The 144,179-nt window shown below is 42.0% G+C and overlaps 2 protein-coding genes across 4 annotated transcripts; one reads left to right on the top strand and one right to left on the bottom strand.

Annotated features, from left to right (window-relative positions):
• Positions 1-86,280: 86,280 nt before the first annotated feature.
• GLRX3 (glutaredoxin 3) lies at positions 86,281-106,793 on the bottom strand. Its single transcript, XM_077930386.1, has 11 exons — positions 106,641-106,793; positions 104,551-104,659; positions 98,887-98,961; positions 98,022-98,223; positions 93,473-93,645; positions 93,326-93,387; positions 92,071-92,128; positions 90,683-90,735; positions 89,541-89,580; positions 89,365-89,457; positions 86,281-86,556 (listed from the first exon to the last, which is right to left on the bottom strand). The coding sequence occupies exons 1-11, from the start codon at positions 106,721-106,723 to the stop codon at positions 86,506-86,508; spliced, it is 999 nt and encodes a 332-aa protein (XP_077786512.1). The 5' UTR covers positions 106,724-106,793; the 3' UTR covers positions 86,281-86,505.
• An 11,997-nt stretch (positions 106,794-118,790) lies between these two features.
• On the top strand, positions 118,791-133,258 carry C6H10orf143 (chromosome 6 C10orf143 homolog). Of its 3 annotated transcripts, none has more exons than XM_077930383.1 (4): positions 118,791-119,004; positions 128,432-128,596; positions 128,717-128,782; positions 131,421-131,956. In XM_077930383.1, exons 1-4 carry the CDS (start codon positions 118,939-118,941, stop codon positions 131,535-131,537), a joined length of 414 nt encoding a protein of 137 aa, XP_077786509.1. In that variant the 5' UTR covers positions 118,791-118,938; the 3' UTR covers positions 131,538-131,956. The 3 variants fall into 3 exon arrangements, with proteins under 3 accessions (XP_077786509.1, XP_077786510.1, XP_077786511.1); XM_077930384.1 differs by having other exon boundaries at positions 118,792-119,004; positions 131,424-131,956; XM_077930385.1 differs by lacking the exon at positions 131,421-131,956 and adding an exon at positions 131,973-133,258 and having other exon boundaries at positions 118,818-119,004.
• The last annotated feature ends 10,921 nt before the right edge of the window (positions 133,259-144,179 follow it).

Genomic DNA, 144,179 nt, shown 5'->3' with positions numbered 1-144,179 from the left:
CAAATTGTATGTGGCTATCCGGATCTTGCACTGCTGGTTGAATGGTTTTGCATTAACTCAGGACTACAAAAAGTAGCCCCTGCCCCCCCCCACACACACACACGCACACACATTAACAAAGATCTTAGTTAGGCATCATCCCTGTATTTGTTTAAGCAATTCAGGGATGATGGTTAACGGAGTGGGGTGTGTGTCTGGTTAGATGCAGATGAATGGTGGAAGAAACCAGCTGGGGAGCCCTGAAGGGAAGAAGGCCTAGAGTCCGGTGTTTAGTGGTAGGGTGACAATGAGTGGTCAGAGGGAGAAGACTGGGAGAAGGTGTTGAAGGCTGAAGAGGTAACAGGCCTTAGTGAGCAGGGGGAGTCTGTGGCAGAGAAAAGGCCAGAATCAGGGGCAGAAGCTGACACAAGAGAAAAGGGAAGCCAAGAGGCGGCGATGAGCCTGGCTGGTGAAGAGGCACAGGTGTCTCCCCCTCCTGCTGTGACAAGCTGCCCTCCCTACTGGTCTCCCAGAACCAGGAGAGGCATGAAGAGGGCAGAGGAGAAATTAGCTTCACACAGGCACAATCTCAGATTGCTTGAGGGGAAACCCCAGAGAGGAGGGGACTGGAGCTGTGAAGAGGTGGGACCTTTAGTCTCAGCAACTGTTTCATAGGGGAAAGACCTGTCGGAGATGAGTTGCTGTGCTCATGATGCCTGACACTCCTGTGCAGATCCTGTTTTTGCTAATAAAGTGTTAGCTCCAGCTTGCTTGGCGTGGTTTATTGCTGGATCGCTCTTGTCACACAGACAGAGAGAGAGAGAGAGAAGAAATACGTCTGCCAGCATATGTGGGTTTGTATGAAGTGTATGTGTGGTAAGCATGTGTGTGTACATGCATGTGAACATGTACTCTCACACACACCCCACCGGCTTATGGGCTCCCAAGGAGTACCTGACAGTCTATGCAGCCCATGAGCCAAAAAAAAAGGTTAACCACACCTAACTTAATGAGATTCCTTGCACTGAATAAGGGCCATAGCTCAGTGGAAGAACATGTGTTGCACATGCAGACAATCCTAGGCTCAATCCCTGACATTTCCACTTAAAAAGGATCTCATGTAACAGGGCTGGAAAAGACCTCTGAATGAGACTTTGGAATGTCACTCTCAGTCAATATAGAAAACAAAGTACAGGTCTAGATAGACCAATGGTCTAACTCAACATAAGGCAACGTCATATGTTCAAATATGCATAATATACAAGAATCTCTACATATGGAAGTAGCATAAAAATAAAAGAGAGAGAGGACCAGCAATCGCTGCTAAGGGCATCATATAACTGGATTGTAGCTTTTTTAACCTTCATTCAATTGAGTGGGAAAACACAAGAGTGTGCCCAATTATGCTGATGCAAGTCAAGTCTACTTTTTTCCTCCTTTTTTCCTCCTTTAAAAGTGAAAGAAAGAAAAGGAAAAACAAAACAAAAATACTTACCAAAGACATGGTAGATATACAAAAGTAAAAAGGAGCATAAATATTGGATGTATCTACACATTTATTTAAGGGGGGAAACCAGTGAAAGAGCATTAACATTTAATTTTAAGAGGGGGAAAGTAAGGGGGGAATAGACAAACAAGGTAAGTTGTGGATGAGGAACCCAAAAGGGAAAATATTAAAGCTACTTCCATAGGAATTCAGATTTTGCAGAAGCTATACTGTGATAGGGGCAATTGATTAAGATACATCATAAAGGACCACCAAATACCCACACAACCCTCAGTTTCTGCAGTTCCCAGTGACACAAGTAGTGCTCAGTATAGCCATATCCATGGTTTCCTATCAAACATCCAAGCACCTAGTTTGTGTCTGAAATGAATAGGAGACATCTGAGTAATTGCTTCACCACTGTGCACGTGAAACACCTAATTTACCCACAGAGAGACAGAAACACATTTACACCTACCTTCTGGACCCTGCCAGCATATAGCCAGCACTGAAATTACAGTGGCAGTTATAGTATTCACTGGTGACTTGTAGAAGAAGCATTTGTTACTGAGATTCTGCCAGAAGGGCATCAGTTGCCAAATCTCTTATCCCAAAGTTTTCCCCTTGTACCCTGATGTCTAGGTTACTGTATGCATTTCTGTCCATTTAGTGCATCTACCAACGTAATCACAACTGTCATAGTGTTTGTGCTCATTAGAAACAGGGCTGAATTAATAAAAACAAATGCTCTTCCCCCATCTGAGCACCTATATCAAAAATATTAATCAAAACTCGGTCGGCTGGTTCATTTGAGCATTATCTGTGTGTCATTTATACAGCGGAAAGCAAAACAAACTTGCTGTCAGTTGTGTGCTTCGTTTTTCCCTAATGAGTTCTAAACTTTCTAAATTGGACATTGCAGGAAAGTAATGGCACTGGATTTATCTGAGTAATGTTTTGACTAAAGGAAGATGCATCATCCATGGGCAAATTAGTTTTCTATGCCAGCATTTGTCACGTTTCCCACACCACACAAGTCTGCCAAGGGCTATTGCAACTTGAGAAAGGGGGGGGGGAGTTTGAAGTGAAAGCAACAAGATTTAAGGGGGGGAGGGAGGGGGAAATAATAATAATAATAATAATAATAATAATAATAATAATAATAATAATAATAATAATAATAATAGAGAATGAGGACAGGATAGGGGGAGACACATACTGGCCATAAGACCATCATACTCAACAGAGGTGGAAAATGGGTGTTATGCTTTCTCTACCATGCATATAAATCTTTACCTTGTAGGGCAAAGGGAAGCAGTAACACAGGGAAGCAGCAGACATACATTTCAAAGCTAAAAATTATACTTCAAATCCAAATGGTACAGTTATATGCATTAAAAAATTAGCAACTCGTTGCCACAGCCCCTCTACATGGGTTGCCTCTTTGCAGAGGATTAAAACTACGAAGGAGGCATGAATAGTGAAGCAAGACAATATCAATTTATATCATAAACACGGGGGAATAATTCAGATTGTGACAGTAAAATAGTTTCTTTTTATAACCCTGAATGCTGATAACCTCACTTCAAGTTTTCAATTGCATGTTAAGATCCTCATCATAAAAGCCTACACAAGAGATTCAAAGCCTCTAATACAATGTCAGATAAGTGACAATGGTTTCCAGTATTTCTCCAAAAAATTAAAAGTTACAAAGCAAAAGACAGCAATAGGCAATCATTCCAAACATACAATAGGCTCTTTGAAGCATCAGGCTAGTCTATTTATTTCATACCATGATTTTGTGACCAAGATGATCCAGGGTCTGGAAACCTTATCAGGAACATTTGAGGGAGTTGGGTACATTTAGCCTGGAAAAGAGGAGACTGAGAGGAGATATGTTGTTCTGATACTGGAATCCTACCCCTATCAACTATTTTAAATCTTTCTTTTTCTTCCCCATTTTTCATTCTGAAAACCTGTTTTGTAAACTGGCCACAACAGAGTGATAAAGATGCATGGTGTAATGGGAATTGGGGTTGCTTGTGCGTAAACTCCAAACTGCTCCAAGCTGGTTGTATAGCTAAACCTTTCCCTGCTTTGACAGCCCTTACAATGCGACTGTCTCAGTCACTGGCAGAATCCGTCAGTGGGCGTTTCCTAAACTTCTTCCAACATAAAAACTCCTTGACTCCAAGTCTCCTCCTAGATTCTCTGCGCGGAAGCTTTCTGCGCAGCGTAGGCGTGCCAAGCGGAGGTCCTGTGCTCTCCCCGCTGATCTCACTGGAAGAGTCTCGGAGCCTTCCCTCCGAAGTACTCTCAGCCTCCCCTTTCTTCCTGGTGTCACCTTGATTTCCTTCCCCAGCGGAAGCTCTCTCTCTCTCCTTGCTAGTTCCCTCCCCTGCATCATTGGGGAGCCATACCTCTCCTCTTGTCTCTGATGGCAGTTCCCTGATACATGGGTTTGCTGATAATTCAACCATCACCTTGGCCTCACATTTACTGATTTTACACATCCCAAAATGAGTGCCTAAAGCTCTCACTTAAAGGCAGTTGAAACAGTTGTGAATGATTCCTGACCAGAATGCTGTAGCCACCAGAAAACACATCATTTGGGGAAAAAATCCCATGCTCTTTCTAATATTACAGATCTTTGCAACACTGGTTCAGCTAAGTACAATTTATTGTTGTGACTCATCCCAGCAACAGTCATTATCCTCTCTAAGGCTAGCAAGGATCAAGTAAGGCATTAGCCAAGAGAACATGTAGTTCGAGTTTATTGACCTACATTGAACTATTTCAATATGTGGAAAGTTTTACTAAGAAAATGGCTGAAGGTGAGATTTTTTTAATGAATATTCTGATCACAAAGAGTGGATATAAAGCTAGTTGTTTTAGTATTCCAAAATCTGGTATGCAAATGAATATTTAGCAAGGGTTTCTGCTCACTTGGTTTTATTTGAAAATAATAGACCCTTTGCCCCTTCCGCAGCATCAGACTATAGTTTGAATTCTCAACCATTATTTCCAATGCAATCTCTTCTGACTTTTTATTGGGTGGGAGGCAAGGGTCATTCCATCCAAGTATCTCCTCTGCAACACTGTGCACACACACACACAAATCTCACAATTCACATCTAACTAATTTTAGGTGAACATCAGAAACCAGGAACAAATATAAAGCAATGTGTTTGCTTTGCCTCGTAGAGACTGCATGGAATCAAACTAGGTAAAGGTAAAGGGACCCCTGACCAGTCCAGTCGCGGACAACTCTGGGGTTGAGGCGCTCATCTCGCTTTATTGGCTAAGGGAGCTGGCGTACAGCTTCCGGGTCATGTGGACAGCATGACTAAGCTGCTTCTGGCGAACCAGAGCAGCACACAGAAATGCCGTTTACCTTTCCGCTGGAGTGGTACCTATTTATCTACTTGCACTTTGACGTGCTTTTGAGCTGCTGGGTTGGCAGGAGCTGGGACTGAGCAACGGGAGCTCACCCCGTCGCAGGGATTCAAACCACTGACCTTCTGATCGGCAAGCCCTAGGCTCTGTGGTTTAGAGTAGACCACAGCGCCACCTGCGTCCCTTGGAATCAAACTAGTTCTATGTTAATTCACCAGAATCTATGCTAATAAATGCCCTGCATGACATGATATGACAATAAAGGGAAAGCAATGTATAGCTTTATCTCGCAAAAGGGAACCAATAATTTGAACCAAGAACCAACAAGATAACTGCTTACATCTTCAGATTTTACAACATTGATGAAAAGGTCCAAAAGCTCCATATGAGAAAGGTGCTTCTTCGTGCAGTGCATAGTTAAACTATAGAAGTCTCTCCCATATGAGACAGTGAAGGCCATGAACTTGGATGGCTTTAAAGGAAGATTAGACAAATTCGTGGAGGATAAGCTTATCAATGGCTGCTAGCCATGATGGCTATGCTCTTTCTTCATGGCTGGAGTCTGTATGCTTCCGAAAACCAGTTGCTGGAAACAGCAGGAAAGGAGAGTTCTCCTGTGCTCTCAGCCTGCTTGAAGGTTTCCCACAGGCATCTGGTTGGCTCCTATGAGAACAGGATGATGAGTTAGATGGGCCAGCAGGCTCTTCCTAGGTTCTTATGTAGGCCTTATTTGTACAATGTTCCATACTGGTCTTCCAAGTAGCTTGAAGTGCCTTTCTGTGGTTGGTGCACCAGCTATTCCTCTTGAACATGGGCAACCGCATTGATTCATATTCTTGTTATGTCAAGGCTAGCTTACTGTAAAGCATCATTCGAGTGGCTACCTTTGAAAAGTGCTCAGAATATTCAGTTGACTCCAAATGTGATTTGTTGCCAGTCTATGTTGAAGGGGGATGCAATGCTGCTTATATACTTAATGGCATATTTCACTTCTCTCCTGGCAATATATAAGAGGCCTGGTGTGTGAAGCTTTTGCCAGAAACTTTTTTTGCAGATATTAATAACATAGTTTCCACGGCCTGTGGTTCAGTTTACAAGGTAGAATGCGTGGGTCTTTACTCTCCCTAGAAAAAGTTAACAACTGTAGAAGGAAAGTCAAAGGGAAGGTGGAACTGCTGGAATAAACCTCTATATAATTTTCTAACATTTCAGCCATAACTTTGGTTTAAAGTTCTATCCTTTCTCCTTTTGGGGGGCCTGGGAATTCAGTGAAGTTTGCCACAGGGCACGTTTCCTAAGCAATTATGGTCAGGCAGCTTCTGCATGCTAAGGAGCACAGTCTTGAGAAGTTATTCATAAGAGAACGTTGTTTCCCTTTAAAGCATAAAGTGCAGACAGAAAAGCTCACCAAAGTGTAACAAACGCATCGTTCTGAAACCTTGAGCAAAGTTCAAATCTCGTGTGCTAAAGGGCTTTCCCCAGGCCATTCCTTTATGTCACTAGACCATTTCATTTCATTTATTTTGCTTGCCTCCCCATCTTTTTTATTGTGGCTTCTGATTTTAATCCCTCCCAGGTCTCCTTTACGCATACTTAATTCTGATACAACCACTTCTCATAGGTTGCAACTGAATCATGCACAGAAAACTGCTTGCTATCAAAAGCAGTGTTGAAAATCACCAGCTAAATCAGAGTCTAGGATGGACTGTCTGTGACCACAGAGTCCTGGAGAGAGACACAGAAACAAGGCAACAGGGATACAGCAATGTCACATTTTCAGAGCAAAATGAAATTTTGGAGTACAGCAGCATGGTGAACCATCTGGTGATTTCTTTCAGCGGATGCCTAGTTGTCACCATTAGGATTTGAACAGCACATTAACCAATAAGGAAAGTCTAGGAGGAATGGATCCGACTAGTTACCAGCACTCACAGATCTGGAATTGTTGCAAGTGATATAAGTCTTATTTGTCCAACCTATCAGGCCCCTGTGGCCTCTTCACTAACATGGCGTCATTACACACAGACGTAAATAACAGAACAAACTAGGTTTATTTTCACGCCTAGAAGGCTTTTTGTTGGCTTGGAATGAATCAATCACATGAACCGGTTTGCCACAGGCACACATAGCAGACACAGCTCATTGCACCCAAGCCTGGCAATTTGTGCTTGCTGCAAACCAATTACCCCAATTCTGTCAGGATACCTTACCTTTTTTCTTGAAGGTTTGCTCCGGACACATGGATAAAACTTTCAGAGAAGTAGGCCGTAAGCCAATGGTCCTTTTTGCCTTCTTATTGGGCTTTGTGCATATGTATTTACCTTGGTTTTTAGATAAACAATTGTCATCTGCATCATCAAAGGAGGGACACGTCAAAGCAGCAGAAATAAAAGGTATCGCATTCACAACATGAAGGACTCCTTGAATAGGCTCAATAATGAGCACTCACTAATGTTCACTTGCATTCATCTGGAGTTTTTGCCACTTGTGTTCAAGCTGTTTCCCATCTTGCTTCATTGCCTTCAGCTCTGGCGTATCTCAATGAGCTAGCCAGGTCTATCAAGTGGGGAAAGGTGATCACGAGCAATCTTGTCAACAGCCCAGGCCCTTTGTATACGCCACAGATCAGCCAGAACATCTGCAGAGTCATTTGGAAACCATCAGCTTCCAAACACAGGCTATCCTAATAGGTCCCTTGTCTCTGCAAAGGGGGGAAAGCTGCTAAGTCAAGTAGACTGCTGGGCAGAGAGGTGGTAGGTAGACCAGCAGAATCCCCAACCTGTCCCTATTGCTCAACACCAAGTACTGACAACCATTCCAGTATCTTAGAATTGTAGAATTGGAAGGGGAACTCCCAAGAGTCATCTAGTCCAACCACCTTCAATGCAGGAATCTGAATTAAAGCATCCATGACAGATGGCCATCCAACCTCTGCTTTAAAACCCAGAAATGAAGGAGAGTCATTTGATAGTTGTTAGAGGTGAAGGACACTCCTTTTTGCCACCACTTTGCATAAGCTCCAGTCCAAACCAGTGTTTTCTGTGTGGTTATAGCTGAGAACATGCACCTTCTTGATCATATCTGTCTGGCTGATTTCTGCATCATTTGTGCATTAGCTGGTCATGTTCAGCTTCAAAGTCTGATTTGTTGTTATTAATGGAGTTGCAGCCTATATGCTTCTCTCCTCTAAACAACCTTTTCTTCTTCTTAACTTGCAAGTAAATAAATCAAAGCTATTATTTTCTACTGTAATGATGCAAGATATAATTTGAGAGCTGCCACCTGAGAGATGGCTGTGCCAGCTTAGATTTCAGCAATGGGGGAAAATATCCCTTGCAAGATATTACCAGCCTTGTCTAGTACATCAATGACATGCTCAATCACAAAAGGCGTATCTCTTCTTTAACTCAGGGCTTGTCAGATAAAATGATCCTTAAGGATGAAGACAAATTCAGACCCCCAAAAAGCATTCTAAAGACAGAATTTCTTCAATGGGGCAAAAATTACCTTTGCAGAAGGATACTAACTAACTAAAGTGCAGAATTAGTGCTCTCCTTACTCTCTAAATGGTGGGTTGCCAATTCAAATAAAAAAGGAAGGCTCCTAAATTGATTCTTCTTCTGAGTGGACCCCTGGTGTTTTCCTGGATCTTGAATGAACTCGTGCAGCCTGGTTATATTCTGCCAGATATACCTTTATACTAAATCACCAGCTGTGTGAAAAACTAACATTTCCTCTGAGCACAAAGTGTTCCCGCTGATGTCAATTCAAGTTCTTGGTTAAACTGGAGGGGATGGGAATCACATAAAACATATAAATGATGTAATAAAAATTCCAACGCTTTGTTTTTCTAATCCTTCAAGCGAATTTAATGTTGTTTTTTAATGCTTTTATTTAAGCTCCCTTAAATGAAGGATTAGAAAGCCACATCACATGGCTATATTAGGTACAGATGGGCAATAGAGAATAGAGGGCAGGAAATAGTTGCTGATAGAGAAAAGGAAGGAGCTCTGCAAGGCACTAAAGACTGAGGCTTATGAGTTCCTTAGGGACAAAACAGACGTGACACCAGAGATATATGATCACATCCTCTTAATGTTGTTGCTCCTGTTTTTCTTGGCTTTTCTTTTTCATTTGTGTGTGTGTGCTTCAAATAGCCTATAGGAGGGTGCAGTTTTGATCTGAACAGTGTCTCTAACCCACTACAGTTCAGGAAACTCTGCTATCTCCAGTGACACTAACAGCAGCTTCAGGCAATTTTGTATAGGGAGACAGTTTACCCCCTCATATAATACCAGTGCTCCATTCAAAATCAGACGCACACATGTCCAATAGCAAAACCAGACTCCTTTCATACTATATGGTGGGACTTTATTTTATTTGCAAATGCCAGCCAGTTGCAACATAAATTACCAGGTACCTCTTTGGATGTATGGAATGTGTAATCTCTACCTTGAGACTAATGAGGCCATCTCTAACCATTGTGATCTAACCATTCTTCTTGTGTATGTGTTATTCCTGTGCTGCAACACTCTGAAAGTGACTTACAGACTCTGCAAGTGACACATTTTTTAATATTAAAAAGATCCAATCTGAAGAACACAGAACCGTCTCAGAACAGTTCAGGCTTCTCCCAAATGCTGCATATACAGATGCAAGGGAAATCTTATGGGCAATGCACACACACCCAGTATTTAATATGCTATTAGATCAATTTTAGGGTATTGCAATTGACATATGAAGTTCCCTGAACAACTTGGGCAACTAGGCATCACCACCAGCAAACCCTCCACTGCCAAATGTAGGGTCAGAGATGGTTGAGTTGTCCATTTAACAGTGAAATTGTACGCACATTTACTTGGAGGTGTGCTCCTACTGCATTTAATGGGGTTTTCTCCCTAATAGGGGGAGCTTTAGTCTTCGTAGAAATAGCTCTAAGTTGCACGTCTGTAATGTATCTCTAGTCAAACTTCCACTAAGTCAGAAAGATGGTTTATATACAACTCAGAATTCTTTATCACATTTTCTCAGATTTAATTATGTCTCCTCATGGACCATCAAATGCTTATATTTGCTGTTATTTTCTTTCTTAACAAAGCTAGGTCAAGCTGAGCATCTTCTGTCAGAAATAGTTAGCAAAAATGACATTTCTTTCCCTTAAAAGTAAACATGCCTCTCAGAAGAAATGTGATTGATACCATTTTAGTCCTACCCAGCCCAACTAATTAAAATGTGCTGACTTTAACCACTGACCTTGCTTTCTGCAAATCTTCCCTTTTGTCACCTCTTATCCCTCTGTCCTTTAATTTGGCTTCCAGATATTGTCAAATGGTTAAGTGAACTCTTGCTCTATTTCCTTTGTCCAAGTAAATATACCCATTTCATATAACATGTGAAGAGAAAAGGTCAAAAATAGTTTAGCAAATGCAAACTGCAACCAAACCCAGAAACTAAACAAATGCTAGCAGTTTTGCCATAAGCAAACCGTCAGCTTGGGAAAATATTATTTTTCCCCAGAACAGGTTTGTTCTTAAATTGTAGCTGTGCTGTGTTTCCACTCTGCATACCAAATGTGATCCTTAAATAAATTTGACAGCTTTATGCAAAGTAGAATCAGTTGTGCAATGCAAGCCTACATGTGTTTACTCAAAAGTAGGCCTTGCTGAATTGAGTGGGCTTTCGCTTAGGTAAGTGGGCAATGGATTGCAGGGAAATTTTACTTGCATTCACCTTAACCGCCTCATGCTATCCAGGGCCCCATCACATGAAGGGTCCTACTTGCTTTCAAGGGAATGCAAATAAAAGCCCCTTGAAGACCTTCCTTGATCAACCATGAAGTCCTCACGAAGGTTGGGAACTGAGCAGGTGGTCTGATGCCCCCAGGGTAGTTGAGGAGATACTTGAGTGTTTCCCCTGCTTCCCATCCACAAGATACACATTTACAAGACAGACTGAGCATGCCTTACATATCATGGATGCATCTCTATCAGTCTAGAGCTACAACAGGATGTAGAGTTCATAGGATTAAGGCCAAACTTGCCTTCCTGCACTTCAAAAGTGTAGCTAATTCAGGAGCTCAGACTATTGTCCACCACCACATGACACTCATCACCATTCTCGTTAAATAATCCCATCAAAAAGAAACTCAGTTCACATTTTCCAAATAGGTTTAACAGCCCATGGCCTAGCAAGAGGATGCTTGAAGAAGTTGTTCTACTCATGCTCTGAAACACAGGAATTTTTATCAGAATTTTCCCAGATCTCTGTACTCAGTGGTTGAATGCAGATGAAATGTTATGCCAGAAGCATGTAATATTTTGTTAGTATCCCAAAAAGGTCTGTTCCTGTTTATTTCTATGTCTGTGGGTGGTTCCTAGCCTGAGTGAGAATTCAAGAAGAACCAACTGGAGCACCTCAGACAGGAAGCGTAGAGAAATTGAGGGTGAGGAATTCAATGATGAACTGATCGTTCACTAGCATGTAAATAATCAATTATTGTTTTTTTTAAAAAAATATAAAATATAAAAAATTATATTTCTTATTTTGTTGCTTCAGCAATGAAAGCCCCAAATAGCACCTATGTCTTGAAGATCACTCCTCCTGTCACGAAAACATAACGTTACACACTGGTATGGAGGAGAAGGCAGAGCTATAAAACAAAGTTGTTCATGAGGCTTGAAAACAAATTATTTCTAAGTAGACAGGGTTCTTTGTGTGTGTCTGCACACGTTTGCTTGGCCATCGCTGCCTGAAGGCACAACAAAGCTAACAGCAGCGAGGCAATTTGTTTACATCACTAAGTAAAATTCATGCAGAGCCATTGATTTACAATGCCAAGAAAAGTGTTGTGTTTAATGCAGGAAGTATGGATACCTGGGGATGTTGGTATTAAAACGCTGTTAAGAGTGATGAGTTAACTTTTCATCTGATGTATGACTTAAGGATAATTTAAGCTGACATGCTGGCTGTTTAATGTCCTTTTCCAAAACTGTTGTGGAAAGAAAGGGAAATGAAGCCAAAGCATCAAGTCAGATTATATTTTTCACAGAGATAAAACATTTCCATTACATATATTACCGAGCTTCTTCATATCAATAATACTTTAAAAAAAAACACAGCCACATTGGCTTACCTGAAAGAGTCTGTAGGTGCTTTAATTTTAGACCTAAGGCTTCATGCAAAAGGTGCTGCAGCTTCACACATAAGACTTACTCATTCTTGGACATAAATGCCTCTGTTCTTGATAATAAAGGAGAGTTGGGGTAATGTTTATTGTGCTAATGTAGCAAGCCAAGAAATTAAGCAATAAAGGGAAATGCTTTCTCAACTGCTGCTGTCTTATGAATTATTTTTCTTTATTGGTTCATGATAAAAAAAAACTAGACAACACTCAGCCAAATGTCTTCCGAAAGAACCATGTTTTAACTGATCACCTAAGTGCACAGAGCATTGGGAAGTCTGATGGATCTCACTCAGTAGGAAATTCAACAAGAACCTTCTGTCAGTTAACACATTAGTCCTGCAAGCCTTAAATGCTATAGCACAGTTGCACTGAAAGTATATAAATGGAACCTAAGAGAAGAAAGGGAAACAGCTGACACTTTCATAAAAGAAGATCCTCTTGGTTTCAAATCTTCTAGAGTCAGTGTGACATTTTCTCATAGATGCAATATCCTATCAGTTTAAAGTAAGGTAACCAGCCTTAGATGTGAGCCTCTGATGGGAACCATGTAAAATGATGCCTCTACCATAGATTGGGTGCAGTTGTTTTTTCTCTGAAACCTTCCTGTGTACAAGCAGCTATCAGTTAATTAGCAACAAGCAGAACACACAAAGTATCTGAGGTTAGACAGACACAATTCCTTTTTGCTCTTTCTTATTTCTATTTCACAGCTAGGAGCAAAGATAAGTAAAACTCCCCTTTTCCCAACTTAGAAAGCACAGTTGCGGTCAACTAAATCAGACTCCATATATTACTCATTAAAATCAATGGATGTATGTTAGTCATGACCAACTCAAGCCTATTGATTTCAGTGGGTCTACTCCAGGCGTAAGCTTTGTCAGGTGCATTTATATATTTCGACAGTACCCTCTCATGTAAACGTGAGAATGCTGATCCAAACTGTAAATATCCCCAGTTATCTTCTCTCCCACACATCCATAAAGTGGCTGGGTGAAAAAAGGCCTTTGCTGTTAAGATTAATTCACACAAATCCCTCCATGCGTCCAGCTCACAACTGAATCCACATTTACTAAGGGACAATTCACTCAATTATTTCTGTGCAGAATGGCTGTCTTGTGGCACTTTAAAGACAAACAGATTTACTATAGCCTGTCCTGTAAAGATGAACAGATTTGATTCTTCACTCGTTTTGCTACATTAGACTAAAACAGCTATGCTCTCTAACCTGGAATATACTTGTATTGTATCTTCTCTGACTCTGGCCTTTGAATGAATGTGTCTTGTGCTCAGGGGCATAGCATGGGGGGCTGCCAGGGTGATCGCCCCAGGTGCATTTTTCTTGCAGAGCCACTTGGGAGGGCAGCATGAGAAGGACGCAGTGGCCATGAGCCCTTTGATCCCAGCCTCATCAGCAAAGGTGAGACTGGGATCAAGGGGCACATGGCTGTTGTGTCCTTCTCACTTCGCCCTCCCCAGATCCCAGCCTTGCAAAGCCACTTGGGACTTGATTGAGCAGGGTTCAAGGACACACAGTGGGGGGGGTTTCCCATTGTACAATCAATAATCCTTGCACACATGGTACAGCTTTTGTGGGATACATTTGCCCTACATAAGAATCCTGTATTTAAAATACAATGGAAATGTCTACTTAATCTTTACTTAGCTCATAAGTTGTTAAATCTGCCATGATGCTGCAAATTTTACGGCTTGTTCTTTGTTCAACTGTAGAAATGTAAGGTATCCTATCTTTTTATGAAAACAGCACCAAAATGTTTATCAAACTATATTTTCCTGCTTATTCTAGCTTTCAAATCTCTTCTCTATCTCCTGTATATGTGTTGTGCCAGCACACATGACAATCACATTGCTAATCTTGCAATCTAATATACTTCCCAATTTCACAGATGGGAAATTAAAGCTGACAGAGAGTGAATTCAGCAAAGCTACACAAAAAATACATATCAGATTCAGGATATGGGTCCACATGCTCCCTATTTCTAGGTCATAAAGTTCCACCCAGTGACTCATGTGCAGTTCAGCACACTATTTTGGGGGAGAAAACCACTGCCACTCCTTATACTTTTGAAAGCTGCATTACCATTTGTGCTTCCCCACACCTTTTAAACAACATTTTACAAAATTAATAGCATTATAAAACTGAGAATAGTTAAAAACATTTAAATGACTTTATGGCAAAAAGCATTGTACATCAAAATTGTACAGGTGACATCACTTGATAATATTTCCCCCTTTATTGCAATGGTCAGACCCATTCATTTCCATAAATGTGTCTGCAGAAACACTGACTAATGTATTATTGAGATCTCAAATAAAGTGATTGCACCTCCACCCCTGAAAATATAAAAAAGAGACGTGACATCATGTCTGGGATTAAGCAAATTTTATTTAATAAACTGAAATAATTATGTGAACCAAATCCAAAATATGTGGAATCCTATAAATCTGAAGCATAGCAGCATTATACCTATGCCTCAAATGCCCTTCCCAATGCCATATTAACTGTGACACCTCACCCTCCCTTGCAGCTTTAAGGAATTGAGTGGGGGAACTGACTATACCTTCAGGAGGGCTCCTGCCCCCTCCCTTTGAAGCACTGCTTAATAGGTATATGAAAGCCTCCCTTCAAGGTGCCTCTCAGTGCTCACCAGTGTTTCCTCTTCATCCCCATTCCCCCCTAACCCTGCCCTATATCTGCCATGGAGAGGGGCTAGCCTTTTCTCATTACCCCTCAGCCTACCACTACCACCACGTAGTAAAACAGGGCAGAATACCCTGGTGAAGATCCTTTAGGAAAATGTTCTGCCTTTCATTGGAGAGAAATACACAATCATACCAAGACAAGTGTGGCAAAGAGTGTTTGATGTCTGGGTGTGAGGTAAGTACTTATCCACTCTTCTTCTGGTTTTATCCAACTGCTTGGGGGTATCAAACCTCCAAACTCTGCACTGAAGCACCTCAAAAACCAGATTATTCTAACCGCTAGACCAGGTATAGGCCCTCTAGGTGTTTGGGACTAAAATTCCCATCATCCCTAGCTAACAGGACCAGTGGACAGGCCTCTAGAGAGCCGAAGTTTGCCTATGCCTGCCTTAGACGGCCTGGAGTGATGAAAAACCACTGTCAGCGAAAGGACATATTCTTTCTGACGCACCAAATTCATTCTCTCCAAACTGAGTCAGCAAAATTCGAGGCAGGGAGTCACTGCAAAGCCACTGGAGCAAGACAGTGACCAGCTGATAGACCATTCCACTCCTGTCAATTTACTCAATGCATGCAATTGAGCCTAGGCTGAGCTGTGAGCCAATGCTAGACACTCATGACTTGCAAAAAGTCAAAATTTCAACACAGGTCAGATCTCACTGGGACTCACCAGCCTATAACAGCCAGGAAAAATAAAACTCAATGTACAAATGAAAGAGCACCAGCAATTATACACATACACACAATTTTGTTGCATCCCAGCCAGTTGAGGTTGAGAAGGAACCATCCCTGCCTTCTTTTAGATGTATCTCTGAAAAATGTCTTTTTTAGTCCTTCACATTTCTCTTTTTAACCAACCAGTACCTACAATGTGTTTTACTGATGTTTTGAATTTTGTTTGTATGGATGCTTTTACTGATTTCATATCATTTTGCACATTGCCTATAGCCTTGAAATAATTTATAAAAGTGTGAGTTATAAATATTTCAATAAATAAATAAACTAAAACCCAAAAAGATGTCCATCACCATATGACCTAAGCTCAAGGTAAGCTGACAAAGATGCAACAGTACAAAGGTCCTCATTAGAGCAAGGAGCCAGCTGAGTAACTGAACCCCTCTTGAGCTGGCCTGTTTTCCATGTGCAAAGCTTAATAGCCACACCAGAACCTGAAATGGAATGGTGCAAGAAACCCAAAGCCCTGCCAGATCTGTCTGACTTAAAAGCTGAAACCAGCTTCTAAACTCTAAAGGCACCAGCAAAAAGTCAACAAAACAACTGCCTTAAAAAGGTCGCTCTCTTATACAGCATGACAAAGAAGAACAAAGGCCTTAAGCACATGCCAATAAAAGGTCAGGGGAGATTGGAGTGTGAAAATCAGCCTGCTAAGGGGACTTTTGCCCACCCTTCAAGCATTCTCCTAAAGCAAAAACCCACAATAGGATTTGAAAATACCTTAGCCTTTGGCTGGGAAGCCAAACCAGGCAATTGACCTATGACTGAATCTTTTGGTGAGCCCTTTTCCCTGAGGACTACAGAAAACTGAATAATATGTTCTGTTGAACATCAAACAAACCATCCCTCTTTTTACATGTAATTCAGAAACAGTCCTATTATAGCCATGGGTGTCCACAATGGGTGGAAGAGAGGGAGTCCCCAACCCCATGTGAAAATAAGCCATAATTCACAGATTCCCAGCAGCTTTCCTAAAAAAAAGAAGTGAGTTTCTAGCATTTGTAGAACATGAGATATGAGGCAAGATGCATTGGCACTATTATCTCATTTTTTATGAGAAAATAACCTTTCCATCCTTTACTTTGTCCATCCTCCTGCACTCAAAACTTCACAGGCCACATGTGTCTGGCCCAGTCATGACTGAGAGGGAGGAGGGGGAACTGCGCTATAAAGCTGGCTCCCAGAAGACTTCCCGCAAGCCCAAGACAACTTTGCAGCCAATCCCAAAATAACATCTCCCAGATGCAAAGCCAGGTGCAGAGGGCACCCCCACCCCACCCCCCACCAGCTGTGCTGGGGGAGAAGAATGAGCACAGATTCTTCAATTCTTCATGCTTAAATTAGCAGGCATATTTCCACAGTACACCAGTTAGCATCTTGAATGCAAAATGTAGTATTTAGAGCAGAATAATATGTGCTTAGTGTTATCTAAAAAGGCCTGAGCTCATTCACTGTCACTGATAAATATTTGGAAAAGACTTTCAGTAAAGCTGGAAATATTTCTACGTTAAAATGGCATGTGTGAAGCTGTTGAACAAAAGCTAAATTGCACATGAAACTCAGGGCATCACAAAAATAATGCAAACAATCGCGGGGGGGTTCCTATGTTTGATCCATGTTCTTATAAGAATTGAGTTTATGCAGCCTATTAAAAACCATTTTTATAAATTTAAAACTACAAGGAAGGAGCTTGTGAAAGACAGAACGGTGACTGCGGAAGAGTGGACCCAACATCTGCCAACCCAAAAATACCCTTAAATATAGATAATTAGATGGGTTGGTATTTTAGGAGAGATAGAAGAAGATCCCAGTTCCATCATATCAGCAAAGGACAGCATGTTGTCTCCTTCTCCTTTTATTGTGTGCTCCAGCCTACATACTTTATGCTAAACTTATTTCTTAACTTATAGAAGCTTTGATATAAAGAACTCTCAGCACTCTTAATAAACTACAGTCCACACAATTATTTAGGGGGGGAACCATGGCTCTTTAAAGTGGTATAGTACTGCTTTAAATATGCAGTGCAAATGGGGAGCTACATCGTACAAACTACTTAGAAGAACTCAGAAATGTATGCTGTTACATCCCACTGTAGGCATCTTGGAGCAAACACGACCAGTCTGGTTTACACATGTTTACTCTTGATAGCATTATTATTGGATAATTATCCAATAGTTTGTTATCTGTTTGAAAAAAATGAAAAGAACAGAACACAAGCACTAACTTTGTGCTGCAAGTAAATTCTTTGCAGCAATAGGAGGAGACAGGAATACAGCAGCATGGTAAATTATTTATCTGAATATGTTCTTGTAATCAAAGCTCATCGCTTCATTATCACAGTGCTTCCAAGGACTCAGAATGAATACAAAGCTGCTATCTTACTCTTATTCCCTTGCCTGAAAAATGCAGACATTACAGGTTTCCTGCATGCTTATTGCCAGATCATAGAAAGCAAAGACTATTGTAGCAAAAGAGTGGCTGGGAAACCATGTAAATTAGAAATGTCTCTTGCGTTGCAATGCTAGTCATGCTCACGTAGACAAGAACCATCATTGAAAACTATGATCTTCACCTCTAAATAAATGTGGATCGTATCCTTAAAGGTGTAGCAGAGCAGAGTACATGAAAATCTGGGGTTTCACACAAAGGAGTGCTGCACAAGGGAAAAGGATGACACTTCCCGAGACAGACTAGTTAATAATCTGTGTTCATTCGGGTGGTTCAGAACAGTGTTCTATTATTCCTGCTATTCTCTAAATCATAAGTGATGTAACATCTCCTCATTCCTAGGCAATTAAATTCAACAATTGAGCTGTTAGCTTTTTAGAACCTGGCAGCTTTAGAAGAATAAATCCCATATTTCTTTACTGCTTTTTTAAAAAAAACAAAAACCAAAGAAATGATTTAAAGCTCCATTGCTTCTTTTACTAGATTTTCATGGTAAACACCACACAACTTCATTTCCATAAGGTGTAGCAGAGCAGAGCACATGAAGATCTATGATTTCACACAGAGGAGCTTTATGAAACTCAAGAAATTATAGCTTTCGTGTGTGGGGTCTTTTTTTTAAAGAGTAGTCTTATTACTCCAGAAAGCTGTCAAGAAGCAGGCATGCCATAGAGATAAAAGCAATTTTAAGGTTGTCAAGAAGGCTTTGCCAGGTTTCTCAGCCCCTCAAGGAGCCTAGAAGGAAATAATAGTGAAAAGTCAAGGTAAGAAGGGATTTTGCAACTACTCAGCTATCGATCAGGTACAAAAATATATCCAAATTCATAAGCATAGGAGACTTTTCTAAAGTCCCAAGGTTCGGGGGGGTGTAGGGTGTATCCTGCATTTGCTTTCTTTAAACTCACATTTTCCATTTCAGTTATGTAGAGTTATAGACCACCTCATCCCTAAAGCACTAATATACTTGGGACTGACTCACTCATGAGCGTATCATAATTGCAGAAACTCCCCTGTGGACAGAAACCTGAAATCTACTACAGACACAGTCCAAGAATCAGATTACTAGAAAACATTGGATAATGGGCACATGAATACATCAATATGAGTGATTTGAAATGTACCCCCAAAATAGCTCTGGTTCTCATTTCACTTATGATCTCAGGGCTTATTTTAATATACCAAAATAATTTTACAAGTTGTTCCTTCAATGTGTCAAACTAGGATTCCCCAACCTGGTGCCCCCGCCCCTAGATGGTATAGTATACAAGGATATGAAAAGGCATATATGCAACATAGGAGAAGTGGATATTTATTTTACAAATTGTGGCCTCTTCTGAAAACAGATAAGAAAACTCAGCAACATTGAAGTCTCCATCATTTCACTGCCTATATGAGCCAGGGTTAGGATCTATGTCAAGGCTTCAAAGATACTGACTAGTGTCTTTGAGGCTTTGCCATAAATATAGGTCTTAAACATGTCTCATATGATTCCATTCCCCAGTATTATCAACAGAGGGCCTAGCCACCAGCAGTGGTCAGCAGGGCAGGGCAGTTGTGCTTACCTGACTTCCCATCACCTGTGCTGTTTACACAGAAGTAAAGGGGGAGCAGGGGACAAGGCCAGTTTGGGCGGAAACACACTAGTGGATCCAATCTGATGTTCCTGCTGGTGCATTTGCACCACACTGACCACACTAACGCCTTGCCCTCCAGCTCCCAGTAAGCGGCAGCAATACAGGTAGCGGAAGGTCCAGTGAGCACAACCGCCCTGCTGATGGCTACTGGTAGTCACATAACCCTCTTGGGCCTTGACAGCCACAGAAAATAGCCACCCAAGTCCAATTCCATTTATGGCAACCCACACTAAGCTGATGGCACTATATAGAGCACTATCAGTGTGCATGATGGCACTTTTCAGAACAACAAGCCAGCTTTTACAGTGGTGTGCCAAAAGCTGGTCTGTGCTGAATCCTAAACATGTGATTGGGATGCACAAGATCTAAACCACACTTTTAAATTATTTTAATACCTGACCCTTCCTCTAAACATTTCTGCTGACAAATCTGCTTCCAGTGTTAGTGTGTCATTGCAGAATTATCGGACTAACTTGTTTTTGGATGTGATTGCACCAACTAGGGATGGGGGGAGGGAATTTATTCAGTTCATATTTAAAAGCAAATATGCCTAATTCGCACTTTCCAAAACAATATGCAACCCAAAACACACCCATCATATGAAATTTGTGCTTCTCCAAATTTTGCAATGCACTTTTCCAGGCAAATAATTTGTACAAAAATGCATAGGCTGAGGTAAAGTGTGCATAGAAATGTATGTATAAGTGAAATTAACATTTTGAAAATGCATTTCATTAGGGGAAATAGCTCTGCAAAAATGTGTATATTAGGCAAAATTCCAGAAACAAAAAAAAGATGTGTATATTAGGGGGGAAATGCACTAAAATGCTCATGCAACCTTTTTTCAAATGAGGAAATGTGCAGAAAATTTTGTGAAAATGAGAAATTAAAACTGACAGGTTTACCAATCACTAGCACATAAATACATTAAATCAGGCACATAAATACATTAAACTTCCATGTGTATTTATAACTAAAGTAATTTTAATAAGAATTTTAACATGTTAGGTTTGTGTCCAAAGTAGCATTAGGTTTGTTGTTCCATTAGTACAAGGTTTCACCCTTGCACATTAGAATTTCCCCTTCTCCCCCCTCCCACCTCATGTTCCCCCTACACCTCTTCTGAATTTTCCCCCAACCCTCCAGAGCAGATTTGGAGAGGACACACCACAAACATTCATGGCAGGAGAGCTTCCATTGCACATGCGTAAATCATTTCACCAATGGAACTAGAGCAGGCTTCCTCAACCTCAGCCCTCCAGATGTTTTGAGACTACAATTCCCATCATCCTTGACCACTGGTCCTGCTAGCTAGGGATCATGGGAGTTGTAGACCAAAAACATCTGGAGGGCCGAGGTTGAGGAAGCCTGAACTAGAGCATTGACTGCCATCTTTAAAATTGAAATTTTAGAATTCTAAAACTTTTTACCGCAAAATTCGGAAGTCCAAATTAGGGAATCTATATGGAAAATTCACAGGAATACAAGGCGCTCTGTGAATATGCATACATTTCTTAATTGTATTTTCCACTATTAATGAAAATACACCAAAAACATTTGGTAATCAGCTTTTTGTGGGAGGTTTTGCAACCTGTGAAAATGAAGGGGCAACAACAGTATTAAAATATCAGAACTTAAAGGCTGATTGTGCCTTTGAATCTATATTGCCATTCATAAGCAAAAGCATGGTTTCTTCATTGAAAGGATGTTCACTCCTGAATTTCAGAGTAGCAAGCATGCTTTGAATTTAGAAACAACTGTACTATTGCCAAGGTAATTATTCTTAATCCTGAATTTGTTTTATCAGCCTCAGCCTAGAAAACAACAATGAACCAGTTATATATATTTATTTACATGTTATTTACAACAAAAACAAACACTATTCTGATTGCTTGACTACAGACTACAATGCAGTGTTTGTACAATTCCCAAGAAATGTGAAGGATGAAATTCTGTACTAATTTCTGGGCTCAAAAATGAAAGGATTTGGGAAACTCGGGAGTATTTTAGGAATGCAGCAACACAGTACAATCCTAGCATCACAGAAGTTTGTGTAAATATAATTACACCAAAGCTGATAGTTACATCATTTCTGTTGTTTGAAAAGATACATGGCATTGTTCTGGAAGCTCCGGGTTGGTAAAGTCAGGCCAGGTCAAATTGGTGAACCATCTATGTCAGGGATGAGGAGCCTGTGGTCCTCCAGATATTGTTGGACTCCCAATTTCCATCAGCCCCAGCCAGCATGGCCACTGGTAGAAATGATGGGAGCTCTGGCCCAGCAATATATGGAAAGCCAGAGTTGCCATCCCTGAACTAAGTGATGCCATCTGACAAATTCAGGTCAGAGAGAATACAAGCTAGTCAGTAAATAGTCTAGGATATGGTGGTCCAACACGTGGCCCAGGGCCCTTTTTGGTGGCCCTCAAGCAACATTTGAATACCTCTCTCAGCCCTCCTGCTTCCTTCCCAACGCCAAGTGAGTGAGAGCTCTGGCAGGTCCGAGAGTCCTCCTACCTCCTTGGCACTTTTTCTTAGTTTTGGAAGGAGGTGCGAGAGCTCCAGGACCCTGTCAGAGCCTCACTTCTGCTTCCCAAAGCTTCATGTCTCACTTGGCCAGCTTTGAGAAGACAGTGTGAGGGCTAGGGGGTGTCAACTTTGGGGTTCACCCCATGTGCAACAAGGCAGTGTGCAGCCTATCGGTTCCATGTCAAAGTACACTTGCGGCCCACTTGGTATGAAAAGATGGGCTGCCCAGGTCTAGGTACTATGGTTTTACCACCTTAGCTATCAAAAATAAACCAAACAGAAATGCAAGAGTGTGGGAAACCACAGCTCCATTCTCTACTGCCCCAACAGTGTAGGGTCATGAAGTGTATCTCAATGGCACTACAGCTTAGTTCAGTAAATTTCCAGGATACATTTCTCCTTGGTCTATAAGGTATGAGGACATTAACTATTTCTTGCATTTACCAAACATACAAGTTCAATAGCCCCTAGTTCTCTGAACTTGCCAGGATCTGAAGGCAAATCCCAGAACAGGTTCAGGAGTAAAACCAATGTGCAGTAGCCCAGTAGTTTTTAAGTTTGGGAAGAGGGGTGAGCGGAGCCTAGTCTTTTGGTTTGGGGTTTTAAAGTAAAGCCATTTGCTATTCACAAACTTCACATTATGTGTAATCAAATGGACCTTTTCTCTAATGTTTTCTTTTTGTAATTTAAAGCCTCTAAGGTGAATTTCAGCAAAGAAATGGAAAATGGAAGGACTGCTTATCCCTTTCTTTTCTAGTCATTCCCAACCCAAAACATCACTTCCCAAAGTTATTTTTCATTCCATAGGAAGAAAAATCCATAAGAGAAAGAGCTAAGCAGAGTGATACAGTGAGCTTACCGGTATACCTTTATTGCTGCCCAATTTTCTTCTGTTCAAACCCATGGTGTCAGCTAGAGTTTCCAAACAACTTTTTCATACATGCCCCCCAAAAACCTGCACAAAGTTTTGCACCTCCAACTGAGTCCTGGAAATTTCAGCATGTAATTTGCATTATCTAATCCCTGAGAACATGATGCAAAGAGCTCCAGTGAAACTAACAAGCTCATCTACCTGCAGCACCACCTCTATAGAGAGTCCAGAGAAGCTATTTCACCCTGCTTCATAGTGCCTCAGTCACTGTAGACAAGTGGCCCGGAGAAGCTTAACACCAGAGTGCAAGGGAGAGAGATGGTGTGGCTCTGCAAAAATCAAAGGAAGATGCCAGAATCAGGAAAGGGAGCTCCTTTGTGACTAACAGGTCTAGTTTGTAATTGGGCAGACTTATTTGACTAGCCCTCTCCAATCCCAATGCTTTGAAAGAGGGAACAACTTTACAAGAGCAAGATGTATGTCTTAGACTTAAGGAAACTACCAGGATGGAGAGGGCAGGGAGGGAAAATGTTCCATTGTGAATTACAATTCAAGCTTTTAAGTAATCATCAAGAAAAAGCAATGACCTCTCTTGTGCCTGCAAGTTTCAGACCACAACACACTAGGTGAGATGAAGTGATTTCTTAGTATGCCCGCAAACTGTAATAGCTGCCCTTGCATGGAAACCCCACTGCAGATACCCCTCTGAAATCATGCCCTCAGAAATTTGTCTACAAATTTCACCCAATTCTGTCCCAAAATTTAAGAAGTTATAGATGCATAGAAGAAGAAGAAGAAGAAGAAGAAGAAGAAGAAGAAGAAGAAGAAGAAGAAGAAGAAGAAGAAGAAGAGTTCCTTAAACACCCTGGAGGGGTGCAAGTTTCATCCACTTCTGTCAAAAGGATGGGAAATTGTAGATTTCCCAGTAATGAAGAGAGGGAAGGGACACAAAGTTGAGAAGGGATCCAAGTCAAATCATGAGACCATGAAGCACGTCAGGACAAGACAGCCCACTTTACAAAGTGGTGAATCCAAAGGTGAAGCTTATATTGAGGTCCGTGCATACTTCTACTTTGTCAACAAATCTCTAACCCTAAGTAAAATGTTGGGCATCCAACCGTTCTATCTTGTCTCTCCTCTGAACAGCATATGCAAGCAATTTGTACATCTGACTCCCAATGAAAAAAATTAAATTGGCTAAGATCAAAGCTAAGGAACCACAATGGACCTACAATATTCACACTGTAAATAAATCCTGAAGGATCTTCATTACATCCCTGGATAGGCAGAGCCTTCCTTTGCCATTATTCTGCTGAAACTCCTTGAAGGTTGCTTCTGGTAAGAAAGAAGAAAATGTGTGCAATGCATCATTATGTCCTAAGAGTGTGTATTATTAATTCAAACAACAAATTTGCAAGTATCTTCAAAGATTCTATGTTTCATAGATACATTGCTGAATTTAGAGTGGTGCAGGCAGTTCTCCAACGCAGGCCATTGATCCAAGGAGGCACAAAGTAATAAAAGATTTAAAAGGAATTATTGTGAAAATAATATTTAGAGGAGGGATGCCATATTACCAAAGTCCGTCGTCGGTCCATGATAGATATAGGATGTAACCTTAGTTACAACCATCTGATTTAATACACACATCAGTACAGTTCACAGAGTGGAACATAAAATGTTTTGACTAAATGTTATAGTCGGGGTTGACTAAATGAACAATAGAAGGCTGGAGGAATTAGACACCTGAATGCTAACTACCTAAACACTAGGATAAAAACATTGTTCAGTATATTAGGTTTTGACTTATTCTGCCTTTGTGTGCCCTATGGATTCATTTCAGGTTATGTATTTCACTTGCCTTTGTATTCTTGTTTGAGCAAACAAAAAACAGCCAGAAATAAAGAAGCCTTCTTACTTGGCTGGTTTACTTATGACCACATGCACAAATACAGACTCAAGGATGCAGAAATTGCTTAAAGGTATATTTATTTCTTAGATCTTGACTCACTTTACTGCGCTGAATGGAAGTCTGTGGCAATTTGCCAGTAAGATTAAATATATTATTTTGAACAAGAGGCAAGAGTAGTACTGATGAACAACAAATAACCAAGCATTTCAGCTAAAAGCAAAGACAGACCTGAGATGGCCTCATCAGAATATTTCAAGCAGTAAGAATGCATGCCAAAAGCAAGAAATAACTGGAATTACATGTAAAGGAGGTTTGATAATGTACCAGACAACCTTTTCTACCCTTATCAGAGCATATCACAGCATCTATTTTGTTTAGAAGCAAATGGCAGGATGAACTCCTTGCAACCTTCTGTAGTGCTCATTTTCAAGTGGTTATTCTTGATATAAATAAAATGAGTTGGTATCTTGCTCATTACACTGGAGACTTAAAAGCAACCCAATTCTGTAGATAGCAGAAACTGATAAAACTAGAAATTGTCCAGTGACGGCAATATATGCAAAAAGATAGAGAAAGGAAGCATACTGGGGGGGGGGCAGTGGGGGTGAAGGGCAGTGGGTGAAGTAAAACATGGCTAGTCTTGAAAACACTATATTCCACTCTGGGTTCTGGGACATCTGAATGGGTGTGGAAGTGGCTGGAATCAAAAAAATCCAATACATGCTTCAGCTCCTAAACTAGGGTTCTCCACCAGGCACTCCCAGGTCATTTTGCTGCCTGAAGCAAAGGACAAGGTGAAACCCTCTACCCATTCCATGCACAGAAGTCAACTAAACTATCAGTTGAATCTCAACACCGCTAACAGGACAATGTCTCTAGTGAACCTAAGGGCTACAGACAAGCCAATGTAGGGGACAGAAGGGGGGGGGTCAAGGGAAACATCAGGCTGCCCAATATCACCAACACTTTAGACACCTGCTAGCTCAGGAGGTGACCTCCCTATGTCTAATGGTTCCAAGTTTCTTCTAACTGCAAGTCCTTGTGCTAAGGAGGAAATGCAAGGTTGCAAGGGAACTATGTCTGTGGTGTACAATCCATGATGGCTGTTTTGCACATCCAAGTTATCACTTGATGTTGCAGTCAATGAAGGAATCCATGGGTCAACCAGGCACCTGTGAATTTCCCTCTCTTTAAAATTGTGAAGCCTTGGGTGAGTGATCCCGTTCCTTTATTATTTGACATTATATATGGAATCAATTATAGATGGAATCAAGAAGCAGGGATTTTGGCACGATGAAGCAGTTAAGATAATGATTGAAATGCAGGTGGCAGAAAATGAACAGTGAATTTGACCAAACACAGGTAAGACTCCATAACTGAGCCTGCCCTGTGGTAGCAAAGAAGCAACACTTCACCATCACCATTGCATGTTCACCTCTCACAATGATATCCAGCAAAGCTCTTCAAGTAGTTCAGAGCTTGCTCCACCTTGGCTTTCAGTGTAGTGATAAAACCCTCAGTTATTTGCCAAGAGCTACAGGGACAAAGTTGCTTGCATCCACCTCAACACCGTGAATCCTGCAGTGCAGTACATAGATGAGTAGTAGGCAATGTGGTGCCTGCTAAATGTTGTTGGACCCATAATCTCTGACCATTGGCCCTGCTGGCTGGGGCTGATGAGAGTTGCAGTCCAAAACATCTGGTAGGCACTGTACAGTGGTGCCTCGCAAGACGAAATTAATCCGTTCCGCGAGTCTCTTCGTCTTGCAGTTTTTTTGTCTTGCGAAGCACGGCTATTAGCGGCTTAGCGGCTATTAGCGGCTTAGCGGCTATTAACGGCTTAGCGGCTATTAACGGCTTAGCGGCTTAGCGGCTATTAATGGCTTAGCAGCTTAGCGGCTTTAAGAAAAAGGAAACAAACTCGCAAGAACTCGCAAGACGTTTCGTCTTGCGAAGCAAGCCCATAGGGAAATTCGTCTTGCGGAACGACTCAAAAAACGGAAAACCCTTTCGTCTAGCGAGTTTTTCGTCTTGCGAGGCATTCGTCTTGCGGGGCACCACTGTATCAGGTATGCCTGCCATAGATGCATCATGTGTCCCATCTGGTCTTGTTTCGTTGAATGCTTTCTTTTGCTATGACCTGAGGATGTGGAGGGCAAGGTGCTTGTTGGTGTAAAGCCAGCCATTGGCCAGCTCAGCCCTGCCCTTGCCCTTTATAGCTTATAACATTTAGCAGAAGAGGCTTATTAGTGCCTTTGAGTTCAATGCCTCTTTGTGAAAGTCAGTGGCCCCAGCTGCCTTAACTGATGTTTTTGTAGGACCACTCCAGAAGAAATCCTCCTTGGAACCTGAGGACTGCAACAAATATTATCCATCACTAATATTTCCCTCATTGACAAGGTCTGATAGTGGATTTCCAATCCAGTCTTACATTACCATGGGTTTGGCATAGAAACTATCTTGGTTGTCTGGATGGATGCCCTTTGCTGGGAGAAGGACAGGGAGAGGGATACCCTGAATGTTGCCCTGAATCTCTCAGTGGCTTTTGATACCATTGATTTCAGTATTTTTCTGGATAGGCTGCCTTAGTCAAAGATTAGAAACTGTTCCACTCTTGCCACCTTTCAGCTATCCAGGAATAGCAACTGAGAATCTTACATGTACTTTGTTTTTGTTTTTAAAGGTTAATAACCAGTTGCAAGTTATTAGAATAGCATTGTAACTGACAGGTAACACAGGGAAATGGGAAATACTTCAGTTGCCCAAGACATCAACTATGTCAGCACAAGGCAAACAACTATAAAAATCTATGGAATCATAAGAAAAGTTAAACTACATCCTGAAACTCAATGGGATTTTTGTATACTCTAATGGAAGCACATTATTTGCTGCTCAACCATGCAATTTGAGTTCCCTCTATAATATCAGTATAAGAATATAACATTTCTGCCAGGCAGATGGTAAGCCTCGTATTTGCTTTATTATTTTTGTTGAGAAGACTGAAGAAAGCAATCTAGCTATTTAATTGCTTTTTACAATTCTATTCTTCTGGAAGAATTCTTCTCCTGGTGGTTTAAATCTTCTTTTGTTTGTTATGATAAAACTAGCATTTTCTATTCACATGTGTAAACAGCACTATGGTATAAGGAATGCTTTGTCTGAAATTGAAAATCCATTTTCCATTAATTTCCATTATAGTCTCCTATAGTTTATTGTACTTTCTGTCTCTTGCACGCACTCTCTCACCCCACAAGATCATCATCATTTGCAGTTTTAAAGGAGTACACACTGTTTCTGTGGCATTGTGTAGGTGAATCATCCTAGCATATTACCAGTAATCCTGAGAATGAGAGAATGTAATGAGATGACACATCAAAAGCCTAAAAACAACAGTTACTACCAAGATGCCACCAGAGCTACCATCAAATCATGAAGCACTTGATTTGTGAAAATGAGGGTCCTTTCTCTATGCTAGCCATACTGAAGCTTTTGTAGGCCCTGCAGGGGGCTCCCACTGTCTTCTAGAAAAGCTAGGAGGGTTAGGAACCCTCTGAGCATTTAAGAGGCACCCGTTCTACCTGAGGCTGATGAGAAGATGCATATTCTTTTCAGTTTTGTTTGTAAGCCACCATGGAAAACAATGATCGAAAGGCAGGGTGTAAATTCTGAAATGAAAACCATGCCAGCAATGGTTGTAACTAAAACCAGTTACTGTAAAAAACAGTAACTAAATTCTGAAAAATCCAAAAATACAGATTTTAAATTAATAAGTATTATGAAACAAATAACTTCAGAATGCTTTTTACTTGCATTTCAGCCTTTATTTTTCAGTCTTGAACAGCATGCTGAAAACAGTGTTTACCTCTGTTTTTTATAAAGGAGAACTGTACTTAAGTTAGAACACAAGTTAGTTGGACAGCATGCTGAAGGCTGACTACATATTATACTATACTATACTATACTATACTATACTATACTATACTATACTATACTATACTATACTATACTATACTATACTATACTATACTATATGCATAGAAGAAAAAGAAGAGTTTGGATTTGATATCCCGCCTTTCACTCCCTTTAAGGAGTCTCAAAGCAGCTAACATTCTCCTTTCCCTTCCTCCCCCACAACAAACACTCTGTGAGGTGAGTGGGGCTGAGAGACTTCACAGAAGTGTGACTGGCCCAAGGTCACCCAGCAGCTGCATGTGGAGGAGCGGGGACACGAATCCAGTTCACCAGATTATGAGTCCACCACTCTTAACCACTACACCACACTGGCTCTCTAGTATGCCACATCCTTTGTAGGTCTTTTAAAAATGTAATACTGAACATGCATCCCCTTAATTTTAATCAGGACCACATCAGGGAGATTTAACCCTCCATTCCTCAGCAGCAAACCCCCATAATGCACCCATCAAATGTCTGAAGGTTGCACTTCCACTGTGTCTCCCAACTTTGTTGTGTTGTCATTTACTGCTAGGTCAGTCTGTAATAAGACCTCACTTATCCATGACTTGATTATGGATGGGGGGCCAGCCTGATGTGCATTAAAGAGACCTGGACAGAGTTAACCCCAGAGTTGTGCAACTGTGTACTCTGTACAACATCAACATGAGCTAGAGTGTTGACATAAGCAGGGTAGTTGCAGTGGTCCATAGGACACCCATTCCACTCACCAGAAAGTCCCTTTGTCCTGGCCTGAGATGGGTATGAAGGATTGGCACCCGGTGCATCTTTTTGGACCATATAAGTTCTCAATGACTAAGCTGTTTGGCATCAGCTGAGCTCTAGCCAATGCCAATATTTACCTGCAGTGCACATGAGAGGTGTATCCACTGATAAAGCAATACAAATTCTTTCAGTTAGAAATAGTTAGCCAACTTTCTACCAGGGAACAGAGATTTAAGACACAACTAAAAATGCCAACAAACAGAAGCAAACAGCTTCAATGGTTAAGATCTTACAATGGTCTGATCAATGCTATAGCTTTAATTTTGGAGTATATCATATTGCTGCTTTTGAAAACTATTAAAGGGTCTTGATGGATGTACCATTTGCTAAATGCAAACAAACAACTGGAAATAATAAAGTCAACTTTGCTGAAGCAGAAGCACAAATCCCCAAGGCATTGAAGCATTTTATTTTATTTTTATTATTGAGAAAAGGACCCACATATGAACAGCAAAAGCAAAACAAAAGACCTCAAGTGATCTCTGTCAATGCCTCCCAGGGTTATCGCTCCTGTGCTTCTGCTGCAGTTTACTGGCATTCAGTGTCTATTTCCTATACACTCCAAGAACATGTGCTAGTCGGAAGTATATTCTAATGGACAGCTTGTTACAAGTTCCTACCCAGCAGTGTACCAAGGGATATAAACTTCATATTGAAGAAGCAACTCTCAGAGTAAGTTTGTGGTAGAACATGCATATTTACTTTGCGACTCTCTAAATGCCAACCTCTGTTACAGAAGACACAGCAAGTCTCCTGCACTGCTTGCACTGCATTACTAAGTGATGTGATAGCTGGTTTCTGCTAGTTTTAGTTCCTGCTTTAGAGACAGTTGTTGTCTTGCACTGAATGTCAATGGAGGAGGAGGATGCACAAGAACAGGTTATCACTAGTTGGTATTCATTTTTCTTATAATCAGGGTCAAACTAAGTGTGAAGCTAAATGTGTCATTGGAAAGCATGCAAGGATTTCTTTAAAACTAATTATAGCTGCCCATAGACAATTCTCATTGTGAGTGCCACACACAGAGAGAGGAGGTTTAACCCTTCCCTCCTAACAATTATCCAATCTAAAAATCACCCAAATACTGCTATTCTCCTTTGAAAAAAGTTCCCATTGACACATTCTTTTTCCTGCTGAATCAAAATAATAATAAATAATAAATTTTATGTATATCCTGCCCTCCCCAGCTGAGGCCGGGCTCAGGGCGGCTAACAACAGTAAAATAGTACAACATTCTAAAATCATTTCATTATAAAATTAAGTCAAATCAAATTGATGGCAACCATTGGGCTAGAATTCTGTGAAGATTGCCAAAGGAGGGAGTCAGAATAATAATAAATTTTATTTAATGTAAATGTAAGAAAATGTAAGAAAAAAAGCACAAATTATGTTATCTTCATGGAATTTAAACTAAGAACACAGAAAGGCATGAGGTGAATCAGGTACTTCCCAACTTTTCAAGTAGCTCTGTTACCTTTTTTCCATAAAGTTAATTGCATGTCATTCCCCACCCACACTCCGTCTTCTGAGAATTGAAATCAAGCTGACTGGTGAAATAACCAGAGCTTCAAAGGTGACAGCATGTAGATCACCGATGGTCTTTCATTTTGAGGACATTCTCCACTCACCAGCTGATGGTAAAGGTTCATTCCTGCTAGGTGGGGTGCCAACTTGGATAAAATATTGGGGGGCAGGTAAGCCCTGTCCCACATAATTAATCACAAGACATGGCGTGCACACACCATTTGAATGGCAATGACCATTAACCTTGGAGGGGCTCGGCCCCCTCAAATATTTTTTGGGGGGAGCAAAAGGACCCTGACCCCTAGGATTTGGCTCCGCTACAGCTGTGGGCTGCTTCCCCAGAGTGCTCTCTGCAGCGAATTGTTGGGGCTATTTGCCTCTTCTGATCCATGGCTATCACCACCTGATTCAACTGAAGTTCATCAGATGAGATCAATATTAGGCCAAATGCACTATACTAATGAAAACCCCTGGATAGGTATGCCTTAAATTGAGTGGGCTTAATCCACTCTGTAGTGGCTCTTTCACCTGCAAATTCCATCCACTCATGTGAGAAAGGGAAAAAAGCTATAGCCATTTTCACTTTCACCCAAAACAGAACTTTGGATTTAACAGATCAGATCTGAAACCAAAGATCAATCAAATTGAAACACACAGAGTTCTTGCTGGGCTGCTTCCAAGAACTACAAGCAAGGAAAAAAAAATTTTTCACTGCACAGCCCCATTATATACTAATCTTAAACCTAGAAGGAAATCGTACCAGAAATAGGGAACTATGAACTGGGGAAGAAATTTAAAGGGCAATTTATATATTGACAGTAGATTAGCATTTGATGTTAACCAATGAAATTTGGTAGATACCAAGATACAAAAATAAATCTGATAGGTGTGCACATGTAGAATTTGGTATGCCTCACTTTGAAATTCTAGTGTCCAACAACTTGAAATGGATCCAGGCCCTACTTCAAAATATTTTAAAGAGACAAGTATTTCATGTTACCCATAAGCACACATCAGATTCTATGTGTGACTTGCATATTAAAATACAGTACATAATATTAAGAGTTGGGATGCTTGCTCACATTCCCCTCAAATCACCCATAATGAAAGCACTATTTTAAGGGTATCAGTGGCTCCTGGACTTCTGACCAACATCACTATTACAGTTAGTGTAGGATTGCAATCTTATACACACTAACTCCAGATTAAGTCCCACAGAACTCAGCTCCTGAATTACCTGAACAAACATAGATAAAATTGCAGTCAAAACATAAAGTCTTGGGCCCAGTTTTGCTTTTAATTTTTGTGTGTGTGAGAGAGAAACAAAGAAACTCTTAATTGCAAGATCATTACGATATCCTCGTTAGGATGCATTGAACCATTTTAGATATCTATTTTATTTATTCGAGAGTATTCTGTTGAGAATATACGTAATACATTGCTTTACAGTTTTGTTTTTTGCTAACTGCAAAATGAGTAAGGCTTTATGACACTATTTTTATGTTTGTGGTTTAGCCTGATGGTTTTATTGCATCTATGTTTGGTACACAATCTATATATGTTCTTAAGTAAAGAAATAAATCCCAAGCACATTAGTTGAGAGTAAATCTCACTGATCCCAGAGGGAGTCACTTCTGCATAGGATCAGGCCACATATGCTAAAAGACAACCAAGTTTTCTTCTTACCTTAAAATTTCAGTATCCACAACATTTATTTCTCTCAAATTGTTCTCCTTTGATTTCTAATTAGCTGCAGTCAGAATGATAACTGTTTGAAATTGGCAGATCACCAAGGAGAGGTAAACTCTATGTAATTGCATACTATCACTGTTCACAGATTAAAATGCCATTTTTTTTCTCCTGCTAAGGGAAATCAATGATAGTCAGATAATGCCATGGAAATGATTCTGTGTGCAAGCTATGTGGGAAGTATTACATAATATAGAATTATAGGTTCTTTCACAAACAACCTGATACCAAAGCATCACATGAACCGTTCACATTCTCCGAGTTCAATGTACCCCTAGCTTCGATTTTGCAGTGCTATCCACCCCAGATTAATGGAAATTACAGAGAGATTGGAATTAATAAATGTACTAGATTCCCCTTCTTTGTGGTAGCAATTATTTCCTTTTCAGCTAAGGTGTGCAAAATTGTTCAAAGAACTGGATATAATTAAAATAAGGGTGTCTCCTGAATGAGTACCTTGAAGAGCCTTGAATTAACCCATCTTTCTCTTTCCCCCCTTAAACTTTACATTTTGAGTAACAAATTGGCAGTAGAGAGTTACCTGGTTGAGTAAGGTCTTAACTTCACCTATTTAGAGATGTCAGAGAATTCCAATGAAAACAGAAAAGGGGGCAGAAATTTTCAATGTTAGATTATTTGTCATATGTCTGGAATGGAAATTAATTCAGAGTTATACAATTAGTGTTCGCTGTTGTTGCCACCAATCTGCGAACGATACAAAATGAATTACATATACCCTCATTTGCATTGTGTTTTCTTTGCATTCAAATGAATGGGATAGAATAATGTAATGACAATGGAATTTACCTAATTTCACCACAGTGGACAGCAAGATTAGTAATGCAGTTTTTGGTACAAGATGAACTGCAGTGGAACGGAAACACACATAGGGTGGAACGGAAAATGATGCCTTCTTAAATCCCTACTAAGAAGGCTCGCTTGTCAGCTAATAAGACAATTGACTACTTCTTTCTTTTCCATCCTGGCAATAAAAAGTGAAGTTGGTGGACCTGGTTTTGGACTTTAATTTGTCTTCAGGTGAGTTAGCTCAGTTGCCAACTGACAGGCCTGTCCAACAATGAGATGTTGCCAAATTGTTGTGGGTTGGAAACCTGAAAGAAAATGACTGAAAGAAAATGACTGAAAAATAGGACCTGTTTCACTAGAAACCATGAGCTAGTACCAGTTCTTTGGGGGAACTTGAAACACACGGGGTTGGATCCAAACTTTGTTCCTGCTAGTAGAAAAGCATGGATGACTTTTGCCAATTTCCCCTACATCTTGTGGCCTCAGTGCCACCTCTGACACTGGATTCAGGTAACTCTGGAACAGTGTGGGATGAGAAGGAATTGGCAAAAGTCAATCTTCCTCCACCAGCAAGACCTCTCTAGTGGATCAAAAGCCTTTCATGAATGGAAGGACTCTTTCAATCTGCAGAGGACAAAGTCTGGATACAACTCATGGTTTACTTGTGATTTGGATGAATGATTTCTAGAAAAACTGGTTTCACAGGCAGTTGTTCCTATCCCAACAGACTCTAAACTGGTTGAGTGTCACTGAGAGATTTACGTATTTTTCGCCCTATAGGGCGCACCTAGTTTTTTTTTGGGGGGGGGGAATAAAGTAAAAAAAATATTTTTTCCCCAGCCCCCAGAACAGGCTGCTATCCGCAAGCCTAGGGAGCCCAGCGGGAACTTCTGCCGGGCTCCCAAGGCTTGCGGATAGCTTCCTGAAGCCTGGAGAGTGAGAGGGGTTAGTGCGCACTGACCCCTCTTGCTCTCCAGGCTTCAGCAAAAGCCTGCATTCGCCCCATAGGACGCACACACATTTCCCCTTCATTTTTGTAGGGGGGAAAGTGCGTCCTATAGGGCGAAAAATACGGTAGCCTTTTGACATTGCTATCTCAATCCTATTAGGAATGAGAAGATAAATAACTAACACAACCGGGTTAAACCCTGAACCAACTCTTGAAAGTGTACTGTCTTGTTTCAAGATAGCAGCTAGTCTGAAGAACCTAAATAGTGCTGGAAGCAGTTAAATTCTTGAAGATGAAGTCTTTGACATCCTTTTTCTCACCACATTTGAGATATGTCGTAATCTGTGCAAAGTTTGTGTGGCAGGGAAGGATCAAATTCCAGCAAGCTAAAGGATACTCTGAGTTGTAATCAACACTCTCATTCTGCTTGAACGATAGACTTCCAGTTGCTCAATAGAATCTCCCCCTCCTCTTCTCTTCTCAACCTGAAAAAACTACTTCAGGGGATTGGGGGATCCTCTGAGGCAGATTTTAGGGGCACATAGATAGAGGAGAGAAAGGGAAAGTTCCACTGTATGAGTGAAACTCTACAGACACAGTGTTGGATACAACCCTCTGACATGTTTCCTTATGCCCATATCAGTGTATATGTATATGAAAAACAGCATGTGCTGTTGGTGTAAAGCAGAGTTCCGTGCCCAGCGGAAGGATGAGGAGTACGTACTACATACTCTATATTGCTTTATTTACAGTTCAAAGCTGATATATTACAGAAAGACATCTTGCCTCTGCAGGAGCAGAGAAAGCATCCTCTCTCCTCGACAGCTTGGAGAGAATCACACAGTGAAAAACAGGAAACCAGTGTACGTCACATCCAGTCTCCCTTTCCCGTGAGAAACTCCAACAGTACAGACTGTGGAATGTAAACACCTGTCTCGTGACAAGCTCTTTCGCTGCACAGTGAAGGAAAACAGAAACCAACATCCTCCCCCTTTCTGTGAACATCACTGGGCAGCGTGTTCGTACAATATCAGTACAAACCCAACTTCTGCACATAGGTACAGTGTTGATCCCTTGATACAATCTTGGACAATACATCAGCAGGAATTTCATTACCTGGCATATAGGACACCGTTACGAGTCCCTTCTGAATACATTCCCTAGCATGCTGCAACTTTAATTGCAAGTGCTTCGTGCTTTGCTTACAACCTTCAGACTTCAGCAAAGTCAAACATGCTTTGTTGTCCTGGTAAACCTGGATTGGACATTTGACAGGAATTTTCATATCTTTGCACAATTGTATCAACCATTCACAATCCTTAAGTGAATAAGACAGTGCATTCAGTTCAGCTTCACAAGTACTTAAGCTAACTGTTGTTTGCTTCTTGCATGACCAATCAAACAGACCTTGATTGTACATGTAGCAAACTCCAGACGTACTTTTCCTGTCTGTAGTGTCACTTCCAAAACTTGCATCTGCAAATATCTCAAGACCACCAGACTTCTGATTGTTAAATCTCAGTCTGTAATGCATAGTGCCTTTCAAATACCGCGCTATGCGTTTCAGAGCTTTCCAATCCTTGACACTAGGATTGTTGACTTGTCTGCTTAGCAAATTACAGCTAACAGCAATGTCTGGTCTTGAACATCTGGCAATGAAGTTTAGCTTGCCTAGCACACTTCTGTACAGTGTAGTGTCAGAAAATGCTTCTTCAGTGTCATCTACCTGATAACCTGTTGTCATCGGTGTGTCTACAGGGTTAGCATTCATCAGGTTTAGTTTGTTTAACACATCAGCAATTTTCCGTGACTGGTGTACTAGAATGTTACCATCTTGATCTCTCTCTATTTCCAGAGATAGGTAGTTGTTTACCTCACCAAGATCTTTCATGTCAAAGTGCTCTTTCAGTTGAGCTAGGGCGTTATTGTACATTGCGATATCTTTCCAAAAGAATAATAAATCATCAACATAAAACAAACAGTACAGTTTCTTTTGCCCCTCCTCTTTGACAAATACACATGGATCAGCTTTCCCTTGCTGAAAACCTAGAGAGAACAATACTTCAGTGAGTTTTGTGTGCCAACACCGTGCACTTTGTTTGAGACCATAAAGGGATTTCTTCAGAGCACAAACAAATCCCTGTTTTACCTGTACGCCATCAGGTGGAAGCATATAAAGTGATTCATCTAGAGATCCGTACAGAAAAGCTGTATTAATATCATGGTGACTAATGTGTAGATTTTCCTCTGCAGCTAGCTTGAGCATAAGCCTAATGCTTTCATACCTCACTGTGGGTGAGTAGGTCTCGTGATAGTCTTCACCTGGTACCTGTGCAAAACCTCTGGCTACCAATCTGGCTTTGTGTCTGACAATCTTGCCATTTTGATCTGTCTTCGCTTTGAAGACCCATTTGCTTCCAAGCAGTTTCATTCCTGGAACTACTGGAACTAGCTCCCATGTTTTGTTCCTTTCTAAGGAATCAAGCTCAGCCTTCATGGCATTTAACCATGGCTCAGCTTCCTTTGAATCCAAACCCTGGATTTCTTGGAAACTTGAAGGTTCAAATACCTTCTTGGAGCTTTTTACAGCTGTTACTGCTATCGTAGCAAACTCATCAGCAAATCTCTTTGGAGGTTTGCTTTTTGTGGCTCTCTGTGACCTACGAATTAGCCTTAAGTCTTCAACACTCTCCTCTTCCTTCTTAGGAGAAAAACGACCTATTGTGAACAATGGTTCCTCTAATTCTTGATCAGAGCTTTCAGAGGGTCGCATAGAGGCTTTCGCACTCTTGAAATCCTCTGAATCACCTGATTCAGTTTCAGATTCAGACTCAGAACCTTCATCAGTGGGTGTGGGTTGTTGTTTTTGACTATCCTCAGTCTCATCACCGTCATCAGGATAACATTGGAAAATTCCCACATTCTCCCCCCACTTTGCATTGTACTCAACACTTCTCGTGAGCTTAATTGTCTTAGAGTCAGTCATCATTATTCTGTAAGACCCTTTCTGATAACCTAGAAAGATACCATGCAATCCACGCTTGTCTAACTTGGAGTTTTGTGGTGAGTGAACCCACATGTCAGAACCAAAAATTTTCATGTGTTTGATGTATGGCTTCTTGCCAAACATCTTCTCATAGGGGGTACAACCAATCGCTGAAGATAACCTGCGATTGTAACTGTAAACAAAACACGAGAGAGATTCGGCCCAATAACTCTCTGGAAGATTGGCATCATGCAGCAAGGTTTTTAACCCTTGAAGCAATGTCTGATTTGCCCGTTCCGCAAGTCCATTCTGCCATGGCGAGCGAGGACTAGACAAATCGTGTTGAATTCCTTTCTCAGTCAGAAAAGCTTCAAACTGCTGAGAAGTGAATTCTCCCCCGCGATCACTGAAAAGTGTCTTTATCTTCTTACCATGCACATTTTCTAACCAAGCACAGAATTCCTTGAACCTAGGAAAAGCCTCTGATTTCTGCTTGAGATTGTACACAAAAATATATCTAGAAAATGCATCAAGGAGAACCATGAAGTACCTATTTCCACCCAAAGAGGGCGCTAGTGGTCCAACCAAATCAGCATGAATAATCTGGTATGGTTCCGTAGCTTGCCTACTAGACACCTTACCTTTCGCAGCCATTTTCACCTTGTTTGCTGCGCATGCTTTGCACTTCATGTGGTACTTGCAGGGTTTAATAGTCATACCTTCAACCAAGGCAGGCATTTTAGATACTGCCTCAAAATGCAAATGTCCAAATTTTCGATGAAAATCATGAATACATTCTGCATGCAAACTTTTGTTAGAACCTGCAATGCAACAAGTGTCATCCTGCACAACATCATCATAATACAAAACAAACAAACGATCAACATATTCAGCATGCAATTCATAGTCATTTTTCTTTGTGATGATGCACTTCTTGTTCTTGAAGGACACGTCAATGTTCCGCTCATTCAGCTGTCCAACGCTGAGAAGATTATGTTTGGCGTCTGGCACGTAAAGGACATTCTGTATCGATAAGTCCAAACTCTGAAGAACAACAGTTCCGTAGCCTTTACTGGGAATAGTGTGGTCATCCGCCTGGTGAATCGCACCTTCCTGCGGTGTAAAAGACACAAACAGTCTCTTGTCGTTGCACATGTGGTGGGTCGCCGCCGAATCAACAACGAAGAAAGATCTAGACGTCTTCTGGACCTCTGCAACCTTTGGAGTGAAGCGTGAAACCATAGCCTTGTGCTGCGTTGTCCTAGACACCGGACCTTTGCCTTTGCCTCGGCCTTTTCCGCGCGATGAGCTTTCGCTGCGCTGCTCTGTCTTGGCCTTGGGATATCTGCATTCCCTCTTCATATGGCCTAGACGTCCACACGAGTAGCATTTCACTGCCTTCAAAGCTTTGGCGCCATCTGGTGGTTCCACTGCACTATGGGACGACGTCTGTGAAGACTCCCCCTTGCCCATGCAGCTAGCACCTCGGCGATCTGCTTCATTTAAAATCACGGCAGTAACAAAGTCCACTGTCAGCTGAGCTGTTGGCTGCACAGCAATCTGGGTTGCAACAGACTCCCAACCTGAACCCAAAGATTGTAGTATCATGAAAGAATACACAGCCTCTGGAAAGTTGAGTCCTCTCTGTTGCAGCTCATGTCTCAGATTTTGCATCTCCATCAGATGTAAACGCACATCTCCACCTTCAGCAAGAGCCATATTATGCAGCTTGTTAAAGTAAAACATAGTAGATCCAGCTTCTGTCCTTAAGTGAGCCTCCCTCAAAGATTCCCAAATTTCTCTGGCTGAGGTCTTATCACGCAATAGACAGAGCTCTTCTGGGGATACTATCAATGTAAGAGTTCCCCGTGCTTTGGAATCCTTAGCTTTCCATGCATCTGTAACTGGAGCTGGGGGGGTTTCTGTAATCACCTCAAACAAACCCTCTTTCCGCAGAATTGCCTCTGCATACAAAACCCAGTCCGCATAATTTTTCTTGTTGAGCTTAGGAATCCTACAAGCATCCTGAAGGGCCATCATGACTCTGGCATTAGCCTTCAGCGTTATATATGCTGCTTTAAATCTTGCTGCGTCACTGCTGCAGCTGCTTTGTTCCAAAAGCGCTTTTAAAAGTTACTTTCGATTTCCCCAGCATAGTAACTTGAGCCTGGGAGCCTTTTGCGTATTCCCGGCAAAACGGCTTTAAAAGTTCAAAGTCCAGCCATAAAGCCATTAACTAGAAGCTGGCAGGCTGCCCGGAGCAGTAGTACATACCTCATCAATCACTTTTACGCGCAGAGCAGATTCCAATCCGATCTGTCCCTCTGCATTCCGATCCTTTGCCGGCACTCCGATTCGACTTCTGGAGCCCATAACCACGTGTTGGTGTAAAGCAGAGTTCCGTGCCCAGCGGAAGGATGAGGAGTACGTACTACATACTCTATATTGCTTTATTTACAGTTCAAAGCTGATATATTACAGAAAGACATCTTGCCTCTGCAGGAGCAGAGAAAGCATCCTCTCTCCTCGACAGCTTGGAGAGAATCACACAGTGAAAAACAGGAAACCAGTGTACGTCACATCCAGTCTCCCTTTCCCGTGAGAAACTCCAACAGTACAGACTGTGGAATGTAAACACCTGTCTCGTGACAAGCTCTTTCGCTGCACAGTGAAGGAAAACAGAAACCAACATGTGCCATGCCATTCTTCACTATTATTTCTTAAATCTTTCACAAACCCTTTGTTGGGATCCCATATTATTATGACATAGTGGACAGATTTGCTGTTATTTCCTAGATGTCGCTTCTTTCATTTTGCATGGGTTTTTAATATAATATTCCTTTCCCTAAGCTTCCATGGGAGGATGGACCAAGAATCTTAATAAATCAGTCTTCTATACTGGTTAGAAATACCTAATCTCAATCAAACAGCAGCAATGTTTTTCTCTTTTCTTCAGATTCAAGCTGTGACCTTGTTTTCAGTTTTTTTGCTTAGGGCTAGAACTTGTGCATTGCCAAGCTACCCAGCCCACAAATTAAAGGCTCATGTTTGAATCACTATCAGATCCTTAATTAACTTTAATGATACCTCTGGGTGCTGTTGTCACACATTTCAGCTTCAATAAAAACCATTTAAAATGCTTATCGGAAGTCTATATTTATCCTGTCACTGGCTAACTGTTGGCTGATATTGGGATCTCCCTCACAATCTTCCATCAAACCAGATATCCATAGAAATTCTTGCAGAAATGGCTAAATTGTGAACTTTGCCACGATACTGAAGCTTTTTTAAAAAAAAAATCTTCACCATAAACCAAACAATAGTCCAAGAAGCAAACTGTAAGTTTTAAGAAGTACTTGCGAACATGGACACAAGAGAGAGAACCTCTGGGCTGGAAACAAGATACATGGGGATCAATTCACCTAATGAATGCCATTAGCAGAAGCCCAGCACAAGGACTTCTGTTTGTGTATGGCTCAGGGGTATCAGGAGAACCCCCAGAACAGCGTGCAGGGGGTGCCAAGCCGATATTAATAGCAGCCTGGCAGATAGTCTGCCATCATTGCTGCTCTGTGCCAGGAAAAGCATCACCAATTTTTGGGTGTAAGGCAGCAGTTAAAGTTATAGAGGCAGGGCCCATAAGATAGTAGATCCCAATACAGTTCTCCCTCAATACCAACATTTTTGTTGTAAGCAACAATTCACTGAAATGACAAAATAATCTCTAGATGTCTCCTTTTCTCCAAGGAACAATTTGGGTCCATGTTGCATAGAAAAGGCAAAGTAAATTTACATGCTCGTTGATTCACAAACAGCAGGAACTAACACTGCAAATCAGGTCCTGCATTAATTAAAAGTTGTAAATGTAATGACTTTAAGTACTGTATTTGCTTTCAAACAATTTTGCTCTGTTTAATTCCTCAAAATGTTGAATGTAATATATGAGATTGGGATGGCATGAAACCAAAATAACACAGTTGTGATATATGAAGATTTGCTGCCGTTTGAACTCAAATAACCTATTTGGCAAAGATATGAAGTTTGGAGTATAAGTCATCTAGGGTCAAAGTAGATTATTATGGGATTCTTTTGTTTTCTTTATCCCTTGGAAAAGAAAATACTGAGAATAATGAAAATATAACATTCAAGATTGCTTCCTAATTGCCAAATGTGCTGTACATCAACAATATCTTGCAGTCCTGCCAGGCTTTTTAGGCATATTTTCCTTGAAAAGCATCTCAATCCTCCAATGCCTTTAGAAAAGATTTGAACTTGCCTATTATTCACAGTTGGCAATAATGTGCAACCCTCATACAAATAAGGAGGTGCTTAAGTAATTTGTGGCTTACCAGTGTGAATTGTTTTGAAAGTCAGGGGAAGCTGGAACATATGAGAGAGGAAAGAAAGGAGAATCTCTGGGACTGCAGGAAGTGCATTATTTCACTACTGAACAAGCCCACCCAGACCTCTCACAAAGAAAGAGGATGTCCATTCCTTATACCTAAGCAGGTCATTGGTTCAGCTAACTTGGCTCTCCATTGCAGGAGTGGCTAACCAGTGTTCTTCTTGTCTAGTAGGGTCAGCCCAAACCATTTTGTTGCCTGAAGTAGAGCAGCAAATATTGGCCCAATCAGTCACAGTACATAATACCCAAGGCTTGTCTAGTTATTTTGTCTCCTGTGACATAAAATTCCACAAATGTCTGTCTCCTTTTCTGAGTGTATCCAGAAAGGACTCATTCAGGTGTCCTACATACCAGGAAACGAAATTCCTGCAGATCTGTTGTCAAAAGTTGTTAACAGGGAACAACTTCAGGTTTATGTACAGCGGTTGCAGTTGAAATACTGCACCATGGGATACATGTAAAGGGGGAGGGTGTTGGGATTACACTCCTCCTGAGCTGCAGATATGTGGGATTGTTACATGTCACATGTCTGTTTACATTCCAGCACAGACTGCTGGCATGAGCGGAACTTCCGCTCTGTATTGCTTTTGTTTTTCTGTCTCTCTCCAAGAAGAACGACAAGGAGAGAGAACATGTTTTTCTTTGTCCTGATTTATGTATAATAAATGCGTAGCTTAGTATTGTACCCATGCCTCGGGCCTGATTCTGTTGCGCGATTACTCTGCTGAGTAATGTGTGCTCAAGCATGCACTGCAGCTTAAGTTGCAGACGCACGTTGGAGGAGGATGACTGATGGATCTCAGCAGCGGAAAGGCTGAGAAGGGAGACACTCCAGCTGGGGCTGAGCCAGCTGGCTTTTCATCCCCCGGTTCCGACAGTTTCAACCACCTTCAGTCCCAAGGAGCCTAAATTGAGTGCCCACTTCTACAAATTTCAGCTGCATTTCACTATAAAGTCATCTGTTAGTATAACAGAATTATAGCCATGAATTTTGAACTGTACAACTGCCTACAGCAGGCATGTACGAGCCAGTCCTGTTTTGCATACACTTGACCCGGGTTCTGCTTCTTGAGGCAAAACTAGGGACTCAGCTAGATTGGTAACGAAAAAGTGATTTATATGCGTTGCATATGCGATATAACATTGTGCCACCAGATAGCATTGTGGAGTCCTGTTTTTCTCTATCCGTTTTCCCTATTTAAATTTACAACACATTTAACTGAAACGCTTCTTTTTGATGTATCTAGATCCAGCCTAAATATGATGTCGGAGAACTGTTAACTCTCACAATTAAGATCGTGTCACATGTGAGAGTGAGGGACACTCTCCTTCAGATTTCTCAGTCATGCAGGGACACGACACACCTAAACCAGACTCAGCTCTTTAAACCTTTCCTAAGGTGTGGAGAGCTGGATAGGAGAGAGGTATAGCAAGGAATGTGGGGATCGGGCCAGCTGATGCACCCAACTCTCCTGCTCCACAATGCGTTAATTATGGGATGTTGCATACCTCCAATGTGCTGTAATTCCTTTTCAAAGCAGTCTGGTATTTGTGAGGTTCTGCTACCATTCCAAGGGCAGTTGCTTGCATCAAAATGTTCCATGCTGACTTTGAAGACATTAAAGGCAAACCTTGCAAAACAATTCCACAGCTCAGGTCTCCACTGAAAGGAATGCAATGACGCATGTTCATCGATAGCAGAAAAGGCTCCCACGGCATTTGACTAATTTTATGATCTGAGGCTCCAATGATAACCTTGTGAATAGCAACGGGAAGAGGGAGACCATTTTCCTCCTGGGCAATCAACACTTGTGGAATGTAAACACAAAAGGTCACGTTTGCTATGTGCTCCAAAATTATCCCTCTGTGTCAGCCATCAATGCAAAGTGATTTTGCTGGCAAAGCAAATAGCAGAATGTACAGGCAATTGAGCATCTATATGGAGGGAAGCACTTCTGGTCCATGGAGAGGTAAATAATTGATAGGAAGTACTGACTTTTCATTTATGTAGCTTTCGTTAAACACACACACACACTCACTTTAAAGTGCACCAGAGCGAATCCAGGGCATTGCAATGCTAAGGGAGGTAACATTTGCTCAGGCAATGGGCTAATAAGTGCTGTGGCAATCTCTATTATATATTGCCGAGAGTGTACTCAAAATGTACTAAACTAGTCATAAATTAAACTATTTTCCCTACCTCCAACAGAACGGAAGGCAGCAACATATTATTGCCTATAAATTATCCTTCTAGTGTTGATGCATAGCAGGTTAAAAGGTGGTGCTAGGGAGGGGCAATAGCTCATTAATAGGCACCATGTGATTTGCATGCTGAATACCCCCATTTCACTCTCGGGCATTGCCAGTAAAGGGAACTCTGGTTAGAGAGCTGAGAAAGACTTCTCCAAAGCTATTGCCAAAACAAATAATAGTGAGCTAGCTATATCAAAGGTCAGGCTGAGGGAGCATCAGATGTTTTCAAGGGAAGCCATCATGTAATATGCATGCACAAGTTCTCATGGTCAATACCTGATACCTCCAGTTAAAAATGAAGGTGGGGGGCCAATACCTGATACCTCCAGAAGCAAAAATGAAAGTGAGGGGAGGCTTCCACTAGAAGACTTGAAAAGCTGTTGCCAATCAAAGTAAACAGCACTGGGTTAAGTGGAGCAATGGCCTGACTCAGTAACTCAACAGAGGTGTTCTTCCCTCAGAGTAAGGCCCTGTGGTTGGGGTGGCCACAGAGAGTGCCTGCTATAGAGTTGTTTTGCCATGTTGGAAAGGAACAAAAAATGTCACAGTCTTTGTTAAACTTTATTTTAAACCTGTGGAATGACCTTCGTTGGTGGTTTTTAAGCAGAGGTTGGATGGTCATCTTTCAGGGAACAAGATGACCCTTAGGGTCCCTTCCAACTCTTACAAGTCTATGATTCTATGACTGAAGTACAGGCGTTTTCCATGACCACCTCAAACATGTCTGCTGTCTCTCCATCATCTAGTATGCAAACAGAAGAGAAGAAGAAGAGTTTGGATTTGATATCCCGCCTTTCACTCCCCTTCAGGAGTCTCAAAGCGGCTAACAATCTCCTTTCCCTTCCTCCCCCACAACAAACACTCTGTGAGGTGAGTGGGGCTGAGAGACTTCAAAGAAATGTGACTGGCCCAAGGTCACCCAGCAGCTGCATGTGGAGGAGCGGAGACGCGAACCCGGTTACCCAGATTACATGACTACCGCTCTTAACCACTACACCACACTGGCTCTCAGAAGCTGAAATGGGTTTTACACATACACATCAGAAGCTCTGAGTCTATTGCTGGAATATCAATTTGTAAATAGTGTTTGGTCACATTAATTGGCCTGGGAAATTTTTTACTGATGCTCACATTAAAGAATAATGATTTCTTTATCCAGGACAGCTGTTTATATTGGAGGCATAAAGTGAATGATGTTGTCCCCCTCCTCAGAAGATTTATATGCAAGAGTCAAAGCCGATTGATTTGTCATGTTCTGTTTCTGTGCTATATTAGTCCACTTTGGGGGGGTCATAGGATTTGGACAATTAATACTTATTGAAGTACTTGTTTGTGTTATAATTAATTATAATGAATAATTCTGTGTTTTTATATATTTTCTGGTCTTTAACTCTGATTTTTGGTTTCTCATTTGGTTGTTAAGGACCATTTTGCCTCCATTGTTTGCATATTTATGTTCTGGTCTTCTGAAACGACTGCCAATCAATTTCATTTAGATGACCCTGAGCTCTAGTAGAATGAGAAAAGGAGAAAAACAATTCTCTATCCTCTTTTCTACACCATACATAATTTTATAAATCCTGTTTTATCCTTTATTCCCAAATAGAAGAGAGCCTTTTAATATAAATAACTAATTAGACCTCATTCTGCCTACTTCCTAGTTACTTATACTTATGTGTTCTTCTCTCTTGGGGAAAATTATCTGAGCTGCAGGAGAATAAAGGCTCTGAAACTCCCCAACACCTCACTTTACCCTGGCCTTTGACACCTGCAGTGATAGTCAACTAACTTTTTCTCAGAGAAGCCCTGTTGAAATGAATGGACCTAACTCAGTCACGTTCATTGATTCCAGTGCTGTAATATCATATATTTTAATTGCTGTAACATGCCCTTGGACCTAATGGTGAAGGGTAGGAAAGAAACTGGAATTAATTCATAATAAAAAAGCCCATTGAAGAGGTTGCTTTAATATGCGCTCCAAACATCTAATGAATAAGGATGCAAAAGCATGGAAGTGCAAAGAGAGTTATAACCTGACTTTCAGTCCTCACAAGAACCTTCAGGATGGCTTATAAAATGCTTACAAATGGAAAAGTAATACAATCTGTACACTAAATGTCTAGCGCTAAAAAAGAGATACAACCATTAGGACAGAAGTCAGGGAGAGAATTAGGCTTAGGTGCATCTGATTTCATCTTTTAACAGTTTCAGGCTGTTGGTCAAAACACATCTTTTTGGAGGCATCTGGAGGAGGAAAGGCCTTATTGTTATTGCTGCTGATGTTAGTGATTTGTAGTTGTAGAATTTTATTTTATTTTAATGGATCTGAGGTATTCTTATCTCCTTATTTCTGTTGCAAACTGCCCTGTGTATAAACCATCCAAAGAGGCAGTTTAGGCATGCCCAGGGACTTGTCTGCAGCCAAGTAGGCTATTTGACTTTTCTTCATAAAAGAGCAGGCTTCATATTATATCACGCTCTACTTTCAAAATTCCCCTCATTTTCAAAAGCACTTTGTGGTATTTAGACACAAGCTTGGGTGGGGGAGGGTGGCTCTGTGTTCAAGAAACACAATATAATGCCCAATTGCCCATGGATTTGAGCATGCAGAACTAGTTGCCCATTTATTTGAATCCTGGCTTTTATTAGGAAGCCACATCATACGTACTTCCTAATATGTCAGAATCGTTCAGAGACAAAAGTTTCCTTTTTCCCCCACAAAGCCAGCTGCTACAGAATCTGTCTGCTGTGCATTTCATTTGTTCCAGAAGCCGTTACCTCAGGATGTGATATATGGTATATCCAAGCAAATCCCCACAGTATTTTGAAACTCACCTAAATCAAACAAACCCAGATTGTCTGCAATTTTGCTGTTCCTACAGTAATATTTTGTCATGGGTGACATTTGCTCCACAACACTCCATAAAATTTACTTGGGTAACAAGTGCTTGCCTCACCAACCTGTCAGAAGATGTTTAATATATAGCTATTAACTGCCACACAATCCCTTTCTGCCTTAAACCCCTTGACTGACAGCAAGGTAGCTATTGTCTTTAGCACATAACAATTCTTGACATAGGTTATGAGAAATCCTCTTTCACTTCTTGAATCTTTTGCCTTCACTCCTTATTATGGTCAAAATGTCTTCTAACTCTTGATTTCTTCCATCCTAAATCCCAGTGCAGATTTTTTTCCCCTCATACAGAAATGAATGCACACAAGTAGGAAACTGGGATTTCACTCAGTTTGTGATAGATGCGGATCGTGCATCAGAGGTACATGCCTAGGATGCTATTAAAAAGGTGTCCAGAATCCATGGATATCAGGAATAGAGCCAGCTGATGCTAATCAGGGTTCCTTTCCACTCCATACACACATTTCAACGTGAAATTGCATTCAGATACAGAACAAGCTTAGCCTTCCCCAACTTCCCGCACCTCATTAGAAGGATAGTTGGAAACTTTCACATCTGCTTTAGGTTAACTGTAGCTTTGAATAACCATAGCTTATATTCAAACCCTAATTGTAATTATGATTAGTGAAAGCAAACCAGCTTCATAAACTAAAATTTGAAGCTGGCTATTTCCACTAGCCATAGTTAGGATTTTCTAACACATAACTATGGTTTAGTATGATGTCCAAACCAGCTCAACATCTGGTAAATCATGTAAGCTAAGAGTATCCCGATCACAAACCGGTAGAGCTTCTGCAATAAACAAATGCCCTTTTCAGAATTATAGTGTTCTGATACATTGCATCTAAAAGTTCTTTGTCTACTCTAGACCAGGCATAGGCAAACTCAGCCCTCCAAATGTTTTGGACTACAACTCCCATCATCCCTGACCACTAGTCCTGTTAGCTAGGGATGATGGGAGTTGTAGTTCCAAAACATCTGGAGGGCCGAGTTTGCCTATGCCTGCTCTAGACCTTCCATTTTAGGAGTGAAGGAGGACTGTTGATGAAGATTTATTTATTACATGTGTGCTCCTCTAAATATGCCTCATTTAAAAACATTTAACTTCATGCTTACTGCAGAAAAGTATAACCAGAATCAGCTTTGCCAAGGCAATGAAAGAATGCATGAACATTCATAAATTGTACCTAGCAACACCCTAGAAGCTCCTGTTAATATACCATGCTCTGGGCTCCCCAATCTCTCACACCGTCAATGAAAACAAATAAATGAATAATAAAGAACCTATCCACATGATGCTGACACCAAAACTCCACACATACTATGCAAAAGAAGCAAATATATTTAGACGCCTTCTTTCCCCCACCTCACTCTTCCCCCCAACTTCACAATGTCTATGACAGCAGTGTCTCATACCTGTAACTGTGTAACTGACCTGTAGAAAAGACTCCATGGACTGAAAACAGACGTATGTACCTTTGCTGAGAATCTTTCAATAAAAACAATTTATGAGAGAGAGAAAGCAGAAAATGAGTTGGCTTACAATAGGAACTGGTTATACACCTAATGACCATCAGAAAGAATTCCTGAAGGAAACCATGTTAGGTTAATAACCAAATAAGAGGGTTTTTTAAAAGAGATGAATAGTCCTTGGGGGAGACTGCATACAATGTATTAAATTAATTAGACTAAAATGCCAAAGATACAGTAATGTAACTAATCAGCATAATCATTCCCTTCTTATAAAGATTTGTATTTATTTTCTTCCTATTTTTAAGAAAGGTGATAATATGAATCATTTAAGAAATAATGTGTGGGTGACTTTGATTCACTAAAAGGTCCTTAGATGACTAAGAAATAACTTGCAGCTGGTTCTAAGATTTCCCTTGAAGGGATTGCTTTGAGGCAGAGCAAAGAGAAAACTATATGGTTCTAGCTGTATTTTAGAGTTGCTAAAAAAAACCAGAATATCCTGCTGTAGTTTTGTTCAGAGATGGATAAATTTAGGGCCTGGGTTGCTCATACTTTGGGACTAGCATGGCAGGCCATTTGCACATCTGTAATTCCTGCTCCATCTATTTATTAGATAGATATCCCCAGAGTCACTTCTCATCCCATAAAATGATTCCATTTATGACACAGTACACAAGTCATGACAACTCTTTTTGCATTTTAGATTCAGATGAGAATGAGCTTTCAGCCAATATTGTACCAACCAAGAACCTTTTGAGATTGGCATGTCTCAGTGGGGTGGGGGAAGAAAAATGGGCTCTTTATCTGAGACATCAGAGGACAATGTGCTCCTTTAAAATTGCTTTTCACTCTTGTTTTATAGCCAGGTCTCTGATTTATCTTTGATTCATTCACTGGTGCCCAACAGAGCAACCTACAAAAGAGGTTTTATTTGTGAGAATACTGGAGATGAAACAAAAAAGTGTTAAATTGTTCTTTTCTTTTTTTACTTTAGAGGACATTTTGAGCCCGTTTTCATGAAATATATTGTAGGCGATGTTTTGCAGTCACACACATGCACATTATATAACTTTATTATAAAAACATATAAACAAGAAAGTTAAAAACAACAAGCTGTTAAATCAAAGTGCGCAGCAGCAAATCACAAAAAACCCAAATACAACTAACCATGTATCTCATCAAGAGGATCCACTTACCTTCTCTTTGGGGAAGAAGTGGTTGCACATGGTGTAGCTTGCCTGGGGGGGGGGTCAAACTGCTGGTGGGAGACTTCATGTCCTCCTCTGCTTGCCATGTTGACTGACAGGACACACCCACAGCCAATCCTGGGTGGGTCATAGGGTGGGTCTTCAGGAGTAGACCTGACTGGGAGCAGCTCATTTGAGTCTTCAGTCAGCTCCTGTCCTGAAGCCCTGGCCTACCTGGCAGCAAGTCAGTATGTAAAGTCCAAAGTTCATGGGGTCAAGGCACACAAGTGAAGTCCAGCAGCCAGGATACAGTCCAGAGTCAAGCCTGAAGCACAGTGCTCTAGAGCAGTGTTTCCCAACCTTGTGCCTCCAGCTGTTTTTGGACTAGGTCTTGCTAGTCAGGGATGATGGGAGTTGTAGTTCAAAAACAGCTGGAGGCACAAGGTTGGGAAACACTGCTCTAGAGGGCCAGGAGCATCCAAGCCAAAGACCATCAGCATGGGCAGTTGAGCAGACACAAAACCTCAGCTCTGCTCCCCTTGTGTAATTTGCATGTTGATTGCAGCACTTGGCTTGATGTGGCATATGACCCTCACCTGTTCTGAGGAATCACACCCCTCCTCCCAGAGCTAGCAAGCCCCACCTGGCCAGTTGGGCTGTCAGCCCTTGCCTGCCTCTGCCTCTGCCTCCTAGAGCACCACTCCCATTGCTCCCTATGCCTAAGACGCCACCATGTTCATATGGAGAGGGGTCCCTCTGGCTCTGGTGATGAGTCCTGCTGCTCTGGTTCCAGTACACTCCATCCCCTCACCATCCTCTGTCACTCTGTGAGTACTTCCTTCCCCATCACCTGCTTGCCCCAACATGTCCCAGTCCTGGCTACACTCCTTGCTGGGATCCTCTTCCTCGTCCCTGTCATCCTTTCGTCCATCATAGGTCCTCTCCTCATGCATAAAATGAGAGTGCACACAGTTTTGACAGCTCACTCCCTAAACTAGTTGCTTCGACCAGCCCATGGGTAAACAAGTGGGTTATATGTACAACTTTGCAATGGAAATCTTGGTTGCTATATTCTGGGCCAGGCAGGAATTTCCCCCTCAGATATGTATATTGAGCCTGTCTTGGGGTTTTGGCTACCTCATAGCAATTGTCACAATTTGATGGTGAATAAGGCACTGGGGATGGATCCTTAGTCAGTGTGGAGGTTGGGGTACCTCAATCCCCTGCCTCGAGGAATGGGGATACCTCATTAAAGGGGTCTAGGAGGGAGGTGCTTATGTCCTGATATCCAGATGAGGGCAGATGGGCCATAATACTCCCCATAGTGGAGAGCCTGGTGGGTCACACCTATTTGATGTACATCACAGGGCGATTCTTCTCACAGGATCAACCCTAATGATCCATCAACCAGCAGGCGGGCTGGATGATTTTGGATGCATACCCAGTGCCTATGCCAAAATCTGCTGACATCTGTGATCAATAAAGATGTGGCTTGTTTCAACCCCAGATCATTGTCCTGTGGTTCATGGGTACTGCCACTGTGCTGGCCCTGCACCGGCAGCAGACTCACTCCGTCTGCGCTTGCGAAATCAACAAACAATTTAAAAAGGCAGATAAACTCTATTCCAAGATTAAAAAGGAATCAAACACAAAAGTTAACTGATCTCTAAGGCCTTCTTAAAACCAGGTTTTTATTTGACATATAAAAGACAGAATTGGAACTAGGTGGTCTTCCCTGGGAGGAGCCTACTATGCAGAGTTTGCTCCATGACTCAGAAGGCATCCTTGCTAAATTTCAGTTGATAGGGGCACCTGGAGCACTCTCTTAGCTGATGATTATGACAAGACTGATTGGAAGCCTCTAGCACATAATATACATTTGCACCACTCAATTTACAACTTCTGACTATAGGCACAACACAAAGAGATTAGGCAGGGACATAGGCATCATTTGCTCTCATTCTGATCTGAATATTCTGTTATAAGACTGGACATTTTCCAAGCACAATTAAGAACGGGGGGAAATCAAAAGCAGGGGCTGTTAAGCTTCTTGGAATCTCATGGAAAAGAATTACTGCAAACAACCAAACATATGATTATGTTACATTAATTCCATGGTCATGATATCACAATGAGAACATATTATAAGTCACTACAGATGCTCACATTATGATGTTCTATCATTGCCTTTATTTGCAAATTCTGAACGTTCCAACATTACTTTATGTAAACAATGACGACGCTATTTCAAATAGCAAACCAGAGCCAAACCGATTCCTAGAAACAAAATCAACTACAGTACACTTACGATTTACACAGGGGTTATGTTCCGGCGATGGCACATAAAGCCCAAATTGCAAATAGCCAAAGCACATTGGGTGCTTACAGCCCTTGCAAGCCCTTACAGCTGAATGCACACAAGTTAAATGCACATCAATTGTGGGTCTACTGTAGTTCCAAAAGAACATGTCAGATTGAGTGTACAAAAACAAGGCTGTAGCTATGGGGGGGTGGGAGCTAGCCGGGTATTTTGCCCCTAGTGAAATCTCCAGAGGGGAACCATTGAGGCTTCCAGTCTGTGTGGGTGTGCGTGCAAATGCACACATGGCGGGGGGGGGGCTTTGACCCAAGTGAAATGAAGCCTAGTTTTGGCACTGAAAAATAAGCACCAGATCATGTTCACACAAAACTGTCTGAATTCAGGAAGAATTTCTAAGCAATAGGAAAAGGCTGGAATACTTTGATGATATTTTACCTTCAACCAGTTCCATTGCAATTCCATTTTGAAAGTCTGTTATCTGAACAAGCTCGGTGTATGTGAGCAGCCAGTGACAGGAACTACATTCTCTTGACTACTTACGCCCCACTTAAATAGCTCAATCCTGGTCCCTAAGGATCACTTGTCACATTGGGTAATCACAAATGCTTTCTAATACATCACACACCACAGCTTGTCCCACACCACAGCTTGTCCCAGCAACCTTGACACACATGCATTTATCATGGGCACTTGCCAAATTTCTTGTGAACATATGTAAAATATTCTCTATGTTTAGAGAAAGAGCCATAGCTCAGTGGTGCAACATTTGCTTTTCACGAAGAAAGACCTGGGTTAAATCCCTGGCATCTCCAGGTAGGTCTTGGAGAGACCAAAGTCCTACCCTGGGGAGCCTCTACAAGTCAGCGTAGGCAGGACTAACCAATATACCAAGTAAGATCACTTAGCAATAAGAAGCTTCCTATGCACACCTTTAGAATAATGTGTGACATGGCCTAAAAGCAGTCTAAGAAGGAAAGTTGTAGAGGTTTGCTTATTTTTTTTAAGTTCACTTTGGCAAATCTCCGTCTAGAATAATCTATAGTCAATGAAAATGCCCCACTAGCATGTCCTCATCATCTGAATTTGCTGCACACATGGAACAGACAAGAGAACATTCTCAGTCAATATTGCAGTCCTGAAGGAATATAAGGAGGAAGATTATCTTTTTGAGTATGCACATATGTTGCCAAGCAGGATCACTGATGCAAAGAGAAGAGCGAAGGCCAATATTAATCTTCTTTAAATGAAATCCACGTGGTCACAAATTTTGACAGGTTATGTTAGACACAGTGGTACAATATATTTTTGAAAGCTGAAACATCAATATTTTTTAAAGAGTGTAAAAGCAGAAGCAAAAAGCCGAATAAAGAGAAACCCAAAAGCAAGTTGTATATCTGCTGCTTATGCAGCATAATATCACTTTTACATTCTGCTCTTTTCACACTTCAGGCAAATGGTTGTTTTTGCATTCTTTTATTACCCCCCCCCCTTGCAAAATGATTTTTCTGCCTCATTTTTCAAAGAGGGTATGGCTGCTGTTCTGCTGCACATATCTTTATAGGATCACAGAAGAAGCATCACACATGACAAGATTCTGGTTAGCAATGTTTAGATTCAATATATAATTTTAGATATTCTACCAGCATAAATCTCTGTTGTTTTTTTTATGTGGGTGTTCTTTTCATAGAATTCGAGATCTGATGAAGCAATCCAGTGCCCAACTGGACCAGCTGTGTGGAAAGGCTGCATAAGGACCATGCTTCAATCTTTGGCATCTCCAGGTGAGGCTGGGAATGTTTCCTGTCTGAAATCCTGGAGAGAAGTGAAGACAAGACTCAGTTAGATGGACCAATGGTCTAACTTAGTATAAGGCTGCATCCTAAGTTATGATGGAGCAGGCCCCAAGCAGCAGCCAGAACACCGAAGGGGAGAACCCAGACAGATGGCACAAGCCCACACAGTGCTAGACTCCCTGACCCAGACTCCGCAGAAGAACCTTGGGCTTCCTTGTCATAAACATCATGTTTTCCAGGCTCTACTCCCCAATGCAGGCAACACACTTGCTGGGAGCAGATGGAAAGAAAATGCTCAGCTTCAGACCCAAGAGCTGTCCCTTTAGGTTCTCCACTTTGAGTCACAGGGTATGGCACTTGATAGGAGCTATGTTGTTGTTGTTTAGTTGTTTAGTCGTGTCCGACTCTTCGTGACCCCATGGACCAGAGCATGCCAGGCACTTCTGTCTTCCACTGCCTCCCGCAGTTTGGTCAAACTCATGCTGGTAGCTTCGAGAACACTATCCAACCATCTCGTCCTCTGTCGTCCCCTTCTCCTTGTGCCCTCCATCTTTCCCAACATCAGGGTCTTTTCCAGGGAGTCTTCTCTTCTCATGAGGTGGCCAAAGTATTGGAGCCTCAGCTTCACGATCTGTCCTTCCAGTGAGCACTCAGGGCTGATTTCCTTAAGAATGGAGAGGTTTGATCTTCTTGCAGTCCATGGGACTCTCAAGAGTCTCCTCCAGCACCATAATTCAAAAGCATCAATTCTTCGGCGATCAGCCTTCTTTATGGTCCAGCTTTCACTTCCATACATCACTACTGGGAAAACCATAGCTTTTACTATATGGACCTTTGTTGGCAAGGTGATGTCTCTACTGTTTAAGATGCTGTCTAGGTTTGTCCTTGCTTTCCTCCCAAGAAGCAGGCGTCTTTTAATTTCATGGCTGCTGTCACCATCTGCAGTGATCATGGAGCCCAAGAAAGTAAAATCTCTCACTGCCTCCATTTCTTCCCCTTCTATAAGGGCTCTATTGGAACTGAGACGCCAATGGAACAAGTGATCAGCTTCCAGTGATCTGTCCAGGGTCCTGACAGCTCTGTATTTTCACTTGCTTCATGTGCCTTCCTCTGGATTTGTAATCTGAGATCGGATCACAGATTTGTCCCTACATGGCTTCCAGTTTCTGTGCACCTCATCTGCATAAGAGTAGCCAATAAATGTGTCACATGCCTCCCACTGGCTCTGCTTCCTTGTACATAACAGAAGTCTTTTCCAGCTCAGCTATCCTTAACTGAAATACCAGAAACAAACTAGAATGTTATGCTGTACTAATGGGCTATGTTCCAATGACAATCGCAAATGAATATGTACCTAAAGACATCAGTGAATAGTTTCCTATTACTCTCGTCTGAGAGCAGGAGCAGTCCACAATTGTGGTGCCATAATTGAAAACACTTTCTCTTGAGTATCCACATGCTGTTTCTGTGGCATCATGTGAAGAGCATCCCCATATGATCTCAAAGTCCAGGTAGGCATGTAAGGGAGCAGGCAATTTTCCCTTGGTCCTGAGCCATTTTAGGATATATATTAAAACACTTTAAATCTGATTCAGCAACATATCAGAAGCCAGTAATACAATGAATAGCCACTCCCTCAGAAAACTGAACTATGATGCTCTATAGATATTAAAAATGTCTTTCAATCAAATTAAATAATCAGTAAATAATGTCTGTTAAACTGCTTGTATATACACAGGGTAAAAGGTCTTCATGAAACAGTAGCAGTAAATACACATGTCAAAGCTAGTGATATGTAAATCCTCATAGTGCTCTTCACTACACTTGAAATTATCCCCCCTTAAACGGTTTATGAACTTTTTTTTGTAATAGCTCAGACCATTGTATACAAGGGTTGTATCCAACATTAGTCATACTCAAAGTAGACTCACTGAAATTAATGGACATGACCAACTTAGATCCATTCATTTCAATGGGTCTACTCTAGGTAGAACGTAGTTGGACACAATGTTGTGAGCCAGATTCAACTAAATAGCTGTGCTGGCAGGAACCAACACAAGGCCCACAGTGCAATGGAGCCTTATTCCTCTCTTCCCCCTGTGTCACCCCCCCCCCCCCAAATCAGTTCTGGGTTGGTGGTCAGGAGAACCAACCAGAGCAGTGCACACTGGGAAGAAAGGTAAAATCATTTCATCAGGCAAGCAGAAAAGCTTGCACAGAGTGATCTCCTTAGTGCAACCTTGAATGTGTTTAGGGTAGTAGTTGACTAAACATTTACACTAATGCAATTACTTTTAGCTGCACAATGTAACTTGCCCTCCCTGTCCTCACCCTATGTGCCCTCTAAATATGCTCCAGGGCAGGCATAGGCAAACTCTGCCCTCCAGATGTTTTGGGACTACAACTCCCATCATCCCTGACCACTGGTCCTGTTAGCTAGGGATGATGGGAGTTGTAGCCCCAAAACATCTGGAGGGCAGAGTTTGCCTATGCCTGCTCCAGGGTTTCTCCCCAACCAAGAGGGCTAAGGGAAGAGTGGGTGGAGAAGTTACAATGGGAGGAGGAGTCATAATGCACAGCTTAAAATTAGTTGAACACTGCCCTTCATTTTTAACTTCCACATTCAGTTTTGACATTCAGTTTTAATGGTATAGGAACCATTAGTCCATTTAAAAAATAAGATTTAGATATTTTTTTCCAGGACAAAAAAATCTTTATATTACTGTATTCCTATTAACTGAATACCATTGCTAATACACCCTAAAATTTATGCCTCAATTGAGCAATGTTCTCTGCTATGCAAATTTATTTAAAAGAGGAAAATATATTTCTAAAAAGCATCATTATTGGCACAGGGTTAAGTTCTGAGCCTATTCAAATTATATAACCACTGCTGTGCAGAATTCTGGAATGGATTGTTTGCATCCAATTCATCATTTCACCTGATTTTCCTTTTGGCATAAATGAGATTCCCAATGAGCTTATTGTTACTAACCTTCTTACATTATCTTTTCACATTATCGTTGTTCTGTACCTGAAGTAATGTCATAACACACAGACAGACAATCACAGTATTATTGTTGTGCATTAGTTAACAATGATGTTATTAAGTGCTCATTCACAGCTAAGCTTTATTTAATGTTGAATCCTATGGTACTTAATACTTAGATTGAGCTAGAGATGTAAACTGATCATGGCGCACAGAACCTCATTGCTACACTCAAAATGATTTGTCACCTTCCAAGCAGGCTATTTCTACTTATTGAAAATCAGCCCAGCAGCAGACTTCTATAAGATAAGTTTCCAGTTGCAAACACATATTTGTTTGCTATTTCAGAAGAGCAGAAAGTTTTTAAATTAGCATGGAAACTGGGTTATCTCAAAATAACCTTCTCTTCTTGTGCCATTTCATACCCTCCCCCAGATAAGCTTGAAGCATTTTGCTTGGTCAACATTACAATGCTTATTCTTTTGCTGTCTGTTCTGAAAGAGTTTGTTGGATTCAAAGTGAGTTTGGAGTGAAGGGCTGTCAACTTGCTTGTAATAAATTCAGCATAAGAGACAACAAGTCTTCATGTTGAGCCCACAGTCAACTTGAGTGAAATCTGCCATAACTAGAGGAAAGATGTTGTGATAGTAAGCCAATAGCTCTCATAATACAAAGGGCTTTGGATGCCTGCCTCTCACTATGATAAGTGACAGACTGATGTTGTAAAATAAAAATATGCACATCACAGCATCTCACATCTCAAAAATCAGATCTGGCTGCTAAATTCTTGCACTGGCTAATAGAACAAGCCTTTCTTGAGAAATATGTGGTTGTGTGCAGACCACAACCACCACTAGCTTATGAGTCCACCTTCATCTATAAACAGGCAAAGTTAAAAATTAATATGAAAGCCAGAATCAGTATTTTCAGATTGTAGTGAGCATTCTTGAATCCTAGAGCTGCTGATATCCAGTCATTAGGCTGCAAAATAAATATACTGTATTTTAGAAGTTACTGAAGGCTAAAAAGATAATGCAGAAAGTATCACTGTTCAATAGACCTTAGAAAAAGTATTTCTAGATTTTGTACAGAATCTTTTAAGTTCCCATTAATGTGTTTTAATAACACCTTCTAAAATAGCAAATAAAAGCATGCTGCTGCTATTTAATAATTGATAACACTGTGGATTTCAGAAAAATAATAACCAAGTTACTAAATCAATGATGTAAAAACCCAGTATGTGAATGTAGCTCTTGATACAAAACTCTGCAGGGGACAGAAAATACAGATCTATACATTAACAAAGCTTTCAAAGAGTGTATGATAACCAGGGTAATGAGGCAAACAGGAAGCAAACAGGATGCTGGTTTTCAGTTTGGAGAAATGGGTCCAAACTACTACTCAGGCATAATGCTATTAGCTAATCTTTTTAGTCTAAACCTCAGTTTCACAACTGTAAAAGTGAAAAGGGGTAGGCACCATCCATATATTGCCATGTTTCAAGGTAGAGGGTTGTAAACTTGTGACAAACAAAGCCATTGGTAAAATGGGGCAAAACGTGACAAGGAGATAGAGTTGGGTAGTTTTAAAGGCTTTAGTGTGACACGTTTCATGGATTGTTTTGAAAAAGTAATGCCATTTCACAGAATTGTGAAAATAACTGAGGTTGCTCTTCCTGAGGGGAAATATGAGGAGATAGGCAGAGGGAAAGGAGGGAAAGCTAGAGACAGAGACTATGGGGAGATGGCATAAGTCTGGAAACAAGACTGGTAAAGGAGGCAGAGCTGTAGTTAGGTGATCTTGTGCCCCTGGCAGAACCGTCCAGATTGCGCCCCCTGGGCATGGACAAATAACCTCTTCTTTCCGCCTCTCCACCTCCCTCCACCCATTCAATTCCTCACACACTTCAATTCCTCACACACTAATCAATATTTTTATTTATAGACATACTTATGGACATATTTTTAGCCAATTTTCCCCCCCCACCTGCACCCCTGGCAGAGGTTTTCCTCACCACCCCCTAGCTACTCCCCTGGAAGGAATACTAAGGACTCAGAGTCTTCTGGTTATTAGATTAGAAAAAGAGATTACTGCTGAGTTGTTTCCACACAAACTGTGTAGAAAAAGCATAGGAAGAGAACAAACTAATATATTGCTGGACCCATTCAGGCCCACTGCTGAACTGTTCAGTAACAGAAGCCTGTTTAAACACTTACCCCCTCTGCTTCACCTGTGTGCCCCCTAAATCTGTTCTAGGGGTTCCCCCAGCCCTTCAGAACAGATTTGGGGATGGGGTGGGAGGGGGAGAGGGGGGTTGTGTTGTGCCAGCAGTAATTCCTGCACTGATGAGATGAGTTAGTAGAATACCACCCCTTGAATCCAGTTCTTTTACCTCACGTATCTGTTGTTGCTAGAGCCTGGCAGAAGAGGGAGCGTGCTTTAAATGTTGGAGCACCCTTCTTATCCTCTTCTTGCAGCAACTGATTGCTAACTGCTGGATCCTTGCCCAGGGAGAAGAGCTCCTCTTCCAAAAGGAAGCAAACAAAGCACAGGTCATCTTTCTTGAAACCTATTATTGCATTGACCATGGTATGTGAACTAAGAGAACCTATATACCATTTTCATAAAATAGATTGGTTTGACATAAAAAAAATAATATCCTTTCACACAGCCCAAAGTGAGGCTGCAGAAGTGTTGTGGGAATGCTTTCATTATATGTATACTCTCAAACGCCACAGAAAAACCTCTGTCAATGTGGCCTTCTGCTGGAAGAAGAATAACAGCAACTGCCCAGTTTGGTTTGAGCAACAATCATTCACACCTGTCTTGGCAATCACCACCCTAACTAGGAAATTAGAGCCCTGAAACTCTAGGGAAAATGAGAGAAGATGAGACTCATGAACCATTCTAGCAAACAATGTGCCAATAATAGGCATACCTAGAAAGTAAATAAGCTTCAGCTTAAATTTTGAACTTGGGCTTTTTATTATGGTTTCAGGCAGCACAGTTCTGTTCTTCTTAAAAGTAAATCACCAGACTCCTGAGTTTATTTTATTCAGTCTTCTGAAAGCACTGTAGTGACAATCTAAAACTAAGTCAGAAGTGCTTTCAGTGGGCTTGAACATTGTGTTAGAGAGTATAGTGTATGTGCTCAAGGGAATTCCTTGGGTTTGTGAAAGCTACACAATATTACAAACTATCATTTTGAAAGTGATACTTAAAAATGACATTAGGAGACACGGAGAACTATATTTAGAAACGACTGAGCGTGAACTGGCACTGTGCTAAACTAACACACGTTGCACCAAGGCTAACTAAATATCAGGTTTTATATTTAGCACTGCACCACATTAGAAAAGTATGCTGATTACAATGTACTGTATTTTACAAGGTTGTGAGGGGGGGGTGTTACAATTTTTTTTTTACATTACATTCTTTATTGGTGGACAATGTGGCCACCATTTTGTCCAGCTTGTAGAAAACACTGCTGTTATGATAGCTGCTAAACAAATTATTACGTTTAAAAGAATCAAATAAAATGGGGGGGGCCACCAGGGGCCGCATTGGAAGATGGCCGACAATAACATCTCTCTGACCCACACGAGGTAATTAAGAGGCTGATATGGGAGTATGCAGCCTCCCTTGCCCCCCAAGGGAATGGGGGGGTACTGCCTTGCCTGCTGTGTCCATAATTCACCCCCAGATTCAAAAGAAGGGGGTGAGGACACTAGGCATGAAGCCCTCGGGTGGAGTCGGCTCTCCCGGACACTGTCTCTGAATCACGCACTGGTTTGCATCAGCTCGAAATATATAATTGGAAATAGAAGCAAATGCACATACTTCAAGTGAAGATCAGGAGTAAAGACTGCTGATTAATGGGATCTCTGTGAGCGGAGCAACGGGCTGGACAATAAATCAAGTGAAGACGCATCATTAAAAGATCAGTATGTCGAAGCAAAACAGAAAGGAGGGGGAGGAAAAACTTTTATTTTTTTTGTCTTATGTGAGTACACAATAATCCTCCCTCCCAGAGAGAAAGAATTGTTGCAAATTACTAATCACAAGCAGGAGATTAAGAACTGTGTGGAAATGAATTACTGATCAAAGAGAGGACTGGTGGAAACGTCGGATGGAAAGAAAGCTTTGTGAGGCAGTTTCAAATGGAGATTCGTTAAGACAGGCCTGCCCACAGGAGGACGAGGGGGAGGAGGACCATGGTCATTGGAAAGTGAATGTATGGTTATCGGAATGCGGATTTGACCTGGCAGGGCCCCCTGAGATACAGATTCGCAGGCCTGTGGAAATCAACGGACAGACTGTGGGAATGTTCTTTGCGGAGGTGTGGAAATGGCGTCTGTCCTTTATGTGATATGGCTCTTGGAGAGTGTAAAATCCACACAGGATATGTTTGTTTTCAACCCGCTTGTGAAGATTATCAGAGATCACAAAGAAAGGAATATATGATAACAACAAGAAGATGAGGAAAATAACAAAGAGACTATCTGGACAGAACTGGACAGAACTGTGTAATTAAAGCAGCAACAAGAGTGATGCTTGGATCCCTTTCGGAGCTCGAAGTATGGGTACCCCCAATAAAATTTTAAAAATTTGGCTGTATAATTTGGAACTAATGTGATTTGGAATTAATGTGATTTGATTGGCCTGTTAATAAAAATTATTTTTTTTAAAAAAAGAATCAAATAAAATGATGAAATATATCATTTGGGTCAGTCGTGCATCATGAAGAGACTAAAATGAAGAGCTCCAGCGTAACATCCCAATTTTAGCTCCTTGTGAAGTAGAAACTACTCTGTCCCATGACCAAGCCCAGCCCATTGATGAGACAAGGTGAGGTGCTCAGCTTGAGTGGTGGAAGACCAAGGGGCAGCAACTTTCTTGCCTCTGCCACACACCCTGCTGCCTCCATCACCAGCAGAGAAGTGGCAGTGGCAGCAGCACTGGTTTCCAGTGAAATCTCGTTCTGGTGAGATTTTTGTTTCAAGCGGCAACATTTTTAAATACCAGTGATAGATAGACAGATGATAGATAGATTTGGAAGCCTTTTTGTAGCAATTAAATATACCCCAAAAGAACTGGGAGAGGCCACTCGCTGCAAACTAATCATAAACTCTTCGCTGGAGTCGGCAAAAATGTAGCCATCCAGATGCTGTTAGACTACCATAATCCCCCGTCACTGGCCTTGCTGGCTGTAGCTGATGAGAGTTGGGGTCCTCTGAAAAGTCACAGATTCCCTCTCCTGGTTCGACACAGTCAAGGGGAATTTTACATGCTCTGTGAATTTTTACATTAACGAGGAGGGCTCTGCCCGCCCCCTTGTTCCACTCACCAGCTCCTGGACAGCTCCACCTGGATTTGCTCTGCTCCAGTGAAACAGGAATGATTCAGATAGAGTGGAGGCACAGCCAGGACTAGGACCAATGAGCTGGCTGGATGGGAAGCGGGTTCTGTCACTCATTTCTGGCTACTGACACAGGATTCCTTCCTCACCTCTGCTCACTTCCCAGCTTCTGGGTGATGTGGGTTTCTTCTCCCTCCCCTTCTCAGCTCTACTTTCTCAGGGTGACAACAATCTATACCCTGCCCTGCCCCAGCATTAGGACCTCCAGAAATGGTGTGATGACTATCTAGTGCATATATGGAATAGTACAGGGGTAGTCAACCTTTTTATACCTACCACCCACTAATGCATCTTTCTTGATGGTAAAATTTCCTTACTGCCCACCAGTGCTGAAGTAACATGTGCTGTAGAATCCCCTACCGCCCACCTGGAATCCTGAAATGCCTACTAGTGGGCGGTAGGGACCAGACTGACTACCCCTGGTACAGTATATATGACTAAACTCCAGTTGCACTGAAACATTCCATGCTTGTACAGCAATGATAATTGTCAATGTTTTCAGATTTCTGTGTTGTTGGGGCATTGGAAAAGTCAACTTTCACAAGCAACTTTGAAGTTAATATTTGAATTTCCTGGGTCTGTGAATTCTGTTTTAAGTTGTTGTTTCTTCTTCATTTTGCACAGGTTAATAATAATGTTCAGAAGTACATTTCCGTGCAAACTGAAAGTCATTATTAGTGTTACAGTGGTACCTCGGGTTAAGTACTTAATTCGTTCCAGAGGTCCATTCTTAACCTGAAACTGTTCTTAACCTGAAGCACCACTTTAGCTAATGGGGCCTCCTGCTACTGCCGCACCATGATTTCTGTTCTCATCCTGAAGCAAAGTTCTTAACCTGATGTACTATTTCTGGGTTAGCGGAGTCTATAACCTGAAGCGTCTGTAACTTGAAGCGTACGTAACCCAAGGTACCACTGTACTCTGAAATCACCTTAAACGTTAAGCCATATTCTTTCACTACTGAGAGTTATGCTCGAAATATACTGCACAGTCCTTTCTTAAACTCAAGTCAGTTTGAGTGGAGTTCAGATAGAAAGTGCCACTGTGATCAAGGTTGTGTGTAAAACTGCTGCACAGAAAGCATTATACAGACCTAATGCCATCTTGCTGGATCTTGATATTTAACAAGAGTGCAGTTACCCTGACAGATCTTCTCTCCCTTTCATTCTTACGGTGTGAATAGCAAGAACCATGCAGCTGGCCCTTCTCAAACAGTTGGAGTTCCTTCAGGAGATAATGAATGCTGCTGACCTGATCTGTTTAAGATAAAATGGAAGCCTTTCAGCCATCACCAGTAGCCTTCTTTTTTCTGACCTCAAAAGCATCCAGTGTATCCCTCAGCATCTTGTAGCCATTCTCCCTTTTGCTTAAAAAATGTCTTTTCTGTTCATAGCAGATTAAACCTGGAGGAACAGAGTGGGGGAGTGTGGCCTGTCAAATGCACATCTGAAAGAATATTCCTCCAGAAATCTAACAGCTGACAGAACCATATGAAAAGTGAGGAAATGCAGTCCAAGAAAACACACAGGTGGGTTTTAACCACCACAATGGTGAGGCTACATGAAGTGCCATAGCTGCAAACTCTGCTGGCTGCTTGCTGATAAAATATTGAGCTTGTTTACCTATTCCAGGCTGTCTGCCACTTCTCCAGCACAGCACTGCTGATCTGTGTCGCATGCAAGAGCAGGTCTGTGCTCACGCTCTATTCCCAGGAAGACAGGATCAAAGGCACCATTTTCCCAGCCTTCCTATGTATATAGAGCTTGTTGATTCCATTGATTTTGTGTCACAGTTTTTGTGGGGTTCTAATTTAATTGATAGTCTTGTAGTTCAGCCCTGGTTTAAAATGGTTCAATCAACTGCTTGCAACATTTATGTCTCTCTGAAATAATTGGCTTCAACATATAAGACCAGAACATTTGAACAAAGCATGAAGATTACCTGCCATAAAAAAGAATTAGAAGAACCTAAGATGGTGGTTTCGGGCAGCTTGTAATAATAATAATAGCAACAACAACACCGAGCATTTATTTAAGAGTTCTCAAGTGTTCAGCTCTGCTTCGTATCTCAGGTCTCCTTGGAAATGCCCTTATTTCACAAAGAGATGCTATAAAATTTGAGGAGGTTTTCTAGTGTAACCTAAATCCCACAGGCCAAACTCAGAAGTGCAGAGACATTATTGCCATTAATTTTAGCCTGGTTGCTAGGGTTTTACAGATTTTGAGGTAATATCACCAGGGAAAATAACATGCTTTTTAAATACTGAAGTATTAGCTTTAGTTTTCAGATGCTGCCTTGGTGTTACAGGATCAATGACACAAGTATTTGCTTCAGCAATGAATAGATCTCCGAGCTATTTGGATGCTCAGATAGTCTTTTTCTTTTTATTTAAATAATAGATATGTTGTGTATTGACATGGGAAGCACTGTGTTCATTTAACAAACAACTTAGTATTTTAGGAGTTTTGTGCCATTTGCAAATGAAGACTACAATAATAAAGACTACAGTTAATAATGAGCCAGGTCTATCCATTTCAACTGACACAGATCTGAAGTCCAAACTGGTCTCTTTTGAGATTTTACGTGAACTCTGTCAGTTAAACAGTCTTATCTTAAGATTTGTTGAGCCACAAAACATTTATTTCTTTATGGTTGCAGAGTACCATCTACTCCACAGTTGCTTATGCATTTCAATATGCGGGCCGCTTGGGTGTGCACAGAAAAATGAATTCACTTTCTTCAGTGCTTCAGAGAGGGGTCCATTTCACTTGAGGCAAGATGTGCCTTGCTTCAGATAAGAAGCAGAACCTCACTTCAGTTTTCCCAAACCCCATTGACTGCAATGGACAAATCAACCAATAGTATTTTTTTTTATTGCTTGGGAGAATCTGATGGGATTTTATTTGAGGCATAGTATCCCCTTCTGAACATATGGAGCCTATTGAAGCTTGTTTTCTCCTGCTCAGGAAGTTAGGACCCAGAGCAATGGCTTCAAGTTAAAGAAAGGGGATTTTGACTAAACATCAGGAAGAACTTTCTGACAGTAAGAGCTGTTTGACACTGGAACGGACTCCCTCAGAAAAGTGGTGGCCTCTCCTTCATGTGGAGGTGTTTTTTTTTGGGGGGGGGGGTTTCAAATGTTTTTTATGGTTTTTCCAAATTCATAACAAGCATAAAAGAAAAACATTACAATAAAAAAATGAACAAACATATATCCTAACTGTTTAAATCACAATTTAATTATCATTATTGGATGACTTCCTCGAATACCCCTAGCGGAGTTTCCATATAACTCATTGTAGCAGGTTTCCAATATCTAATTTCAAATAAAATTAACTTATTCAATTAAAATCTTTCTTTCTTTTCATAGTATTTTCTATCCACAATGTCATGCAATTTAACTTATTTAACTCCTAGGCCAATTTGGTACTTACAGGTAATTCTACTTATGTTATCTTAGAATATCTAACTAGGTAGTCCTTCCATTCTTCTTGATGCTCCTCCTCTTTCTGTTCGTGGATTCTTCCAGTCAGGTTGGCCAGGTCCAAAAAGTCCATCATCTTCATCTGCCATCATGTGGAGGTTTTTAAGCAGAGGTTGGATGGCCATTTGCCATGGATACTTTAGTTGCAATTCCTGAATTTCAGGGGATTGGATTAAATGATCCTCAGGGTCCTTTCCAACTCTACAATTATATGACTACATGAATTCCAGACAGATGAGTGCAGGGTTTTGTGTGATCTTTGTTTTTGCTAGGTGCCTTAGAAGTTGGTTAGGGGAGGTGAACCGATCTTGTCAACTCTGCCTCCAGAAACTGCTGTTGGGGCACCATGAGGTTTGCCATGCTCCTGTTTCATCCTTAAATGAAGTGGATGTCACTCTACTGAAATATGAAAGTGTACATTAATGGAAAGCTTGTTCTCTCTTCCTGTGTGTGTAAAACACAGACACACACAATAAAGATAACAGACACAGTCAAATGTTATAATGTTACACATAGAGACATGCACAGACCTACAAATATTTAACACTGAACTTATATCAGATGAAGCTAGGGCCAGTTTGGTGGTACGGTATGAAGGAAAATAACTTCCCTGATTCACTAATACTAGTGAATAAACTAACAGCAAGAGTACATAAGAATTATGATGCAAGAAGATAGATTTTAGTACAGAATTTTAAGAATATTTGAATAAGAACATCACAGAAGCGAAACACAGCCACTGCCAACTCCAAAACTCTACGTTCCTGCTCCCAAAAGAGTCAACTTGAAAAAGAACACTAAACACAGAGCTGTGACGAGAGAGCTCGGGGGGGGAGGAATTCTCTGGTTAGATTCTCTCTAGCCGCAAATTAACCTCCCCCGGCATAGAGGATAATATGGCCAGTAAACTAGTGGTGGACCTTGGAGTCTCAAATTTCAGTGGTACCCTATGAAATGCCAACATTCGGTACCCCTCTGTCTGTTGCACTCCATTCTGAATAATAGTTGCAGCAATCCCTGTGGCGCCCCAAGGCTTTGTGGCCAGTGCAACTGAACCAGCTGCGCTCCCCTAAATCTGCCTCTGAGTAAACAAACCCAGAGACACATGCCACCTCTCTGTCTCCCCTCCCCTCTGCCTGGCATTTTCCTTGTATGGAGAACTTGGGAGAGGTTCACAAAATTATCAATCGTCGAGGAATAAACTGTGCAATACCCTTCTGAAGCAGCTATGAAGCTTCAGGAGCAGCTCACTTCACTTTGAATTGTTTCAGACAAGAGTCACTTCACTTTGGAGGAGGTTTGAATGCCTCTGAAGCAGTCCACTCAGTTGGGTATTCAAGCTTCAACTAAAGCAGTTGCACACTCCTAGCAGATAGTAGCAATCTGTCTAACTATAAAGGAACAAAATTTAATGCCTGAAAAAGTCACAGCAATGGCCTGGTATAATAGTCATTAAAAAGGGGGGGGGAATAAGCATGGACATACAAGGTGAGCAACGATTGGCACGCCTACTTCCTGACACACTTAACTCTGGGTGCTAGTCAACAACGTTTTACTCAGAGCAGACCCACTGAAATTAATACACCTAACTTCGTCCATTTTATTGGGTGTGCTCTGAGTAAAACTTACCAAGGTGTGTGACACTGAAGAACTGTGAATAATACACACTCATTCTCCAGGATTTTATTAAAACAACAAAAGTCTACCTCTGAATCAAGAATTCATTCACATTTCTGACATTTTGCCACACACATTCCCACCATTTTGTAGGCATTGAATTGCCCCAACTCTTGTATTCAGAAATTTTTGACACAGAAGCAATGTATCACAGACAAATTAACAGAGTCAAATTGTGCTAAAGGGATCTATCACATCAACATGGACTGTGCAGGTAAACTGACCCAGATGCATTGCTGAATACAAAAGTTATAACTGAACACAAACAAACCAGATAAAATGTCTTTGTTTCAAAAGTATATTCAGTCTATAGGCCAACTCTATACTTTCTTCTCCAAAGAAAACATGTGTGCCAAACTACGGTATAGCCAAATCCAGACCACTTACAAAAACTTTCCACTGCCCATTGCCATAGAAACAGAACAGGGAACCAGTATTTATTTAAATCATGTTTAAAAAGAATAAGGGCTTGTCCACACCCAAGTTTACTTTGTGTTTGCAGCTGTTTGTGTTCCCATTTAATTTGCACGTTGTGCATGATGTTACCCACAAACACCAATATTGATCTTTCCTCCTCATAAATTCAGGTTTACCCATAACAGGGACCATCTGATAAATTGGGGAAAATTGGGCTCCAAACCACATTGGAGGACTCTGTCCCATTGACAATGCTGAAGTCAGATTCATTTGCCAGTCTGGACACCTTCTGTACAGGGAATGGAGGGGACGCCATCTTGTCCTTCACCTCAGGAGCCGGGCCAGTCCTGACAAGCAAAAACATATATCTTTGATAAGTCACTCACCCACAGCTTTAAGATGCAAATGTGAGGGAAGGTTTAGTTCCAGTAGAAAACACTTCAAAGGAGAGCGAGCAATGCAGCACTCTTGTAACGCTCACAGATGCCAAGGCACATGGAAGGACCGTGTTCACAGATGCACTTATTGCAGACATAGATTTCAGAGGTGTTAAAAATTGATTTGCTCTCTGGATCTCTGCCTAGCCAGGCTCTTCTGGCAAGCTGATATTTCTCATGCTCATAAAGTAAGCACTTTGCTGCTGACTCTGCTTGTGCCACTGCTTCCATGCAGGATCGGAGTAGTTCATTTTCAGTCAGCCTAAGACACACACTGAGAGGGGGAAGTGATTTAAATCCCTTTTGCTTCTGGGTAACCCTAGAGAAGCCATGATATCCATAGCTTAGTCTTTTTATTATCTAGCCTTTTGCCACATTTATGAACTCTGTCTTTTAAAACTTTATATATACTTTTGAAGGAACACAGCATACTTCAAGAGTGCTTAACTCTTTTATTCATGCAGGTCTCGAGCAGGGGTGAGGGGTGGAATCTAATGAATCAGACAGGCAAAAGGAAGGCCGTGTAATGGCTCTCTGTCTTCCGCCCCACCCATTAACAGGACAATATTTATTCAGATGTCCATATTTCTATAGTGTGTTGTCTCACTTATCCCCTGAGACAGAAAATGCATTTTTTTTCTGATGTGACTAGGGCAGCCATGTTTGTTGTTCATACATCTGTTCCATTCATGTGTAAACGGGAAGGTGACATGGCGAGGGGAACTCAGAACTCCCTATTCCATGCCTTAACTCACCTTTCTCCATTCCTTCAGGCACGGTGTAGTCCATCTCACATCATCAGTCAAACAGGACTGAGGTAAAAAGTGCAGGAAAGGGACATGAGATGTAAATCAGGAGAATGAGAAGGATCAGATGCCACTACCCATTTATAATTTTACTGTAAAATTCAAACCACCTACTACCATTTTGAATATGATTAGAGTATGATTAGATCAGCTTGGTGTAGTGGTTAAGAGTGGTGGACTCGTAATCTGGTGAACCAGGTTCGCTTCCCCGCTCCTCCACATGCATCTGCTGGGTGACCCTGGGCCAGTCACACTTCTCTGAAGTCTCTCAGCCTCACTCACCTCACAGAGTGTTTGTTGTGGGGGAGGAAGGGAAAGGAGATTGTTAGCCGCTTTGAGACTCCTTAAGGGGAGTGAAAGGCGGGATATCAAATCCAAACTCTTCTCTTCTTTTTCTAGTAGAGTCCCATACCTTCACAAGTTTCTGGGTATCACAAGTTGGAGAAGTGCTGTTGCACTCAGGTGCTCATTGTGGGCTTTCCATAGGCATCTGAGTGAGAACAGGATTCTGGAACTGTGCGAACATTATGGAACTGTTTGTCTGAAAAGGACTGAGATGTCCTAACAAGCACATAACTTCCCAGTTCATGTTCTTTGAGGTCGATTTGCTGTTTTCCATGGCACTGGGTTGAGCTGGAGAGAGAATATAGCCCTAAGATTATTGTTGTTTTGAAATAAAATTAGTTCAGCATTAGCCGCTAGGCTGTATGCTAACCAATTGTCTTAAATAAATGCATACTGTTTGGTAGAAAGCCATGATGCATAGTGACATTTTATGAGCGCTTCTAACAAAAACACATAGGGAAAAGAGGGTAAAATAAGAGTTAGTGCCAATTTTCCTGTTTTGTTTTACAAACATCCGTTTTATTAAACCTCTTTTAGTTATGCCTCTCATGTTTTGAATCTTACTCTACTTTTTCATGAGAGTGTATGACAGAACAATTTAGTAGTAAGACTGAGGCTTTGCATATGTATCTGAAAGTACTTCCCATTGAATGCAAAAATTCATTTTATTGAGCACAATTTTATTAAACTTTTTCTCCCTCTATTACATAGTGACATCCCTAAAATAATCAATTCTCAGTTATAAGGTACTGGATATTTCAAAGCTATAATTGAACGAATTGTATATGCTGTTTTCATAAATATCGGTAATTTTTACAGACACTTGCCAGACACGCACAAATCAAGAATATGTAGTTTTGGTGCTTAAGCTGATGGATTTTGCTTCCTGTATTACAAAACACACACATATAACATTCATCATGCCTGGAGACAGTTTCACAGCTCTACATATATTGGCTATTCTACACCACAGCTAACTATTACTCAAGAAAGATGCAGTGATAAAAAATATCACTTGATTTATGTTCTTTCGTTTCGAAGTTTCTCTCTCTGAAAACTCACACTCAACATGAACATTCTTTAGTAAGTTACCCTACAAATAAGCCACAGATTCATGAATGATACTGAACAGTTTGCCCCACCTCTTAAGACAAAAAATTTATGAAGATGTAACCTACCCTCTCATTGGCTTTTTCTACATTAGAGCCATTTAAAGGTGCTGAATCACTGTTTTACTGCAATTATGTGGGAACCTTCTGTGCTATATTATCCAATGGTGCTCTCTATCATGGTCAATATCCTTGAATATTCACTAAGAAATAAATCTTACAATATTGTAAGGTACCTTACAATATTAAGATTATTGCTCAATTGTTCTGCCACTTTTATTGCTTTCTACTGAGCTCAATAATGGAATAGTAGTCAAAGACTTCTTAATTGCACCTTAATATCAATTCCTGTTCCCATTGGAGGGAGAATACTTTAAATACTTATATAGGGTGTTTTCATCTTTATTTGCAAAATAACTTTGCTATATAAAAATGAAAAGAAGCAATCTGAAGCAGTCATTAATTAAAGCTCCCCCATGGGAACTGCCATCAGCACCAATAGGTGGAAAGGTTTTTCAAGGGAAAATCCATCACTAATCTCCCAGCTGTACTCAACATGGAGAAATAAAATGGGCTGAACCAGCGAACAGGAAGCTTTTGATTAAAGAGGCAATAGTTCTGAAAAGCCACAATAGTGCTTCAATAAAATCTAGAAGGACAGCTCCAAAAAACCCAAAATGCAGTAAGTATACAACAATATTATCTGACTACTCCACTTAGTATGGAAGCAACTTACTAGCTTCTGGTATAGAGAGACTGAAGACAGATACTGTGTAGGAAAACAACAGTAGCCAGCTAATTATGCACTGATGTTTTTCCTTTCTTTTCTATTTCTGTTGAGGACCAGACTATTTTTACTTGGAATATATTAAGTGGATCTTCTGACTTTAAAAACCAACATCCTAGAAACTCTACCAGGAACTCCTTTAACAGATATGCAGGTATAAGGCAAATACAGGCAAAAAAACTAACAGCAGTGGGGGTGGAGAGGAGTCAATTTTGATTGATGCAAGAAAGGAACCAATACCTCTTTAATCCCTGCTGAAAAACTGGGGGAGGGGGGGACAGGGCTATGTTTTAGTTTTCAAAAATCCTGACAATTCAGTCACAGATGTCCTGCCTTCAGCTCTGTAATTCCGACCTGTTTATTTCTTTTCACTGACCACACTGCTGAATACACATCTAGCTTTAGGATGGGGATGGAGAATCTTTTTCAACCCATGGGCCACAATACATCATGGGAACCTTCTTAGGGGGCAATATGCTACCACTGTGCAGGGCCAGAAGAAAACATGGGTGGAGCAATTAATGTGGCTCTTACCTCTGCACAGAAGGCTACATTTCCACCCATAAAGAAGCCATAAGTATCTGCACATACGTACATCTCTCCATCCATGAATGCAGAAGGTATTATTACAGTTCAAGGACATATTCCAGCTAGGCAAACTTGATGAGCAGGTGTAGCAGGGTTGGTGGGAGGTGTAGCCTGGGTCAGAAGAGTCCCAAGAGTCAAACAGAGAGTCCTGTAGGGTCACATCTGGCCTCTAAGCCTGAGGCTCCCTGCCCGTGGTTTAGGAATAAGAAGCTTTTTTAAAAAATCACTGACTAAAAGTAGGAGGGAATATCCCTATGAGCCAAACAGCAAGATGTAGTCAGCAAGTAGACACAAGCACTCTAGGACGAAAGGCTTTTCAGGGATGCAGATTGGGAATGTATATCTGTTCTTGAGCTAAACTATTCCCATGCAGAAGTGTGAAGCTATTTCGCTTGTGTTGCAAGCTCCCCCAAGTAAATGTTTTTGGTCCTCTAACATCCTTTAGCTCTGAAATTTAAAGCCTTAAAACTCGCATGCAAAGCGGATGAGGATTTAGGTAAGAGTGCGGAAACGTACTTACCTAAGTGCCTGCCGTTAACAGAAGGATTCTTCGTGTTACAAAATAGAATAGACTTTATACATGTGAAATTCCCTCTAGACATCCTTTGAAACTAACTCTTTTGCGTCACAGAATGAGTGAGCATGTGAGAGAGAAAGAGACGGAGAGACAATCCCAGATGAATTTTGTGCATATTGCCATTAGATTCCACTGTTTACAACTTTTCTTTTCTTTTCCCAGTTTATCATGTTAAGGGATTTCCATGTTCCCTGAAGCTCCAGAATGCTGGGAAATTCCAGCTGTTATTGGCACCACAATTATTTATGGAATATTGATATGGTGTGGCTTCCTAAACTTTGATTACCTTGCAGCTGGATGGCTGACAGTGGCAGAACAATGGATATAGGTCCCAGCTTTCTCTCTTCACTGGAATAGATACACGAAGCTGTATCCAACAAAGAAGAGCAAGAATTCACATGCAACTTATGCCTATTAAGCAGCTAAATTCATCAAGCAAAATAAGATTAGAAGATAAGGTTGCCGACTTTTTTTCTAACCAGGCTCCTATGCCTTTAATGGAATTGCCAGTTGTTCCTCCTCCTCTGCTTCTAGCCACTGGTTCACTGGATGACATTAACAGGAGGCCTAACAACTACCCCAGCTGATTTCTGCACATTTTTTTATTATGAAGGCAGAGGAGCAAGCCCAGATAGGGTTTTTCAGGGCATCTGGCAAGCCTATCCTGTAAAGCTTGTAATTGAAAGAGGAAATTATGAACAGATAAAACAGCCACAGTTGTCCCCTAAATCTTTCTCCTCCCTCTTTCTTTGAAGGCTCTCTAGTGCCATCAAAAGCTGCCCATCTTGCAAATGTACTACAGAGATATCTTTTGTTAATGTCTGAGAACATCCTGTAAAACTGGACTGCCACCCAAAAATGACTGTCAGCCTTCATTTGTATATGTCCAAAGAAATGGGGAAAGGTGCAAAGTCACAGCTTCATCCGGAATTGTCAATGTAACTGCAATATTAAAATATAATCTGTCTATCTCCCACTTACACACACTCATACTTGTAAAGAATAGTAAGGAAAACTGTGCCTTTTTGGAAGATTTAAATTAAGTACAAAAAGCTCAGTGGATTATTCAGCCTCTCAAAAGGCTTTTGATTTAAAAAAAAAAAAATCCTTGCAAGAAGCTCTCGGGAAACTTAGATACCAGAATGCAAGAGCAAAAAGCCCTGTCATGGATTTAAAAAGAGGTTAAGAGGCACGAAACCAACTGGAAACAAATGGGCAATTTTCAGTATGGAAAAAGGTTAATAGTGAAGTGCCCCAGAGACCAGGACCAGGTCTGGCATTTTTCAATGTATTCATTAACCATCTGAAAGGGATGGTGAAAAGGAAGATGACAAAATTATTTAGGTCAGCCAAGGCTAAGGAAGAATACGGACCCCAGGTATGGATCTAATGCTATTCAGTGCTTTCATATTTATCGGAGTTAAATCTAAGATAACACACTTGAGAAATCACTATTTAATTACAAACTTGAATTATCTGTAACCTTACGATGCAACTGCAGGAAGAAGCATATTGCTCTGCAGACGCTCTCCCTCACTCCCCCCCTGCTGTAGTCCTTCTAATTCAGCACTGGGGAAGCTCTGTCCCTCTAGATGCTCTTGGACTACAAACAATCCCATCAATCCGGACCATGGCTATGCTGGTGGAAGAGGTCCAGCAACATCTGGGGGGCCACAGGTTCCCTATTCTACTCTAGCTGCTTCAGTCTTCTCAAGTTCTGAGTACTGAGCTACCTGGGCTTTCAGGGAAACATGCGGTTGAGGTGGCTGGCTGGATCCAGGATGTGACGGCGTCATTTTTCCCATCTCTTTCTCTCCTCCTTCATTCGGCATGTGAGAGGTGCTTTGGAAGATTTAGATTTTTGATAGCTTGTGCCTTCATTTGGCTAAATGGCACCTAATCTTTTTTTCCACTAGGTGACCCAGGTCTGGGAAATGGAAGAGGATAAACTGGGTGAAATGAAATCCTGACAAGACTAAAATGATGGTGACTGGGTGACCTAATGTCCCAGTGCACATATGAGCCCCTTTCCATTAAAATGCTCATCAACTGTTCCTGGGTGTGTTTGCTGCAGTGGTGGCTAGGAATCCTTTGAAAGATCTCTGCTTCTTGATGCAGTTGTGGCAATTTCATTCTTATTTGGACCTAGCTTCCTTGGCCCACGCTGTTTTAACCTTCAACTACAACTTCCCTCGGTCAGCCATGTCACTCCCTTCCTCCTAGCCTAGTTGAGTTAAACGTCATGGAACTACTGTAGTCGGAGGCTTTTGGAAATGTATTGTTACAAGCTTCTGTCTTGCCCCAGCCCATTCAGTGATATCACTTAGATTTCAAGTGCTCAGCCACATTTACTTTTTGCCCCATGCTTTCTAGGCACAGGCCCTCACTTTAACACTCTGAGCGTTTGGTTTTTTGTTTTTGTTGTTGGCCCAGAGCTTTCCCAGCAAAAACCTGCTCTTTAATGCTGAATCGGAACAAATGGCAATTCAGGTTTTCTGTGGATTGCCATTTCCTCCAATTAAGTGGTAAAGAGTGGGTTTTCACAGGGAAAATTCTGGGTAAAAAAAAAAAGGCAGCAGCCTAGAAACATGGCACAAAAGGAAGTCTGGATGAGCCCCCTGCCTTCTTAGCATAACAAAGAAATAGCTGAAGTGGTCTGTCTGCAAAGAAGTAGAATGATGTCTGGGTCAGCTGAGACTTTGAAAAGAAGACCTTTTTGCTTTCCAGCTCCCTTGTGCAACATTCAGAGGGCTTTGTCTTGGGCAGCTCTCCCCTAGGTAACTAGCACTTGGCAGCATTCAAGGATTGTCTTGTATCACTCACTTCCATTAAGCTGTATCACTACAGCAAAATAAAGCCATAAAGCTCCTGCAGAGGCAAAGGAAGTTCAAGGAGAGTCAGATGATAAAAGATAGGCTGTGGTTCAGGAAAAGATCTCTTGCTTTTCCTATGGAGTTCACAACAATTCGGCTCACCGGTAAAAATGCAATGTTAAAAGATAACAGCTCCGTAGCAATAGGAGCTCCCATCATATACATGCAAACAATACACACATACACTGTTGAGTAGCTGACACTAAGGGAATGCCTGTAAATTGAAATTTTCCAAACATAAATAATGCAGCTGAGGAACAAATTGACAAATACACTGAGGCTTGTATCCAGTGCAGTGCTAAGTAAGCATCCCATCAGTGCCAGGATAAAAACAGCCCTGCTGGTTTTAGACTAATGGCCCATCTTGTCCAGTAATCTATTCACACAGACTGTAGGAAGTTTGAAAGCTGTAAATGAACACAACATCACCCTGCCCACCTATGATTCCCAGCGACTAGTTTTCAGAGGCATTCTGCCTCTGACATATTAAACAATGGGACTCTTCCCCCCTCTCCTTCTCAAACCTCCCCCAAATCTGCTCAGGTGTAGACTAGAGTGAGCTAGATAGACCAGTGGTTTGAATCTGTTTAAGGAACTGTTGCTATCTGTCATTGCTGCAGACAGAAGTATTCCAAAAGCAGGTATCCAGTAAACAGAGTTTCTGTGTCAGAGGTGGAGAATCTCTGGCTCATGGGCCCACCTTAGCCCTCCATAGGTTCCAATATGGCCCGTGGTGCCATTTTTCTAAAACCATGGCCATCTATCCAAGGGGTGATCTTACATGATGGATGGAACTTCAGTCCTGTTTGGTTTCCCTGTGTATGCTAGTTCCCTGCAGGGAACTTGCTGTATGCAGTCATCAGCTAATGGGTAGCTTAGTTTGGTTTCATATGTGAGCCAGAGCCAGGCAGTTACAGGAGGCAGTACCAATTTATTCTGGTTTTCCTCCTCCTGTGCAATGATACAGGCACAACCTTCAGATATTGAAGATAGAGGAGAAAAGCTGGGCACCTAAACATGTGACATTTCTAGAAGGCAGCATTAAACACTTAGATATGTATTCCTGTCATTTTTCAGTTTTTCTGAAGGAAAGAGAAGACTCTAAGGGAGTCTCTGAATGATAGGAATTTTATGAATGTGACAGGACGCAAGACTTGCTGCACTCTAGCATTGGATTTTTAGGGTACAGGAGAAATGATAGGGTTCCACCCCACTTTGCTTTAGCAACCACTCTCTCCCGTTAAGTTTCACACAGCCTATTTGAATGCCCACTTCGGCACCACAAAGCAGTATTCAAAACTGGAAGAAGATTACGCATCATTCCCCCATCACCCACCCACGCTTGCTGGCATTGCTAACATTAGGATGGCCCATTTCCTACAACAAAGGATGAATCATTGTTGTTGAAATTACAGTGAACAGTTGCTTCAGTGTGAATACTGAAGGACATTTTGGAACAGCAAACGCTCTCTGATCCTCCTCCCAAAACTAAAAAAATGAGAATGCAAGCATGCAAGAAAATCAATGTTTTGGAACTGTGTATCAGTCAGTATTCCAAATGCTTAAATAGCCCGGGAGATTAACCCTCTGGCCTTGTTAACAGTCCTTGACTGATTGCTGCATCAGCCGGTTAGAATATTATTACATTTCTTGACAGTTTCTGATCAGCATATTGAGGTAATGTCAGCCTAAACACATACTGAAGGCTGCTTAGTAGTATTTCCCTGTGTGTACCTACATGCTGTATTGGGAGAACAAGGCATGATAAGGAACTGAGCAAGCAGAGTAGAAAATTATTTACGATCTGTTAGTGGCAGCAGAAAAATATTTTTTAAGCTCTGTATTTCAATGCCATCACATGTTTATCTCCCCCCCGCCCCATTTGCCCTAGTAAGCAAAGGGATGCCTTAATAAGAAACAGACATCAGGTTTCAGTAGCAGGAAATGCGAAGACTGTAGGTCAAGATTCACAATACAGTTCAGAAGCGCATTGTTTGATATATTTAATATTAAGTTGCAGAAACCCTATCATACACCGTAATGATATGCAAAACAGCAGGTTAGCTAATTTGGATTATGGGACTGTATTACCTTTGTAAAAAGGGAGAGGAATACAGGGAAAGTGGCAATGTGTTTGTTTTTCTAATGCCCCTATACTTCATCATGGCATCATTGGGAACCAGGCCTTCCTGCCTGCCTTTAGCAAGCGCAGCTGAAACACCCATTTTGGCAGCTTGATCTTGGACAACTGCTGCTAGACTGGATTGCTTGGGTGTTAGATACAGTTAAAAGTGTGCCGCTGGGGTCTGCTTCAGCTGTTAACACTGACCGGCTTTTTGATGACTTTGAGGCTCCTGCCCTCACCCCTGCCCCACAGCTGTTCAGAATGGGCTCTGTATTTATGAGCCAAGCTGGCCTTTTTCTGAAAGTTTGGTGTATGCCTGTTAATTGAGTCACACCCATCCCCCTTTTTCATACAGATCCCTGCACACTGCACTGTTCAGCTTCCTCCCTGAGCCACTATACCTGGGGGAAAGCCAGGGTTTAAAATCCAGATGGGAGACAGTGATCCTTGGATGGTTCTACGACTGGAAATGAGCTGGATAGTTAAGCAGAGCCTCCAAGCCTGGAGACAATATACCACTGATTAGCTGGTGCTGCAGGCAGACTTCCTCCAATGTGAGCTAATGACCAACTTCCTGGCACCCATTGTTGGAGGCAGACCTCCAGCCCAAAAAAAATCATAACTCTGGGGGGAAGTGTGCATAAAAATGAATAACATCCAAAAGTGCATTATATTAGAAGAAATTACTTGCAAATCTGCATACAAATGTGTGCTTATGGGGGGGGGGTGAGAATTGCATCAAAATTCTAAAGAAATTTCATCAGGATTTTTAAAAAGAAATTTCCCAAATTGCTGCAGAAATGTGAAGAACCGAATTTAAGATTGGAAAAACGGGAAACTGAGAGAACCAAAAGTGACACCCAAGACAGTGGGTGAGAATGTGAAATCCTGTCCATATTGCAAGATGGGAAAGGGCATCTTATCCTTGCTGTAGATGAGGAGGGAGTTTTCGCTAGCTATATTAGATATGCAAATGCGCTTCTGCATGTAATTTGTGCAGGCAGTTGTAGCTACAATTCCACGTGTACATCAGAGCTCCCACACGCATCAGGGGCAAAACATTTTCTCCAGGACTGAATGTCTAGGCTTGTAGCTGCTTCCTTAAACCTGCTCAGAACCCAACCTAGTCACAAACAAACCTCACAGTTCCACATCTACAGGTATAAACTGGAAACTATAATGATTACCTCACAAATTTGTTTTGTAAATAAAGGCAGTATGGGCTACAAAGAAAGTTGTGTGCTGGGGACATGGTTGCTATTTATTTTGAGCATTTTTAAGCTCCTTGTCCAGACCAAGTCCTCTCAAGGTAGCATACAGTATGAACCACAAAACTGAAACAGAAGATTAACTTCTAAAGTGACAAACGGTAAAGATAAACAACATGCTAAAATATGTATAAAAAACCCAGCATAAAATAATTTTAACAAACCATAGCAATAAAGCAGTTAAGTCAGCAGCATATCCAATAAAATCGCATTAGAAAGAAAGCCAGTTGGAACAGACAGGCCTTCAAAGCCTTTTTGAACATCAGGACTGAGGGGCTAAATGAGTACCTCAGAGAAGGCTTTCCACAAAGTAATTTCAAATTCATGGAATCGTTTGGTTATATAATTCTTTTGTTACTTATTTATTTATGAAGGGTGTGGTTATGGCATTATCTCCCCTCTGAGAACCACCATTCCTTATGTCAAGAACCACGATACACTGGATGTTGTTTCCTTTCCCTGCAGTTTTCCTTCCCAAAATGAAAAAATATATTCCCTCTGACAGCTCAAATTAGAGCGTAGGAAGCCCCATCTAGTGTTGTTCATATTTATTCTGAATTCAACATCAGCAGGGTGAGCAAGTTTAGAATAATTGCTTTAAAATGTCATCCATTTTTAATGTCAGGCACAGTAATCAGATTTTTCACCTGACTGTGTCATATGACAGCTGAGACACACTATCCTCTTGTGAATGAACATCCTTAAATCAAAAGCGAATTGAACTGTGAAAATGTATCAGGGCAAACCACCCACCCCACATACATGATCACATTTTATTACTACTTCTTAATGTTGATTTAGTACCAACAGGCTAGTTGTCACCGTATTATAGGCATTGCCAGCTTTTTGTCTATTCATTTAGGTAAATGGGTTAGCTTTTTTTAAAAACACAAAACTAGAAAACCACAGTGTGCTGATTCAAGGTGAGTTGATACAATGCTAGATAGTGCATGAAGCCAATACCTAAGAGCACGCTGCAATCTAAATAGCAAAGCTACCAATTGCACAGAAAATAAGTCCTCAAAAGGGAAGGTTCAAGGAGAGTTCACAACTTTGTAAAAATAAGAAACAATTCTTGACCAGGTCACCGTAGCCTCACAGATGAAATCTAAAAGGTATCAATTCATCATGTTCAGTGACAGGCTAGAATAAAACCTCTGTTCCTTGGGAAAATGAAAGTTTAAGTGTTTAGGGTACTCTCTGTTCGGGCAGCCGGTTCTTGATGCCTTGTGCCAAATTCTAGTTAATCCAATACTGTTGTCTATTTTTGAAATTATTTATAATGGAACAGTACCAGTACTATGCACTGAACAAGCTTTGCATCCAGAAAGCTTATCATTCTTCATTTAAATAATTTACAGGCTGATCCTTTGGTACTCCTGTGCCACTGGCAAGTCACAACACAAGGGCTAAAGCAGCTTAGTTGTGGCCCTAGGCTCAACTAGCAGCACAATCAAAATGGCACAATAGCTAACAATATCTAACATAGCAACATTTAGAAGCTTTCACATCATCCATGGGAGCTCTACTACCACCAACCAAGAGCCATGTTTTCATGGGAAACTGTAGTGAAGTGCCATCAATATGGCAACCTGTTCAATTTCTCTTGTACATCTGATTCAGGCAAGGTGGCAGAAGCATTGCACCAGTACTTGGATCTATGTACCAATAAACTGAAGCTCAATCCAGACAAGACAGGGATGCTGCTGGTGGGTGATTCATATGCCTAGAGTGGTGTTCCTCAACCTGTTCTGGACAGGGTTGAAATCCCCTTAAAAAAGATCAGATCCACAGTCTGGTGATGTTCTAGATTCAGCTTTTATCATGGGAAGTACAAGTGGCAACCTGTGCCTATTCCAGATCTTATACTTGTGTGCCAGCTTCAGTTATGCACATCATCTGTGACTGGCAGTTATGCCACTGTTTGGAGTAGATCAAGTCCAGAGTGAATATAGCAGGGTTAGGGAGCATGTGTTATTGTAGTCCATATGTTATTGGACGACAACTCACGTTAACCCAAGACAACATGGCCAATAGGAATGATAGGATCTATAGGTATGGATGTAAGAAGGCAGCAATTTCTGGCCCAACCTGCATTTTTCATAAGCAGTGCTGTTTCCATTTCACTGCAATTCAGTTTCCACCCAGTTCTTCATTGTCTGCTATGGATGAATGTTACTGTTGTTGCTAGTATGTGATTCCACACCATATATGCAATCCTGCTTGGTTCAGGTACATGAGGTCAGGCGCTTGTATCTGAACCCTGCAGAAATCAAAGCTGAACTCCCTGCACATCGACTGGTTTTGAAGTTGGGGAGGTCAGTGCTGCTCAGTCACTGTGATTTCCCCAGAAAACCCAGCTCAGCATCTCTGTATTCCAGGACAGAGAACTGTTGGATCTCATCTCTCTCATTTCTTATGACCTTTTATACTTCACAAATCTGCTCACCTACAGCTCTTGTGAGATCTAGACTATTTCTATTTGCATATATGAACTTTTCACTGTCTTGGTTATTTCAGTCTCCATACAGTTCTGTAGGATTTCTAAACATCCACCTCCAACTGCCACACAAGGGAATTCCCTGCTATCTTCATAATTAAGCTTTTGGTCCAGGCAAAGTGAGTTGGAGGTGACCTATGTTTTGCCTTGTACTGAACTTACCACCTTTTCCATTCTGTAGCACTGCATTATGGGTGCTTCCAAGCCACAAAATCTCTTTTACTCACCACCAGGTATTCTGTGTAAGTAAGTATTCTAACCATAACAACTAGTGTGACTCTTGCTTGTTCCTCTGCACAAGCAAGATACCGTATTGGCCTGAACATAAGTCGAACCTTTAAAATTGGAGGGGGGGGGACCTGAATATAAGCCGCTCCCTTCCTCGCTGCTGCTGGCTGCATATTGGGGGGGGTGCTGTTTTGCCAACGGTCAGAATTTGGGGGGAAAGTGAGGCTTATATTCAGGCCAATACGGTAACAATGGCACCTATTAATTTTCCCTAATTTCCCTAAAATTAATCAAGGTAAATATTAGCACTTATGGAACAATCACATTGCAATAACTTGCATTTCAGTCCAAACACAAACTGAGAATCAGGTAGAGGAGGAGGAGGACAGTTGCCAGCTGCTAAAAAGGAATAGGAGAAGGAATACCGGCACTTAACAGGTGTAATGGCAGAGGTACAAACCACCAATGCAGGTTAAAATCCCACTCAGCAGCTGTTTATATTCAGTATTGCTCCCAAAGAGAATTTTAACCTTTCTGAAAGGGGCCCAGTTATCTATGGTAGCATGACTGGGCTTTGCAAGAGTGACAACTGCCTCACTGATCTGTGTTTTTTAATTTAAAAATACATAGCGGCAAATGTTTGAGCGTTTTATCCTTTTATAAAATTTATAAAATATCAAGCACACATAAAAGAAAAGCCAGTCAAAAAAAAAAATTCAGCACAAACGCAGTCTTAAACAGAGCTGGGAGGATGGCAATGGAAACCTTGAGATGCAGTGGGTTGACAGCGACATCCTATGGCTCTCTTGGAAAATATGAGCAAATGCATGATACATGCTGGAGGAAATGGCTAATGTGAAAGAGATCTCTCCTCCAAGCATGCATTTTCTCAATTAGCATCCCCTTCCCTTTTTTTTGCATTAGCTTTTCTCCTAGTCAAATGCTGTTACGGTCATAGCAAATGAAGACCTCACACTTTAATTCAGAAATACTTGATCTTACCTATAGCACACACAGAAGGACTGCATTTGGGGCACAAACAGTCCTATGCTGACATCGTGTGGCAAAACACATCTTTGCATGCATGTGGTTTGTGATGCTTTCTCTAGAATGCTGGTACGCAGCACCCTCTTGTGGAAGCACAGCAGACATGCTGGCCAGCAAATACTTTCAAAGTAAAGCAGTTGTGCTTATAAAAATTATTACCAATCCAAAAAAAAAGGATATAAGAAAAATTAGGCTAGAGAGAACTAGAACTAGAGAGAAAAATTAGGCTAGAGAGTTTGTTAACAAAGAAGACTTACAGGTGTAGTACTGATTCAATGAAGTCAGTGCTAGTGCCAGGTTATTTTGCACCCTAGACAAGGCTAACGACTTGTACCTGCCCCCAAAAATTGCTAACTTCAATTTTCAAAAGCAGATGTCTTGTAGAAATAATAAAGTTCTTCCAAGTATAAAATAAAAGTAAAATGTTATCAGAAATTTATAAGAAATAACAATGACTTATCTGTATAAAACTGTTTCTCTCAAAAGTCAGCACTGCACCCCTTGAGGTCTGCAGTATATATCTGTAGGGGAGGACAAATACCAGAAAAGAATCACATAACATCTGATGAGTGCACTGAAATTCCAGAATTCATCTATTTTGGTATCATAGAATAATAATAAAAATGTGCATCAAGTGCCTTCTCAGTATGACCTTTTATAGGTAAAGGTAAAGGGACCCCTGACCATTAGGTCCAGTCATGACTGACTCTGGGGTTGCAGCGCTCATCTCGTTTTATTGGCCGAGGGAGCCGATGTACAGCTTCCGGGCCATGTGGCCAGCATGACTAAGCCGCTTCTGGCAAACCAGAGCAGCGCACAGAAACGCCATTTACCTTCCCTGCCGGAGCGGTACCTATTTATCTACTTGCACTTTGAGGTGCTTTCGAACTGCTAGGTTGGCAGGCGCTGGGACCGAGCAACAGGAGCTCACCCTGTCGCGGGGATTCAAACCACTGACCTTCTGATCTGCAAGTCCTAGGCTCAGTGGTTTAACCCACAGCGCCAGTTAGCTCCTATTATTTCTAAAAGGGAGGCTCATTTGGTTTTTTTAAACATTCAATATTTTAGGCACACATACACACAAACGTTTTCCAGCTCTGCAATATTTATAGGTAAATTTCACCCTGCTTCTTGGTTTTGCTTAATTATAATGTCTATGTTGTGCCTGAGCTTTGAGACCTGTTCAGGCATTGTCTCAACCTGACGGCCCCCACCACAGAGACTTTCCCCCCATCTGTATAGCGTCTGTGTTGTGCTTTACTTATTACGCCAGACAGACAGGCACCTATATCTTGTCCAGCATTTTACAAATAAATCAGTGTAAAATTTAAGACCATCTTCTAAACAAGAAAGCTTAAACGAAGATGGCTCACACTTGCATTCAAGAATAGGTAATGCAATGAATATCCTGTAAGGTTTCTGTGTGCTTGTGGGAAAAGGAAAAGACAGCTTTTATGGGGAAACTGCTAGAGTAGATGAATGAGGTCTCAGACTGAAGCACGGAATAAATGTTGGGGGGAAAGATTTGTCAGTATGACCCCCACACACACACACACACAAAAAACCTGAGTTTGGTGGGGACAGGGGTAAAGACTTGAGTCCTTGCTGTTCTTGGATGCAAGACTTTTACCCCTCACTTTTTAAAAAAAGTCTCTTCAGCCATTAGCTGGAGGTCTAGTTACACATATCTCTTTAAGGCAGGTTTCCCCAGCAGGTTGCCATCTAGATGTTTTGGAATTTGACTCCTATTATCACTGACCTGCTGAGCTAGCTGATGGGAATCGGAATCCAAAATATCCAGATGATTGGGGAAGGCTGAATTAGCAGCAGTGTCATTGCCATACAGTGTGCTTCCCTGTACTTAGCATGATAAATCTGATACCCCCACTTCTAACCATGCTTGGACCACCTTTGCTTTTAGAGGGACTTGCCCAGATTTGGTTATGATCATTAACTGACCATCAGTAAGTATTCAAGCAGCCAGAGAGGTGGTTACAGAGTTTGGAATTGCACCAGCACTCACACTGTCAGTATTAACTATTTTGTGGCAATTTAGCTGATCGTAATAAAAGATTATTACTCAACTGCGGCTTTTGGATTTATTTATGTTTTAATTGACTACCATGACAACAGTAGTTTCCAGGTTATTATGACTGCAGAGACAGATGTCTTATGCAAGAGTCAGATTATTGACTGGGATTCCGTTCAAAACTCACATAGCCCATTTTAAAACACCTGCCCTGGTTGCCAGTTCATTTCCAGGCCCAATTAAAGGTGCCCATGCTAATGTTTAAAGCATTAAATGACTTTGGCTGCAAATACCCCAGACCACCTTCTTCCCTACATACCCTCAAGGGTGTTAACATCAGCAGAGAGGGTACCTCTTTGTAGTTGCACCATTCTCTAAAGCTTGTGTGTGGCCCCGGGGAGGGCATTCTCTGTGGGTGTAGCAAAATGAGAGATTGCATTTGAGGAACTCCGTGAAGGTAAGAAGAGGAGAAGGGAGATAGATTATAGTGCCAGGGACTGGCAGGACACAGACACGTGTGCACTGGGGAAGCAGGGCTGGAGTCTTGACTCTGGAGAGCGGGTCAGTGATTTGTGGGGAACTGTACTAGCCAGGAGGCATGAACCAGAGGCAGGGGATGCTTCAAAGGTGGAGGGTGGAGCACAGAATGGGTCAGAAGAAAAGGAAGAGCCAAATTACGCTAGTGAAGGGCCATGTGCTTCCCCAGCCTCTCTTGCACCGTCTCCCAGAACCAGGAGGGGACTGAAAAGGGATGAGCAGTGGAAGTTGCCACACGGGCGTAATCTCCGGCTGCATGTGTGCAGCGCTTCGATGAAAGGTACATAAACTAGTGGAGGAGTGGCAATTGCTGCATACAATACCAACCTCGGAATAGTTGCCTAGACACAAGATTGGTGTGTGTAGGTATCCAAGGCTGTAGGAACACTGTTATCTTTGAGAATAAAGAGTTAACTATTAACCATGTACATTCCTTTGGTTAGTAAGAGGCCCTAGGCGGTATGGCCAATGTTCAGGGACGATGTGTGTTGCAGCCCAGCATCATCTGAAGGGCACTAGATTAGCTTGTCCTGCCTTAGTGCATTGCTTCAGGAAGAATCCATCACCTGCTGTAGTGGGCAATACAATCTACTTCATCTCATAATCTTCCCAGGTTCACCTCCTTAAACTTGTTCCTATGCCAATGCTCTATCTCTTGAGTGGGGAATGTGCAACCTCCCAGCTGTTGCCAGACTACAACTCCCATCATCCATGGCCTCTGGTCATGCTGAATGGGGCTGATGAAAGTTGCTAGTTCGGCAACATCTGTAGGGCCATAGGTGCTCCCAACTCCTGCTCTATTTGCTGCCACTTATTTGAAGAAGGTCCAAAGAGATGGGGCTCAAACAACAGCATGCTGGATAGCAGCTTCTTCTGAGGCTGGTTTCTGAATCCAAGTGTGGGTTCAAATATCCCAGGATACTCTGAGACCAACAGAAAGGATCAGTGAGTCACAGGAGACGTGAGTGAGGTCCACGGGTATTTTACAAATGCTGAACAATTTTGTGTGCAGGAGGAAAAATGAAAAGTATCCAAGACCACCACAGGCATTGTTGGCTTCCAACTTTAATTCAATTTGAAGATGCTTACAGCTTTACATTTGGGGTGAAAACCTACAATTACATACACCTGTAGTATGGCCTTGCGAAGCATGAGCAGGAAATCTGAAACCGGCATTCTATTCCTTCCGGCAAATCGTGAATTGTTCCAGTGCAACGAACAATTATACATTTTATATTTCATTGGTCTTCATTAACGTGTCCTTGTGATGCATTAATTTTCTCCTTTCAAGGTAGACGTCAATTCACCAGTTTCTTTTAGTTCCTGGAAACAGGAAAAAAGGGGAGGAAGCATTCAGAGGCTGGTGTCACCAAAAGACCTCTAGTTAGCCTGTAATTCAGATTTCCTCAACCTGGTGCCCTCAAGACTCCAACTCCCATTACCCCTAATCAAGTGATTTTGTTGTTTTGCATGCAGCTACATTACTGCATATCTAACAAGAGGACAGAGAGATACCCAAAAGCTTCTGTTGCTTTAGAAATCGGTCATCTATGGACTTACCAGTCCTACAACTGGTAACCATCTCTCTGGTAGAAGCCAGGAGACCAGAGAAGAGAATGCAGAAGACAATTGCAGTTGCCCCAGCTGCAGCAGTGAGCAGTCACCCCTGCAGACTCCTTAGAAAGGGGCAGGCGTAGCAGATGAGGCAGGTGTCAGCTGTCTGATAGACGGACCACAGGGCAAGTGCATGGCAGAAGGGCATCTCTGTCACCTTTAGCTAGCTCTAGAATGAGGCTTTGCTCAGTATACAACCTCTCTCTTAACGAAGAAGTGCTCTCAAGAATCTGGGCAAGCGTGATAAGCATGGAGAGGTTTATTTGTTATCTTTCTGAACCTGGAAAGCACACCACATTAATCCAAGGTTGCACAGTGCACATCATTGCCAAGGAATGGCTGCCACCAAAAGTATTGGCCCAATGCCTCTTCCTCGTGGCATTTAGCAAAACAGAACAAGCAGGATGCCATCATTGTTTTAGGCATTTCTACTGCTGGGAGAGGGACGCGGGTGGCGCTGTGGGTAAAACCCTAGCGCCTAGGGCTTGCCGATCGAAAGGTCGGCGGTTCGAATCCCCGCGGCGGGGTTTTTATGATTTTTTTGGTATTCTTCTTACTAAGAAGTTTTTGGGGGACTTAGATCTATTATTCGGCAGGCAAATACCAGAAATAATAAATAATAAATATAATCTTAGTAAGATCAACAGAGAAAAATCTTGGGCAGGTTAATAGATTAAAAATAGGTTCTTTAACTGGGCATAATAAAAGATTCTTTATGTACTTTTTATTAATAGTTATATTTGGGGGGGGGGAGGGAAATGAGAGAATGATGCTGACCTAGAAAAACTTCCAAAATAACTAAACTTAACTTTAAACAACATTTTGTCAACTTCAATTTATTCAATGCCCTCTAAAAGGCAGATTAACATGACTAATTTCCCAATCTCTTTAAAAGCTATATAAAAAGAACCCTTTAAAGCACTACTCCGAGAAATAAATGTGTGGGGGGTTTTTTTTTTAAAAAAAATGGATACATGAGCAACGTAATACCAACTTCTTTTTAAAACCTAATGAGATTTATTGATTCTGTCTTCCCGGGAGTTACAGTGCCTATGGTATTGGCTATAAAACATTCAAGACAAGAATAGGCTCAAGAGTATTTGGGTTTAGAAGCCTGCACTTGTTCTATTGCGCGCACACACAAAAATATATATCAGAAGATGCAGTTAACAAATGCAGATCTATTTTTGTTGCTTAGGGCCTTTTCAAGAAAGCACACAATAAAGCCTTACCTTTTCTCAGGAATGAGAGACAGTTTGCTAGGCAAAATGTCATCACCTTACTCAAGAAAACACAACGTCAAAAAACTAAAACTGGGAACCAAATGAAAAGCTGTAAATGCACCCACAGGGGCGAAATGGTTCTTACAGGAAGGTAAGTGACTGCTGTCAAGAAAATACATTTCAGTGCTACACTAGCAGGCAACATAGTTGCACACTGGAGATTTAGGGCTCCTTTCACCAATATATTAAGCTAATGATGAGAGTCACAGGAAAAACCAACTAAGTCACTCAGTCTCAAATCAAAAAAAGGATCAGAAAAAGGAGTGTGTGTGGATGTGTGTGTGTGTGTCACCTCACCATGGCTGAACAAAGGGGAGAGATGCTCAAAAAAGGAAGAAGAAAACTCAAAATGCAGAGAAAACGCAGAGATAGATCAGTCTAGATGTAGCTGGGCAGGGAGGAATGCATAGTAATGTAGAGATTTACTTTGGAAATTTAAACGCTGCCCTTCCAATGGGTTTGCATTGCGTAGGGCACCTTACAACTTACACCTTACAATTAAAAAAATCACATAGTATTTACGGCTGCTGTGTTATCAGCAGATAAAACCTCTGAACAACTAGGATTGTTTCTAAAGGATGTAAAAAAAAGGCACTAACCAAGGCAGGTTAAATGTCTCCCAGAATAAAAATGCTTTTTTGACCTGCCAGCAAAAAAAATAGGGGGACGGTGGAGTTCAACCGATCTCACAGAGCAAGATAATGAATGGCTGCTAGTGGACTGTGTTTTGACTTCCATTGTCAGAGACAGCATGCATCTGAATATTAGTTGATGGGAATCACAGGTGGGGCAAGTGCTGTGCAGTGTGGTTCTGATGAGGGCTTCTCACTGGCATCTGGTCAGCCACAGTCAGAACAGGATGATGGGATAGATGGGCGCTTGGCTTGACCCATCAGGTCTCTCCTTATGTTCTTGTGCAACTAGTTATGGCTGTGATCTCAACCCAACTGACCAGGGCTCAGCCACAGCTACGACACAAGAGAAAGGAGCAGGTAAGCTGATATGGAAATTGATGGTTCTTTGGGTATCCTGGACCAAGACATGTTTTTATTGGCTAATGACTCTTCAAAGTGATGGTGTTTGCTGTTTAGGGATGTAAGAAGGAAACACCACCAGTTCGAAGAGCGACTAACAATAAAAACATGTCCAATATAAATGAGAACAAAATTTAGGAAGAACCTTTTTTTAAGAATAAAGATGACACACACCTGCCAACTATTAGGTCTTTGCTTACCTTCACAATATCCAGGCCTCCGACAAGTTCCCCTTTCACATACAACTGGGGGTAGGTTGGCCAGTTTGAATACTTTTTTAATCCTTGCCGCACCTAAGGAGAATAAATGCTTGGTCAGCCTTCCACAGTGCAGTTTTTAAAGATGATGACAGGAAAAGCGCAAGCAAACAACGTACCTCTTCATCCTCCAATATATCAAACGTTTCATAATCAACACTAAAAAAAAAAGAATAATATAAAAAGGGTTTTATTATGCAGACTAGGAATATTCACTCAGCTACGCTAATTTCTATCGCTTATTTATCAGTGTAAAAGTGATCCCAGCGACTGTATTTCAAGAGTAAAATGCAAGACGTTGCAATACTGTAGTGATATATTTGTTTATTTAGAGAATTTGTAGCCCACCCTTCGGCCAAAAAAGGCTCCTAGAGCGGCTTACATTACAATCAATTAAAACAAGACAATCCCTGCCCACAATACTCACAATTTTAAAGAAAAACGACACGCAAGGGAAAGGGGACAGGGAGGGAAGAGGAAAAATATACTATATATTTGGTGAAATATCCTAATAAAAGAGAGAAATGTTTACTGAAGACTAGCAGATAATCTATACAGGCCAATCCATTTATGCAAATGGGAGTTAACTGGGCAAGGAATAGCTCATTTGGTAGAGCACGAGACTCTTAATCTCAAGGTCTTGGGTTCGAGCCCCACGTTGGGCAAAAGATTCCTGCATTGCAGGAGGTTGGACTAGATGACCCTCGTGGTCCCTCCCAACTCTACAATTCTATTATTTTATGGTTCTGTGACATAGGTCAGCTCCACCATTTGCAGATGTTGTGGGGGAGGGGCTGAGGGGAAGGCTAGAGGTGAACCAAAGGGAGCCCCTGATCACCTAACACTAACATGCAACGTGTTCCTAAGATCAGCTTCTGTAGAGGCACACTGCAAAGCAGCCAAGGTAGCACCTCTCAGGCAAAAGGAAGCATTTCCTCACACAGTTCAGAGGTGCTGCGACATTTGCTATTACAAGATTGTAGTAATAGCCACCAACTTGGATGGTTTAAAAAGGGGTTATGGATGTGTCTTGGTGGCTGGGGTAGTACTTCCAGTATCAGAAACACTGTGCCACTGTTGCGAATGGAGACTGCTGCTGTGCTGAGATGCTGCTTGTGGACTTTTCATAGGTTTCTAGTTGACCACTGAGAGAAGAGAATGCTGGAAGAGACGGCCCTTTCGTCTGATCTAGCAGCGCTGTTCCTATATATCTGTGCTCTTACTTTAAGAACAGATTCAAGGCAGAAAAATATTTACATACCCGGTACCGTTTAGAATTTCTAGAATTTGTTTGCTGAATCCACACTTCGCCATCTGCAATAAGAAAAAAACTCTGATGTGCATTGTGTTCCAGTGCATGTATGTGGCATGTAGCAATCCCAAGTAAGTGTTTGAAGCACATTTATACACAACATTTTTATTTTCCACCTTCGCTACACCAAGGATGAGGAACCTATGGCTCTCAAGATGTTGTACTATGCCGTTTGCTGGCCATGCTAGATGGAGGTAATGGAAACTGAGGTCCGTGTGGCGCAGTGTAGTGGTTAGAGTGTTGGACTAGGACCTGGGAGACCAGGGTTCACATCCCCACTTGGCCATGACTTTGGGCCAGTCACCGCCTCTCAGCCTACCCTGCTTCACCGGGTTGTTGTGGGGATTAAATGGAGAATCATGTACAGCACCTTGAAAGCCTTGAAGAAAAAGGTGGGATATAAATAAAGGGTTCCACACCCCTGCACTTCATCATCAGAAACCGAAACATGTGGCTCCTTTACCAGCTCCTTAGGAATTCTCAGGGAATGAATTATATTTGCCATCAACATCTGCTCGAGCAAAAATTTCCCAGAGCAACCCATTACTCATATTGCATAATTAGGGCTGCGCTTTTTGCAGCTGTCACAATGACGACGCAGTTGCCAGTGCCCCTCATGGTTCACATGGACTGTGGTTGTATACCCATGTACACATCTGTATATGACCACGCAGGGAAGTAAGCAGTGTGAACTGCCCCATTCTACCCTCTGAGCTAAGGCGTCAGGAGAAGAGGAAAAAGAGATTGTTCTGTTGTGGCAGCCCATTGATGGAACCTGGTGCCAACACTGTTATCATTTCAGCCCCAGGCAAAGGTATCTTTATTGCTCCTAAGCCTTTAATGTATTATTTTAACATGCTGCTAAAACGTATCCTTTTTTTAAAACCTTCTGTGTTTTCGTGCTCTAGAAAGCCATGCTGAAGGAGTGAAATTAAATATTTTCTTCATTCCCTACTTGCAGCAGCTGTCGGCTTGCTGTGTAGAGGTGAAAAACCCACAGCACCCACATATGACCACTACGTTACCTCCAGTATCAGAGAGATACTGAACAGAGAGATTCTGAACAGGCATCTAGTTGGCCGCCTTGAGAACAGAACGCTGGACTAGATGAAACGTCTTCCAATCCAGCAGGGCTCAACTTGTGTTCTTACGTTTATGATCTTTCACAGCCAGGCACACTCCAGATGCTTTAAAATGACAACTCCCATCATCCCCAACTACTGGCTACACTGGCTGAGATTTATAGGAGCTGTACTCCAAAACATCTGGGTGCCACTAGGCTGGGGACAGCTGGCCTAAAGGATTTTAAGCACTAAAAGCATTTCCAAGAGCCTTACCTGCTTATTTCCTTTCATAAAGAGCATCACAGAAGCTTTGTTTATCAGGTCTTTAAGCCTAAAACAAGAGGCGGGGGGAAATACAGATAAAGTAGAACAGTCTTAGATAAAGGATTTTTTACCTGGGTAAAAAAGGCAATACAGGAATTTAGCCTAAAAATTTGTCTAGTTTTAGAGCCACAGTGCTCCGGTTAATAATAATCGTAATTATTGTAAAAGTCATCGTTATGATTATCATTATTATTATTGACTGTCCCTCTGACTGCGTTGGCCCACAATAAAACATCAAACATTAGAAACTTCCCTTCCCAGGGCTGCCTTCAGATGTCTTCTAAAGGTTGTATAGTTACTTATATCCTTGACATCTGATGGAAGGGTTGTTCCACAGGGCGGGTGCCACTAACGAGAAGGCCCTCTGCCTGGTTCCCTGTAACTTCACGTTTCACAGTGAGGGAACCACCAGAAGGCCCTCAGAGCTGGACCTCAGTGTCTGGGCTGACCAATGTGAGTGGAGATGCTCCTTCAGGTATACTGGGCCGAGGCTGTTTAGGGCTTTAAAGGTCAGCACCAACACTTTGAATTGTGCTTGGAAACGTACTGGGAGCCAATGTAGTCAGAACCAATGTTATACAGTCCCAGAGGCCACTCCCAGTCACCAGTCTAGCAGACGTAGGCTGGATTACTTGTAGTTTCCAAGTCCCCAACAAGGTTACTGTGTATTCTGCTTGACCTGTTGCCTGCTTTCCTCCCAACGTTTTATTTCTAACCAAGTTTCACAACTAGACTAGTGGAATCAGTGTGCAATTGCCACCCTCGGGATTCAGGAATCCCCACACACCTAGATCACTTTGGGTTCCACATTATTGGAAGTCCAAGACCAGTGTGGACAAAGGCAGGAATTTGCCCTATTCTCGGGGAGAAGCAGAGGGCTGGATTGCACTCTGCGTAAATTGCAAAGGATTGGCTGGAGGTGTGAGGCACGCTGGTACAGGATGAGACAATTTAACAAAAAATAAAATATCCCCAGTTTTACCCCTTTGCTTTTGGGGCTGAAGGTGACCCAAAAAAAGGTGAGGTGGCAGCAAATACCAGGTAGCAAGATCTGGCTGGCAGCTCTACAGGGCTGTTGTGCAGCAGATGGGCAAGGAAAATGAACAGTAATCCTACACAGCAATAATTTTAATGGGGAGATCATTAATGGAATGTGTGATTTTCCTTCGCAATATTTTTTTTAAAAAGGTAAAATGTATCATACCTGTCTTCTATTTTATGTGCCTTGGGGCAGGTCGTCTCCAGCTCTCCAGAAGCCTCAAGCTCCTGAAAAGAAAATTATTTCAAATTCATAAACCAAACACTATTTTAAAATTACGTTACTGAAAATGCAGATCTTTTGTTTTCTTACCTTAACAATGTCCAGTCCGCCTATAAGTTCCCCAGCTACATATAACTGTGGGTAGGTAGGCCAGCTGGAGTAGGTTTTCAGGCCCTGACGTACTTCTTCATCAGAAAATATATCGAAGCTGCTATACGCAATGTTATGTTTGTTAAGAATCTCCACTATTTGTCTGCTGAAGCCTGGAGGTTACGGGAATAAGAAAAAGAAAAGCACACCTTAACAAGCCTTTAACGTTACCCAAAACTGTGGTCTAGTGTCTACATTATAGCTTATATTAACGTGTGTTGCAAGAAAGCTGCCCCCACAAAAAAGGTAAATCTCAAAGGAAGACAATGGTTATCCAAATTGCATACCCTAGCAAAAACTACAGAGCTGAGTTTACAGAGCTTGTCCTGCTGCTTGCTCTGTTTTGAAGTGTGTTGTCCAGTTTAGGCAAAATCAAACCCAAATGCACATGCATATAAATGTAATGCTTTGATCCAACCAAGGCTCTTATTTTAATATTTAGGTAGATATATTTACAACATAATGAATATTGCTTCAATCCCCTTAAAAAAAAAAACACTTTCAAGAATGCAGATTCAACTTATACTGAGTTGGCATTAGTCCTATCAGTGTAAACAGAATTAATTTCCAAATAAATCATACAGTTCAATTTCTGAACAAAATCTACCTTTTTTTAACTATAATACGAAATTTTGATATTTGAACTGTTTGAAGCACTGCATGTCCCAAATCTGTAAGTCTGCACAATTTTTCTCCACATAGAAATATTTCAACCACACAAATTTCAGAAAAACAACGTTAACCTAACTCCTTAATTAGCAACTTGCATAAATATCAGTGTAATAAACCTGCATAAATATCAGTTTTGAAACCACAACCCATATCAAGTTTGGCATATTTTTCTGCTGCTTTAAAATCCTTTCCTAAAGAAAAATTATCTTCCTCAGACAACTAAATATCCAGTATATAAATTAAAGTAGCTCTACCTGGTGAGACCTGAAACACCTCACACCAATTTTCAAAAGGTTCTAATAAATGGGATTTAAAGCAACAAATTTTAAAAAGTTTCAGGCACATACAGACAAAAGGAACCTTTACATGATTTTCCATCTCACAAATTCATCCATTACTTTTGATATGTGCTGTAGCTCCAGGTCCTCCATGATCTGCATTTTGAGCCATGAGCAAGTAGCATTTATTTATATGGCATCTAAGTTGCTTTTCTTCCACAACTGAAGCATTAAGTTCTTGTACAGCCTGGAGTGAAACAAGAATCCCGAATTCCACTTCCCCCCCACTACCACCAACCCGCCATTCATCTGGGAGTTCATTAGTAAACAGCTACAGGCTGATTGCTGATGGTTATTCTGCTGCCAATATATTAACTCGTTTCTACTGTAAGAGGCTGAGAGAAGGAGAGAGAAAGAGAGCGCTTCGTTTTAGCTGTAGGCAACTCCATGCAGACGAGAAAGATTGATTGGTGGCGGTTCATTTTTAAGGGTTAAAGTAGCAGACTGGAAATGTTATGCTTAGGGATAAAGTGCCAACACTGCTTTATTCCCATAACAAAAGGTTTAGGCTGACTTTCTGAGCAAACACCATCTGAGCAACGCAAGAGCTAATGAAAGCGCCGCTGAAGTGCGCGTACGTGAACACACAGGCCGATTGAAGAGTGGTGCGGACGCTGCGCTGCCGGTGATAGGAAGCTAAGTACAATTATAATACTAATGATGTAAGCAAGCAACAAGCCCGTGAGCACAGAGCCAAGGGGATAGACCTCATTTAACATTATTATGAATTGGCTTTCCGTAGGAAGTGGCGAAATGTGGGACATAACAAGGATTTCTGATTCCACACCAAGATCCAATTACGCTCCGTTGCAATCGACAACCTGTTATTAGTATGAAAATTAGCCTGGACACCATCCATCAGGAACCTCTTCTGCACAAGATGCATTGTGCAGAAGCTCCCGGCTGACCCACTCCTGGGCCTGAAGCTGCGTTGCAAGCCGAGAAGGCCAAGGGGCTGCTTTCTTAGCCTAAGCCTGGGGCCACTCAGCTGTGGCACTCTGTACATTATCGGACTACAACACCCAGAGCCTCGGACTGTGCTTGCTGGCTACGGCTGACAGGGCCCCAGCAACATGGGGGCTACCACAGGTTAGGCCCTTCCTACCATCCCTACAACTAACCCCCTCCAGTTGTCAACACAACTGTCCTTGCACTCCACTTGAGGAAATAAGGACCAGCTTATTATTGTGTTAGCTATGTGAGATGCAGCACATATTATGAACGGCATTGGCTAGTGAGGTGTGTATGCACATATAGCCCAGTCACGACAAATGTCTCTCTAAGCCCAAGGTGGGGGGAACTATATATATTCAATTTATTATAGAACAGCAAAGGAGAGCAGCAATGTTATCTTCAGCCTTAGTAAAGGTAAAGGTAAAGGTACCCCTGCCCATACGGGCCAGTCGTGACCGACTCTAGGGTTGTGCGCTCATCTCACTTAAGAGGCCGGGAGCCGGCGCCGTCCGAAGACACTTCCGGGTCACGTGGCCAGCGTGACAAAGTTGCACTGGTGAGCCAGCACCAGTGCCGCACACGGAAACGCCGTTTACCTTCCCGCTATAAAGCGGTACCTATTTATCTACTTGCACTTAAGGGTGCTTTTGAACTGCTAGGTGGGCAGGAGCTGGGACCGAAAGACGGGAGCTCACCCCGCCGCGGGGATTCGAACCGCCGACCTTACGATCGGCAAGTCCTAGGCGCTGAGGTTTTACCCACAGCACCACCCGCGTCCCTTACTTCGTACTAATTCTGCTCCTCCCAGATTACATGCAAATCACACCAGCTTATGGAACTTGCTGCCCACCTGCAACTAGCAATTGCCCTCAAAAGACCACCGAGATAGTGAATTATGTCTACCTTGCTAGAGACACACTCTCCTCCCACCCCCCTGGACTGGTGGACTTGCAGGCTGCACTGCGTTAACACATCGCAAATAGCTCAGCTTCTCCCTCTTGTAGAAGGAATATGCATACGGTGCATGTGCAGCCAGTACCAAACCGCATAAGCACAGTATCATACTGTGGTGCTTACGTATGCACCACGTCACATGAAGGCATCTGTACATGAGAAATATTAAAGCTCTCCATAGAGCCATATTAAGATGCAAGCTTCAAACCTGAAGCCACTGCTCCATCTGCAACCCCATACAGTAGGGTGATTTTTTATGTCTCAGAGCGAAGAGGGGGAACCTAACTAGGGCATTGTTTTCATTCTTAGAATTCAATGGCAGCATTAGAAAGATGCCCTTGCTGGGACTCTGTTTGCTTATAAGCTTGCGGGGAGAGAACAAAAAAAATGTATAATGAGTTACCAGGGCCTAGGAATCCATTTGCCATACCTTGATCTCCATTATTTCCGTTTAGTTCATTTTTCTTTTTTAAAGTGGTATATGAACATTATTGGTAATGAAAAGACAGTACATTCCATAATTAGAGCCATTTCCAGAGGAAAAAGAAAATGAAGATTCAGTAAGGGTACCAAATTGGCTCAAGGAATCAAAAATTTTATTCTTGGGTTATACCACCTAAATGTCAATGTGTCCTTTAACAAAATCACTAACCTGACAGGTTCAGTGATGGAATGTCAATTAATTTTCACCAATGGATGTTAACAAGAAGCGATTCTGAAATGTTTTCTTATAGGCTGCTAACTGCCATCCCTAAACAAATGCTTACGCTATGTCTCTTATGGTATGTATTGCTCAGACTGATGCTTGTGCAATGGACCTCGGTAATACACCTTGAGTTTCTGAGGGCAACTACTCTGTCACTTGACCCTGAAAATCTGCTGCTTGCTTAAAACATCTCCCTCTGCACGGTTTTAAGTCATGTCCTGTTCTACTCCCCTTTTAATTTCATTGTTCAATCAGCACACAGCTATTCTTACAGAGCAACATGCTGCATGCGAGGACCTCTGCACACTGACAAACAGATTGTTGAAGGGGAGGAGGCAGAAAACAGAAAAAGTTAGAACTGGACCCAAGCGCAAAAAAAGTTTGAGAACAGTGCTCTGGCTTGATGACTGTGGCTTTAAGCCTCAACTCATTCAGGCAATACAGCTGTGTGGACATGGCTGGACTTGGGCTGCTAGGTGCCCTGGACACAGTGGAAACCTACATTTGCATCACCGTTATTCTCCATCCATCTCCATTCCAACTCCACTCTAAGGCCCTAAACCTCTGGCCTAACCAACTGTTGATCTAGCAACCATATTCTACTTTTCGGAACCTAACAAGATGGTGGGCCAATACAAAGGCTATAGTGTGGCTGCAGCTAATGGGGTGCAAGGCAGCCTTGAAGGGGAACAGCACTATCCCAATCGACTTATCCCCTCTGGAGCCTAGGACAACAGTTCCATTTGTCGCAAAGGGTGGACCAACAATGGTGACAAGAATAGCAGCCACTCAGATAGAATATCGTTAGATACTCCTTAGGTATCTAGCCCTGCTGAATAAAATAGAAATTCAAGACAATTCCTACCGCAACGAGGCTCCTGAGGTGTTCCCTTCATAAACAGCATGCAAGGTGCAGCATTTGTCAGTTTCTGGAGTCGCACATTCAGGTCTTCTTTCACGTTGTCATTAGAGCCAGGCGGAATGGTCGAGCTGGAGGCGTGGCGCTGGACTTTCTTGGTCAGTTCTGGTGCATGAGCCCCGTCTAATCGGTCAATTTTTTGGGAATTCTACCAACAGAGAACAGCAGTTTGGGCAAACATTATGAACTTCACAAGCACAGTCTTTAAAAAGCTACTGGAATTTGAACACACATACTCTCTCTCTCTCTCGCTAGACCATATACAAGCGTTATTTTGTAGGATTCAAGTCAAAGCAGGTTAAAAGCCCCCAGAGAAATCCACTGAGTGCTACTGGTGTACAATCTCATTTCTATAGGGCTAACACAACTGAAGGGAGCACACACATGGCCAGAACGTGTAGTAGGTTAACTAACCCAAGCTCTGCGCTTGGTGAATGGAATTTTGTTAGAACTCGCTTTAACAACAATATCATTACCTGCCAAAAGGATTTTGGACGGATCACCACAACAAGCTTAGGAACCAATCAATAGTCATCTCCACATCACTATCCAACAGTGTTAAAAGGTTTCAAATTCAGGAACTGCCTGGTGATGCAGAACGTATTTCTCAAAAAAAATGTTTCTGCAAGTTACAGCGTAGGGTAGCTTCAAATTTTTTGAAATAGGCCTTCACCACATGGCTAAGACGAATGCAATTCCCAGCATTCCTTAATTAATCAAATGTTACCTCTGAACAAAGTATCACACCAGCACTGAGAACAGAGAACATCATAAGCATCCATGGACGTAGGCAAGCTAAAAAAAGCCTTACCTTAAAAAACAAGAATGTTGGGACTGAAGTAATTTCATATTTTTCAGACACTTCGGGAACCGCTTCAGCTTCCAGCTTAAAAACAAACATAAAACATCTTTTGTTTCCAAGCTCTTATTTATAGTTTAGATTGCGCTGGCTGATCTTGTCTACACTGTTCTTTTAGTCATGTTAAATGTTTAAAAAGGATTTCAGTGCAAAAGTTTGTGACACATTTGCATTTAAATGAAACTCACAGGGAAGGCTTGTCATCCACTGAGCCTGCAGTGTCAAAACAGGTTCAGAGGTTTTTATTTTGTTGCACATTTCAAAAGATGCCTGGAGGCTGTGAATAAAAATTTTGGTGCACTAGTGACCTAGTAAATTTTCAATCATATGCAGCTACTACTATATTGAAATCCATAAATCACTGACCCCAGTTATGTCATGATTACAGTGCTTATTTTCTGCCCACAGCAATTCTTGCTGTTTGCTCTATTGACTAATTTCAAGAGGCAGTACATCATGACTGACATTTGCAGCCTTCTGCAAATTATGAAGCAAAAAAGGAGTATTTCTTCAATAAACTATTGATGCCTGCTAAATTTTTGTTTTTAACTCTTGCAAGACTGCTAGATATTAGTATACTACTGACCTGAAACCTAAACAGATCATCAAATACAAAATTGTAGAAAATGCAAATATCAAATACATTTCCATTTACAGACACAGGAGACACATATGATCCAACTATAAAGGACTATATGACTGTTGGGAAACGGGAGGCAGACAGGGTAGTTTGCTTAAGAGCACATTAATTCTGGCATGTGATATACATGTGTGAATGCCTGAAATATTGGTGAATGTTGACATTAGCATGTGAATGCCAATATCCCCCAATGAGTTTTGTGGATATCCTAAAACAGATATCTTTTAAACACAGTATTCACTGGGGTTTCTGAGCTGGGGAAGGGTCACAGCTCATCTGATTTCCATGCAGCAAGCTCCAGAGTTCAATCCTCAGCATCTCCAGGTAGGACAAGGAGAGAACCCAGCCTAAAATCCCGTAGAGCCATCGCCAGAAAATGTGGATAATACTGAGTTAGCTAGATCAAGGGTCTGACTATGGCAGCTTCCTATGTTCCTATGCCCTTAGAACACAGGCTCTCTTTGGGAGGATGTATGCTTCTGCATACCCGTTGCTAGAAAATGCAGGAGGCGAGAGTGCTATTGCGCTCAGCTCTTGGCTTCTAGGCTCCCCATAGGCATCTAGCTGACCACTGTGAGAACAGGAAGCTGGTCTAGATGTGTGACTGGCTCTTCTCATGTTCTTCATTGTTGGAGATTCACAGCATTTGGGAGGCCTGTCAACATTTAAGCTGTCTTAAACCGAGTGAATTTCATGTCACGCATACATGGCGATTTGTAAGTGGAAACAGCAAGACGGAATGAGCTACTTGAACTTTAAAGCAAACCCCGTGGCTCTCTGTTGTGAAGATTAAGGGTAATGAGACATAGGGGTGAAGAGAGATAAATTAGGAGACCAAAGTCACATTGACATCTTGCACTTTATCCTGAAACTACAAAACAATCAGTACATGTCAATGCAAATTTTCAATAAAGTGTATTACTTAAGGCGTAATTAAAACAACGAAAACCACCTTGACTGTGGAAAGATAGCAATTCCAGCTAAGTTTAATTTTTTATGTTCATATGATCAGGACATGGAGCAGGATCAATTTCCCACCCTTTTGTTGTTAGGTCATAAAGCTTTAATATTTCCTACTATTAGGGAAATGGAACATTATTGTGCTGGTTTTCCTGTGCCTAGCCGTTTGACTCTTACAGTAAGCATCTCTGCTTATTTCAGTGGCGCCTAGAGGTGACTCAAGTGTCCAGGTGCTCATGACAAACTCCATCCCAACATAACTGAATCATCTCAGTATATATGTGGGATCAATGTTTGAAAGCTCCTCAACACCAACATCTTAGGTACGGTTCTCTGTGGTGGCAGCCTTTAAGTGGTGGAATTCCTTCGCTCCAGAAGTTCATTAGCATTATACAGTTTTCAGCACATGCTGAAGACGCACCTCTTCACCCTGGCTTTGAAACTTGATGTGCATTTTCAGGATGCGGGTGGCGCTGTCATCTAAACCACTGAGCCTAGGACTTGCCAATCGGAAGGTCGGCAGTTCGAATCCCCGTGACAGGGTGAGCACCAGTTGCTCGGTCCCTGCTCCTGCCCCCTAGCAGTTCAAAAGCAACTCAAAGTGCAAGTTATAAATAGGTACCGCTTCAGCGGGAAGGTAAACGGTGTTTCTGTGCACTGCTCTGGTTCACCAGAAGCAGCTTAGTCATGCTGGCCACATGACCCGGAAAAACTGTCTGCGGACAAATGTCGGCTCCCTCGGCCAGTAAAGCAAGGTGAGCACCACAACCCCAGAGTCGTTCACGACTGGACTTAACTGTCAGGGGTCCTTTACCTTTACTGTTCCTGTGATTGAAATTTGTTTTCATCATTTTCAATACTGAATTTTAAATTGTTGTAACTCGACCTGCTGGTGGAGGGCAGGCAGTAAATTTAACAACAGCAGCAAGAAGGCAGACTTTTATTTATGTTTTTTTGCCCTCAGTTTGTTTAGGACTACTTGTGGCGTGGTTTCTAAAGTATTTTAATGCATTTTTTTAAAAAACCTCTTACTACAATAAAAGATTACATGCCACAGATGTAGCTAGCCATTCTGAGGTGGTAGAGCTACAGAAGGCAAATCAGCTACATCTCTGGCAAACAAGGACAATAAGCTTTCTTTTCTCTTTTCTGTTTCTGTTTAGCATAATTGATGTTGTACTTTCATGTTTCATCTTTCCTCATTGTAACTCACTGAAAGCCCCATCTATTTTCAGTTAATCACTACCACGCAAACGTATTAATTTTATAATTAATTTGACTTCAGGCAATACAATTATAGACTTGCACAATGATGGGACTTTACTTACTGTAGCTAACTGTTACCAATAGCGACTTAACGACACATTACTCAACTACAAGAACTACTAGTACAATAATGCAGAGTTCTGTTCCATACCATACATCAAGACCAAAGCTGTTTGGCTGAAACACTGCAGTCACAGATATTTATGTTCTAAGTGTCATGGTGGGGCATCTTAATGGCCCAGTTCACACAACACATTACACCACAGTTATAAACGAACTGTAGTTTAATATAAACACACCTTGTGCTAGTGTGCGCTGCTGAAAATGTTTCATTCCACTACTTTCCTGTTCCTGCTGATGCCACACCGCCAGGAGACAAATCACAAGAAGCAGGCCAAGAGCAAATCTTGGGTACCGCTTGTGGTTTTGCTTGGAAAGATATAAGGCATGAGTCTTGAGTTCAGATTGCAAAACAATCTGGACCTTTGCTTTTGTTTCCCAGCAGAGAAGTAGGAACTTCTCAGCAACATACACATTCCCAGTTTGTTTTTAACTACGGTTTCAATGTGACATGCAAACTGGGCCAATATCAATTTCTGGGCATAATCTATCATTATTATTGTATATTGCATTTGTATCCCAACTTTTTCTCCAATGAGATTGGAGTGGTATACATGGCTCTCCCCCTCATTTAAAGCCCACAACAATCCTGTGAGGTACATTAGGCTGACTGGCCCAAGGTCACCCAGTGAAGCTCATAGCTGACTAGGGATTTGAACCCTGGGTCTTCCCTTTGAATGGCACTAACAGTTCAACCACTGTAACATTTTCATATGGCACAAAGCACTGTGAGGAGTTGGTGGGCAAGCAAATCAACTGGTCATACACAGGGGCAAGCTTGTCTCTCACATTAGTTGAAGTCAACGGTCAACTACAAGGAAGCAGGCCACTGAAACAGTGGCTCAGGACAACCCTTAACAACTTATCTTGCAAATATATTTCCATGAGCAGAGGGTTGGGTGTTAATTAATGGTGTAGGCCACATGGCAATTGACACCTCATCATGGTTTGAGGAATTCCTAAAGCATGGAGCTGAGGAACACTGACACAAAAGTTGAATGTTTGTTTTTCAACACCATAGGAGTGTTTTAATCCAAACTACTGATGAAGGGTTGATCAACAGCACTTGTAACTAGTGCACTTTTCTTTTCCTACCTACCAGAGTGCTGTAACTGGGACATACAAGTATTATTTATTATACAAATCCAGATTTCAATCTACCATAGGAAGACAGCCACCATACATAATTATGCAAACCCAAAAACTTACGTATCTTTGTTGGGTGAAATCAGTAGCTTAAACACAAATTAAGGGAATATCTATTTGCCCAACCAGCAGCATCATTACATCAAATCACACAAGTGTGGGGGGGGTGCTTTTTTAAAGAGTAGTATTACTCTCTTAAATCCCTCGGATAAGAAGATCAGGATTTAGTCAATTGCATTACAGGAAGAAAAGCTACTGGGAGTTGTATTAAAAGTGCTAGCTCAAGTAACTAAATGAGAAAAAAAGAGTATTAGCATTATAGCTGGATTCTTGGCAATCAAAGATTTGGATGGCTATTTCATGTCAACATTTTGAATAGCAAGCCTCTTAGACCTGCTCGCACCCTCAGATCTTAGCCATAGAGTACTTATGTCTCACCAGACCTCTTTCTATCAGCTTTCCTTATCACAGAACACTACCTCCTGTTTTTATACTGATGCTTGCAAACAACCACTGAGTCCATGCTTTCACCAGAAAGTAAGCGCCATCTCAGCGTTTTCTAAGGCAACCAAAGACCACAGCATTGAAGTAAGGAGAGGTTCTCTCCCTCCTCACATACTGTGGAGATTTCTCCTCTCCCCATCATCCATACCACCATCAGCATCAAGGCACAGGCCCCACACTCCAGGTCCAGATTTGCTTTCCACACCTAGTAGGAGCTTCGACCACAGGGCATAAGTGTGTGTGTGTGTGCAGCTCAGAGTGTGGTGTTGATAACACCAAAGGTGCAGGTTCGACCCCCGTGTGGGGCAGCTGCATATTCCTGCATTGCAGGGGGTTGGACTAGTTAATCCTCAGGGTCCCTCCCAACTCTACAAGTCTATGATTCTATGCATGCACCTCCCCATAGCAAAAGACATTTCTTTCTATCACCTCCCACTGACTTTCATGAGATAATTTTACAGACTGTGGCATTTCCTAGGCTGCTAAGGATTGCCCCTACTCTCGACGCTGTCACCAATTAGCTTTAATAAGCTATTGTAGTTTTAAAGTAAGGGAATAGGAGAGTCTATGACACTTACAGTAGTACCTCGGGTTAAGTACTTAATTCGTTCTGGAGGTCCGTTCTTAACCTGAAACTGTTCTTAACGTGAGGTACAACTTTAGCTAATAGGGCCTCCTGCTACTGCCGCACCATGATTTCTGTTCTCATCCTGAAGCAAAGTTCTTAACCCGAGGTACTATTTCTGGGTTAGCAGAGTCTGTAACCTGAAGCATCTGTAACCCGAGGTACCACTGTACTACCAAGGAAAGAGAACAACAAGGCAATTGCAAAGCCACAGTAGACCCAAGTTGCCCAGTTCCAAGGTTTTAAGCAATGTAGGAGCAGCTAGAGTAGTTACGCTTCCACCTTTTCCCAGTATGCATACAGCAAGCGTTCATGTTAGATCAAAAGCAGATAACACAATGTCAGTTCAACTTACTTTCACAAATGCAACCTGGAGATGCTCCTTTGCTAGCTCAGCCATGACACTGTTCATTTGAACACACTGAGGAGCCCATGGGGCCCAAAAATGAACCACCACTAAAGACCTGTGATGAAATAAACAGGGAAAACAGAGAGGTCAGATGCCAGCAAAACAATGTAAAATAAAAGCAATCAGAGTCACAGCGAAAGGTTCTAGCTTTAATCACTAGTTATCTCACATGAAAAGATCTCGGGAAGAGGACAGAAAAGGTTTCTCTCTGCCTGAGACCCTGGAGAACCACTTCCAGTCAAAATTGAGATTAGCTGGCCAAACAGACCAACAATCTGACTCCATGGCTGCATTTAGATTGTTCTCTGTCAGCTTAAAAAGCCAAGATATGAACAAGCTGTGTGCACATCTTCCTTTACGCAAGCAAGCAGAGACAGGGAGGAGGTTTTCTGTTAACCAGAAGCTAGAAACTATAGTTAGCTGCCTCTGATTGAATTAGAATATTTTAAGGCAATTTCAAACCATGGCTTAATATCCTGGCTTTGTAACAAAGCTGTTAACCATAGTTTCCTGGTTCAGACAAAATGGGAAACTAGGGTGAACTGAAAAGTTACTGGTTTGCTCACCTCTGCTACAATGGGAGAAGACAGTTGGTACATAGCCACAAGGATTGCTCATATCACAGTATATGGCAAACCAATGCTCTCCATGGCCTGCCTTCTGGTTCTACTCAAGGCAGTGATCCAAATTCAACTCTCATTCACTGCCACATATCCCATTTACATATTCCAGGTAATTTACAACCATGATGTGTTGCCCCTCAGTGGGAGATTGCATAGCAAAGACTTCCAACCTAGCAATTCCCTGTAGAACCACACTAGAAGGTACAAACTGAACCTGTTAATTCACCTCACGTTAATCCATTATACCCCATCATCATTCCATGGGATGGATAAATAAGGGTCCTGGCAGTCAGAGGTTCTGCAGAGAAAAGTTGGTAACAACTAGGGCTGGGGCTTTCTTTTCCAACACTCTTGGTCTTTTTCACAGGTCATGCTAGCAGAAATCCATAGTGTTTTTAAATCCCCTTTATGATTTGGCAACAGAATATTCCTACATCATCAACAGTTCTTTGAGAAAGAGAAATCCCAATCACAGGCCAGGGGCATCTTTCCCTCCTGGGTGGGTGTGTAAATCTCTCCCATACATGTGTATCAACCTTGTGTTTAAACACTAGTCTCATAGCCACAGGCAAACCAGAAATACATGATGGCAAGTGGATGAGCTGGCAGAGGAGCAACATAGCAATCTAGCCCTCTATTGCACTCAGCACATAAAGGAAGGCATCTGCAGAACTTTTGTCTCACCTTTATCAACACTGGGCAGGATAGTAAAAAAAAAAAAGGGGGGGGGACATTCTAATACTATATAGCCTGCAAAGACACTCATACATCAGGAAAAGTGTGCAGATCCCTTTTTTAAAAAGTACCAGCACTTAAGTCTGATACAGTGTCATTTATGTGATCTGACCTGCTCCCTTAACCTCTGTCCTGTGGGGAAGCCAAGACCATGCTCCCGCCCCCATACACACGTGTCCTTTTCACGCTTTTATATTTCACACGATTGTGGACTGGACCCTAAAAGCGCACACTTCTAGGAAGTAAAACTGCGCACAAATTAAGCCTACTTTAGGCGTCTTACTCAGAAGGGCGGCGGCGGCGTTGTTGAGCACGACCCCCGAAGCCCGTCTACTCAGAAGTAGGACTTTCAAGCCTTACTTATCCCCGCACAGGAGAAGACCTCTTGCCACCCTTCAACCCTCTCGATCGTGAGAAGGGTAAGGGGAGCGCACAAGGCGGGATAACGATGGCTGAACCCCTAGCCACGCTGGCTGGAGAGAAAGCCCCCATTCGGCTCAGCGGCCCAAAACGTCGGAATGGACACCCGCATCAAGTGAACGTGTGAATGCGGAGCGCCGGCCTGGCAGCGGGCGCTGCTGCTGCTGCACCACCCGCTTTCGGCTGCGGCTCCTTTTCCTGGCTGTTTGCCAGACTCGGAGCCGAGCTTAGAAGGCGGCGGCGGCAGCAACAACGTACCTTCCCGGCTGCTGCAGCAGATCGCGGAACTGGTCGGCGGACGCCGCTTCTGCCAGAGCTGCCGCTCCTCCTTCCGCCGCCATGGCTGGTGCTGATCTCGGCGGCGCCGCCAAGCGAGGGAGGGAGGGATGGGGACTGGGAGGTGCTAAACGCACATGTCGCCTACCAGCCTATCGCCTCCGCTAAGGCGGCCTCACTGCGCATGCTCTGGGGTTGTTGTTGTTTTGTTTTTCCCCCCCTCACCCGCCGATTCATCCCCGGGAACGCTTGCTGAAATCTCGCGCATGCGGCTTAGCGAGAAATGAAGCCCTGCGGTTCCAAAGCGGCCTGCCCACAACTCCTATGCAGGTGTAGGCAACGCGTCTGGTTCTTAAGGCGGTGCATAGCTTAGAGGCAAATGCCACTAAAACTTTACTGGGACTTTAATGTTGGTGCACGGGATCTATCCATGTTTGCAGTTGTGTGCACACACCCAGCCAGTCTGAAGAACGTAGGAAACTGCCCAACACCGACTCAGATCTTGGTCCACCTAGATCAGATGCAATGGAGAGCACGCTGAGCAGGCAGCTCCTATATGAATTGATGGGTACATCCATTCCACTGTTCAGGATTTTATAATAACTTTGCTTGTGACAGAGAGTTTCCACTTTCTGTGTCATGGAAGTACGGTACCTTGACCATAATTTCACTCCCCGAAGCCTATTCCCGCCCCCACCACACCACCCTGCCCTCCTACAAACTAATGGGTCCACTACTTCCTATGGGGGTGTGGGGCAAGTAAGAAACTTTAAGGTTAAATTAGAAAATGAGAGATGGGGCATCTCGTGGCCTCAATACAGAGACATACAATTGCCTTCTTTTTAGCATTTTCTGGTCATTCTGATATCTAGTCCTGTTTGCAATACAGTACTGTACCAAATTTCATTTTTCTAGCTAATGCAGAAGTATCTTGACTACAGTATTTGGGATGCACCAATAGCCCCTCACCCCCCATTTTAAAAGGATTGTTGTGCAAGAGTCCATTATTATTATTATTAATTGGACGCCTTCATAACATGTACCCCAAATTTCAGCACCCTAGCTCATTGGGACATACTTCACAATTTGATACTCCTGTCAGTGAGGCTTTAAGCTGTTGTAAATATTACAAACAAAAATGCACACAGTCAAACCTCCTTTTCAAACTTACTCATACGTATGCCTGCTATATCCAATATAAACTGCACCTCAATCCTATGCATATCAACACAGAAATAAGTGACACTGATTTCAGTCACTTCCAAGGTAAGCATGTACAAGTCTGCAAACCCCGTATTTACAAGAAAGTGGGACTTCCTGCCTTTCAAGATAACCTCCATAGCTGAAAGAATACAGCTGTGTACATCCTATGCTCAGCATAACATGGCTTCATTGTTTAGGGGAATGAAGATACAATCCTGTTCTTCCTGCCATTTGTGATGAGTATGGGGTTCAACGCTTTGTAAAAGAAGAGCAGAGACTTAATATTAGCTCCTGCTCAAGCACAGGCAAATTGACTGTCTTGAACATAAAAACCAACAAAGAAGCTTCCCCAACATGGAAGTGCAGTTTTGAGGTGAGTTTCACTTGTTGAATTTGCTTAGCATGCATCTGTTAAAATTATAAGAGCCTTGAGGGAAAGGGGAGGGGTAATGTTGTTTAGAAATACAGCTCACCTAAACTCATCCCTCAGAAGCACAACCAGTCCCATTTGATTGACATAAGCTTAAATCTACTCAAGTGTAAGCAATCCTGTTTTAGTGGCTGAAAGCAATTTGTAGCAATAAACTTCAGTTAAATCCAAGGATTCTGAAGAGAAGCCAGCACATGTACCAGTTTCTCTTTAAACTGCTCCCACCATAATTCATCAAATTAGGAACAGAGGAAGCTGCCTTATACTGTATCAAAAGGTCATCCAATGAGCTTTGTTGCTGTGCAAGTCCCAGGCTGTGTCCAAACTATAGATTTAAAGCACATTCTTTCCTCAAACCGATTGATGTAGAAAACCCGATTGGCATTTGTTCCAATTCAGCAGTAAACATTTTCCTGGGGAGAAGTGGCAGGACAGACATAAGTGTGGACAAGCCCTGAATCAGACCATTGGTCCATGTAGCTCTGTCCTGTCTACCTTTCAAGCAGTGGCTTTCCAGTGTTTCAGACAGGAGACATCCCTATCCCTAGCTGGAGGTGCCAAGGACTGAACCATGCAAGCAAGCAATGCTCTACCACGGAGCTATGACCTTTCCCTCCAAAATACGTCCTGAACTTGCTTGTCTAGAAACCATTGTCGTTTATTACAGGCCTAAATTTTAGAAGAAGGCCACAGCTATTCTTCTTGTCCCTTTCCTTGTGCATGCAAAGCAATCTCTGAGGATGTCAACCGAGAATAGAGGAACAGAGCAGGGGTACGAGACTGGGAGGCAGCAGAAGAAAAGGGAAGCAGCTGCAAAATATATGGAGTTTGCATATTTTGCTGGCTATGGACTTGGAAAGCTCTGTGGCTGTAGGGAAGCTTTTGCTTTGCATAATCAATCAGAGGGAAGCCCCAGTTACATGGGTGGTTCCTTTTGCTGGGTTGTGCCATTACATGCAAATAACTTGCACCACCATCAGTACTCTGTGCATCAGACTGCAGGGTCTAGCTAATAGCAAAAAACAAACACCCTCCGTTTCGCTCTGCTCCTGCAGTTTCTTTTAGCACACCACATCTATGACTAAGAAAGCTGCTTAAGCCCTTAACACTACATGTCCTTATTCTAGTTTTAAGATGCTAATGAAGCCATTCAACAACCAAGTACAAACCTGATGCCACTGAATGTTAAGGATCATCTGCATAGGTGGATGAATCTCCCTGCACCAATTATGGAAAGAATACCGCTTCCTAAAATAAATACCCTCCCTAGTCTCTTATATCAACTACAACTGTTTCAGAGAATTTAAAACCTCACACTTTAATAAGCTCCACAAGACCTTTTCAAGGTTCATTTGGTAGGCAAAAAACAAGAATTGTCATTAAAAATGTATAGGCCCATCGAGACATGGGAGAACTAAATCTCCCTAATGTTAGGCTATATTTCTGGGCATCCCATATGGAATATCTGGCAGCAGGGTCCCAGAGAAACCGAGGGCTTCAGTAGCTCCAGATTGAACAACAGGCAGCGGGCCAAATTAATCTGGCAAACCTCCCAGACAAGTATAATCCTCCAAGCGCTCAGCCAATACGAGCCCCACTGAAGTGAACAGGGCAGCAGCGAGCACAGCTTTTTGAGTACGGAAACCAAAGTTTCCAGATGTGCAGGTACTCACCGTAAGTCAAAAGGAAGCTGGTTGCAAAATCCATATCTAACTCTAGGGCAAAACATATTAAGAGGTAAAAAAAGATACTGAGGACCACATGGCCCATCTCCTATTCTGTACTGACTTGCTCATGAGTATTCCAATTGGAGTTCCTAGGGATTGGTCACTTGTAACTGGTTTTTAGGCTTACGGTCCTTATCATCAGAATGTATCTCATCGGCAATAGCTCAAAAAGCATCACAAATTATTTATGGAGACCTCATATTATACATATGTTAGGGAGGGAGAATTACTGAACCTGTCAAAAAACACATTCCTGGCCATTTCAGTTTTTATTTCATTGTATTTACAGGAGAAATTCCCCCATTTAAAATTAGCACCGTTAAACAGAATTCTGTACTCCCGTTGGAACCACTATTTTTATCTGAAGGAGGAAAATAGGATTTACTTCTTTAAGCTCTTTGGCCTTAAAACTTGCCTGCCTCACACACAGAGCCAGTCAAAGTCATCACAGTGGATGAGGGACACATCTTTCCAGGTCACGGGGGGAAGGAAAGACTGAAGTCAAGGGAAAACACATTAAAATGAATTCAAGGCAAACACAAGGTTAAATTTCATACATAAATTTTATTTCTCCATTGCTCTATAATAAAATACATAAAAATGTAGCCAAATGTCTTAAAGGAATACCTTAAAACCTCTCCATCACCACCACCAATTTTCTGGTAACCCACCCTCTTCCAGTTCTGGGAAATTATAGTACTGTGGGGAGCCTCAGCACTGCTTATTATGTATTAATTGGGTTTGGGAGCTCATATATTAATTGGGTTGGGGAGTTCTTTTATGAACAAAGTATTTTCATAATATTTTGCCAGAAACATATTGTGCATTTTCCAGTTGCTGATAATATGCTAGTATACAAACCACTTCGAAAATAACTTACTGTTTGAGTATATGCGTTTGAAGGCAGCAAATGCTGGAATTTAATTAATGTTTTCAAAATGCCATGTTTTGTTTGTCGAAGATTACTTTTGCATTTAACCTACTTATCCAATATCTAGTGTTTATAAGCATGTACTGTATAGCTTCTTATAATTGAAGCATGCTGCAAGTGTTTATCTTGATTTTGAGCCACATCCCACATTCAGTAAATCCATAACCAAGTTACAATCCCCCTCATACACCTACTTGGAACTAAATTCAAATGCAGTCAGTTATCACATATGTGTTTACAACTGGAATGTCACTCTCCCCTTTTTTACTTTATATTTACACACACACAAGATGACTCTACAAAGCCAGTAAATCAGTGTTTCTCAAACTTGGGTCTCCAGCTGTTTTTGGACTACAACTCCCATCATCCCAAGCTAGCAGGAGCAGTGGTCAGGGATGATGAGAATTGTAGTCCAAAAACAGCTGGAGGCCCAAGCTTGGGAAACACTGCAGTAAAAGAAGGGAAAGCTATTCTAATTAAACCAGCCATATACTTACAAGAAGAGGATATAAAATCTTTCAGGGCCAGTTCACCCATGAGGCAAGGTGAGGAAACTGCCTCAAGCAGTAGGATCCTCCAGGGCAGCAGATTCCAATATCAATCTTTTCCCCCTTGATCCTGATGAGGATTTTCCCTTACCCATTCTTCCCTAGCAGGAAGGAGACCTCAGGTGCCAAAATGTCTAAAATTTATGAATGTTAATGAGCTTCCCTTTACTTATGTGAGATCCATTTTTTGACCAAGGCAGAATGCACAGTGAGAAGTTTAGTCATCTCTTTGACTGAGCTCAAACAAGGCTCACCAGAAAGTGAAGATACCCTTGTAATATTTCTTTTGTCCCCAATTGGGGGGGATGAAGACACAAGCAAGTAAAGATTGCTTACAGAAAAGAACATGGTCACCTGAATAAAATAAACCACTAAGTAAGATAAGGGGGCTAAAATTTGTTTGTGTGGCAAGGGCTCAAAGTTCCCCTTAGATAATAAACACATGGATGCAAATATTTTGAGTTAATGGGATAAATAAGGCCACAACTTTATTGGTTACAGATGTGAGCGGTTTGGCTTAGGCATTGGGTGAAACCAGACTATATCCTGACTCCTGCATGCCCACAGGAAATCTCTTAAGGGTCAACCACCGATAGGGGGTGCCCTGTGATATACATCAATTAAGAGAACCCCCAGGGTCCCTGATGGGGTTGTGGTCCTAGCCCATGCCCAGGCTTTGGCCCTAGCCCAGGGGTCTGCAACCCGCGGCTCGGGAGCCGCATGTGGCTCTTTTACACCTTTGCCGCGGCTCCGGGGCAGATACTAGCGAGGGGAGGAGGCGCATTGTGCGCCCCAACACTCCCCACTGTGGCGGGCGCTGTACTGGCTGTGATGTTGCATGGGGGCGGTGCGTGCATTAGTCACGCACTGTCCCGACGTCACCTTCCCGCCCGCTGTCAGATCGCGGCTCCGGAGAGATATTTGTTTTAAATGTCGCAATGGTTTTGTGGCTCCCAGTTTTTTTTCCCTTTGGAAACGGGTCCAAGTGGCTCTTTTTGTCTTAAAGGTTGCAGACCCCTGCCCTAGCCCATGCCCAGGCTTTGGACAGGATCCACACCCCTGGATCCCTTTAACAGGATACCCTTGCTACAAGGTAGGTGAAAACCAAATGGCTGGTGCTAGTTTGCCAAGTGGAAAAATTCCTACCTGGCCTCAACAATAAGGTAACTGACATTAGTCCATAGCAAGGCCAAAGTCAAACAATTCATAAAAAGAGGGCGGATGGGCTGGGTGATCTGAAAGAGGAGGTGAAAGGAGGCTGCCCCCCAGCCGTAGCGTGATTTAAATGGCAGCAGCCACGCCCCCTGGCTAACCCGATTGGCCAGCCGGGGGGGGGAATATGATGCACCTGGGAGTCTCGATGATGCGGGCGGCACCACTCCGCCCCCTGTCGGGTCACAGTGAGGTCCCAGATGCCCGCCCACAACTCCACCCCCCCAGGAAGGGGAGTGGTCTTAGCAGGAAAGTACAAGGCTGCATTCAGAAGAGGGCAAAGTAAGAGTGTAACTGCAAAAAAGCCAGCTAAATATTTAGTGCCACCGCCCCAACTGCCTTGATAATTCTCTGCTGTAGCTGCTGCCGAATGCCAACAAGCCCAGGAAAAGCAAGGAGAAAGCAAATGAATATGGAGTTAACATAAGAAAAGAATATAAGGCAAAAAGTCAGATGAAAGTCTACAAGAGTTCATATAAGAATAACAGGCAGGCTTAACCAGGTGTCCAAAAGTGAGAAAAATGCTGATTCCATTTGCTATGCAACATTTTCATCAAATATTTGAGTTATAATATCTTAGATCCTTTGACCTCCTAATCTTGCTAAAGAAAATGCATCTTAATCGTTCTTTATTTTTCCAATACATAAATCCATGGTTTAATTAAGCCATTACAATATTTATTAGAACTGAGTCTTTTTACAAGTCTGAGTTGTAAAGATAGCTGCTTGTCTGTAGATGGCATCAACACCCTCTGAAGATGAGTAGGTATACATTGTTGTTAAAGCTTTTTGTTTTTATTATTAGCTGGCCAGGAAATTGGGTGTGGGCTATAAAGTTAGCACTATTCTCTAAGTATAGCCAAACTTTTAATACTGTGTTTTTAATAGTGCATTTGCATTTCTTTTGTAAAACGAAAAGACAGGTGCAGGTTACCAAGACAAAGAATGGGAAAAAATCAGTAATAGCACAGAAAAAATAACAACCTCCTGTAATTTTATATCCATAAAAATATTCTGAACAGTGTTACACTGAGACTTATACTAAATTTGTGTTTTGTTTGATGCGACTTTCTTCAGCAAAAGTATACCTTCTGTTTGTAACGGTCAGGTATATCCCATTATATCTGTTGGCATACATTGGTATAGCCAAGTTGTGGGGAATCTTTGGCCTACCAGATGTTGCAGAACTACAATTCCCATTATCCCGGCTATTGACCAGGCCTGCTAGGGCTGATGAGAGTTGTATTTCAACAACATCTGGAGGGCCAAAGGTTCTGCACACTTCTTATAGTTTAATGAGACTAGGGCCACAGTTCTAACCACACCTATGGTCAGAGGTCCCATTAAATTAAATAGGGTTTAGTGCCTGGTAAGTGGCATAAGATTGCAGCATAGCTAGGATCATGCTGTAAACTAGAATAATAAGACTCATTGAATCATATAGAGTTGGAAAAGACCCTGAGGATCATCAAGTCCAACACCCCACAATGCAGGAATATGCAGCTTTCCCATACAGGAATCAAACCTGCAACCTTGGCAATATCAGCACCATGCCCTATCCAACTGAGCTATCCAGGCTGTAATTCAAGCCACTATGAAAGATAAGTGAGACTCCACCTTACAATGAAATCTTAGCTATGTCTGCTCAGAATTAAGCCCATTGAGTTCAATGGCACTTACTCCCAGACAACTATGTATAGGACTGCAGTCTTAGAGATGGTCTTTTATCTTCAGAACTACTTGTGAGCCTATTATACATCTAACACCAATAGCACTGGAATTCAAATCACAGTCAACCATTGCCAAAGGCTGATAGAACTTCATGTGACTTGGAGGTCTCCCTGGACTGATACTCAGTTTGGGTCGGAAGACTGCTATTTACTCTAACTTGCTTCTGCCAATGTTCCAACAAGCCCTCTCAGGGCAAATCCTGCAAAAACTATTTCTAATCCAGATTAGAATCCAGACTAGTGGAAGATGGATTTTGTTTCACCATTGATGAAGAAATTTCCCACCCCACCACTGCCCCCATTGCCTTTGGTCAACCACCAGACAAAGTAAATGCATGTTTAAATGAGCTACTTCGTTTCCATGGCAACCTGTTCTGCAGATGTCACTTATATCATTGTATTATACAGAAAAGCCCCGACAAAATTGGAAAGGACTGCTACAGACACTGAGCATTATTAAAACAATATTGTGGCCTTATTTAGCCATATTCGTTAATAATAACATTTCTCATAATACATAAGCACACAATCCAACACCAACTTTCCTGGGAATAAGTCCCAGTGAACTCAGTAGTGGTTGCTTCTGAGTAGACCTCTGAAAGGTTACACCTCTATGAACACAAGAGAATAAGTCCCAGCGAACCCTGGGACCTACTTCTGACTAAACATACATAGAACTACACCTCTGCCATGAATTCGCTATGTGTCCTTAGGCAAGCCCGTCTCTCTCAGCTTCATCTCTCCATTTGCAATATGGGTGATGATAATAATAACACTGACCTACTTTTCATAGTAAGGATTACCGCTAGGCAATTAAGTGAAGAACTTCGAACACACGAAAGCACTTTGTAAATGCTAAGTATTACTAATGATGGGAGGCAACCGTTCAGACACTAGAATGCTGTTTCAATATTCCTTGCCCCCAAGTTGCCATAGAGTAATTGTATCATATTCTGGAACTGAGCAATTCTGTTACACAGAGTACTTTCTACAGGAGGGGACTGACTTTTGACATAAAATAACAAAAAAGTTATGACAGTGATAAAATATCTGTATTTCCCAATCCTCTAGGGCAGGCATAGCCAACCTTGGCCCTCCAACTGTTTGGGGACTACAATTCCCACCATCCCTGACCGCTGGTCTTGTTAGCTAGGGATGGTGGGAGTTGTAGTCCCAAAACATCTGGAGGGCCAAGTTTGGCCATGCCTGCTCTAGGGCCTTCTCAAAATATTTACCAGTTTGGGTTGCCTTGGGCAAGACTCTGCACCAGGGTTTGCCAAACTTGGGTCTCCAGCTGTTTTTGGACTACATCTCCCATCTTCCCTCGCTAGCAGGACCAGCGGTCAGGGATGATGGGAACGGTAGTCCACAAACAGCTGGAGACCCAAGTTTGGGAAACCCTTCTCTACACTGACCAGCAGCACTCCAGGGTTCCATGCAGGAGTCTTTTCCACCCCTACCTGGAGATACCTGGCATTAAACCTGAGGCCATTTGCATGCAAAGCCATGTGCTCTACCACCAAGGCAATGGGAGAACTGCAATTGTTTTCGCTCTCAAAATGCTGACTCTGGTGCAGTGCCATAAACTTTTACTTAACCCTTCAGTAATGTTTCCTGTCATGAAACTGCCCTGTCATGAGTACCGAGAGCCTTCCATTCTATTGTGTAGAGTAACATGACTGACTTGGGGAAATGATCCGATCAAGAAAACACCTTTAGTGGAGTCCATTACAACACATACTGTTTATACTATGTGTCAGCAAAATTATTTTTACCTACTAAAATCTGTTGGGTGGGGTCTTAATTTATAACTCTTGAGTGTCCCTGTGACTTGTAAATATTCTCTTATGGTCTTTTTTTTTAAGTATGGGAGACTACAATCCACAGATCTTTTTAAAAAAAACAACCCTAGAAACAACAACCATAGCTTGTGTTCTAGTTGGAGAAATGTTTAAAACCTCAAGGGATGTTATCTAAACATCATTATTGATCAGAGCTGAAACCTACAGATACTGCTGCTGAGCTGCATATTAGTAACACACTATTCTGAAACAGGAATAGCAACAGACGTGTGTGTGTGTGTGTCACACTTGGTGCTCCAGGGAACTGCAGATATTTAGTATCTGTGAAAAGAAGACTATTTATTTATTCCCAAACAGGTGTTATTTTAAACTTCATCTAGTAGTGAACCACAGTCTGCAATGGATTAACTGCTGGACTCCAGAAACACTGAAATGTATGAGGATTTGGACAGCCATACAGCTGAGGTTGTGTCTGGCTACATGGTCTCTGCTAGACACTTAGGCCGTAGAGGATGTCACAGAGTCAGTAACACCACCCATGCTAGAGGACAACAAAGACTAGATAACCATTCTACATTTGAAGGTTCTTAACAGGTTCCTGAATAAATATATAAAACAAATGAATTCCAAAAGCCACATAGGGCAATATTTCAGGCCGACACCTGTGTCACAAAATACTGTGCAATTTTTCCAAGTTTTTTGGAATCCTTCATCAGGCTTTGGTAAACAAGGCAAGACGGGGAGGAACTGGCTAATGCTGAAGCTATGGAGTCTTCATTTAGACAGTCTTAAGATGGGAAATGCAACAAGGTAGCAGACATTCAAATGAGACTCTCCTACCTGTTATGCTGGTTTGGGGTTGCATCTGGGTCTATGGCAAAGAAGAAGCAATGATTGAACCACCTTTTTGAAAATGTAAAATCTAGTTACCCATACCTGTCTCCATACTTAGGCAAAACACACAGGTTCCTTGGTAGTTATAAAACAAGAATAAAGAAAATCTAGACTGTTTTTATGGTATATTAACAAGCTGAAGATTAATTTTGGTTGGGGCACCAAGTAGAAAAGTCAATGGAAACTAACTACAGTGGTACCTCAGGTTAAGAACTTAATTCGTTCTGGAGGTCCGTTCTTAACCTGAAACTGTTCTTAACCTGAAGTACCACTTTAGCTTATGGGGCCTCCTGCTGCTGTCGCACCACCGTCGCGCGATTTCTGTTCTCATCCTGAAGCAAAGTTCTTAACTGGTACTATTTCTGGGTTAGCAGAGTCTGTAACCTGAAGTGTCTGTAACCCAAGGTACCACTGTACTACTAGTTGTTGGGCAGAATGTTCTCTAAGAGAATGCAGACATCAAAGATGGTATGAAGAGCTACCTCTCCATCATAGGCCTATATGTCTTGCCTAGAACTCCTGGTATTTTCAGTTCTAAGCCGGCATTTTCAGTAAGTCCACAAAAGTTCCTAAAAACTACAAGAGGCTTATTTCCAGGACCTCCAAGTTCACAAGTTCCTATGAGGAGGTGGATCAAAACCTACTTGGAATCTGCATGGACCTTGTCTTTTTATCTTGTATTGTTGTGCTGTGGAGCACCCAGAGATCTACAGATGAATGGCGGTAATAATATAATAATAATAATTTATTATTTGTACCCCGCCCATCTGGCTGGGTTTCCCCAGCCACTCTGGGCGGCTTCCAACAAAGATGAAAAATAAACTAAAATGTCACATATTAAAAACTTCCCTGAACAGGGCTGCCTTCAGATGTCTTCAATCTTAACAAATTATCATCACCATCATCTAGATAAGAGAGTATTATTTTAATAATTATTATCCGTCTGGGTTACTATGACAGGGCAGGGTAATTTAAGACTAATATTAGCACATATAACACTCTTTTCCACATGACCCAAGAGCTGATGCTCCTCATCATTCCATCTCAGAGGTTGATGCATTAGAAGGAAAACACAAACTGGATGTTCATTGAATGCACTCCATGCTTACAATGGTAAGAAATAAACAGCTTTGGACCACACATGACAAAGTTCATCTCCTTCAGGGAATCTTCTTGTGCCAAGAAGTCCCCATCTACCTTTGTAAAAAGGATATGGGTTGTGCTGAAATGGTTTATAAAATTAACGAAACTTTCCGAGAGAGGTGGTTATTTCAATGCAGAAACAAACCACTTCTGCTGCTATAGACTCAAAATCTTTGACAGCAGGTTAATTTGCGAGTGATTACCAGAACGACTAGGAAGTTTCTGCCAAAGCATCCTTTCAAAGAACAGTGTGCTCCGACTACCTCGCCTCACTGAATTTGAAAGGAGGGGTTAGATGTTTTCAGTAACTAAAAAAAAAAAAAAAAGGTCGTTTAAAAAATTTTGGGGGGAGGGGAATCATAATAACCGGATTCGCTGCAAAATCCCTGAGCCCTGCTTGTATTTTTCTCACGGATCGAGCACTGCATTACTTCCTGGTATCGTTACATCTGGGCATCGTAAACTTGCACCAAACAGCTCTGGGCTCTATCAGCCGGGCCTTGCAAGGAGAAAGACACGCGCGGAGGCCGCTCTATCCTTCGCCGGCCAGATTAGGAGGATTGGCTTACGAAAAGGAAAGGGGTGGAGCGCCAGGCGCGCAGCCCCACGAGAAGCGGCGCGGAGGGACCGAGCGCGCAGTGAGAGAAACGGACTGTCACCATGAACCTGGTGGCGGATCGGCGGAGAGCGAGGCCCGCGGAGCTGAGCATGCACGAGCCGGAGCGCGTAAGTCCCCCGCTCAGCGCTAGCAGGCTGCGCGCAACAAGAGCCGCTGCTGCTGCTGCCCGGCCTGATACGTGTAGGCTCGAGCATGCGCTGTAACATCCGCTAAAGCAACGAGCCCCCCCGCCCCCTCCCCAGCCCTGTGCTGCTCTCCGGCTCTACTCCGCCTCCGCAGCCCCTCTCCTGAATGCGGGTTTTGCGGCCGGCTTTCCAAGACAAGTTGGAAAGCGAAAGTGATAAAGGCAGAGAGCACGCGTATTATTTTCATTACGAGCCTCTCAAAGCAAGAGCTAAAGAGGAGGGTAGGAAAACCGGGCAGGGCGGAGGGGAGAGAAAGCAAACTTCATGGAAAGAGCAAGGCTGCTTGTTGCAATTCAGAGCAAGCAAAAGCAACCGCTTAAGCTCTTACAGGACTTCGGAAGTTAATGTGCCAGCCTTGCACTTCGAGGCGCGCGCGCACACGCTCGCCCGCCACAAGGTCCAGGCGAGTTAGTATTGTCTGAAAGAACGGGCGGAGCTCTAATGAGTAGGAATACTTTGCAACTTTTTCACAACCTCCAAATCTGTAGCATTTGTGTACAGTATTTCCCGAACGTAAATGTCTTGGCGCGTGCGCTCTCTCTCTCTCTCTCTCTCTCTCTCTCTCTCGCTCTCCTTTAAGTTTCCCATTTCCAAAAGTGGGTTAGATAACAGTAGAAAAATTATTTCAGTACTTGCCAGCTAATTACGCCGAACTCCGGCTCCATCTGCAATTGTTTTGTGACTGGTGGGCCTCAGTAATTTTCAGGTGTCTCAAGAGAGCCCTCAGAGCAGAAGATCTGAGAATTCCTGCCTTGGCCCATTTCCCATATTGTATTTGAAGCTGAAGTTAGTGGGGCTCTTGCATTCTGTACCTTTCAGCCCCAAAGGCCAAAGCTGTGAGTGGACACCACTGGGCACCTGCAGAGGCCAGTATTCATGCAGGTGACCAACTGTTAACCCCCACAGCCTCCTGCCTGTTCACCTGCCCCCTCTGAACATCCAAGCAGTGACAAGAGTGAAGAGATGGAGAAGCAGCTCCTTGTGTCCTCATCCTGGGCAGCTGGGCAGATTTAGGCTCTGGGAGAGGGAAAGGAAGGAGCCCCTGCCACTCTGGAAAGGAGTTAAAGGGCAGCTAAAGGCACCTTAGTCTATGACCCCAAAAGCATGGAGCTGGCTTAGGTAGCAGGTGAGCATGCTAAGCCACCTTTTTGCCCTGAGCTAGGGATGCGGATGGCGCTGTGGGTTAAACCACAGAGCCTAGGACTTGCTGATCAGAAGATCAGCGGTCTGAATCCCCGCGAAGGGGTGAGCTCCCGTTGCTCGGTCCCTGCTCCTGCCAACCTGGCAGTTTGAAAGCACGTCAAAGTGCAAGTAGATAAATAGGTACCACTCCGGTGGGAAGGTAAACGGTGTTTCCATGTGCTGCTCTGGTTCGCCAGAAGTGGCTTAGTCATGCTGGCCACATGACCCAGAAGCTGTATGCCTGCTCCCTCGGCCAATAAAGCGAGATGAGCACCGCAACCCCAGAGTCGGTCACGACTGGACCTAACGGTCAGGGGTCCCTTTACCTTTAGGCTCAGAGCTGAAGGATGGACTTGTTTCTTAAGTTGGACTTGGGACTGACAGGTGTTTTTGCTGGGCTGGAAGGAGCCAAGCAGATTTGAACTACCCAAATCTCCCGCCATAGCTTGCCCATGTTTGCACCTGTGCTTTGCTCTCCACTGCCAAGGATATTGCCTGGCAGCATGGGGTAAGTGCACATTGGCAACCCTTAGCCCTTTCTGTTCTGAAAGGTGTTGTGGGCATGCAAGGTACAGTGGTACCTTGGGTTACATATGCTTCAGGTTACAGACACTTCAGGTTACAGACTCCGCTAACCCAGAAATAGTGCTTCAGGTTAAGAACTTTGCTTCAGGATGAGAACAGAAATCGTGCTACGGCGGCAGCAGGAGGCCCCATTAGCTAAGGTGGTGCTTCAGGTTAAGAACAGTTTCAGGTTAAGAACGGACCTCCGGAACGAATTAAGTACTTAACCAGAGGTACCACTGTATTAAAATGGTCCCATGCACTAAAGTGCTATTAGCCTGTTTGAGTTGGTTTGGGTTCTTTTCTGAAACAGACTAACATGGCTATCCCTCTGGAAACCATCTAGCTCTCTCATTCTCTGCCTTCCATATCTGCACTTGGAGACAGGGTGGTTAAAAAACTGGTAGGTGACTGCTAGCTGTTACAATCAACTTCCTGGGGTTTCTTCTTCTTTTGGCTTACATGAACTCAGTGTTATCCTTTTAAAAGACCAAACCATAAAACCAAAGACCTGAACAAAGATACTCTGGATCATAAGCCTTTTGCTTCATGCACCACTTCTGGTGTTCTTAGGCCTATCCCTGTCAGATACTTTTACTGCCTCTTCAAACCTTCAAGTGATTCTCCTACGTCACCATCCCATTCATCAGACCTTTCCACCCTTGCAAGGAAGTAGCAGATTCTGACAAGGAAATTTCATGAGCTGTCAGGGACGTGAGAATGGAGAAATATGTAGCCACTTCGTGATACATAAATGTCAGAAACCATTATCCGGTTATAAGTTGTAGATGCAGCTGACATAACACATTGTCACTTCCAGAGGGGGAAAAGGTGGATGTCGTGTGCACTGAAGAGAAAGCATTGCTTGCAGCTTGAAAAAAATAATAACCAGTTGCCTGGGCACCTTACCTACTGGTACCTGGGAATTTGAAATACTCAACTATGACAGGAGTAGGCAATGTGGTTCCCTTAAGTGATTTGCCTCCCATGGATGGGGAACCTGTGGCCCTTCAGATGCTCTTGGACTAAACCTGCCATTAGCCCCAACCAGGATGGCTGAGAGTCCAAGGTGCAGTTTAGCAACGTCAGCCCAGCAACAAATTCCCCTCCCCTGCTCTATACCAACCTACTTCTTCACAAACCTAAAAAAATATAAATAAATACATTGGGACTAAACTAAATAGCATCCCTTGAAACCATACTGCAGGTGACTTCAGTGTGCTTTGTAAGCAAAGAAATTTCTAACACCTGCACTTTGTATTTTAAAATATTAATTTGTTTCCCGCTTCTGAGGGTTACTTTACCAAATACTAAGATTTTGTTTTGCCCTCTAGTGTTAATAGTTAAACATGACTGAGCCTGGTCCTTCAAATATTTTACAGACAAGGATTTTTTTTTTATTTTTTTTTGCCTGTGTGGAAATACCGTATTTTTCGCTCTATAACACGCAGATTTTTTCTCCTAAAAAGGAAGGGGAAATGTCTGTGCGTGTTATGCAGCGAATGTGTGGTCCCTGGAGCCGAAAAATGAGGCAAAAATCAAACCGCGCTTCAGGGAGAAGGGAGCTCCGTGAGAGAGGAAGTGGTGGCTTTCCTGCATTCTGCCTCAGGGTCTTACTGCCCACCCTGCTCTGTTTCGTTACTGTGTTTGCTCAAACGGAACAAAGAGCAGGGAAAGCCCCTCCCCTCCAGGCAAGTAGAGGGGAGAGCAGAGCGTCCCTCGTTCTATCCTCTCCCTGCTCCGGAGGGAACAATGTTTGTGAAGGGAAGAGAGATTACAGGTTCGGCTTAAAATTCTGATTTGACTTCCTGCTTTTTGTTTTTGGAGACACACAGCATTCAAATATGCTTTCTTCCATTTAAAAGGATGAAATCCTTAAACAGTGTTTTGCCTGTAAATTCATGCGATCTGGAAGATTACAGTGTCTGTACCTCTTAAGGGATGGCAAAGCTTAGGTTTCGCTGCTAAATAGTTCTTAATGCAGTTAAAATGCTTTCTTCTGTCATGCTGGTGGGAGGGAGAGGGAGAGAGAGAGAGCGCAGGCTGGCTGGCTTGTGTGGGTGGGTGGGGGGAAACTTTTGCCTTCCTTTCCTCACGTTATAGCCCTCTCCTGCATTCTTAGCCTTCTGTGTTTTTCCTTCCCTCCCCACTTAAAATGTGGTTACAAAGCATGGATCCACATGGATCCTCAGGATCTTTGCATTGGGTCACCCCAAATTCACCATCAGAGCACACAGCATGTCCATGGCTACAGCCTGCCCCCCCAAAATCACACACCCATTGTTGCCTGGGGCTGCAATGGTGCAAAAACGTGGTTACAAAGCATGGATCCACATGGATCCTCAGGATCTTTGCATTGGGTCAGCCAAAATTCACCATCAGAGCACATAGCATGTCCATGGCTACAGCCTGTCCCCCCCCCCAAAAAAAAATCATGCACCCACTGTTGCCTGGGGCTGCAATGGTGCAAAAACGTGGTTACAAAGCATGGATCCACATGGATCCTCAGGATCTTTGCATTGGGTCAGCCAAAATTCACCATCAGAGCACATAGCATGTCCATGGCTACAGCCTGTCCCCCCCCAAAAAAATCATGCACCCACTGTTGCCTGGGGCTGCAATGGTGCAAAAACGTGGTTTAAAAGTATGGGTCCACATGGATCCTCAGGATCTTTGCATTGGGTCAGCCAAAATTCACCATCAGAGCACATAGCATGTCCATGGCTACAGCCTGCCCCCCCAAAAAAATCACGCACCCACTGTTGCCTGGGGCTGCAATGGTGCAAAAACGTGGTTACAAAGCATGGATCCACAGGGATTCTCAGGATTTTTGCATTGGGTCACCCCAAATTCACCATCAGATCACATGTCTGTGGCCACAGCATGAAGCACAAAAATGATACGTCCACTGTTTCATTCAGAATATTTTTTCCCTTGTTTTCCTCCTCTAAAAACGATGTGCGTGTTATGGTCAGGTGCGTGTTATAGAGCGAAAAATACGGTAGTTCAAGGGAAAGTTCTTAACACAAAGAGCTTTTAAAATTTCTTAGTGAGCAAAAATCCAGTTTCTTAAAGAGACTCAGAATTTAAATGCAGCAGCATACTCATGACAGGAAGCTGAAATCACCAGTGATTTGTTATACACTAATTTTGCAAAGCTTGATGCCCCTATATCTTTTTCCTGAAGTGTTTTCCGGTGAGCTTTATAGTGTAATTAAACCTATCAGTGCAATGGCATGTGCTTGTTAAAAGAGCCACCTTTGGTACTTAATTGTAGTTAGCCATCATTTGCTTTATTAAAAGGACATTTGCAAATATACAACAAGGCAGGCAAATCCCCAAGGATTCCAACCCACTATCTTCAAAACCCACACACAGCTCTAACCTTCCCTTTGGCTGAAAAGGGCTGGACGTGTTTCCCCTCTAGAGCCTATTAAAACCACTCTGTTAAGTGACCAGAGGCTGTTAACGCATTAATGACATTAGTTGCTTCTTTTCCTTCAGGGATTTTGCACAAAGCCCCCCCCCTCCCCTTTTTCTTTTTTGGTGACACTAATAGCATTTCTTTGGAGGATTGGATTTGTTGGCTATGCTGATCGGAATAATGCAGGCTAATGCCACCCTCATTTTCAGTGTCTGTCTAAAGGCCATCTTCTTTAATGCTTTATATTCAGTAGAGTGAGTTTTAATATCACCCTTAAGGGGTGATTGGTCTTATCTGCAGCTTTTGAGATCAGAGTTGGTAATTGGTGTCTCCTTTAATTTTTATCCCACTGATATACTTAGCAAAGAAAGTGCTTCCAGCCATATGGTAATGCAGCCGTTCCAGAGTGCCGAGTGCAGGCTACCTAGCCTAGCCTATCCCTTGAGTCAAGCTGTATATTCCATGCAGAAGTAGCCAAACCAAAAAAAATCAGGCTGGGGACAAAGATGATGGGGTTTGTGAAAGCATCCACAATAGGACGGACAGCTGAATGAATGAATGAATTACAAACCACCATTAGATGAGTGCTTGGTCTTAGTATGCACCCTTAGTGTGCAGCAATATAAAGCACTGTCTGGCATTTAAAACAAGGGGGCATTACTATGATGCTGTCAGCAATCTGTTACTGAATCCAGATCCCTAGGTCAAGAGAAACAAGAGATGATTGAGAAACAATACCAAATAAACAATACCTTGTTAAAACTATCAGATTTGTAGACACACAGACAAGCTCCAGTAACATACCCAGGTCAGGTAATCCCCACCCCACCCCCTTGGAAACTGCCTAGAGCTAAAAGGCAACCGTCAGTTTTGTAATAATAATAATTTATACCCCACCCATCTGAGTGGGTTGCCCCCAATAAAGGTAATAAGGGTTAATGAGCAAATAACCAACATCTCTACAACCAATTTCCATGATGCACATCAGATATATTCAGTGCAAATTATACCCTAAAGTATATTCTACATGTGTTGTACAGGGGTGGTCAGTCAGACAATTTCCTGGCCTGTAAGATAAATGTCTGAAATCATCTGGCTGTGTGTTCATTCAGGTTTGCCAGTATGCTAATGGGTGCAATAAATGCTTGATACTTTTATCTACTGTACTACATGTAAACACAAAGGTCATGCAAGAAGCTTCTATGTTAATGCTAGTTTAGACTTTCACATTTGTTTTGTAGAGTACCACTTCTAACTTACACAGGCTGGTTAAGATTCACTTAGGTTGTGTGCTGTCATGTAAAGCCAGTTTGCTTGATTCACCTGGAGTGTGTCGCCGATTGCCCTCTAAATGTGCTTTCTGAGGACGTTCCTAGAATCTTACAGTTTTCAGTGATGGGAGCTGTAACTCCTTTGCTTGACTGCATTTGTGCCTTTTCAAAGAGGGTGTTGGAACAGATTGTCTTTTTCTCATTCTTTATAGTTCTGCCAAGGTACTAGCTGTAGGGAACCTAAACAGGGCCTACTTGTAGAGGTTCTGTGGGTTGCTCATGTTTGTGCAAGTGAAAGCAAAGCCCCAACTAGTTACCTACAGACCTTGTGCATCAGGGAAACACCATATATGAGGAGGAGGAGGAAAAAATACATTCTGTGAACTCCTGTTTTCAAGCTATGTCTCATCACAATCTGTACATGGAAAAGTAATGTAATCTCATTTCTATTTGTCACTGTGCACAAATAGTAACCAGCTCTTGTCAGGCTTTACAATATATATAGTTCAGAAACAAGAAACACATAAAACTACTTTTCTTGAAGGCAAACAGTTGAAGGCTGAATTCTGACTGTTCTATACCTCTCTTTTTGTTACACACACATATAAACACACTACTGTACTTCTAAGCTGTTTTTTTATACGTCAGAATTCACAATGCAAATAAAGAAAAGGGCATATTCCTACCTAAAAGTATAAAGCTATGTTTAATAGGTCACAATTTCAACCATTGTTGAAACAATGGTTACTTCTTCCAGACAAGTGCCACTAAACACTTGAGAGACCCTTGAGAAAACACTAAGCTGCTGCATATCCCAGTGGGTGAGCCCAAAGTACTTGGGAGCAGCGTTCAGAATTCGCCAGGGGCTTTTTGTACTTGCCTATCGGACATTTGTGACCAAGTGAAGGTATGGATTAATCCGTATAGAACTTTTCAGACATTGTATACCTGCCTCTGTTTGTTTGCATATGATAAAATAAAAATGCTCGGCCTACTCGGGTTTCCAAAGAAGAAAATGTGTGTATATCCTTGGATATACACTTTACAGTACTTTTTAAAAAGTGGGACACTGTTGTAATTATCTTGTTCCAAGCCCTTATCAGCTATATTCTTGACTTATTTAGACTTTTTAGCCCTGTTAGAACAGGTCTGGTGCACTTATGCACCATTCTGATGAAATTCAATAACCTGAGGTGGTCTCCAAAGCTATATGACCCTGTAGGGCTTTGCCATGGACGTGCTAGGTACTGTGTTATTAATGCAGCATCCGCCATCAGAATTCTACGCTGGTCTGTTGTTGCAATTCCACGAGATGTTTTCCAATGGCATTGAATTTCAGAATAATTTGGAATTCTCTGTAGAAACCTCTGTAGGTTCTGCCTGCGTTGGTATAAGATTCTTAGACAACTACTCTGTATGCTAAATTTCTGTCCCTGATACTAAGTACCTCCCAACCCAAAGCAATAGTCTGGTTTCATTTTTGATAAGCAAAATTTCATCTAATGCACAGCATCAATTCACTTTTCCCTTTTATCCTTTGTCCCCTGCATATCTCTAGTTAATGCCACTTGTACTTGCACGCCATAGATTTTAATAAAGGACAAATTCTGCAGTAACAAAAGAGGTGGATGTTTTCCCGGTGGAAGGCATTTTGCACATTCATAGCATAATGCATATTTTGTTTCTGATTCGCTTCCTTTAGCTGTATCTTGTTTCTTTCTCAACAGTGCTCTTGTTTCGGCCTTTCTGCTTGGAAATTCTTCTTGCATTGATCCACTTTAAATTTGCTTTCTGCAAGTGAGCATATTGTAGTGGATTTTCACTTCCTAATACAAGTGCTGAGGGCTCTACTCATCTGAAGATTCAGAGGTTCAAAGGAAAGGACAGCTGTTAAAAACTCTCCCACCCTTCAGAAACCTTTGCTCTAAAAACATTAAAAGGAGTCAGGTCTGGGGGTGGTTGAAAATCATACCCACCTGCTAAGGATAGTACATATAGGATGTTTGGAATGCATGCAAGTCTTCTTCCCCCTTTATATTTCTTGGACCACAACCACTGACACATTCAGCATCTTGTGGCTCCACTGCACTATATATCCCACAGGTCCTGAAACACATTGAGCACAGGTCTTTCACTATAGAATCATAGGATTGTAGAGTTGGACCCTAAGAATCATCTAGTCCAACCACCTGCAATGCAGGAATATGCAGCCATCCCATACAGGGATAGAACCTGCAACCCTGGTGTTATAAGCACCATGCTCTAACCCAGGCATAGGCAAACTCATCCCTCCAGCTGTTTTGGGACTACAACTCCCGTCATCCCTAGCTAACAGGACCAGTGGTCAGGGATGATGGGAATTGTAGTCCCAAAAAAGCTGGAGGGCCAAGTTTGGCCATGCCTGCTCTAACCAACTAAGATGGATGGATGGATAGATAGATAGATAGATAGATAGATAGATAGATAGATAGGTCTTTTTTTAAAATGTTATAAATTGATATTCTTCAGCACACCTAGGAAATCTCTCTAGTATAGGGTTTCTACCAGTAATGCATGAGCTTTGTCCGGGTGGTCCACACTGTGACTGTTGATTAAATACTCACATTGATTTTTATTTTATTCTATTTTATCATATTGCTGTTTGAATTCTATGGTGTGTGTGTGTGTGTGTGTGTGTGTGTGTGTGTGTGTGTAATAGGAATGACGAAAGCTGCTTTATACCATGTCAGACTATTGGTATAATGTCTAACTCTGTACTGTCTGCACTGACTGGCAGCAATACTCTCCAGAGTTTGAAGCAAGGGTCTCTCCCAGCCCCATGTCAGGGACCTTCTGTGTGCAAAGCAGAGGAGTGGGATGTAGTGGAAACTTTACACTTAATTTCTTTTTCTTTTCCTCCCCCTTCTAGAAACGAGCATGTAGAAGTTCAGAGACTATTCCACAAGTGATCAGCGCTTGCCACCCACAAAGCAAGTGTGCTATGGATTACTGGGATATGGAGCAGGATTTCAAGCAGAAAGATCCCGCTGATTTTTTTAGTCCTCAGATTATGAAAGAAAAGCCAAATTCCGTGGTATGTTTTATGTAGCCCAAATCCATGCTTTTAGCAGAAGATGTTAATATATTTCATAATAAAAATGTCAACCAGTGGCTGCTTTTTTCAGAATTTTGTGTATGTGTGCTTGTTAATCAGATATTTCCGGATAATGAAACCAGAACTACAGCCCAGCCTTGCCCAAGATGTATTGCTGGAGAACCTGTAAGTATATTAACCTTCTTACTATGACATAAAAGATAGGCTTGTTCTTAAATATTAGAGCCATAAAACATAAAGTTAATAAATAAAAAAAAACCCTGCAATTACATTTCTCCGGGATAAAGCATGTAAATAAAAGAGGCAGATTGATTTAGCTTTTTCTCCATATGCTAGCAGAGTGCAAAACTAATACGTTTCCTGCATCAGATTGGAAAATATAGGGACTTCAGGCTCATTTTTCAAATGCATTCTAGAAAGCAGAGTTTAGTCACGTAAATGAATCTCAATTCAAGTTAAAAAGGTGTAGATTGTTGTATTCCAGGAGTATGTCCAATTAAGAGACATTTTAATATTTATGGACAGAGTTTTAGAAGTACAATTCCATGAAATTGGGGGGGGGGGGGAGAGAAGCTATAGATAGACATATGGCACACTTCTTTTAAACATTTCCAAGCGGTTTAGTTCAGTCTCAGAAGGTTGTTGGGTCTTTTTTTAATTATGCAAAGTTATTTCTGCCCCAACAATGACAATACAACTCCATTCCAGACCCCCAAGTGCTTTGTAATGGGCCTGCAGGCTTCCTCATTCAGATCAGTTTAGGCAGCAGCTCTGTGCATGCAATTCTTTGCCAGTGAAGCCCTATCCTATTTACTGAAGGGAATGGAAGGCTTTTGCAGATGCGAGTCCTTTGCTGGTGGAATTTAACGAAATCAGTTGGCTTTAAGGGTGCAGTAGCATCCATGTCCTCTGCTCAAAAAAATGGTTGACCTTTTTGCAGACATTCCACAAAAGCCCTCTGGGTGGGTCTTCTCCCCCATGGAAACTGAAGTGATTGGTCTTTTTTTTTTCTGGTGGGAAGTCCCCTCTCCTGAAGGAAAGGACACAGGGAGCCGGATCATTCACAATGACACTGGCCAACACCAAACTAATTTGTTTTCTCCTGCCTCGTGGAGGGTCAGGATATAGGCACTTGTTTTGGATTACAAACCATTTTAATAGCCATGTTTTGATTTAAAGCTAATCCAAGGACTTCGTTTACCTGGTTTTTTCCATTCTAACGGAGATAGATGATTGATTGATAGATGATAGATAGATAGATAGACAGATAGATTGATAGACAGATAGATAGATCTTCTCGTGGCATTTCCTGTAACGTATGTGTCAGAGCTGGCTCCAGGTCCCAGCTCACAGAGGACCAACGCTAGCCGGTAGTAATGTACAAAAGTCTTTATTGAAGTACAGTTTCCATTTTCACTCCGCAGCGCCCAGCTCTACGTCTTAGAGGCTAGACCGGCGAAGCTCCATCTGAGTCTCCACCCCCTGTACACCAGCTTAAGACTCTAACCCTACTCCACCTCTTCCGTCTCTCCTTTCTCCTCTGGGTCCTTCTGCCCCCCCGGGGTCTCCTCCTTTCTGGACTCTTCTGACGCTGACGCTGACCCCCCTGACTCCTCCCCCTCCTTTCGGCGGGCTTTGGGACCTGGCTCCCTATCCGGGCTGCCAACTGCGCCGCCCTCCTGTACATTTGAACTTGGCGCGCGCGCCCAGCCTTCAACCTTCCTCTTGACCGTTTCCTCGCACTCCGATGGAGGCGTGGCCAATCCTGACTCCTCTCCTCCCGCTGGCGGTGAGCCTCCTGATCCCGATACCTGGGACTCCTCCCCCCTACTGCGCTCTGGTGAGGAAGCTGGTCCTGATTTCCAACTGCTGCTCTCTGAGTCCCCTCTGGCCCCTTCTTCCTGGGGTGTCCCCCTAGGCACCCCCCTTGCTCTGACCATGGGAGCCCCTTTCTGTGAATCTTCCGATTCGCTGGAAAGACTCAGAGACCTCGGACCGCTGTCATCGCTAACATTTCCTTCGGATTCCTCCCCCTCGCTCTCTATTTCCTCCCTTTCCTGTGCCTCTGCTCCTGAGCCCCTGACAGTATGAAACATGCTTTTTCATGATATAGAATCCTAGGTCGAACTATGCTGACCTGCAGCATGCATACACACAAAAGACACCAAAGCCTGCCAATTTCCCTAATCATGCATAACTTGGCCTTAGCTTACACTTTTGCTTAGTATAACCTCATTGGGTAGCTCAGGGTTCTTGGAGGACCTACCGTAACAGCTAAATGACCCTGTTTCACTACAAACGCTAAGATTTCTTCCCACCCCTTTTGCAACTAGCTTCTTGTATGACATGTGGCTAGGCCACTGGAGTCAAAGGTCCTCCCTTCATGTTCCAGTATCGCAAAAGCCAGGGAAAGTGTGATGAATGTTGTCTGTAGGCAATTTTAGATATTTGACAAGCAGAGGAAAAATGGCGCATGAGTAAGCTCTTGTTTCCTGTTTCTGTGGTTCTGTGCAATGTCTGAAACAGGTATTCATGCATCTACCCCATGGGAAAAGTTCCCTGAAAAGTAGGAGCCACTTAAGAATCCTGTGCTGACATCTCTCATCTTAGGATGTATGGACAATTTTTCCCCCCTTTTGCCATTCATGAACTTATAAAATTGCCACATGATAAAGTGATGTCTATTAGCTTAGATGGTCTGAAGGAAGGATTAGACAAATTCATGGCGCATAATCAATGGCTATTAGTCACAATAGCTAAAACATTGCCTTTGGTGATTCAATTTATTTCTGATTGTCCCCAGCAGCAGCTGAACTGTATGGGTTGGCTATTGCTTCTGCGACTGGTTTATGAGCTTTTTGGAGACATCTGGCCAACCCCTCTGGAGACAGAATGCTGGACTCTCTGGGACTTGGTCTAAGCGAGCAATTTTGTTCTTATGCAAACAGGAAGAAAGTAGTGTAGGCTCAGTTTAGAAAGCATTTGGCTTATGGAGGCCAGCTGTATTGGATGAGCATATCCAGCCACACTCAGAAGCTCCCTACAGATCCAGCCATAGAATACAAAGTCAGTGTCTTACTTGGACATCAAAGCTAACACTTCCCATGCTTGTCAAGGCTGCTAATATTTTTGCAGGGGTTTTTCTTACTCCTTATTCTCTACATCAGGGATAGCTTCCAGATGTTGTGGGCTACAAATCTCATCATCTCTGACCATTGGCTATGCAGCTGAGGCTAATGGGAGTTGTAGTCCTCAGCTTCTGTAAGGCACAATGTTGGCTTCTCCTTTTCTATATAGTGCAAATGCTGATCTGTATAGTAACCCCTGATTTGCTTTTTTTTTTTTTCAATTTCAGGGACACTTTGGCCATATTATGGGATTTATAGAAGATCAAAGGACATTGATGCAGTGATACTCCATAACAAAATACATAGGGACTGGTTTGAGATTCTGGACTTTTTCTACACTCCACTACATTCATAATTATTATTATTACATTCATACAGTTTATCTTAGATCTAAGGAAGATCTTGCCTGAAAAGGCTTAAAATCAATCTTGTGATTCCTTAGGTTATAGTTGAGCTACTTGGTAGCAACCAATTGAACCTAGTAAATGATACTTCTTGAAAACTGAGTCCATACATCCTCACTTTTCAACAGCCTTAGATTGCTACCATCTTAGTATTTCTTGCAATGAAATTACGATGTTCATTCATGTAAAGCACATAGGAAACACAATAGGCCAGTGGGTGGTTACTCATAGAAGTTAACCAAGCAATACTAGACATATTCTGTCCTATGAATTCCAGAAGTGTGATACTCTGTTTACTCAGACTAGTCTCAACACAGTCAGTAAGACAGCTTCAAAATATGTGGCTCGAGTATTCTTTAAGACTGCCTTAGTTGAACACAGTAAGGGTTACTTATGAAACAACATGCATGGGTTTTAGCTGTTTGCAAAGCAACCACTCCTATGAGCAATAGCACAAGCCTCCTATTATATAGAACCAGGTGTGTCTGGCCTCCTCTAGTTGAATGGCCAGTCAAAGCCATTCTGGTGTGTGGCCGCTGTCACATTCTGACTGTTTCTAGGAGCCACAGATGAGAGCTGAGTGCAGGGTGAGGACCAAAAGTGAACAGTCTACCACCCTAGAAGGAGCACGAAGTGTCCCCCACCAGAAGTACTACCCCTCCCATAACATCCTGTACACCCCTTTCCTAATAGATTATAGAATCTACACTGAAAATGTAACCTTAGATCAAAGGTTTCTACAAACGAGTAAGTAAATAGTTATACACAGAGACACACACACACACACACACATATATAAACACATATACACATATCTATATATCCCATAATTAAATAGGGAGGAAGTGTTATAACCACAAAAGTGTTGCTTTGAGAAATTTCAACATTATCACTTTTTATGATCAGTTTTGTACATGTGTATATGTTATTCATCCTTTTGTATAGAAAGCCTTGTTCTCCTACTTTCATATATGTAAAATAATATATAGGTTCTTACCACTTTTAATGCAGATTTTTATTTTTTATTTCACCTTTGAAATCTTTGTATTTTGTAAATCAGTGTTTATGGAAAACTTTTTTAAAAAATAAATTGCATGTTGGTTTTAAAAGATGGCCTTGATTTTTTATTACATTTGCCTTTCTTTAAAAAGATCATTATTTAAGAAAATTAAGATTAACCCTCTCGTTCGTACTTTTTTCTTTCCTATCTTACCGCAGGCAATTTCACTTGTCTGTTTGACTGCATATTACTGAAGGCTTTAATCATGCACTGTTTCATGGAGGTATGTTCCACTGAAATAAATAGGGATTTGAGAGACCACTATGCCCTCTTGTTTATTGATTTTTCAGACATAGTGAAATTATAGTGGAAAGAGTATCTACACAATCCCTGTTTAGGGAAGTTTTTAATGTTTGAAGTTTTATTGTTTTTAGTCCTCTGTTGGGAGCCAACCAGAGTAGCTGGGGAAACCCAGCCAGATGGGCAGGGTATAAATAACAAAATTATTATTATTATTATTATTATTATTATTATTATTATTATTATTATTATTATTATCACCATCATCATTATTATTAGCAAGAAAACGAAGCCTATTCTCCCATTGTTCTTTAATGAACCAGTTTTGTAAAGTGACCATTCTTAAACAGCTAAACAGTGAAAAGTGCAACTACTGAATTACAACCTGTCATGAAATTCAGTTCTGTTGCTTCTGGCTTGAATCATGTTCCTGTTCCACAACAGGTATCAATTAAATAACCAAAGACATTTGTGTTATCATTAATGACTGCTGCTTTGCATGCTAACTATGCTTATTCTACATACATTTAATGCCCTTTAATGTGATTGTCACAGACTAGTTTGCATTTCCACCTGACTTCCCTGTTTACTTCCCTCCCCTTCATCCACATCTACCAACTGAGGAAAAAATGCCTCATGGGTCCAATGAAGTGGACTCTAGTCCACAAAAATTCATGCCATTCTCAGGTACCATAAGATGCTTCATTGTCAGTAACTTGAGAAGGTATTTGTATGTTCTGAAATCTACCTTTCCGAAACCCTGGTTCAGTATAAACCACAAGAGGTGCATTCACAGTTAAAAAAATTATGGGATAGCTCAGTCGGTAGAGCATGAGACTTTTAATCTCAGGGTAATGGGTTTGAGTCTCATGTTGGGCAGAAGATTTCCTACATTGCAGGCGGTTGAACCAGGAGTCCCTTGTGGTCCTTTCCAGCTCTACAATTCTGTGATTCTATTAAATTACCATGGGTGGAATTCAACAAACATTCCATCTGTGCAGGCATATCAGACAGAATGATTCCCCCTCCCTGTGTAGTGTTCTTGGGGTTCTCCGAATAGATACACCTGAGCCCAGTTTCAGGAGGCATGAGGAGAAGTGGGGGAAGCCCCACTGCGCAAGCAGAAGCTTCAGTAGGTGAATGCTGCCCTATACGCTGATATTTCCCTGACAAAGATGGTGTATTGCCCACAGTGTGATATTGTTGTCATCACTTCCATAAACCTGGATGCCTTCATCAAAAGACAGTAGTTGCAAAGACCCATAGTCTCTGTAGTTGAAAAAATACAGGTATCTGAATATATTTGCAAGCAAATCTATTCAAGACTTGAGGTTTTGGTTTCATGACAAGGCCACTTCGTTCCCAGACTTCTCCTTAAGTTTGTTTTTCATTTTTTTTAGTTCTTTCCTGGCTAGAATTTCTTGGTCTGCATTCCTCAATCCACTTTCTCCAGGAATTGACCTGAACAGGATTCCCTGGGGTAAGTGGTTTGACCTCAAAGGTCTTTCTTCAGGATTTAAGGCCTCAGCTTTTTCTTTTGAGGCTTGTTTTGTCAGCATATTCCAAGGTCTCTTGACAGATCTACAATAAGCCAGCCTTTCCCCCCATTTTGTGGGGGAGCATTCTGTTGAAGTGTTATACCTACACCTCCTCTGTGACCAGGTGTCCCAGTAAGAGTATCATAGCCTCAAATATCATACCCAGATATTGAACAGTTGCACTTTGTACGTGACACACAATATACTCAGATGTGTAAAGAAAACAAAGCTGTCAGTTCATTTTAACTGGGGTTTAAGGGTTACCCGGCTTGTTTTAAATAGATCCTGATCACCTTTTGTAGCTCAGTCTCAATTATGAATGACAAATAGCATTTGGAGGGAGCATGAGGATGGGACAGAGGTGTTAACAGTCAGCAATTATTTGTTGTACAGCACCCTAAACAAATTCATTGGCCTATCAGTTAAGTAACCAGAGTATGATGTGTTCCATGTCTTGTGCAGGTCAAGGAGAGATCCCAGAATATGGAACTAAAATAAATTCAATCTCAACCACATTAGCTGGACAATTCTGAATATATATTGGATTGGATCCAGACTTAGTCATGCTTAAAATAGACTCCATTGAAATCAATAAGACTATAAAAAGGTAAAGGGACTCCTGACCATTAGGTCCAGTCGTGGCCGACTCTGGAGTTGCGGCGCTCATCTCGCTTTACTGGCCGAGGGAGCCAGCGTACAGCTTCTGGGTCATGTGGCCAGCATGACTAAGAATAAGACTATAGTTAGTGACTAATGTAGGTTCGATTGATTTCAATAGGTCTGCTCCAAGCAGAGAAAGCCTGGCTCCAACTTATGATCCTTGATTTATGAATAGTTTGCCCTTCCACAGTGCGCATGATTGGAAGGAGAACTATGGTTCTGCACATACGCATCTATGTGATAAATCAGTGCTGGTCTCACAGTGTCAATCATCTAATTAAAGAACAGAATGAGGAAACAGGTATCAGATGTGATCCAAGTACCATTCCTCCTCCAACCCCCATGGACTGATAAAATGCTTAGAGGGAAGAGTTCTAAGAACAGAACAGTAGGCCTATACTTTCCTGCTACACTCCTAGTTTTCTAGATTGAGATCTTTATACAGTACCATATAACCCAGCGATGATATCTAAATAATAAGGTGCATTAAACACTTGTTTAGGATTTTGCTCCTATACTATATCTGGCCTTTTGAGCCTACATTACAGCACTCTGGTCCTAACAGCACATTTATTTAATTAAACGATTTGTATACTGCTTAATATAGAATCTCAAAGTAGTCTACAGCACTTCTGAAATGAATTATTTCTAAAACATGCCACGGGTGCTATTCAGCCTTGTGCAATGTTGAGCATTCCAACTGTGTAAGCCTATCAGCTTGTCCGCAGAACAATCTTCCTGCCCCCACCGCTGTTCTGCTGGTGTTTATTTCCCCCCCAGAGCCAGTGTTTGGGGGGTGGGAGAAGAGGAGGAAAAGCCCCATTGTGCAAGTGGAAGACTTTCAGCAGGGCTTCCACTGACGGGTCCGTTAAGTGAATCCCACCACATGTGTCCTTCTGAAACTGTCAAATGTACTGTAACTTGAAACATCCCAATAAAGAATGGGGCCTGTATTGTGTTTTGTTGTTGTTTAAAAGGGTGTGTTTGTCAAGTCTCAAAAGTGCCTGGAAACCATTTTTTCCAGGGCACTATATGAGCCATATAGTGTGCCCCATTATGTGGAGGCACACTGTAGGTATTCATTAATATGATACTCTGCACATGCTCAGCGACAGTCGATGCACGAGTTCTGGATTGTATAGTGTGAGTCTCCGTCTTTCAGCGTTCTCTGAAACTGACCTTAATTAGGACCAGCTTCATGTTGCATTTAATCTGGTCTTGACATGTCTGAGTGGCACTTCTTTCCCTTGTTGAGTCAGGCTATACTTGCATGTGATTCTATTATTGTTACTGGAGCAGTATAGAAAACGCCGCGTGATATTTGCTTGCAACACAGGGTGTCATTCATGAGTTATACATAAATGGCAGCTTTACATATTTAAAGGAAACACGAACAGCTTCATATCTGAAGTATGTTTCCCAGGGGGTCCCACCACCATTTGATCTATTTTTGATTAAAATGTAAAAATTAAAAATTAAATCAAATGGTAGTATAACTCCTTAGGGAAAACATACTTCAGTTATGAAGTATTCCCTGTAGCAACCTTGAAAATCTTACAACTGTATTGTCTCATCTGTAGGTGGTCCTTTTATGTCACACATAATTAAAATGAATTGCTGTTAGAGAACCCATACTACTGCATACAGATTTATGAACCTGGAGGCACCTCCATTCACATGTAAACAGTGATATCACAAAGTAACTGTGAGGGATAAACAGCATGAGGAGAGGTATCAGTGAGTAAGACATTTCCCTGTGCCATAAGAGGAAAGACCAGGTGCATGTCATAAAACATTATGTATATGTCTTGTAAAAAGTATTTCCTGCAGAAGGATAATAATGCAATGTGATTAGCTTACCCTGCCTTTGCTATGCAGCTCAGTTCTGTCTCCTTCAGCTGGAGTAGCGTAAGACCTTTTAATGTATAAAGAAATGGCTAATATGTCAGCAGGAAAAAAATACATTGTGAAATTGGATTTTCTAAGAAAATGTGCTTTGCAAACCCTAATACTATTTGTGTGTATTACGATATGTGGATGTATATTTGATAAGATTAGAGAGTAAGCAGGGATTAAAAAAAAAAGGACTATAGCATTTGCATTCCACATTTCACAGATCTGAAAAACCAAATCTGATATCTGGGTTTCTCTGGGATGATTCGATTCTTTTAGTCATGTCACCTCTGTCTGTAACAATGATTTGCAGCTAGGTGGTTGAAGTGAGGTAAAACTCTTTGGACATATATTGAAAATCACAGGAACTACAGATAGACTTGGCAACCCCTTCTGTGTTCTGTTCAACATTGAGGACCCTAGTCTGCATGCTCTAGCCAACTCACATCTGACAGGTGTACTCAGAGCAGGGCCTTTTCAGTTGTGGTGCCAACTCTCTGGAATGCCAGGTCCCATAGCTTTGTTCCTTTTTCAGAAAGGCTTTGGGACCAAACTGATTGATTTCTGCATTGTTTATTTCTGTTTCCAGCTTTATAAACTTCTGCTCAGTTATTTCATTTGTAATTTGTTACTGTGTAACAGCAGTGTTTAATTTTTGTTTTGCATCTTTGTGTTTTACAGCTGTGTGTTCCTGACGTAGACACCTTTTTTGCAGATCTGTACAAATCTGTACAAAGCACTATGGGAGATATAGTGCCATGTTGTTCAAGTATGGATCCTCATGCCTTTACTCCCTAGCCACCCCAACATGGTGCCCTCTGGGATGTTTTAGACTACAACTCCCATCAGCATGGCCAACCATCAGGAATGCTGGGAGTTGTAGTCCAAAATATCTGGATGATGCCAGGTTGGAGCAGGTTGCCCTGGCTAAAGAGAGAGTATTCAGACAGGATAGATTTGCTATGCAAAACCCACTTTTCGAACAGCCACTCTTCAAAAATCTCACTTCTCCAAATTTTGCAACACAGCTCTCTATATATTGGTGAAGAAAGTACAAAAATGCATTTTATTAGGGGAAGTTTCTTTTTTGAAAATGTGGATGCTAGGCAAAATTGCATACAAAATGTGTATATTAGGAGAAATTCTAAAAAGCCGATCAGTTTTCATGAAGACTTTTTAAAAACTGATGTGGAAATGTAGAGAACAGAAGGATGAAAAAATGAGAAATTGAGAGAAACCAAGACCTAAAGATTCAGCCATCCCTAGCTTCACCCCAGAACTTAGAGAAACGAGATTGTAAACAACATAATCAAAACAGTTTACAAAAAACATCACTCTATAAAAAGGATCTTCTGGCTGTGGCTACATGTTCTAGTCTGAAGGAGAAGGCTAAAGCATAATTTGGTCCTTCCCACTGAAGCATTTTGTCTTCTGAGGGGATCAGAAAACAGAAGGGGGTTCAAAATCCTCAGACTGCACAAGTCACTTCTTTGCATGAAGTTTCATAAATCCTGCAAGACAATCATGGCAACCCCCTTACAAATCCACACAAGACATACAGGACCTGTACATACTGTAGTTCAGGGGTCAGCAAACTTTTTCAGCAGGGGGCCGGTCCACTGTCCCTCAGACCTTGTGGGGTGCTGGACTATATTTTTTTTTGGGGGGGGGATGAACGAATTCCTTTGCCCCGCAAATAACCCAGAGATGCATTTTAAATAAAAGTACACATTCTACTCATGTAAAAACACCAGGCAGGCCCCACAAATAACCCAGAGGTGCATTTTAAATAAAAGGGCACATGCTACTCATGTAAAAACACGCTGATTCCCGGACCATCTGCAAGCCAGATTTAGAAGGCGATTGGGCCGGATCTGGCCCCGGGCCTTAGTTTGCCTACCCATGCTGTAGTTTATACACAAGCAAAACCATTTATTGTTGCAGACCCTCAAATGCGAGTCATGCAAAATTGCCATATTGTATAAAAGTGATTTCAGTGTCGGATTTATGATCTAGCAAGCAAAGCTGGCAATGCTTTCCTCCCATTAGATTAACAGGAACATTTGTGAACTGGGAGGAAGGCAAATAGCATATTTGCTCCCTGCCTGCCAGCACCTCCCGCATTTGCCATCAGGCCCAGGGCTGTGAGAGGCAGCAGTAGCCAACCTGCAAGGACATCCTGCCCTGTGTGGCCTAACAACTAGCTGCGTCAACAGCCAGAGATTCAGCTGCAGAATGGCATTTGTTGGAAAATCAAAGAACAAGGAGAGAGGGACTTGCATATATCTTTGCCCGGCTGTAGTGACTATTGTGTCACTGTCTATTTTGTTGTGCTTTTAATATAATTCAAGCTGTCTCAATAACTTTTGTTAGTAGGTGGAGTATAAATAAATAAATGGGGTTTGTTCACATCTGCCTAGAGTTAAGGAGGTAAATGCCATCTTGACTACCTGAATAACTTATTAGTGGGTGTTTCCATTTAGCACCAAACATATGGCAACCATTGTGAATCTGTTCAGACCCTGAGATCAGCATCTGAGGGAGGTCCAGAGAGTGGTGACAACAGAACAGGTCTTTCCTGTAGTAGCCCCCTGTCTAAAAAACGCTGTCTCCAGGGAGGCCCACTTGGCACCAATTTAGTCATCATTTCAGCACCAGGCAAATAATTTTTATTTTGCCAGGCATTTGGGGCAGCTCCAACTCTTGAAGTGTTGGTGCTGACCTTTAAAGCCCTAAACGGCCTTGGTCCTGTATACCTGAAGGAGCGTCTCCACCCCCATTGTTCAGCCCTGACACTGAGATCCAGCGCCGAGGGCCTTCTGGCGGTTCCCTCATTGCGAGAAGTGAGGCTACAGGGAACCAGACAGAGGGCCTTCTCGGTAGTGGCGCCCGCCCTGTGGAACGCCCTCCCATCAGATGTCAAAGAGATAAATAATTACCTGACATTTAGAAGACATCTTAAGGCAGCCCTGTTCAGGGAAGTTTTTAATATGTAACGCTGTACTGTTTTTAACACTGATTGGGAGCCACCCAGAGTGGCTGGGGAAACTCAGCCAGATGGGCGGGGTATAAATAATTATTTATTTATTTATTTAATTTATTATTATTATTATTATTATTATTATTATTATTATTATTATTATTATTATTGAATACCTGGCTGTGTTTTTAGTACGTTTGTTTTCACTCATATCTTTTATTTTTCTTGTAAATAAGTTCCGGTCTTTATGTTGTGTGAAGCAGTTCATAAATCCAACAAACTTAAATGTTGTGCTCCACACATCTGTAAAGACAGGAAAACAGTATATGGAAGGTATAGACGTTCAACAATTCCATCGACTGTACAGTTGCTGCTCCTTCTGGCTGTGTTCCCTTTAGAGCTCATCAGCTGAGACAACAGATTTCAGGATGTTAGTTCTGGCAGTCCTCAAGCCCAGGGCTATTCATTATATTATACAGTCTCCTGCCTTGTTTTACAAAAGGTATTAGGAGACTTTGCAGGCTACCCTTTTCATTAATAATCTGATCCACAGCTTCAGATTATTTCTGTAATTATTCCACATAAAAAAGGCTACCAAGTATGATTGCAAATACGTCTTCATTTTCATGGTCTGCATTTGTGGGAGAACCGCAAATGTCTGAAGTTCTTAACAATGTGTAAATAAAATTCATTTAGGTTTCTAAATGTCATCTTCTGACCCCAGGGACCTGCAACTTAGCAATGTGGTGGTCTTAACAAAACTAATCACCAAACCGTTTGAAAGTTTAAAAATGAAGGGGGGGAGGTGTTATTTGCATAGTGAAAATGTTTCTTGAAATCTGCATGGGTTGTGTGGCAGTTTCTATATGGATCCAAAACAACGGACATTTTAGCAGATTCTTCCTCTGTCTTGTGTTCTGTTCTGGTTTGGGTATAAACAAATAGATTTATGCATTTGAGCTGTTATGCCGAGAAGTGGGGATACTGTTTCAGTAATATAAAGGTGACCTTAGGATTCTTGGCTTTCGATTCATTTGTAGCCTAGAGTTGGGCTTCCATACGTTTGGATTTTCCCAGACATTGCCGGGATTTCAAAGGCAGAATTGATGTCCTGGATCTTAGGCAAGTCAATCTAAAAAAAAAAAAGCCTCAACAATTTCGGTGGTTTCCTTAAAAAAAGAAAAAGAAAAAAAAGCTCAACAAATTTTGGGGTATCCTAGTTTCTAATATGGCAACCCTAGCCTAGAGTCAAGTTCATTTATGTCGGGCACCTGATGCAGGCATGTATATGAGCTTTTCTCGTGTGTTTTATTTATGCCACTCTCCCTTCAGAATGCTCAGAGCAGCTTTGATGGAACTAGGATGGCCTATTGAAAAAAAGAGGACTGGGCTCCGGCACAGCCATTAGACAGAGTGAGGCAGCTGCCACAGGCAGCAGATGCTGAAGAGAGGAGAATGATGACAAGGCATTGAAGGAGACAGCTGTGCCTGCCTGACACTCCCTAAGCTAGCCTGCTGCCCTCAAGCACGGTGGAGGATACTGCCTTAACGTGAGAGGTGAAATAAGGGGGAAAGCTGTAGTTCTGCGGTGGAACATTTGATTTGCATGCAGAAGGTCCCAGGTTCAATCGCTGACATCTCCCAGTAAGATGAGGAAAGAGCCCTATCTGAAACTCTGGAGATGTTGCTGTCCGTGACTGTAGACGGCACTGGGCTAGGTGGCCCAGTGGTCTGGCTCAGTGCAAGGCAGGTTTCTGTGTTTTCCTATGTAACTGCCAGTCGGGTCAGGTTCTGTACGTGGAATGAAGTGGGTGCCATCTTAAGCCAGCAGGTGTAACTCTGTTCTTTCTTTTCTTTACAACCCCATAATCTCCTTTTGAAATACACCTATAGTTGTCAGAAGAATCTTAGAAAAGGGGAGACGGGTCAAAAAAGGTAAAAAGCCTAATGCCATGCCCAGAATTGAGATACACAGTATATATGCTAAGAAGAAGTCTAAATTGAAGTAATGAACGATCCACCAACTAGATGCACTGTCCAGTATACTTTAGACTGCAATTCTTTATCCACTTAATGGTATCTAAGAATAATGGTATCTACGAATAAGCCTCAGTGAAGTGAGTGGGGCTTGCTTCTGAGGAGGTATGCGTAGGATTCTGTTGTTAATCACATTGATTTCAGCCGCAATGAAACCTGCTTAGGATGCAGTCCTGGTCACTGGCAGGGTTTTGGCTACTTAATGAACATTTCTTCTTATTTGTTTGTGGGAAGGTTAAATTATATTATATATTTTTGACCAAACTGCGGGAAGTAGTGGAGGACAGAGGTGCCTGACGTGCTCTGGTCCATGGGGTCACGAAGAGTCGGACACGACTAAACGACTAAACAACAACAACAACAAATTATATTGGATCATCAAAGCAAGTGCTATCCCATGCTTTGCAGTGTATGTTTCTGACACTTTCTTGTGAAAAGGCCTGTCTTTTGAGGGAGTGAGTATCTTGCACATATCTCCAAATCAACTTTAATTGTTGTATCTGAATTTGCCAGTATGTGATTGAATTGTGCCCCAAAATCATGACAGCCAGGAAGTGCCCAATTTCTACTCAGAAGTAAGTCCTTTTGAATTCATTGGGGCTTACTCGCAGGTAAATGGGGCTAGGATAGAAACCCCAACTGAGAACTAGATGCTGATTAAGGAATGCATTTATGATGGACTTCTCTAGGCCTAACACAGTGATCTGAATTAACTAATATTCTCTGCTTTTTGAATGAGACTAACAAAACAGCTAGAAAAGTGAAGAAGTGCTGGAGGAAGAAGTGCTGAGCAATATTTCCTGAGCAAAGATTGGAACAAGTAGCATAAGCTCTTACACAAGTCACACAGTATTATCACCACAAGAGGGTGCCTTATGAGTAGTATAGCTATTATAGCTAATATTCTTCTACATTAAAATTACAGATTAAAAACAGCTACCAAATTTATAATAGTAATAGTGGGGGGGGGGGGTTAAAAAAAATCTTATTATAGGAAAGTGAAATAAACAGAGATCTCATCCCTACTGGAGTCTCTTTGTCCCTGCTTTCAGCAGAAGTGCACTAGAAAAAGAGACGAAGCTTCAAAAGAAACCTGTGGGCAGGTGAATAGCAAAAATTGCATTTCTATGTTTGTTTGTTTGTTTGTTTGTTTGTTTGTTTGTTTGTTTCATAAAATTCATATACCACTTGGTTGTAGGAAAAACCTTAAAGCGGTTAAGAAAAAGATAAAGAAATAAAATTATCACTAAAAGATTTACAACCACAATTTAAAACATACAGAAAGTTAAAACCACAATAGAATAGCAAATTAAAACTCATACAAACTTTCTAAACCTCTGGGAAGGCTTGTCTACATAAGAATGTCTTCAGCAGGTGCTGAATGCTGACTCAAGCGCAGAGGTGTAGGCCCATCACCAAAGAGGAAGCAATCACATTGCTGGTACATGAATTGATGTCCACTTGTCTTGATCAGTTGTACATTATTCTTATCAACATATTGTTATCCTTACGCACAACCTTTCACAATGTTATATATATATATATGAAGAAGAAGAGTTTGGATTTGATATCCCGCTTTATCACTACCCGAAGGAGTCTCAAAGCGGCTAACAATCTCCTTT

This window comes from Podarcis muralis, chromosome 6 (genome assembly GCF_964188315.1).
Source record: "Podarcis muralis chromosome 6, rPodMur119.hap1.1, whole genome shotgun sequence".
NCBI lineage: Eukaryota > Metazoa > Chordata > Lepidosauria > Squamata > Lacertidae > Podarcis > Podarcis muralis.
Note: the sequence above shows the minus strand (reverse complement) of the source record. Positions and strands in the feature narration are given on the sequence as shown.

Excerpts from the sequence above, each read along its gene's own strand:
- C6H10orf143 (XM_077930383.1), top strand. The coding sequence starts at position 118,939 with ATGAACCTGGTGGCGGATCGGCGGAGAGCGAGGCCCGCGGAGCTGAGC. Across the intron at positions 128,597-128,716 it reads AAGAAAAGCCAAATTCCGTG|ATATTTCCGGATAATGAAAC; the intron begins GTATGTTTTATG and ends CTTGTTAATCAG. Across the intron at positions 128,783-131,420 it reads GATGTATTGCTGGAGAACCT|CAGCAGCTGAACTGTATGGG; the intron begins GTAAGTATATTA and ends GATTGTCCCCAG.
- GLRX3 (XM_077930386.1), bottom strand. The coding sequence starts at position 106,723 with ATGGCGGCGGAAGGAGGAGCGGCAGCTCTGGCAGAAGCGGCGTCCGCC. Across the intron at positions 92,129-93,325 it reads GCACATAAAATAGAAGACAG|GCTTAAAGACCTGATAAACA; the intron begins GTATGATACATT and ends CTCTTGTTTTAG. Across the intron at positions 90,736-92,070 it reads TTATGAAAGGAAATAAGCAG|ATGGCGAAGTGTGGATTCAG; the intron begins GTAAGGCTCTTG and ends TTCTTATTGCAG.